This window comes from Emys orbicularis, chromosome 14, assembly GCF_028017835.1.
Source record: "Emys orbicularis isolate rEmyOrb1 chromosome 14, rEmyOrb1.hap1, whole genome shotgun sequence".
Classification (NCBI taxonomy): Eukaryota; Metazoa; Chordata; order Testudines; family Emydidae; genus Emys; species Emys orbicularis.
Genome location: NC_088696.1, coordinates 39,678,934 through 39,821,431, shown reverse-complemented (window position 1 = coordinate 39,821,431; position 142,498 = coordinate 39,678,934). Strand labels below are relative to the sequence as shown.

The window sequence follows — 142,498 nt, the reverse complement described above, 5'->3', positions numbered from 1 at the left end:
GCAGCCGGCCTGAAGGAGGCTCCTTGGAGTGTGGGAGGAGAGCCTGCCTGTGCTGCCCCCACAATGAAGGGGAGAGATGGGACTTCTAGGAAGCCCACAGAAAAGCCCTTGCCGTCCAAGTGCAGATAGTCCCTAGTGCAAGCCCCAGCTATTGGGCCTGCTCTGTCCCTGGGGCGCAGTGTGGGGGTTCCCCAAGGCGGGAATTGCTGGGTGGACTCTGGCCTGTGGGATCTGGCCTTAACACCAGTGGGTCGATGCGCAAGAGCCAGGGGTCATCCCCAGGAATGCAGAACGCCTGCCACTTCCACAGTTTGCCTGCAGCCCAGGGCACGGCTAATTCCTGCTCCGCCCTGCGTGGCCCCTGCGTCCCAGGCTCATTAGGGATGTTTTCGGCCCGTGCTGCGGATGTTCTGCGGGGAGGAGTGTGTTCGGGGAAGACATTAATGCAGTAACGAGGGAGGCGGCCCCAGACCTGCACTGAAAGCTTTTTAATCTGCGGGAGAAACGTCCACTCGATGCACTTCCCCAGCATCGGTAACGAGCTAAATGAGCCTCCACCTGCTCTCCAGTCGCTTCCAGGAAAAGCAGCCCCAGAGAGCGGGGACAGCGCCGGCTTTGTCAACACAGCCTGTTTTTCTGAAAGCCAGTGGGAAGGGGAGGGGAGGCCCGTGGTGACCTCACGCAGCAACGCTTCCCCATGGTCTCTGCTCCCAGCTGTGTCCCCAGGGCTCCTCACAGGGCCCTGCTGTGCCAGCACTGCCCTCTGCCCTGCTGCCCCCTGCCTGCAGCTCCAGGGAGCAGAGCGCTGGGCGGGAGCTACGCCCGCTCCAGGCACAGCTGGGAGGTCCCCTGACTCATGCCAGCACTGCACCATGGAGCTGAGTGCCAGGGCTGGGTGGCACCATCACATACGCCCCCTGTCCCCGGTAGCTTCACAGCCCCGTCACCACCGGCCTCCCCTTGGGAGTTCTTCTCTTGGACGCCGGCTCCAGGCTGCGCTGACTCTCTCGTGCCCTCGCTCCCGGGGCTTAGAGTTGCCACCTGTCTGGATTTTACCTGGGCAGTCTGGTTTTGGCTTCTGTATCTGGTGCCATTAGGGGTTGCCAGGTGCCCGGGTTTTGACCGGACTTTCTGGTCGAAACCCAGGCACCGGGCAGCCCTAAATAGCTCCTAAACCAAAAATCTGGTTACCGCAGGGCGGGGGAAGGCACTGGGTCATTAGCCCATATCAGCCCCTGCTCAGTTGGAGCTGCCTCCTACCTGCAGGCAGGCTCCTTGAGACGATCCAGTAAGTGATGATCCAGTGCATGATGGGGAGAGGAGCTAATGATGGGGCGGGGCCTTGGGGGCAAGAGGTGAGGCAGGAGGTGGGGCCTCAGGGGTCCAGTTACCAGCAATGAGAAAGGTGGCAACCCTACTGTTGCTGTGGACCTTAACCTTCCTCACCATCACCTTCTTAGCCTGCTCTCCCCTTGTTCATTGCCTCTCCCTTCTCGGCATCCCCTGGCCCATCTCCTGCAATGCCCCTCCCCCAACTCAGCTCCCTCTCCTGGCAGCATCCTTGCTTCTCTGCCCTGTCCTGTCCTCCACCCTTCTCTCCCCACTGGAGAGCGAGACCTTTAGCGCATGAATCCGACACAACACTGCACAAATGTGATCATGTGTCTGCCCAGCTTTGACCCTGTGTGATGGGGCATCCGTCCCACATTGGCATGCAAGGGGTTAATAGGCCCTAGAGAGGCTGTGCAGGAAGCAGCCAATAGGAGAAGGGCTGCAAGAACAGCCAATCAGGGCTCAGCTGGCCCATACAAGAAGAGCCGCAGGGCAGAGCAGAGGCAGTTACTCCCTGGAGCTCAAGGAGGGAGACCTGGGTGCCTGGCAGGCAGAAAGAAGCTAGCACCCTGGACAGAGCAGTACTGCTAGCAGGGACCGGGGGAGCTAGAGAAGAGCTCCTGGCTGGCTGCTGGGATTTGCAGGCTGAGGCCCTGAGGCAAGGGCGAAGAAGGTGCTGGGGCTACGGGGAAGTGGTGGGACAGTTGGACTGCAACACTCACCTCTGGAAGGGGGGAGCACAGATCCCAACACAGCCACAGGGTTGTGTCGTGAAGAGAACACCACAGTCCTTGGAGTGATGTGGGTCCAGAAGCAGAAGTGACAGTGGAAGAGGCACCACTGGGAGTGGGTGTACTGACCTGCAGAGCTAATCCCCAAGACCAGCAGGAGGCGCCAGCGTGATGAGTGGAGCTAGACGTGGTGGAGAGCACAGGTACATGGTCACCCCTGGTATAAGGGGAGGACTGTGTGGACGATTGCCCGTTACAGGAATTTGAGAGACTGAGGGACACTGAAGGTTGAGACAATGGAGCCTGGGTATGCAGAGGCCTTCTTTGCTGAGGGTTCTTGTGCATTCCCAGGCTGGACTCCAGAGCTGGTGCCCCTGCAGAAAGGGGCTGACAAGCAGCAAAGGCGGCTTCAGGCCTTGCTGCTTCAGGTACTCAAAACCCAACAGAGACAATGGGAGGCACAGGAGTACTTGCGGGCCTATATGGCACAGCTATCTGAGCAGCAGCTGTATCTACTCAAACTCTTGCAGGAAGGGGTCCCTAGAAGCCGCAGAGAGCGAGAGGAGAAGCAAAGCCCCAGGCTAGGGTCATGTTATGCCTAGGGGCAACATAGACCAGGATGGGGGATAGAAGCCCCACCCAGAGAGCGGGAAGGAGCAAGAGCCCAAGAGTCCCACCTGTGAGGAGAACAGGGAGGGAACGGGCATGTGGGCAACCGGGGCACTTGCAGAGACAGTGCCCTTACATGAGTTGTAGGGCCAAGGCTAGCCCAGGGGAAGGGGCTGAGCAAGGGAAGGACAATGGGAGTCCCATGGCCAAAGAGAGGCAAAGAGTTTGCTTTCGGTGCCTCGGTTTCCCCGGTGTGTTGCATGGTGGTGGGAAAAGGCCGTTTACTCTTTTCAGAGACCTAGAGATACAGGTGTGACTGACACCTAGCGTCTGAGGCCTGGGCCCCATGTCCATGGACAGTCTGAGAAGACAATGCAACTCACCCCCATGGATGGCCCACCCTTCTGCAGGAAGCCAGCCATGTTTGCCCAGGAACAAGAACAAAGGACTGAGGAGGAGCTAGGTAGGAGGGTGTTAAGTGTGGGCTGATGGAAGCTGGAGACTCTCCTGAATTGGGACAAAAGAGGGCTCTTGGCTGAACAAGATGGCCCATGCTGTAACTTTGTTCTCTTTGCTAACCAAGGACTTTCTACCCTGTGTTCCAGACATCTAATAAACCCTACTGCTTTTACAATGCCAGCTGAGCGTCACTGCAGATGCAGAAGGTGGGGGTGCATGGCTCTCTTGGGGTGTACAAGTCTCTTTCAGGTCTCCAACTCAGGTGGACTTGCTGAAGGGAGCTCATGGTGTGAAGTAGGGATGCTGCAGGCGCCAAGGTTTGGTGCAAGGAGATGGTGAAGCCAAGTGGCTAGCCCTAGCCAAAGAGTGAGAGCCTAAGGGTGGTCTGGCACACCTCCAAGGGCTGTTCCAGAGCATTGGGCCTGTGGATCCCTGACAGAAGTAAACAACCTTTCCCCACCACCTCGTTACCACACAGTTTTAATACAAAATATTACAGAAAATTCCCATTTTGTTCGAAAAAAATCTCTTCTCTTTCCTACCAGATCGCCAAGTTTGGCTTCTAAACGGTGTCTTCATTTTGTTGGCTTCAGGTGATCGTTTGCTAATGTTACTGCACAGGACACACGTTAAAGCCTAATTTCTCCGTTAACTGCAATGGAAGTGAAATCAAAATCATAGAATATCAGGGTTGGAAGGGACCTCAGGAGGTCATCTAGTCCAACCCCCTGCTCAAAGCAGGACCAATCCCCAACTAAATCAAAGCACATGCATAGCAGAGGATGGTTCCAAATCCAAATATGCTTCATCGTATTTTCTTGGTTTTGCAGAATTTTTTCTCTGTATTGACTTTAGTCGTTTCAGCCTCTGCCGTTCGTTTCGGAACACGACCAGCTTTTGGCAACGAGTACCGATCCATTTTATCACCACATGATTTGAAGACATAGCAAAGCGCCAGCGGAACAAGCACTGCACTGTTTGTGGAAGGACAGGACGGGAGATACTGAACCGGAAGGCGGGGAAGGAAGCTGTTGCTATAAAAAGGCTGGGAAGGAAGCTGTTGCTCTGGAAATGGTTGTGGGTTCCACCACAATTTTGTCAGCTGCAATTTTGTGAGCTCCCACTATCAGCCCCGGTGGCTGCGGGTGCCCCCCCCCCAGAATGTTCCTCCACGCAGGGCCGGCCTTAGGGGAAATGGCACCCTGGGTGAACTGGTATTTTGGCACCCCCCCGAATCACTCCTGGCCCTTCCAGTCTTTAATTTGTATTGAAAGAGATGCCAGAGGCTAGAGCTGAGCCCTGTCACAAATTAAACCCTGGCCGGGCGGCCTGATACTGGTGGGTGCTGGCCAGGCACCCAGCTATGAAGGCAGCGCCACCGCCAGCAGCAGTGCAGAAGTCAGGGTGGCCTGGCACATGGTGTATTGCCACCTTTCTGCGCTGCTGCTGTGGCTTGTGATGCCTGATGCTCGGCATGTGGCTCAGGGCTTCGCGCTGTCACGTGGGGGCTGCATCTTGCCAGAGCCCACGGCCTCCTGGCTCACCCAGGGCGCCACTTCAGATTTTGGGGTGGGGGAGTGCAGGGGAGAGAGGAAAGTTTAACCATGATTCCAGGGACGACTTAGGCACATGAAAACTCAGGTTTTTGCATATAACAACTTAGGAATTAGCTGACAGGAGCACTGTTTCTTTATATATATATATATATATATATATATATATATATATATATATATATATATACACAAACTCCAATTAAAGCCACATTTAAAGTTTATATGTAAATTTAGAAAACAATCACGAAATACAGCAAGATAGTACCCATCCCAAGCCTTGAGGGATCAGTTCTAGATCTCAGAACACAGATCTCAGAAACCCACGTTTGATACATTGTACACTATCTTTATTAGAGATACGGTAAAATATCAGATCTGCTTAAAATCTGTGTTACTGCCATTATCTACTTTAGTCAATTGTTTTTCACTAAAAACATAATTTTAACATATGTGACTAAGGTTTTTTTTTTCTCTTTTAGGAAAGGGAATTTATTTTTCTAATTATTTTGGCATTTATGTTTGCCAGTCACAATCATGTATGTGACTCACTAACAATTTGACTCCAATGTTGCTATCAGCATTTATTTTCATGCAAATCTTAAGATATTTTACAGCTATAACTAAAAATACAATTTGAAAATAAGCGACTTTCATCTGCCCAGTGTCTAAAGTTGTGTTTGGCTAATGGTTTTTAAACTGGCACTGCTAAGGTTAGTACACGCTAACATTACATTCTAGAAGGACACTATTATTTGATTGTACCACTTTAAATAATGAATGACAAAGTACAATAGGTAATAATGAATTACTCCCGCCAGGACAGGTTAGGCATTTCAGAACTCACTACTCAAAGAATTAAATGTAAACATGAGAGAGAAATAACATTCGGAAATGCACAGACACAGCCTTGTCGCTAAAAGCTGCGTGGTGTAGACAAGCCCTGAGAAGAGTCAAGAGAACGTTCTGCAAAGAGCAGGCAGACCAGCAGGACGGTGCGTTATCATCTTGGAACAAAGCTACAAGACACGTTCTAAGACCAGACGGGCTTCTGAAGTCAGTGGGCAAGGATCCCTTGGTGATGGTTCGTATGGGCACTAACGACCCCGCGTCACAGAACATCACCCAGATAATAGAGGACGTCGGGGAAGCGGGAAGGGTGTGGCAGGAGAAGAATGTCGAACCTATCAGCTCTGAGATGCAGCCTGTCCTGCGAGCAAAGACAGACGATTCTGGAAAGGAATCGCTGGCTAGGTACATGGTGTAGGGTTGAAGGTGCCGGTTTTGTGTAATGTTGGTCCAAGTTCTGTGGGGAGATGGGCTTGTATAGTTTGGATGGCCTCCATCTGAGGAGAAGAGGGGCCAAAGCTAGACTAGTCACGAGGGTGTTAAAGGAATATCTAAAGGGGAGGGTGTGATGGGGTGTACTCCCCACGCTAGCCCTGCAAGAGCTGAACTGGGCCAAGTGAGCTCAATCAGCCCCTTTGGCTGCATTATGGGAGAATTAAGCCTGGGAGGAAAGCCCTAATTAGGGGATGCTCACCTATGTGGGAACAGGTGGGCTTGGAGAAAGACAGGAAATTGGAAGCAGAGGGGACTGGGGCGGGGGGGTATAGAGATAAGTAGCCCATGGTTATTCCCTGGGAGGAGGGAGTTGAAAGGCTGGCAGACCCCGAGGAGGGGGGAGGGCCAGGAGGTAAGGAAGAGTCAGCAAGTGCAGAGGGTCCCTCAGCCAGAACCCAGAGGAGACGACAGGCCCAGGTTTCCCTGCCAGCCACTGCGCGAGTGGCACCACAGGGCACTGAAAGGGAGCCCGCTGGGGAGCAGGGACTTTGATACACGCCCCTGGAAGGGAAACCACACAGTGACCTGCCCGGAGAGTCCTGGACGAGAGAGGGGCCACAGGCTGAGGGAATGGCGGAGTGTAACCGCTGGAAGGGGCGACGGCCTGGGAGAGCTAATCCCCGGAACGGCCAGGAGGAGGCGTCATCCTATGGCGAGCAGCACCCCGCCACACAGGGTAAAAAGGGGAAAGATACAAACACTCATTTAACAAAATCAGGATGTTGTTGAGAATAAAATTAATTATGGAACCAAAGGCCACGGAGAGGAAATTCTTTAATCGCCTACACACCAATGCTAGGTAGGAGCCTGGGTAACAAACCAGAGGAAGTGGAATTGCTCATTTATTAGCATAACTTTGATCTAGTTGGTACTGCTGAAACCTGGGGTGGGGTGATTCACTTGATTGGAATGTGATAATCAGTGGAAAGATCAAGTGGGCAAAAGGGAAGGGCAGTGGCACTCTGTCAAAAATGGCATTACCTGTTTCTAAGTCACTGACAACTCAGAAGAAAATGATCTGAATCTGTATGGATCAAAGTCCTAACAGATAAAGCACAAGATGGGGTGTTAGTTGGTGTCTGCTTATAACATGGTGGGACTCACCTTTGCAGCGCCTCCTGCTGGCCGTCCTGGGAATTAGCTCTTGTTTCGCCAAAGCGCCCTCATTTAGTGGTGTCTCGCCATGGTCACTCTCACCTCCACCTCTAGGACCCACATCGCTCCCCAGACTGCGGCATCCTCTTCTGGACACCATCCTCTCCCTATGCCCCACTCAGTTCTCTCCCCCCTTCCGGGGGACCCGACAGTCCTCAGTCCAGCCACTCAGTCCATCCGGCAAACTGCAGTCTCTGGGTTAGCCACTTGCCTGGGTGGCAAACTGCAGTCCATGCACTGGCCACTCCCCTTGGTGGCAAGTGGGGAGGGGGTGAAGTAAAGGGGGGGGGAGGCCTGGGCCCACCTGCTACTCCAGACCCCGGCCCAGAGACCCTATAGCCGGTAGCCACGTACTGCCCCTCCTCCTACTCCACCGTCTGTTTCCCTGAGCCACTTCCCTGCAGCCCCAGCACCTTCTCCGCCCTTGTATCAGGGCGTCAGTCTGGCAGCCGTCAGTCTGGAGCTCCCTCTTGCTCCCCTGACCCTGACCTTGCCCAGTACGTCTGTCTGTCTCTTCTCCCCCTCCCCACAGGGCAGCCAGTCCTCCTCCCTTGCCCTCCAGGGAGAGACTGCCTCTGTTCTGCTCAGCAGCCCTTCTTATATGGGCCAGCCTAACTCTGATTGGCTACTCCACTAAGCCTTCTCCCCATTGGCTGGCTCAATAAGCCCTCTTCTAATTGGCTGGGTTCTGCGCAGCCTCCCCAAGGCTGCTTTAACCCTTCTTCTGCCTGTGTAGGGTATCTGCCCAACCAGACTGCTACCGACCCCCAAATCACACTAGAGAACAGGGTGACTGGCTCCTTGCACACCTTCCTCTAATGTGCAGGAACAAAACCTGTGTGATCACGGGAGACTTCAATTGGAGTAACACACACTGGAGGTCTCATGCTGCCAGTACTAAAACATCCGTGCAGTTTCTCAGTATTATAAATGACAATTTCCTAACTCAGAAAGAGTTGCATCCTGTCAGGGGGTTTGTGTCCGAGCCCATGGCCACATTGCCCAGCAGCGAGAGTCTTTGGGGCTGGCGGTAGGGGAACCTGGGCCCTCCCTGATCCACCGGTTCCCACCCGGAGCCGCGTGCCTGGCAGGTTGGGCAGCCTGCTCCCAGAGTCACTTCCTACTGTGGCCTCTGCCCCTCCAAAGGACTCACCAAGTGAGGCGTTCTCCCTGACCGTGATCCGGAGGCTCTTCTCCATCAGTCACAGGCTGCTGCTCCCTGTCTCCACAGGGCCCTTCGGTGGCTCGGCAGCAGGTTCTGGTCCCGGTGGTGTGGAGCTCCTGCAGCCTCTCTATAGGAGCTAACAGTGTAGGACTGCTCTCTTGCTCTGTCCACCCTGGGTGGCTCCCTTTTGAGCTCTGCCTCCATTGTGAGCACGCCCAGGAGGTGCAGCCGGGCAGGGTGTTCAGAGCCCAATGCTGCTTGCCCTTGGTTCCCCAGTGTGGGGCTTACACACCCCATCACACATCCAATATGGAGGAATTCTATGTTAGGCCTCATCTTGACAGAGAAACTGACCACGGAACTGAAGATTAGTAGTAGCAGAGGGCACGTCTACACTTGCAAAGTTACAGCGCCGGCAGTTACAGCGCCACTCAGAGAGTGCCGAAGGAAAACCGCTGTTGTGTGTTCACACTGACAGCTGCCTGCGCAATAGCGTGTTCACACTTGCGGCACTTGCAGCGGTATTCGGAGTGGTGCACTCTGGGCAGCTATCCCACAAAGCACCTCTTTCTCTTTTGACGCTAAGACTTGTGGGAAGGCGGAAGGGGTCGCGGGACATCCTGGGTCCTGGCCCAATGCCCCGTGATGCATTGCTTCACATCCCAGCAATCCCTGTGCTTCTGTCTGCATTTGGCATCATCTTTCAACGGTTTGTGTACTTCACGCCCTGCCCTGCCTCTTTCAGGCTGCAGGAATGGATCCCAAGCTGTTCACCAGTATGCTGCTCGCACTGATCAACACATCACGAGTGGCAGTGGAGTTATTCCTTAAACTACAAAAGCAAGAGGAGTGTGACATTGATCTCGCCATGCGTAGTAGCTATGACACAAGATTGCTTGTGGCATTCACAGAGGTGTTGACCACAGTGGAACGCTGCTTTTAGGCTCGGGAAACAAGCACTGAGTGGTGGGATCACATCGTCATGCATGTCTGGGATGACGAGCAGTGGCTGCAGAACGTTTGGATGAGGAAAGCCACATTCATGGGACTGTGTGATGAGCTCGCCCCAGCCCTGCGGCGCAAGGACACGAGAATGAGAGCTGCCCTGTTGCTGGAGAAGCATGTGACAATTGCACTGTGGAAGCTGGCTACTCCAGACTGCTACCAATTGGTTGCTAACCAGTTCAGAATGGGAAAGTCGACCGTTGGACTTGTGTTGACGGAAGTGTGCAGGGCCATTAATCGCATCCTGGTCCGAAAGACCGTGACTCTGGGCAACGTGCGTGATGTTGTGGATGACTTTGCACAAATGGACTTCCCTAACTGCGGAGGGGCGATCGATGGCACACACATTCCAATTCTGGCACCAGACCCCCTAGCCTCCGAGTACATTAATCGGAAGGGGTGTTTCTCTCTGGTTCTCCAGGCGCTTGTGGATCACCGTGGGCGTTTCACAGACATTAACGCAGGCTGGTCCGGAAAGGTGCATGACGCATGCATCTTTCGGAACACTGGCCTGTTCAGGAAGCTGCAAGCCGGGGCTTTCTTCCCTAACCAGAAGATCACCGTAGGGGAAGTCGAAATGCCCATTGTGATCCTTGGAGACCCTGCCTACCCCTTAATGCCGTGGCTTATGAAGCCATACACAGGGCAACTTGACAGCAGCAAGGAGCGGTTCAACAACAGGTTGAGCAAGTGCAGAATGACTGTAGAGTGTGCATTTAGCCGTTTAAAAGCCCGCTGGCGCTGCCTACATGGGAAGCTGGACCTGGCCGATGACAATATTCCTATGCTTATAGCCGCGTGCTGTACGCGCCATAATATTTGTGAAGGAAGGGTGAAAGCTTCACTCAGGGCTGGACCGCTGAGGCTTAGCACCTGGAGGCTGAGTTTGAACAGCCAGAGACCAGGGCTATTAGAGGGGCGCAGCGCGGGGCCATAAGGATCAGGGATGCCTGGAAGCAGCAATTTGAAGCTGAAAGTCACTAATATTTGTTGCTATGCTCGGGATTGCAGTGCTTGCAATGCTAGGAGGTGATTGGTGCACATGATGCAAGAAGGGGCCTTAACATAATTGTATGTTGCGTTGCAGAGCTCTTTTTGCTTTCACTTAATAGAATAAAGATTACTTTCACACAAACACAATTTTTTTATTGAAAGACAACAACCAGAGGAGAGAGTCAAATGAAGAAAATCATCAGCAGGGAGGGGGATGGCGGATGGGAAGGTCTCAAGAGGAGGAGGGGTCCTGGGACGGCTACAGATTTGTGTATGTCCAGGGATCATACCCAACCTTCTCCTTTGGAGTACGATGCAGCGGGTGCTTTAATTCAGCAGGGCCAAACTGCAGAGGGACGGGTGTTGAGTGCAGTGAGTAGTGGGAGTCCACAGTGCTGGACTGTGAGGGGGAAGGAGTGGAATGCTGATGGTAGAGACTGGAGCCAGGAGGTTGATAAGAGTGTGTTGGCAGTGTCTGGGAGGTGCATGGGAAAGAGTTTTGTAACAGCAGCTGCAGGGGACGGTGGGCATGGAGCTGCTCGGTTTGAAGAGCTAGTATCACCTGGAGCGTGTCCGCTTGGCGCTCCATAACTGTTAAGTGCCGCTCCGTGGCTTCTTTCTGGTGTGCCGGGTTCTCCTTTCGGTCCCTGTTCTCGCTGTCCCGCCACTCTTTCAATTCCTGTTTCTCGGTGGTGGAGTGCATCATAACCTCACGCAGAAAGTCCTCCTTAGTTCTTCTTGGACGCTTCCTAATTCTTCACAACCGTTCAGCTGCTGCTAACAAAGGGGGAGGCTGGGCTCCCAAGGTCATCTCTGTGACATTTCAATGCAACATTTTACAGAAGCAATATTGTTTGCAACACAGACAACACTGTTTCAGTGCTTTAAAACACAGCCAGCCCTCACACACCTGTCACTAACTGGCTGACCCCAGGCAAGCACACATGAGCCACAAGACCCCCAAAATGGTGAGTAGCCGCAGGGGCAGGGGAAATACTGTGTCCAGACCCTGCTGTACACTGAGCATGTGGCTCTTGGGCACTTGGGGAGAGCCAGCACTGTAGGGGGGCATGATAATCATTCCGGTCCCCACACTTTCCACAGGCTGTGTTCATTATGGAAGATCTCTCGCTGCTGAGGGTGAGCAGGGAATCAAGGGAGGGTCTTCTCCAAGCCAGCAGCTTCTGCCCTGGCCCCTATGCAGCTCGCCTGTGTGCAGCAATGGTGTCTCCCTTCCCCCCACCCTTCATGGCAAAGGGGCGTGGGGAAGTTACCATTAATGGGGTAAGAAACAAAGCAGCTCTGCCGAGGAACCTGTGGGAGCGGATTGCCCAGTTTCTCCATGAGAGTTTCCTGGCGATCTCTGAGGGAGACGACCGGGAAGTGAGGGAGTCAATCAACAGCCTGTTCCGCCGCTCAGACTAGGCATGAGGTGGGAGACAAGCCTGCTTTCTGCAACCCTCCTGCCCCCAACAACTCGCTTCAGCAATTCCGAGAATCAGACCCACTTACCAGGGGCCTCCTCTCCTGTTTGCGCTTCGCCATGATCCGACAGCTGTGACTGACTGGCTCCTCCGGGGTAGAGAAGAGCTCCTGGCTGCATGTATCTCTGACCTCCGAGTCGTCCTCTGCCTCTGGGTCCCCTCCCCCTCTTCGTCCAAGATTGCCTCCTCCTGGCTCGGTCCACTCTCAACTGGCACGCAAGCCAATGAAGTATCCACAGTGGCCGTCGCAGTGAAGATGGGGTCGCCACCGAGTATCGCGTCCAGCTCTTTGTAGAACCGGCAGCTCGTGGGCGCAGCACCGGAGGGGCGGTTTGCCTCCCGCGCCTTGTGGTAGGCGCTCCGCAGCTCCTTCACTTTGACCCTGCACTGCAGTGTGTCCTGGTCATGGCCCCTTTCCATCATGCATCGTGAAATCTGTCCATAGGTATCATAATTCCTACGGCTGGAGCGCAGCTGGGACTGCACAGCCTCCTCTCCCCAAATGCCGATGAGGTCCAACAGCTCAGCATTGCTCCAAGCGGGGGATCGCCTGGTGTGTGGAGCAGGCATGGCCACCTGGAAAGATGCGCTGAGACCACTGCACTTGTCACTGAGCAAACAGGAAGGGGACTTTCAAATTTGCAAAGGAATGTATGAGGTGGGGCTGACGGTTGGTCACCTGAGGGCAGGAAAGTAGAGTTCAAACCGATGGCCAGAGAGGCAAGAACAGGCATTGTGGGACACCTCCCGGAGGCCAATCGCAGCGCTATAATCACCACGGTGTCTACACTGGCACCACAGCGCTGTAGCCCCAGCACAGAAAGCTGTACACCTCACGTTGGGGTGGTTTTTTTAGAGCGCTGCATCTGTGCAGTTTCTGCGCACTAAGTGGCTTGGCAGCGTGTACACCTCGGGAGTTACAGCGCTCAGAGCTGCTTTACTGCGCAGAAACTTGCTAGTGTAGACAGGGCCTTAGATACAAGAGATTCATTGATTCTAAGGCCAGAAGGCACCACTGTGATCATCTAGTCTGATTTCCTGAATAACACAGGACATAGAACTTCCCCAGCAGAATTCCTAGAGCAGAGCTTTTCAAAGAACATCCGTCTTGATTTAAAAATTGTCGGTGATGGAGAATCCACCACGCCCCTTACTAAATTGTCCCAGTGGTTAATTACTCTCACCATTAACAATTTACACCTTATTTCCAGTCTGAATTTGTTTAACTTCAATTTCCAGCCATGAGATTGTGTTAGACCTTTCTCTGCTAGACTGAAGAGTCCATTGTGACGTTACACCCCATATTTTTCATAGAAATATGGTTATGATCTGAATATGGAGCAGGAGGGGCTCAGTGAAACCCCAGTACATTAGGTGGCATCCCAAAAGGGGGGGTCAAACCCGTCACAGTGGCGTAGTCAGCAGGATCCGAACCTACGCAGGGAACCCCAATGGATTTCCAATCTACTGTGATGGGTTGGACCCTCCTTTTGCGATGCCAACTGATGTGCTGGGGTTTCACTGAGCCCCTCCTGATCCACCAGCCTGGATTCCCTCTCCCGGTTTTGCTGAATTAGGCTCTCCGGCCTCTTGCAGCACATACACAGATAGGGCCACACCCAGCTGCAGACACAGACTGAAGTCAGCTCTGTGTGAGAGGCTCCCCCAGCACTCACATGCACACCCCCTTTGGGGAATAAACCCAAAATAATACTGTCTTGCGCTGTATAGAAAGATCTGCACAGCGCAAGCTCATAAAAATTCGCCCACTCCCTCAACGTGAAGAGAGATATGCACAACTTCTTGCCCCCTCCCAGTTAGAAATTGCACAAACTGGGTTTAATAATAAACAAAACAAGTTTATTAACTATAAAAGGCAGGTTTTAAGTGATTATAAGGGACAGCAAACAGAACAAAGCAGATTACTGAGCAAATAAAACAAAACACGCATACTAAGCTTAAGATCTTAAAGAGACTGGCTTCAAGAAATAATTTCTCCCCCTAAATGTTATTTTAGGCAAGTTGCAGAGTTTCTGTAGCTTAGAGTTCCAGTTATTTCTTCTTACAGAGTGGACCCCATCTCAGTCTGGACTCACCCCTGCCTTTCCCCTCAGGTTAGTTCCTTTGTCTCTTCAGGTACTTTCAGCCGTCCTTCTTCTTGGGTAGGCAAAGGAGGAGAGTCCAGATCAACCCCCTCCCCCAGCCTAAAAAAGGATTTACCTAAGGCGGGAAACCTTTGTTTGATCCCCATCCTCTTACAGAGGAAAAGTGTCCAAGGTGATTTTATCACCTGACCTTATAGTGTCACAGCTAGGTCCCAGGGCACCTCTCAGGAAGGAGAGAGATTAGTATCTTCACAGTCTTGTTGTTTCTTCCTAATGGCCCATCAAGGCTGAGGGCCGGTTGTCTGGTGGGTGTCTCCCAAATACACACTCAGTTGTAATTGTTACATAGTCAATATTCCTAAATTTAGATACAGAAATGATACAGGCATACAAATTGGATAATCACATTCAGTAAATTATAACCTTTCCAATGATACCTTACAAGACCCATCTTGCAAAAAATATATCTTAGCTAGGCCATATTCATATCATAACCATATTTCCATGAAGAATGTGGGGTGTAACATCACACCCATTATTAAGTGTTTGTTTCCCATGGAGGAACTTACAGACTGTGATCAAATCACCCCCTAACCTTCCCCTTGTTAAGATAAATAGACTGAGCTCTTTGAGTCTATCACTATGAGGCAGGTTTCTAATCCTTTAATCATTCTCGTGGCTCTTCTCTGAACCCTCTCCAATTTATCAACATCCTTCTTGAATTGTAGGCCCCAGAACTGGACACAGGACTCCAGCAGCGGTCGCACCAGGGCCAAATACAGAAGTAAAATAACCTCTCTGCTCCTACTCAGAATTCCCCTGTTGATGCATCCCTGTAATATCCTGAGTCTTGACCCCAGCCCTGGACATCTCCCGATAGCTGCCACATCCTGGCTTGCATCCAATCTCTGCTGAAACCTGGTGGGCTGAGAAGCTACAAGGACTATAGTCCCAGCCAAGGCATTTCCCACAGGAGCTCTGATTGGAGGATCGCCTGGCTCCACCGATTGGTCTAACCGCGCTATGCAAGCCAGGAGGCCGAGGAAGTTCATTTGAGCAACAAAGTGGTTTCCTGTTGTGGCTACATTGGCCCCTGCTTGTGCCTGCCCCCTGCCCCCAGCCCTGTTCCTGATTCCTACCCTGCTCCTGGCTCCTGCCTTCGCTCCTGTTCCCCGTGTGCTCCTGCTCCATGCTCAATCCTTGCCTCTCCTCCTGCCCTTACACCTCGCCTGCAATCTCAGTTACCAGTCCTGTCTCCTTCCCTGGCCTCCAGCTTCTGACTCTGGCTCTGGTAACTGGCAGCTGACTCTGGTGCTGACCCTTGGCTTTGTTCCTCAACCTGGCTGCCTGACTCCCGCTCTGACTCCTAGGCCAGACTGCCTACATCCCAGTCCATAACAATTCCAGGGTCGCATTAGCTCTTTTGGCTGCAGTGTCACACTGGGTGCTCATGTTCAGCTGATCATCCACCACGACCCCCAAATCCTTGTCAGAGTCACTGCTTCTCAAGGTAGAGTCTCCCATCCTGTAAGTATGGATGACATTCATTGTTCCCAGATGTACATGTTTACATTTAACTGTACTAAAAGGCATTTATACTGTCTGCTCGCACCCACTTTAACAAGTGATCTAGATCGTGCTGAATCAGTGACCCATCCTCTGCATTATTTACCATTTCCCCAATTTTTGTGTCATCTGCAAACTTTATCAGTGATTTTGTTTTCTGCCAGGTCATTGTAAAGATGTTAAATAGTGTAGGGCCATGAACAGATTGCTGCAGGAGCCCCCTAGAAAGAGACCTGCTCAATCACAATTCCCCAGTTTTTAATCTGGTTACTCTGTGCCATGTAAATTTTATATTATTCTAGTTTTTTAATCAAAATGGCATGCACTACCAAGTCAAATGCCTTACCGAAGTCTAATTATATTACATCAACACTGTTATCTTTGCAACCTAACTTCTAATCCCATCAAAAAGATATCAAGCTAGTCTGACAGGACCTATTTTCCATAAATCCATGTCAACTTGCTCTAACTACATTACCTTCCTTTAGTTCTTTATTAATCAAGTCCCATATCAGCCACTCCATTATCTTCCTTGGGATTGATATAGGCCAGTCAGCCTGACAATTACTGTGGTTATCCTGTTTACCCTTTTTAAAAATAGGCACAATATTAACTTTCTTCCAGTCTTCTGGAGCTTCCCCAGTGCTCCAAGACTTACTGACAATCAACATTAATGTTCACCAAGCTCATACGCCAGCTCTTTTAAAACCCTTGGTTACAAATTATCTGGATCTGCTGACTTAAAAATGTCTAACGTCAGTAGCTTCTGTTTAACATCTTCCAGAGATACTAGTGAAATGGACAAATGTTATCATCCTGTTTGGTGAACCACATCATCTGTTTTTTCCCCCAAATATAGAACAGAAATATTTATTTTATTTGGGGGAGGGAGAGCTCAGTGGTTTGAGCATTGGCCTGCTAAACCCAGGGTTGTGAGTTCAATCCTTGAGGGGGCCACTTAGGGATCTGGGGCAAAATCAGTACTTGGTTCTGCTAGTGAAGGCAGGGGGCTGGCCTCAATGACCTTTCAAGGATATCTCCATTAATTTATTTATATTGAACACTTCTGCCTTTTTCTGCATTATTATTGATAATTCTACCACTTCCATATAGTAATGGACCAATACCATTGTCAGGATTCTTTTTGTTCTTAATCTACTTTAAAAACCCCTCCTTATTGTCCTTAACTCTGCTGGCCATAGATTTCTCCTTGTGTCCATTTGCATCCCTTATCAATTTTCTACAATTCCTAACTTCTGATTTATATTCATTGCTGTCAACTTTCCCTTTCTTCCATTTCTTATGTTTTATTTTTTAGAGCTGCGTTCAGTTCCCCTCTCAACCAGATTGTTTTTTTAACCAGCCCAGCCTTCTTCCTCATTTGTGGGATTGTGGCTTTTTGGGGCATCTAGTCAAATGTTCTTAAACCACTCCCAGTTATCATTCACAGTTTTCTGGTTAAATTCTTCATCACATTGATGTGCAAACTGAATTAAAGTTCCAACCAGCAGTAAAAAGACACTTGGCGCTTTTACAAGGCCCAGTTTCCCAAAGCTGAAAACAATTATGAGCCAAATCAGCTGGGAGGAAGAATCTAACCAGAAAACTCTGAATGATAATGGCGAATGGTTTGACTAGATGTCCAGAAAGCCACAATCCCTCCATCAAGAAAGAAGGCCACACTGGTTTGCAAAGCGTGTGTTACCATTCGAGTGCCTCCTTGTAGCTGGGCATAGCATAGCGGCTCTCTCCACCTGGTGCACCCGAGGGTCACTCTGGTCTTCCAGCGGTTTGCCTCTTCCTGTGACTTGGCCCTCTGGCTAGGTCACAATTTAAGTCCACTGCTTCCATGGTAACAAAGTCCAATAATCACAAATAAATAGTCCAATGTCCTTATAATAAGCTTTCAGCTCCCCCGCTCCAGGACCTGCTGTCTTCACAACCTTCTCTCAGGGCTCTCTGTCGTCCTTGCCCCCTTCTCTGGACTCATGCCACCTTGCCAGTGGCGGGTAGGGGAACCCAGGCCCTCCCACTACACTGGGTTCCAGCCCAGTGACCATATAACCAGCCTCCAAGGCCTGCTCCTTGCTGCCGCTTCCCTGAGCGTCTTCCTGCTGTGGCCTTCTCACGCCTGTCCATAGCATCTCCAATCTTACCCTTTGTGTGGGGCTCTCCCATGGAAACTGCCCACTCTCCTGAACTCCTTTTTCCCTTAGATTTTCTTCCCATGGGACCTTACCTACCAGGTCTCCGAGTCTGTTAAAGAATGGGGGACTGTATCCTGGAAAGCAGTGACTCTGAAAAAGTTTTAGGGGTCCTAGTGGTCAAGAAACTCAGCACGAGCTCCTTGTAAGAGTCTGTGGCAAAAAGGTCTCATGTGGACATAAGAACGGCCATACTGGGTCAGACCAAAGGTCCATCTAGCCCAGTATCCTGTCTTCTGATAGTGGCCAATGGCAGGTGTCCCGGAGGGAATGAACAGAACAGGTAATCATCAAGTGATCCATCCCTTGTCGCCCATTCCCAGCTTCTGGCAAACAGAGGCTAGGGACACCATCCCTGCCCATCCTGGCTAATAGCCATTGATGGACCTATGATGGTTGGATCCACCTATTGATGGATCCTTGGATGTATAGACAGGGGAGCAGTCAGTAGGACTAGAGGGAGGTAATTTGACCTCTGTATACGGCATTGGTAAGACCCATGCTGGAATACTGTGTACCGTTTGGGGGTTTATGTTTTACAAAGGATGTTGAAAATGGGAGACAGTGCAGAAAACAAACACAAAAATCATTCGCGGGCTGGAGAAAATGCCTCAGAGTAAGAGGCTTAAAATGTACAGCAAAGAATTGATTTTTTTCAGGGGCTAAACTGAAAAATCGGGGAGGGGGGGAATGGTTTTGATTGAACCAAAACTGGAATTTTTCTGGATTCTCACCAAAACCAGACCCTCTCCCCCCAATTTAATTTTGGAAACATCACCACATGGTGTTTAGAAAATGAAATTTGCTCAACAGCACCAGCCTGTGCGTTGGATTCTCTGAAAGTTCAAACCAAGGTATTTCAGGCGAAATATTTCAGGCTTGATAAATCGGCATTTTCCAACTCAACTTTCCAACCATCTCTATTAAAGTGCTCAGTCTGTTTAGTTTATTACATAGACGATTGAGAGGTGACTGGTTAAAGTGTATAAACACCTTCCCAGGGAGAAAACAGTGGGTACTAAAGGGTTCTTTAATCTAGCAGAGAAAGGCATAAGAAGAACCTAAGGCTGGAAGAGAAGGCCAGACAAAGTCAAGTTAAAAATAAGACAAAGATTTTTAACAGTGAGGGGTGATTAACCCTTGAAAGAAACCAAACCACCAAGGGAAGTGGTGGATTCTCCATCTTTTGATGTCTTCAGATCAAGAAGGGATGCCTTCCGGAAGACACTTTAATTGAACACAAGTTATTAGGCTCAATACCTGGGTGAGCTGGGTGAAATTCTCCGGCCTCTGCTGACAGCAGGTCAGAGTAGATGATCTAACAGTCCGTGCTGGGCTTAAATTCTCTGAATCGAGGAAGGGTGTGATGTGCGGTGCTGGGGTGCCGGGTCGGCGTACAGCGACGACGCGCTGCTGATTCCTGTAGTACTTCTGCAGCGTTGGGTGAGGGGCACTGCAGGAGATGGGCCAGGGCAATGCGGAGAAGGGAGAGGCGATGAATGGGGGAGAGCGGCTAAGAGGGCGATGCTGAACAATGTTAAGGTCCCCAGCTCCAGGAGCGAGGGCATGAGAGAGTCAGCGCAGCCTGGAGCCGGCGTCCAAGAGAAGAACTCCCAAGGGGAGGCTGGTGGTGACGGGGCTGTGAAGCTACCGGGGGCAGGGGGCGTATGTGATGGTGCCAACCAGCCCTGGCACTCAGCTCCATGGTGCAGTGCTGGCATGAGTCAGGGGACCTCCCAGCTGTGCCTGGAGCGGGCGTAGCTCCCGCCCAGCGCTCTGCTCCCTGGAGCTGCAGGCAGGGGGCAGCAGGGCAGAGGGCAGTGCTGGCACAGCAGGGCCCTGTGAGGAGCCCTGGGGACACAGCTGGGAGCAGAGACCATGGGGAAGCGTTGCTGCGTGGGGTCACCACGGGCCTCCCCTCCCCTTCCCACTGGCTTTCAGAAAAACAGGCTGTGTTGACAAAGCCGGCGCTGTCCCCACTCTCTGGGGCTGCTTTTCCTGGAAGCGACTGGAGAGCAGGTGGAGGCTCATTTAGCTCGTTACCGATGCTGGGGAAGTGCATCGAGTGGACGTTTCTCCTGCAGATTAAAAAGCTTTCAGTGCAGGTCTGGGGCCGCCTCCCTCGTTACTGCATTAATGTCTTCCCCGAACCCACTCCTCCCCGCAGAACATCCGCAGCACGGGCCGAAAACATCCCTAATGAGCCTGGGACGCAGGGGCCACGCAGGGCGGAGCAGGAATTAGCCGTGCCCTGGGCTGCAGGCAAACTGTGGAAGTGGCAGGCGTTCTGCATTCCTGGGGATGACCCCTGGCTCTTGCGCATCGACCCACTGGTGTTAAGGCCAGATCCCACAGGCCAGAGTCCACCCAGCAATTCCCGCCTTGGGGAACCCCCACACTGCGCCCCAGGGACAGAGCAGGCCCAATAGCTGGGGCTTGCACTAGGGACTATCTGCACTTGGACGGCAAGGGCTTTTCTGTGGGCATGTGGGGTTCCTGGCAGCCCCTCGTCCCTCCTGGGGGCAGAGCCCTTAGTCCTCCTACCTACCTCCTCAATCCTATTTCCTCACAGAAACAACTGTCCTGGCACATCACCAGGTTGTTACGTCAGAGCAGAGTGGCCCCTGTCATGATTTGGTGAATCTCTGTCCTCAATCACAAGGCGTTTAGTAAGGAAACCAGCCATGGCCACAAACAGGCTTTTGCCCCGCTTGGGAATTAGGAGGGTTAGGGTTGCCACTTTTCTAATTGCTGGTAAGTGGATCCCCGAGGCCCCGCCCCCTGCCCCGCCTCTTCCCCCAAGGCCACACCCCTGTTGCTCGCTTCTCTCTCCCCCTCTCCCTGTCACTCGCTGGATCATCCCGAGGAACCTGCCTGGATGTAGGAGGCGGCCCTGGCTGAGCAGGAGCTGGTGCATGTTAATGACCCGGCACCTCCCCCTGCTCCGCGGTAACTGGGCTTTTGGGTCGGGTGCTATTTAGGGTTGCTTAGTCCCCAAAACCAGACACCGCCCACTTAGGAACTCAATACAGCAAACCAAGCCGTGCAAGCCGCGATTTCCCACCCTACGGAAGGAATTCAGCTGCCTAATTTTTATCAATAGATTCATAGGTTTTTAAGGCCCAAATAGCCCCTTCAGACCATCTAGAGTAGACTGACCTCCTGCATAACGCAGGCCAGACCATTTCATCCAGGGATTCCTGCTGTGAGCCCATAGCTTTTAATATATTAAGAGCAGATCGTTTAGAAAGGAATATTTCATCTCAATTTTAAAAGACTTCACATGATGCCGAATCCTCTGCATCCCAGGTCACTGGGTCTAAAGGTTAATTGCTCTTATTGTTAAACATTTGCACCTTCTTTCCAGTTTGAATTTGTTCAGCATAAGCTTCCAGCCACTGGCTCTCCTTCTGCCTTAGCTAGATTTGAGAGCCATCCGCTCTCAGAAATCTTCTCTCCATGTAGGTACTAACAGACTGTGGTCAAGTCATTTCTTAAACTTCTATTACGTAAGCTGAACGGATAAAACTTCTTGCATCCCTCCCCGTAAGGCAGGTTTCCCAGACCTCAGATCATTCTTGTAGAGCTTCTCTGAGCCCTTTCTGATTTTTAACATCTTTTTTGAAGTGTGGACACCTGAAGTGTATACACTTCAGTAACTGTCTCACCAACGCTGCGTACAGAGGTAACACTACTTCCCGCCTCCTCCTTGATATTCCCCTGTGAATACGTGCAAAGATTGCATTTGCCCTCTTAGCTACAGTGTGGCCTTGGGAGCTCATGTTTAGGTGCTTCTGCACCACGTCCTTGTCAGAGTCACTGCGTTGCAGGATATAGCGCCCCCTCCTGTATATGTGACTGAACTACATTCTTTGCTCTTAGTTGTATGACCTTGCATTTGGCTGTATTAAAATCCAGGGATTGTGAATAAGCCCAGCTTATCAAGTGCTCCACGTCGCTCTGTAGAACAGATCTATTCGTTATCATTATTTGCCGCTCCGTCGGTTTTGACGTCATCTGCAAACGTTACTAGCCGTGATTTTATATTTGCTTCCAAATCGTTGATAAAGGTGTTGAATAGCTTTGTAGGGACTCTACTCAAACCCTCCCCTCCCTGGATGGTCATTCCTATTAAACAGTTACTTTCTAGCTATCAGTTACCCTATCTCTAATCCTTTTCATATGGGCTACATTGATTTTGTATAGGGCTAATTTTAAAAACAGTATTTTAATGGCATTTCTGCATTTTAATCCCCTACGTAGCTTTGAAAAGATCCACCTTACTGGCTCAGTAAAATACCAAGATCAAAGACATCACATCTTCCTCCTTTGGGATTTGAACTCACTACAGATGCTAGGGAGATGGATGGACCTTAATGAGAGAGACAAGGTAGGTGAGGAATATCTTTTATTGGACTAACTTCTGCTGTGTAGCTTTCAAGCTACACGGACCAATTGTTAAGCAGAAGGGGTAACATGTGGAGGCAGTCACTTGAAATGAAGTGGACAGTTGGGGGTTAGATTGTTATACTTAAAGGGCTTGAAATGGGCAATTAAGGGTAGCAGGCTATGGGGCATGTTACAAATTGTTGTCATGAGCCATAAAACAAGCGTCTTTGTTAAGTCTATGGCTTTTGGTGTCTAGCAGAGTTATGAACTGATGTTCCCAGGCTCATCTTTTGAAGGTGTTGTGCAGGTTTCCCTTGAAGACAAGTACTGAAAGATCAGATATGGAGTGATCATTCTGTGAAAAGTGTCTGTGGATGGGTGGTAGGGTGTTTTTGTCTTTTATCATTTTCCTGTGTGAGTTCATTCAATAGCGTAGTGACTGTCTGGTTTCACCCACGTAGTTATTGTTGGGGCAATTGATGTACTGGATGAGGTACCCCACATGTTATGATAAGCATCTGTAGGACCCTGGATCTTGACAGGTGTGTTGTGGGGGATTATTGTAGCAGTGGAGGTATGTCTGCAGGTTTTGCATCTATTGGACTTAAGAGGGACACTGATTTTTATGGCTCATGACAACTTGTAACACGCCCCACAACCTGCTACCCTTAATTGCCCACTTCAAACCCTTTATGCATAACAATCTAACCCTCAATTGCCCACTTCATTTCAAGTGACCATCTGCCACGTGTTACCCCTTCTGCTAAACAATTGGTTCCAACTTGTATTTAGCTCAGACACTCTGCTTCCTTCCCCAGCAGTGGTGGATTAACCACTGGGCCAATGGGGCCCAGGCCCAGGGTCCCTGGCCAATTGGGGGCGCCCCTGGAAAAATGTGCAACCCCATACTCCGACCTGCTCTGCCCGCCCAGCACTCCTGCCAGGGAGCAGGGGAAGCCCCCATGCCACGACCCCACTCCCCAGCAGGAGCACTGCGCAAGCGGGACAGGGCAAGCCCCCGCGCCCTGACCCCGCTCCCCGGCAGGAGCATGGGGGGACTGCGGGCTAAAGGGGTGGGGAGGGGCCCCCACTTGCTCTGGCCCAGGGCCTCACAAACACCTAATCCGCCTCTGTTCCCCAGACCTAAAGAAGAGCTCTGTGTAACTCAAAAACTTGTATGTCTCATCAACTAAAGTTGGTCCAATATAAGATATTACCTCACCCACCTTGTCTCTCTCATATCCTGGGAGCAACATGGCTACCACAACAGTGCAAACCACGTGCCTTAGTAACAGCCTTGGGAGCACTCTACCCTTTTCAAGGTTTATTATCCTATGTGACCCAGTTGCTTCTGTGCCATTCAAGTTTTCCTTTCAATCCTTCCATGTGCAATTTCTACAGTAGGGTCAGAGGTTGCACAGCCACAAATGCTCTCTGGCTGCTGGGATCCGGCCCCGCTGGGTGCAGGCAACGGGCTATCAGACTGCCGCTGGGTGTAGCACTGGGAGAGCAGACTGCCGCTGGGTGTAGGCACTGGGCTAGCAGACTATCACCAGAGCTAGGCCAGTTTTTGTTCGTTGCTCAGTGGATATTTTCAGTATCCCCGTGCAAAAGAAGCCTTGCGTATCTCCAATCCCTCTTTATAGTGCTCTGGTCACTCTGTGTCCAGCAGGATCGCAATGAAATGCTCTTCTCTCTCGCTGCAGCTGAACTCGCCCGTCCTTTCTCTCCATCCAGTTCAGCTTTTACTGCCTCTTCCAGATGCCAACACCCCTCCAGTGCAGGGACTGGAGCCCTCGTCCGTCTGCCCATCACCACTGAGATGGGGCTGTGTTAACCAGCACATTCAGAATAGTTCTGCTGCTTAATAAAGCTAAGACACGGTCTTCCTGACGCAGGATTCCCTTTCTTGCCCGCCCGGCTCTTTCAGAGTCTCCCCATGCTTGAGGGCAGTGCGGGAGCTGTGGTGTGACTGTATCTTACCAGGAAAGCCTCACAATCCTGCATGAGATGCGGGGCAGCATCTGTGACCAGCTCCACCCAGACCCCCCAAAGAACGAACACAGACTTCACCTTCCCGGTGACGTGCTGGCAAACGCGCGGTCCCCAAGTAGGTCGAGTAACAGTCAATGGCCATGGGCGATAGATGACTAAGTCACACAGAGCAGCGCCTGCCCTCTTCCGGAGCCGGGCAGGTAAGGGCGTTTGTGATGGGGCGGACAAGCCCTGCACCAGCCAGGGGAGAGTTAAGGAAGAGCTGTAGGCTCAGACAGTCCTGCCCTGCCATACCCACAAGGTGGATCAGGCCTGGAGGGAAACACTACAAGAGGCAAAGCCCAGCTCAGTTAGCAGCAGCCCTGGGAGGAGAACAGAGGGGAAGGAGGAGAACCTCCATTCCTCAGTGCCCAGAGGAGAGCGTGGCTGAGAGCAGGGACAGCCCATCAGAGCCCCCCGAGGGGCAGGTGGGTCTGAGTCTGAGGACTGCTTTGGAACCCTTGCCAGCCCCACCGGCGGGTGCTGGGCGGGACCCTCAGTGACAGAGGGCCCTTGAAGGAAGGGAGGGAGTCCCCCAGTGGACTCGCATCAGTTTGTTTGTTTTCAGGTGACTCCTGCTGGACTCAGCTGAAGGGCTGAGCCCGGACCTGCTTTCTGTCTGCCCAGACACTGAGGACCGAAGGCAGGGTGAGTACAGGACACTGTCGTATCACAAGGGGGCGCTGTGGGAGACCAGGCCCCAACAGTGCCGCTATCCCAGGGTGCTCCAGTGGGCCGGCAGGACACGGACGGTCACTACTCTCCGAGTGGCTCTGCTTATTCCTGGCCAGCATCCAGTCAGCCTAGCTCATTCATTGCACTGGCTAATTCCCTGTATTCTACTCAAATGCTGTCCCTTGGTGCTGAAGGCTTTATTGTCCTGTCCCCCCGCAGTGACAAACCCCCGAACTTGGTTAACCAGTCTCTTGGTCGGGCTCCAAGTTGCAGTGAGGAGACGAGTAGCAGGGTGGGGCTGAGCCGGGGCAGGATGCCAGGGAGTCAGGGTCCGGCACCAGGTTACAGACAGCGAGCAAGTTGTAGAGTCAGGGACAAACCAGAGTCAGAAGCCGGGGTCTAGGGTCCATGGCAAGACATGGTCTGGAGCAGAAGCAAGCAGCCATGTGCATCATTGTTCAGACAGCTCCCCAGGCTGGCTTCCTGGTTTGTATAGCAGTATGAGCAAATTGATGGGTTGCAGGGGGCTACCACTCAAGCACTGCTGGGTGGTACTTCCTGCAGTGCCTAGCTTCACAGGACCCTCCAGCAGAAATCCAGCCTAAGCTTCCAGTGGTGATGTGGAAGTGTCTATGGTGCACAAGCCCCATGGTCCCAGGTTCCAGTCCTGCAGGTTCTTACATTGTTCTGCCCGTCAGGGTGGTGCTGGTCCGGGTGAGTCTGGTGGAATTTCCCCAGCACGGCAGGGGCATGGGAAGCAGGTTTCCAAGTGTGCTTCTTGGGGCTGTAGCCTTCCCAATCCACCAGACAGTACAGGCGTCCATTGGGAATTGAGGACAGCATGCACTTTGTACTCCTTGTTATCCTGGATTTGAGGGGAGGGTGTGGTTCAGTCAGGGAAGGGGTTCTCAGCTCAGGACTTCAGAAGAGAAGCCTGAAAAAACTGGCTGTGTTTGGAGACGGGGGAAGCTGTGGTTTAAAGGTAACTGGGTTGATCTGCTGGCGTATTGGACTGATAGTCCAATTTCGGGAGGGCTGACTGCTCTGGAGATGCTTGTCAGCAAACCACACCTTCTGGCCTACTGTGAACACAGAAGCTTCTTGTCCCTGATGGTTCTGCATGCTTCTTAGAAGCCTCCTTCGCCTCTTCTAGGATCCAGTTGTGGTGGCTGGGTTTGGGGAGGCTGCTGGTAACACCAGGTGAAAACAGGGCTGGAACCCATAATTGGCGAATGGGTCCGACCTGTAGAGGTCAGAAAACTCTGCATATGGCCGGAGCATGGACAAGTTATCTTGGTGCTAATTTACAAAACACTTCAAGCTCTACTTCCGTATTAGGTTCACCCTTTCGGTTTCTCCATCTGTTTGTGGGTGAGGCATGTGGTGGTGGTGGATATGTGGATGTCCAGTCATCTGAATGCTTCACGCCAAAACAAGAGGTGGACTGCAGGCGTGGGTCCGAAACTCTATGGTCTGCGAGTCTGTGGAGCTGGACCAGGTTTTGCACCAGGGGTTGGGCAGTAGTCTCAGCAGAGGGCAGGTGGTTGCAGGGATGAAATGGGCCATGTTAGTCAGATGATCCATGACTGTTATGACTGTGGTGTGGCCAAGTCTAGGCTGATGGCAGACCCAGGCCTAGCTGGGCTCTCCAGAGGCACTAAGGTGCTGAGCGGTCTGGTCTGGGGTGACTTGGTACATGCACAGCACTTGCAGGAGTCCACATAAGTTTGGACTTCAGCCTACATGCAGGACCACCAGAAAACACGGGCGACCATGTGGGAGGTCTTCTGGCAGCCAAAGTGACCCAGGCATCGTGACACAGCCATAGGTCCTCCAGTCTGGGGTGTCAAGGTAGGACATATATGTGCTGCAAGTATGTTATACCATCCCACACAGAAAGGTGCATCTCAGCCCCTAAGGGCACAGACTGTGTTCCTTGGGCAAGTGGGTCTTCTTTCAAGACAGACAGAGTGAGGGAGAGCAGATCTTGCTGGATTGCGGCATTGACACAATTACTAGCCTTGAGGAGGTAGGGGGGCTCGGAAGAAGGGTCCTCATTTTCCCTGTAATCATCCCCCTTTAGCAATAGCACGTTGGCTTTCCCATTTTGGTTTCCTGTGTGGTAGGTAATCGTAAAATTGAATTGAGAAAAAACAGGGCCCACCTTACTTGCCTCTGGCTCAGAGCTTGGGCCTTGTGGAGGTACTCAAGGTTTTATGTCAGTGAAAACCGGCACTGGAAGCCAAGCTCCCGCAAGGTGGTGATGCTATTCTTCAAATTCAGTTTTGATGATGAGCATCTCCTTGTCCAGTATTCCATAGGGCATCTCTGCAGTGGTGAGATTCCAAAAGTAGAATGCATGAGGGTGCAGAATGGACTGAGGTCACTGCGAGAGTACTGACCTGCAGCCCAGGCTGGATGCATCTGCTTCCATTACAAATGGGTGAGTCGGGTCAGGGTGTGACAGAATCAGGGCTGTGGTGAAGGTGGCCTTGAGCTGGTCAAAAGCGAGCTGGGCTTCAGGCAACCAAATGAATCAAATGGCTTTACGCAGAAGGGAAGTCAGCGGGCTGTTTGTTCAGAGAAGTGGTGATGAATTGCCTATAAAAATTTACAAAGTCCAGGAAACTCTGAAGTTCTCAGAAGGTCCAGGGTGCTGTTCAGTTGCAGATGGTGCCCATCTTCTGCAGGTCCATCTGAATGCCCTTCGGGGAGATGATGTAACCTAAAAATTCAATGGTGGCCTGGTGGATGGTGTACTTCTCTAGTTTGGTGAACAAACCGTGCTTCCGTAGTCTGCCTAGGCCTGATGACAGTGCTGGTCAGAGTTCTCAGAAAACACCAGTATATCAAGGTAGTACTTGTGTAGTGCTCCAGGATGTCCTTGAACACATCATTTACGAAATGTTGAATGTTGTGGGGGGATTGGTTACGCCAAATGGCATAACTATGTATTCAAAGTGCCAATATCAGGTACGAAAAGTGGTCTTTCATTCGCTCCTTGGCCTTACGTGCACTAGATTGTATGCCCCCCAAAGAGCTAGTCTAGTGAAGATCCTGGCAGTCCTCAGGCGTCGAACAATTCCAGGATGAGGGGTAGGGGGTACAGGTTATGAATAGTCACTTGGTTCAATGTGCGATAGTCTAGGCTGAGACATAATGGCCCGACTTTTTTTCACACAAAGAGGAATGGTGCCTCCGCTGGGGAGGTGGATCTTCAAATGAAGCCCTTTGACAGATTTTCCTGGGTATACACACATAGTGCCACCAGCTCTCGTTCAGATATGGTGTATATCTGACCACTGGGTGCCTTTGCCAAGACTGTAGGTCTATCTGACAGTCATAGTCCCTGTGTGGCGGTAGTGAATCTATGTATTTCTTTTCTAATTCAAGTAGTCTCAGTACCTGTTGGGAAGCCGAGGTTCTGGTCTGGAGCTGCTTCCTTCTGGCTAGTCCCCGCCGTCTGGGGTCTCATTTCCGAGCATCTTATCCAATCCTGGGGCCTGTGGTGCAGATCACCAGGTTGGTTTGTTAGTTTGTTTGAGACAAGCTTTCTGGCAATATTTGGAGGGGAAGCTAATGCTCCTCCACCACCAAGAGAAAATGGGTCATGCTGCTCCAACCAAGCAGTGCCAAGAACGATTGGGAAGAACGGAGTATGGATCACATCAAAGCATATTATTTCATAGTGCCTTCCACTACGGCCTCTAAGGGGATGGTTTCTTGGGTCACTAGTCCTGATGATAGGGGTGATCCATCAATCATTTCCACCAGGTCTGGGATGTTTTTTGGCCAGATTGGAATCAGGAGGGTTTGGACTGCCTCAGACTCTGGGGCTACTGCCAACTTTATAGATGCTATCATCACCGTTTACAGGGGGATCTGCTGCATCTGCCCCAAGACCCACAACCATAGCAGCAATTGGAAATTTGGAAAGACCCCCTGGTTCCTGGGTGGGATTCAACTTGGGGGGGGGGGGTTCCAAAGCACAGAGCTCTGGTGATGCCCAGGCTGTACTCCCCCACTGGGACAGGGCTGGTCCATTTCCCAAGCTCTTTTGAGGTGGGCAGGAGGCGAGGTCATGTCCTCACGCTTCCGGAGAGCAGGCTCTGCAGACCATAGGTGATATGGGTCATCAAAGATGGTTGAGAAGGCTTGTGGGAAGGCGTCCCAGTCAGGGGGAAGCCCAATCGAGTGATTTGTTGGTGAGAAGGCTGACAACTGGCCCCACCTTTGTTTAGACTGTGGGGTACTGTAGTGGGGCAGAGTGGGAAGAGCAATCCGCATTAGTTCAGAATTTCCCCAGAGGACTGGAGAAGTGCAAACATAGCACCTGTCTTTAAAAAGGGGAACAAAGAGGACTGGGGAATTATAGGCCAGTCAGCCTTACTTCAGTTACTGGACAGATACTGGCATAATATTAAACAATCAGGTGGGGAGCACCTAAAGGATGATGGGGTTATAAGGAATAGTCAGCATGGATTTGTCAGGAACAAATCATGCCAAACCAACCTAATTTCCTTCTTTGACATGGTTTCTAGCCTAGCGGACAGGGAGAAGCAGTAGACATGGATAGCCCTTTTGGAAGGGGTGCTCCTGAAATACCACCTGGATCATCTAGGGGAATCATCCCTGGATTACAGCAGCAATGGTAGCAGAGGTTCAGGACTCCATTTCCCAGATTGCCTAGGGTCCAGGGCGGAGACAGAACTGGACCAATCATGAGCCGGAACTCAGAGACAAATGGGTTTGATTTTCCTTTCGGTTCTGGCTGTGTTTGGAGCATAGCAAGGAAAGAAGCATCACAGCCAGAGAGGATCCTTCTCCCCTCCACATTCCTACCCCAGGGAAGACTCTGGGTCCTTTTGGGATTTCTGGGACATTGAACAGTGTCATCTTAGCAGAGACCAGAACCCCAGGAGGCTGAGGAGATTAATAGTTAGGCTACCATGAGCCAGGCTAACTACACATTGGACTCCAGATCAGAGAGCCCCAAGGATAACCTTACAATCCTTGGTGGGAATACTTTGTAAGAACACCCTTGTTTATTTTGATATCACTGCTCTACAGCCAAAATGCTTCTGAAATAAATGTAGTCAAACTTTACTAATTCTGGGTCACTGAGAACGAAAATGATGCTTAAAATTGTTGATTGGCTCTAGTTTTCAAGATATGCTATTGGGTCAGTATATACGACCCTTGACTTGGGAATGGTGGAGGATAAGTGAGTTATAAAGGGAAGGGATCTCAATTTAATCCAGAAATGACTAAAATACATCTTTGACTGGATCTATGAATAAATCTATGACTGGGTTTGGACAGTACTTGCTTTTTAGGCAAAACAATGAATGATGCAATCTGAAGCTGGTATTGCGTCTTACATGATATGAATTGCATCATGTTATTCCTAGAAGTCATGGATGATGCAATCATAACGAAGCTTACATCACTCTGCTGAACAAATTGCCCTATATCAGCTCTAGAAATCATACAGTGTCGTGCTCTCTTATTTGTCAGTGTTTGATTTTGCAAAGGGACACATTTCTGTTTAGCCAAAGTGAGCAGAGATGCCTCGTACTTGTGTGAACAGTGCAGATAACTTCTGCTATGTTTGTGGTGACGTGACTTTTGCATCACAAAAGCGCAGTATAACCACTATGGTTAAGAAAGCCTATCACCTTTATTTTGGCTCCAAATAGGAGATCAGGACAAGAAGTGGGCCCCACACATATGCTGCAACACTTGTGCAACAAATCTTCGCCAGTGATTGAACAGGAAAAGGAAATCTATGCCTTTTGCAGTGCCAATGATTTGGAGAGAGCCAACAGATCATACCAGCAATTGTTACTTCTGCATGGTGCCTCCAGTTGGGAAAGGTGTGTCAAAGAAGAAAAAGTGGACTGTGCATTATCCAAACATTCCATCAGCTATACACCCAGTACCCCACAGAGAAGGACTGCCGGTTCCTGATGCACCAGAATCATTCTCACTTGAGTCAGACGAGGAAGAGGAAGAGGATGAAACTTCTGGTCCTGAACCATCAATGTCACAGGACCCACATTTTCTCCCATCCTCCTCCTCTGAACCACACCTCATAACATAAGGTGAACTGAATGACCTTGTCAGGGATTTGGAACTACCCAAGAGTAAGGCAGAGCTGTTGAGCTCCAGACTACAGCAGTGGAATCTCCTGGCAGGTGATGTTAGGGTTTCCATGTTCCGTGACCGTCAAAAGGATCTTGTCCCATTCTTCTTCATGGAAGGTGATCTTGTAGCCTGCAACAACATCGATGGTGTGATGGCAGCCCTAAACATCGAAGACGAGTCTTAAAGCTGTTTTACTGCATAATGGCAATGTTTTGCCATCAATTCCAGTTGGTCATGCAGTCCATATGAAGGAAACCTATGACAACATGAAACAACTTTTGAGGTGCATAAACTATGACCAACATCAGTGGCAGCTTTGTGGCGATTTGAAGGTTGTTCTCTCTTGTTTGGTCTGCAGACTGGATACACAAAGTACTGCTGTTTTCTCTGCGAATGGGATAGTCGTGCAAGAGATTCCCACTACATCAAGAAAGATTGGCCACTCCGACAGTCATTGGAGCCTGGGAGGAAAAGTGTTCAGCATCCACCACTTGTTGAATCAAGGAAGATTTTGTTACCACCCTTACACATCAAGCTGGGTCTGATGAAGAACTTTGTCAAGGCCATTGACAAAACACAAGCAGCTTTCAAGTACCTCCGTGGAAAATTTCCAAGGTTAAGTGAAGCTAAGATAAAGGAAGGTGTCTTTGTTGGTCCTCAGATTCGTGAACTTCTTCGAAATGATGCATTTGACCATGCACTGCGTGGCAAGGAAAAGATGGCATGGAAAGCCTTCCAGTTAGTGGCAATAAATTGTTCTCGGAAACAACAAGGCAGACAACTACAGGTTGTTGGTGGAAAACCTCCTCAAGGCATACAAAAGCCTTGGTTGCAACATGTCACTAAAGATACATTTTTTGCACTCTCATCTAGATTTTTTTCCACCGAACTGCGGAGCAGTGAGCGACGAGCACGGTGAGCGATTTCACCAGCACATTGCAACAATGGAGAAACGCTATCAGGGCAAATGGAGCCCATCAATGCTTGCAGACTATTGCTGGACAGTGACAAGAGATGCTCCATTGAATGAATACAAGAGACAAGCCAAGAAGCGCCGAGTAGACACTGAATAGGACTAAACTATGTACAGAATCGTTTTTTGCCTTTTGTTTCATAATAAATTTTATTTATATAACCCTTTTGCTGATTTTTAAAGTGTTACATAAACAGGACAGGTGAAATATTATCATGTAAAGCAACCATAAACACATGAAAAGACCTAGGTTTACAATTTATGATTAAAACTCTACTATCTACACAATATACATAGACATAAAATGTAAAAACTTAAATATCTTAGAAACAGTAGCCAATCAGTTGTTTTAATTGTCATATTTGAATTCAGCACATCAAAATACATAATAAATAGCACATTTTATCTCTGAAGCAGACGACTTCTCAAAAATTGTAGACCAGTGTATTTTGTCCTAAGTCCGCCACCAACTCCAGTGCTGCACCACCCACCAAAACCCGAGCCTAAGTTCACTATTTGCCTGGGCAGGTACTAGGAGGGAGCCCAGCATGGTTGGTACTGGCTGTAATTGTTGGGAGGGGTAGAGTTTATGTATTGTTGTTTTTATCTTTTCTTATCCTGATTCTTTTTTCCCCATTGTCCTGTATCCTGAATTCCCCATACCTAATAAAGCTCTGGATACGGTTTTATTACTCTGGAAATTGTGATAGCTGTTTTATTCATGTGTGCTCCGACTGACACTCCTCTGTATGAGATTGTATGTTAAATATTTTCTCCAGGGACAAGCCCTTTGTGTTCTATGCACAAGGAGGGGTTTCCTTGGGTGGAGGCACCAGGTGCCTTTATAGAGGAACTCAGGACCCGTACCCCTGAGGAGAAAAGGGGTAAGGCTGCAGCCATGATTCAGGGATGGGTTACATGTGATATATCTTGATTTTAGTGAGGCTTGTGACACAGTCCCACATGACATTCTCATAAACAAACTAGGGAAAAGTGGTCTAGATGCAATTACTATAAGGTGGGTGCACACTTGGTTGGAAGACTGAACACAAAGAGTAGTTATCAATGGTTCAGTGTCAGACTGGGGGGGTGTATCTAGTGGGGTCCCGCAGGGGTCTGTCCTGGGTCTGGTACTATTCAATATTTTCATTAATGACTTGGATGATGGAGTGGAGAGTTTGCTTAAAAAAATTGTGGATGACACCAAGCTGGGAGGAATTGGAAGTACTTTGGAAGACAGGATTAGAATTCAAAATGACCCTGACAAATGGAAGAAGTGGTCTGACACCAACAAGATAAAATTGAATAAAGACAAACTGGAACAAGTGCAGAGAAGGGCTACTAGGATGATCAGAGGAATGGAGAACCTACCTTATGAGAGGAGACTTAAGGATCTTGGTTTGTTTAACCCAACAAAATGCGGGGGGGGGGGGGGGGGGGGAAATATGATTGCGCTCTATAAATACATCACAGGGATAAACACCAGGCAGGGAGATAAGCTATTTAAGTGTTGACACAAGAGCAAATGGCTATAAACTGGCCATCAACAAGTTTAGGCTTGAAATTAGATGAAGGTTTCTAACCATCAGAGGACTGAAGTTCTGGAACAGCCTTCCAAGGGGAGTAGTGAGGGCAAAAACCCTATCTTGTTTCAAGATTGGGCTTGATAAATTTATGGAGGGGATGGTATGATGAAGTTGCCTACAAGGGCATATGGCCCATAGTGTGACTGCTTTAGCAAATATCTCCAATGGCCAGAAATGAGATATTAGATGGGGAAGGCTCTGAGTTACTGCAGAGAATTTTTTCCCAGGTGTCTGGATCTTGCCCACATGCTCAGGGTCTAACTGATCACCATATTTGGGATTGGGAAAGAATTTCCCTCCTGTTCAGATTGGCAGAGACCCTGGCCATTTTTTGCCTTCCTCTGCAGTGTGGGGCAAGGGTCAGTTGCTGTTTTGAAACTAAAGTAAATGGATTCCCTGTAACTTGAAGTCTTTAAATCAAGATTTGAGGACGTCAGTATCTCAGCCAGAGGTGAGGGGCTATTATAGGAATGAGCAGGTGAGGTTCTGTGGCTTGCAATGTGCAGGAGATCACACTAGATCAGTGGTTCTCAAACTTTTTTCCCGCGGACCACTTGAAAATTGCTGAGGATCTCGGCGGACCATTTAATGCTCTTTCCAAACGTTGTTTGTACTATTAGCTAACTATTGTCAAGTGCTTTGGGTAAAAGCTCTATATAAAAAAAACGTAATAATAATTAACATTTTTTTGGTCTACAAATAAAAGCACACAACTCATCTTATAATATCAATAGTCTTATATTTCTAATACGATGGATGTGCCCTCTCTCCTCTGCCGTGGCAGCCCCCGAGCTGGGGATAGGAAGGAGGGGGATCTCTCTCCCGCCACAGCAGCCATAGAGCTGAGGCTGGGAGGGAGGGCCGTCTCTCCCTGGCAGCCGCAGCCCTGGAGCTGGAGAAAGTCTCCTCTTTCTCTGACCACCACAGCCCTGCACATCCCAAATTCCCCCCACCCCGTCTTCTCACCCCACTGCCCCCTCCCACCTACCCCCTATTCCCCCTAAGGCCACCACCTCACCTTACATGTGCATCTTCTCCAGGGTCCAGGCACCTAATTAGCGCAGGCGCGGCTCCACTAATTAGGTGGGTGGCCCTTCATTCTTTTGTGTGCGGCCGCCCAGGCGCACACCTTAGAGGGAACTATCCGCAGACCACCTGAATGGAGCTCACGGACCACTGGTGGTCCATGGACCACAGTTTGAGAACCTCTGTACTAGATGATCATGATGGTCCCTTCTGACCTTAAAGTCTAGGAGTCTAGGAGTCTAAATGCCAGATCCCTAGTTGGTGTAAATGGAGGTCTCTCCTTTGGAGTCAATGGGACCAGTCACCATTGGAGTTAGTGGAGCACCACTGATTATACCAATTGGGGTCTGGCCCTTAGCTCTTTAGATGTTCCTTCACACTGTCAATTTCTGTTGCTCTTCTTAACTCCCTCTGGATGACCCTGTATTTCTGGTTAGGTGGTGCTCAGAAACAAATGCAGGATTCCCAGCAGGGTCATGGCAGGGATAATGCCTGCCTTTGGCATTGTGTGGACCATGCTTCTGAGATTGCAGTATATCCATACCTGTAGCAGCTGGTGCCGAGACAGGGCTTGTTTGCATCAATGAGAGTCTGTGATTGAATTTGGTGCGTATGGCAGTGAGGGAGCCAGTCACCCTCCTTGGAGCCAGAGCCTGGCAGGGTGTAGAGAAGTATACAATTCTCTGCCTCCCCATCCCCCCACCCCCACCTCCCACCCCCCGGCCCTTCCCCCAGCTGTAGAAGGATATGGACATAGATCTATTTGCAGAGAAGCCCACCTACCTGGTAGGTTAGCACAGTCATGTGGCTGGAGTACTTAATTACAGAAAGCCAATATAAACCCTACTCAACTAGCGGAGGGGAAATCTAGACACAAAGGCACAGCATCTTTCCCAGAGAGATCAGCAGAGCGGAGCACGGTAAGCCCCGTGACCATGTTAAAAAGCCTGTGTTGTGCTATGTCTCGGATTTGTGGCATGTGCGGATTATGTGTGAAGGTGTATGCAAATGCATGGTGACCGTGCTGTGGGCGCGGTGGTGTTACACGCCTGGGGAGATGGCGTGCGGGTGTGCATGTGTATTTCATAGGGGTTTGCGTGCCGGTTTCCGACGTCTCTCGTGTGGAGGTTTCCTGGAAGCAGGGCAGGGCGCTGGGAGTTCTACAGTGAATGGGATGGGGGAAATTTGGCTGGGAATGGAAACGTTACAAGAGAACAAGTGAATTTGCTCTCAGACAGCTGGACTGGAGAGAGCCAGGGGCTCTGTGTGATTCCCACTCCAGTGCTGATTACACAGCTTTTAAAACCACCCCGATCTGCCACAGCAACGGAGAACTAGTTCCATGATACTTGGATGCAGGGGTCAAAGAAGTGAAGGAGAGGTCTGGTCAGCCCTGTCTGGTGCCCTTTCATCCACCCAGGGGCCAGCCCAGCGTCCTGCCACCGGAGGGATTTTGTAGTGTTCTCTTTGCCATGCAGTACTACCCAAAGGGACTGGTCCAGGGGCTGGAGCCCATTGTGCTGGGAGCTGCACAGACACCCAGGGAAAAGCCAGTTCCTGCCCCAAAGAGCAGATCACGACAAGAGGCAAGAGGGGACTGAGATGCGCCCACAGGCGGGGGAGGGGAATGGGAGCCACCACTTCCCTGAGGAGACGATTCACCGGCTCAGTACGGTGCCCTGGCGGGAAGGTTCCCCCGGATTCCGTGTCTGTTTTGTTCACCTTAATTCCCTCCCATTTCTTCGCCTCACTTCCTGCCATTCTCCTGGGTTCTTCCCTCACTTCCAGTCTTAGAAATTCCTCCTGCACCTCTGGGCTGATTTACCTGCTCAGAAACACGCCCGTCCCTAGTGCTCTGCTACCGATGCTGCCGAGCTTTACTCAGTTTCCTCTTTAAATAAATCCCTTCCGGCCCCTCGTCACTGCTTGGCGCCCCTCGGAGCTTTCCCCACGCTGTTTCTGACACTCGGCCTTGCCTCAGAGCACGTGAGACGTGAGAGACGGGCTGCGGGGAACCAGGGACACCATGAGGGGCGGGTCATGGGGAATCGTGGACGACACGAAGGGCAGGCCACAGGGTATCAGGGACGATGTGGGGGGAAGGCCGTGGGGAATCAGGGACAATCTGAGTGGTGAGCTGTGTGGAATCAAGGATGACGTGATGGGTGGGACAGGCTGCGGGGAATCACCCCATAGTCTGCCCTATGCCCCCTCTCTGCCCTGCTCCACAGCCTGCCCCATATCCCTCCCTGCCCAGTCCCACAGCCTATCCTATACCCCTCCTTGTCTGGTCCCACAGCCTGCCCTATGCCCCCTCTCTGCCCTGCCCCACAGCCTGTCCCCTTCCCCTCCCTGCCCAGTCCCACAGCCTGCCCCCACCCTGTCCAGTCCCACAGCCTATCCTATACCCCTCCTTGTCTGGTCTCACAGCCTGCCCCATACCTGCTCTCTGCCATACCCCACAGCCTGCCCCCTCCCTCGCCCTGTCCTGCCCCACAGCCTGCCCCCTCCCCCTCCCTGCCCAGTCCCACAGCCTATCCTATACCCCACCTTGTCTGGTCCCACAGCCTTCCCCGTACACCCTTCTCTGCCCTGCCCCACAGCCTGCCCATGGAAGATGATGTGTTTAATTTATGGAAGTCTGAGGGGTCTCTGAGGGGTCAGCACTGAGCTCGGGGGCTGGGCAATTGCACCATGGGGTCTCCGCTCTCAGGAGGGGGTGCAAGACAGGTAGTGAGAGGGACAAAGGCCGTGAAGCAGCACGAGCACTCTCCACGGCTCTACTCCTCTTGGGGATGGGATGAATGCCCCAATACTGAACCAGCTGGGCCCTCTGGAGCAAAGCCGGGCATGTGTCTGGGAAGGGCGAGAACCCACTTGTGAAACAGCTGAAGTGGGCAAGAACTCTAGGGACTGCCCCAGATGAACAACCCCATTTATTGGCACTAGAACAGACCCGATGGGAGGACACCACTCGGCCAAGTCCCCTGGGGAGAGGCAACTTTTCCCTGCGACGTGGTGCAAACAGGCAGAGAGGAGGCCTGTCACTGGCTGGCCACCCACTCGCTGTGGCTTCTGGGGGAAGCGGTGCTTGTAGCCTGCCCCGCAGTTGTACCTTGGCAGGAAACAACCCCCTTGCGTTCCTCACTGAGCAACTGGAGGCTGGCAAGATCAGTGCCCTCACGGAAGGCTGGTGCTGGGGGTCTCCCACCAAATGCAGCTGTGAGGTCCTGGGTACTGGACTTGCAGTCCGTATCCCAGGTATGGAGCCAAGTGTTCCTCTTCACAGCATTGGGGAGAGCAGCTTGAGACACAGGGAACATCACACAAGATGTCCTAAAAAAGAGGCACCACGAACCAGAGCTGTCTCTATTGTGAGTGAGTCGAGGTGTCTGCATTTGTCCTATGAACTCGAGTCAATGCCTGGTGACCCCAGTTGGTCAGGAAAATAGGGAGGAAAGGGTGCCTACTCCAAGGTGACTCCAGGGACAGTGGCCGTAGAAGTGGCCACACCAATGGAGTGGCTCTGAGAGCTGGATTGGAGGCCTCATAATCCCTCTTCACCAGCAGGTCTGTTTGCTTGTCCCTTAGAGCTTTCTGGCCCACCAGGACAATAGCTTCCCTAATGAGGCAAGCGGTGGACACCAGCAAACATCTCAGATGTGTCCTGTGAGAACATGGTGTGACCGAATGCACCCCGTAGTCACACCTGACACACTGTTGTACTAACCTTTGCACAAAGTATGCATTGTAAGGTATCATTTGAAAACTCGTAATTTGCTGCTCAGTATCATCCCGGGAAAATATGTGTGGCAAGATTATATGTGAAGTTGTAAGATTCCACTGTACGGTGTTATTAACACAAGAGGTTGGCAAACAGGTCTGTTGCAAACAAAGGAACGTGTGCTCTGCTTAGTATGCATTTAAGCAGTAAACTGAGTCATCAGGCAGGAAGGGGAGACAAAGGAAGCTCAAAGAGGTGAGAACAAAGCTGCAGGGAACATCCTTCCACACAGACTTTTTGTCTCCTGGTTCTCAGATGAAAATGTTTTTCAAAAGGGGGACTGAAACTATACAAATGAGGGACAAACACCCCAAGAGACACCCCTCTCTCCCCCTGCCCATTGATTCACTGCCCCTGAAGGGATATAAAGGAAGCAGCCGTTGGACTCAGGGAGGGGTCCTGCCCTAAGAAGTTTGGTCAGTAACGCTGCTGAAAGCATTTGGTGAGAAAACTTTGCTTTGAATTTAACATACACCTCTACCCCGATATAACGCGGTCCTCCGGAGCCAAAAAATCTTACCGTGCTATAGCTGAGACCGTGTTATATCAAACTTGCTTTGGCCCCCCCTGCTTCTTGTCCCCTGACGGTCCCCTCCAGAGACCCCCGTCCCTAATCACCCCCAGGACCCCGTCCCCTACCCAACCCTTCTGCTCCCTGTCCCCTGACTGCCCCGACCCCTATCCACACCCCCCGCCCCCTGACAGGCACTCACCGGCAGCAGCGGGAAGCGGAGCAGCCCGGCCCCAGCCCGCTCCACTCCGCCAGCTCCCAGACGCGGCGCTTCGCTTCCCGCCACCGGTGAGTGCAGGGAGGTTGGGGAAAGGACGCTTCCCGTACTCACCTGTGGTGGGAAGCGGCCCCAGCCTGCTCCGCTTTCCTTGCTCCGGCCCCAGCCGCAGTGCTGCGCTTCCCGCCGGTGAGTGTGAGGAGGTTGGGGAAAGGACGTCCCCTGTGCTCACCTGCGGCAGGAAGCGGAGTGCCGTGGCCCCAGCCCACTCCGCTTTCCTTGCCCAGCCCCAGTCGTGTCGCTGGGGGTGGGGGTGGGGTTCGGGAAAGGTCCCGCACTCACCAGCAGCGGTGGAAGCGGAGCAGCCCGGTTGTAGCCCACTCCACTCTGCCAGCTCCCAGCCGCGGTGCTCCGCTTCCCGCCTCAGGTGAGTATGTGGGGCGTCCTTTCCCCAACCTCCCTGCACTCACCGGCGGTGGGAAGTGGAGCACCACGGCTGGGAGCTGATGTGCTGATCCACCGGAGCGCTGCTTTACCGCGTTGTATGCGAACCCGTGTTATATCGGGTCGAGTTATCAGGGTAGAGGTTTAGTTTGTTCAGTTAAGCACCAGTAGAGTTTTATCTTTATTTTCTTTATAACCATTTCTGACTTTTATGCCTCATTACTTGTACTCACGTAAAATCTCTCTCTCTAGTTAATACACTTGTTTTATTGTTGTATCTAATCCAGTGTGTTTAAATTGAAAGGTCTGGGAAACTCCATTTGGGGTGGCAAGTTGTGTGCATAGTATTCCTTTTAAAGAAATAACAGACCTAACATAGCTTGTGTTGTCCAGGAGAGGGCTGGGCAGTACAGGACATACATTTCTGGAGGAAGATCTAAGACTGGGGGTGTAATGGGGTAACCCGACAGTAGAACCAAGGCTGGTGCGAGCCGGAGTGTAGCCCAAGTGTGGCTGGCAGGCTGCAGTCACACACAGACACTCAGGGTGTGGCTTGCACGCTAGAAGGCTGTTTGTGAGCGGCCCGGGTGAGACCTATTACAGCAAGGCATTGTGAGGCACCCAAGGGTGCAGGGCAGGGGTGCCACAGCTGCTCATTAGTCTGGATTGGACCCTGGTATGTTACACATGCTGGGTGAGCTGCACATCTTCACAGACGCAGCTCAGGCTGCATTGTTCTCTGAGAGGGCTCCCCTAAATCTAAGAAATAGAGGCCGTCAGGAGTCCCCTAGACCAATGCTTGTTTTCTCTAGAGAGTCAGGGCTGGGGTGCCCAGGCCCTCTATTTCTATTTCTCTTCGTTCAAGTGAATAAACGTGTTGAGCGACTCTAGGACTTGCCTGTTTGCAGCCAGCCAGCCACCTTTCCCCTCGGTACGGTGTCCACCTGAGATGATCGGTTTAGTGATTAATTTACCAGAGAATGGAGCTTGTGTTTAATCCATGTCCTATCATTCAGCCTGCAGAGCAGACGTTTTGAACTTCGGCCTTTGTGCCCAGCCCCGATCCTCCTCCTGTTGTGCAGGTTCTGGGGGATCATGCTGAATATGCTGTTGCTGAGTTGGGGGGTGCTGCAGGGAATCCAGGCCATCCTCTCCTCTGACCTCAGCAGCAGTCACCTGTCAGAGATGCGCCCCAGTCTGGATGGGGCAGACAGGTCCAGCTACCCCAGCCTTCTGCGGAAACTCAAGGAGGCACCCGTGGGGCCTGCAGGTGAGTGTTTCCCTCCCGCAGGCTGCCCTGTCTCCCCGATGAGAGCAACGACCAGTGAGCAGCGGCCACAAGCAGCGCTGCCACTTTGTTCCAGTTTGCAAGCAGGAGGTCAGACTAGATGATCGTGATGGTCCCGTCTGGCTGTAAAGTCTATGAGCCTAGGAAAAGAGAAACCATTTAAAGAAATGCAGCCCCTCATCCTGGGAGAGCCCAGCTTCCCTCGGGGGGCGTGATGTTCAGAACCACACCCAGGGTCTGCTGTGTCAGGAGAAAAGGCTCACCCCTCCGCTCCAGCCCCAGCTAGGGGAATGTCTAACTCACACAGGGCAGGAACACAGTCCGTCCCTGGTTGGCACAGCATCCCTCACAAGCGTAGTCATTCCCATGGCAACATTGCATCCCCTAATTAGCATAGCCACGCCCAGACTTGTAATTGAATACCTGGCTGACTCTGACAACTTACTGCATGTTATCCTATGGGGTAAATACGGACCCTCCTGCCCTGCAGGGTCTCCCCATCCCCCGTGCCCGGGGATCTGCAGGGAGTACTGGGCGGTGATGGAGATCCCCACCTGCCCTGCAGGATCTCCTCATTGCGGCTGTGACTGACAATAACTAAGAGTGTAACAATATTGGACTCTTTCTCCCTTGTTCGGATCTGTCACTCCCAAGCCTGTTGGGCAGGAGAAGTGCCACCAGGTCCCAGCTAACACAGGAAGGGCATGATAGAGATCTGGGGGGCTTCTTTCCCATTGCACTCAGCCAGGGGCATTGAGATCTGCAGGCCGCATCCAGTGAAGGTGGTGGGCAGATGGGAGCCGTTCTGTGTGTGTTTAGGCACATCTCAGATTGGTGAGTCCTTTGCACCTCCGAGGCACATCATTGTTTAGTGACTTTTGTGACTTCACCCTGTCTGTATTCCACAGGGACTTTACCAAGGCCTGGGTTTGACAGGATGGCTATGGAGCTCCGCGTAGCTGATGAGGACCTCATGCAGGAAGCCAGTGTACTGGAGCCAGAGGTAACTTCCTATGACCCCTGTGATCATCTAGTCTGACTTCCTGCAGAGCACAGGCCAGTGTTCTACCGCTGAGCAATTCACTTCTTGCCACACTTTTGTGCTCCAGAAGCTGAGATTTCATTGCTACTTTTCATGGTTGTGAAGAAAATCTTATACATGATTCTAGTGTAACAGATGCAGTATTGTCTGCCTGAGTCTGTAGAGAGCCTGAGACAAGTGCTGTGTGAGGTGCGAATTACACCATTCATCTCTATGACGTATTCATTCCCAAACCTAAAGACGACAGTTTAAATGTCAGTATTGTTCACTGCTTCACTGCTGATCATTTTAGCAGAAACATCCAGCAAATGACTTCCCACATTCTCCTGGTGCCCCAAGCCCTAACTATCCCTATCATCCCCTGATGCTAAAACCTCCAGCTTCCCCATGCCTGGCAACTGCTGAGGTGTGATATGGGTTATCAATACAAAAATCCACGGCACACTGAAAACTAAAATGTGAGGCGAGTATAAAACAAATTGAAATCAATAGCAAGATAACCAGTCCGGAGGCTGCATGGATTGGGTCACTATCTGTTTACATGGTTAATTTGTTACAAACCTCACTATTATCTGAAGCTACCACCGAATATCACCAGAGTCCAGGGACCTTGCTGCAGAGAACACAGGGTCTGGACTTTCAGGCCAGACTCACCAGGTTTGTGTACCCTCCCCTGGAGACAGAGTGCACCCTGGTGCAGCTGTAGTTCAGACCCTCTGGAAATGGATATCATCTTCAGGGCACTCTCTTCCCTCGGTGGAGCCAGTTCTGGCATACGCCTGTGCACCTGCTCCATGTCCCTTTCTGGAGATCTGATGAAACCCACGTGCAGCACAGCACCCCTAAATCAATCCAACTTCAGTGCAAGCACAGCAAATGTTTAACCCTCTGCCCTCACAGAGCATGCCGATGGGGGTCCCAAGAACACACTGAGCGGTTCACCATTCATGTGCATGGTTGTCCTGTATGAAACCCCTTTTCTTTTGCTCCTCCTGCAGGTGTTGTCTGCTGCACTGGGGGCTCAGGGACGAGAGGAGCGCTCTCCACGCAGATGCGTCCGCCTGCTGGAATCCTGCCTTGGGCACCAGCTCCCCTGCTGTGATCCTTGTGCCACCTGCTACTGCCGCTTCTTCAATGCCTTTTGCTATTGCAGGAAAATCAATGCCACGTTCCCATGTGGCAAGAACTAGCTTTGGCTTGTTCCCCGCCAACCCCTTTTTTCGCTCTTCGGATTAGTAACTGTTTTTCCTTACGCCCATGTGCCCTATGCAGTTCCAATAAACGATCTACTAGTAAATAGTGTCACCAAGTTCAGTCGGTCCGCCCCTGGCTTTTTCTTTGCCTCTCTCAGGGATATTCTCCTTTAGCAGGAAACAGCAAATAGCTTCACGCCCATTAGCAAGAAACATGTTACAGAGACCTCCTGTGTCTGATTTAGGGAGTGCTATCTCAGAGAGGTGACTGCTGGGGAAGGCAGGGGCTATCAGTCTTGTGAGAGTGCCGACAGCCATGTCATCGGTGTCCTGTTCCACCAGATTGCCTGTGGCATGGGATTCTATGGACTTTCACAAAGGGCTCTCTCCACATTGGAGGTGGAGCGGCTGGAAAGCAGAAGTGGTTCCCATCTGGGGGAGCAGCAATCCTCCATGGCACACAGATGGTCTCATACAACGTTTGAAATCAGGTGACCTCAAGAAAATCCTCACAAGTCCACCACTGTGATGTAGAGCAGACCAGTTGGGCTCATAGACCACGGCGTTTAAGACCAGAAGGGACCATCATGATAATCTAGTCTGACCGCCTGCACATTGCAGGCCACAGAACCTCCCCCCCCCACTCCTGAAATAGACCCCTAACTGCTGGCTGAGTTACTGACGTCCTCGCATCATGGTTTAAAGACTTCAAGTTACAGAGAATCCACCATTTACACTAGTTTAAATCTGCAAATGACCTGTGCCCCACATTGCAGAGGAAGGAGAAAACCCCCCAGGATCCCTGCCAATCTGACTTGGGGGAAAATTCCTTCCCAACCCCAAATATGGCGACCAGTTAGACCCTGAGCATGTGGGCAAGACCCAACAGCCAGACACCTGGGAAAGCATTCTCTGTAGTAACTCAGAGTCCTCCCCATCTAGTGTCCTATCATCAGCCATCAGAGATATTTGCTGCTAGCAGTTGCAGATCGGCTACATGCCCTTGCAGGCAATCTCGTCATACCATCCCCTCCGTAAACGTATCAAGCTCAGTCTTGAAACAAGTTAGTTTTTTTGTCCCCACTGCTCCCCTTGGGAGGTTGTTTCAGAACTTCACTCCTCTGATGGTTAGAAACCTTAGTCTAATTTAAAGCCTAAACTTGTTGATGGTCAGTTTATCTCCATTTGTTCTTGTGTCAACATTAGTGCTTAACTCAAATAACTCCTCTCTCTCCCTGGTATTTATCCCTCTGATGTTTTTATATAGAGCAATCATATCTGCCCTCAGCCTTCGTTTGGTTAGGCTAAACAAGCCAAGCTCTTTGAATCTCGTCTCATAACTTACGTTTTCCATTCCTCGGATCATCCTAGTGGCCATTCTCTGCACCCAGGAGCGCTGCCAGCTTTTCCGCCGCCCTAGGCGGCAGAAGGTCCCACCCCCAAATGCCGCCCCCCCACAGAGGCAGCAGAAGGTCTCGCCACTGAAATACCGCCGCGGTTGCCGCCCCCCAAATCGCAGTGCCCTAGGCGACCGCCTAGGTCGCCTAATGGGTTGCACCAGCCCTGTCTGCACTTGTTCCAGTTTGAATTTACCTTTGTTAAACATGAGAGACCAGAATTACAAGCAGTATTCCAGATGAGGTTTCACCAGTCCTTGTATAATGGTACTAACACTTCCCTGTCTCTAATGGAAATACCTCCCCTGATGCATCCTAGGAATGCATTAGCCCTTTCCATGGCCACATGGTGGCTCATAGTTATCACATTGGCAGCTCATAGTCATCCTGTGATCAGCCAATACACCCAGATCTTTCTTCTCCTCTGTCACTTCCAACTGATAAGTCCCAAGCTTATAGCAACTTTTTTTGCTTCATCAAATGCCTTACTGAAATCCAGGTAGATAAGATCTACTGCATTTCCTTTGTCTAAAAAAATCAGCTATCTTCTCAGAGAAGGAGATCAGGTTGGTCTGGCACGATCTACCTTTGGTAAACCCATGTTAAATTTTATCCCAATTACCGTTCACCTGGATGTCCTTACCTACTTTCTCTTAATTTGTTCCAAGTCCTTACACACAATTGGAGTCAACCTAACAGACCTGTATTTTCCCAGATCTCTTTTCCCCTTTCTTAAAAACAGGAAAAATATTAGCTCCTTGAGACTTAACCCAGGAGCCATATTAGGAATCTACCAACAGGGCTCATTATACAAAGTGAGGATACTGATGTAAGCACCTTTAGATTGGTGTGACGGTGTCCACAGTAGGGGCAGGGCCGGCTTTAGGCCAATTCAGCCGATTCGGCTGAATCGGGCCCCGTGCCTAAGAGGGCCCTGCAGCTGTCCACCCTGCCCCTGCCCCCGCCCCCAGCTCACTTCCCCATCCTCCCCTCCCCTGAACGCTCCGCCCCCTGCTCCTCCCCCTCCTCTGCTTCCCGCAAATCAGATGTTCACGGGAAGTCTGAAAAGAAGCAGGGGCAGGCGGGAAGCAGCAGGTAAGCTGGGGTGGGGGGGGGGCGCGAGGAGGGCTCCAGGGAGGCGCGGCACGGCCCAGTCCGGCCCCGGCCGAGCACCCCCAGCCCCGGCCCCAGCGGCTCTGGGTCCAGCCCGGCTCGGGCCCCAGGGCACCGGCCCCGGCACCAGCCCCGGTTCCGGCCGAGCGCGCCGGCCTGGCCCGGCGGCTCCGGCCGAGCACCCCCAGCCCCGGCCCAAGTGGCTCTGGCTCCGGCCTGACTCGGGCCCCGGGGCGCCGGCCCCGGTTCCAGCTGAGCGCGCTGGCCTGGCCCCGCGGCGCCGGCCCGGTGCCGGCCGAGCACCCCTGGCCCCAGCCGAGCACCCCCGGCTCCGGCTCCGGCCGAGCACCCCCGGCTCCAGTCCCGGCCCAAGCGGCTGCGGCTGTGGCTGCAGCGGCCTCGGGGCGCCAGTCCTGGTTCCGCCCGAGCACCCCCAGCCTGGCCCCCGGCCCCGCGGCTCCGGCCCGGCCCCGGGGCACTGGCCCCGGTTCCGCCCGAGCACCCCCGGCCCGGCCCGACGGCTCTGGCCCCGGCTGAGCACCCCCAGCCTGAGCAGCTCCGGCTCCGGCCCCGGTGGCTCTGGCTCTGGCTCGGGCTCCGGGGCGCCGTCCCCGGCCCCGGCCGAGCAACTCCGGCCCGGTCCCGGCCGAGCAGTGCCGGCCGAGCACCCCTGGCCCCGGCCCCAGCGGCCCCGGCCCGGACCCAAACCCTGCGACCCTGGCCGGAGCGCGGCCCGATTCCTGGGGGCGGGGCTTGCCGGCAAGCCCCACCCCCAGGAATCGGCCCCGCTCTTGCTAAGACCGGCCCTGAGTAGGGGATGGTACCAATTTAACTACATCGGTTTCTAAACTGTTAAAGTGGTACAAATGCTGTGAGAGATCCCCTCTCCCTCAACTGCTGTTGCACCCAAGGCTAATTAGGCCAGGAAGGAAGAACTGGTTAGCATGTGTATAATATAAGCCAATGCTGCCAAGGACAAATACTAATGTGCCTAATGTATTCATGCAAGGACTAATCTAAAATGACAAGTGAAAATGAACTTAGTGTTTTTCTCACCCTACTTCCTATTTGTGTACGTCACAAAAAAGTCACAATTGACTTAAGAGAGGCCCAGACCGGGCACAGAAGGTGCAGAGCATACTCGTAGGGGCACAGACAGGGCTACAGCATGGGAGGGAAGTCTGTTTATTATTATAGCTGGTTGGAGACACTTGGGGAGAACCATTTTCCATTGGAGAATGCAGCTCTGTTGAAACTGAAACGCTTTGTGAAACTGTGTCAATCTCATCAAGATTTTGGAGAAAAAACGGGATTGGGGGGGGAATTCTAACAATGCTGAAACATCCTCTTTGGACATTTTTGGAACCAAATATTTTCATTTTTTGTTTGAAACAATGAAGCCATGTTTTGAAATCTTGAAATGGTTTGTTAAATGGAATTTCCATGTGCACAGCTCTTGTTAATTATCAGTGTCCCAGTAGGACTTTGAGGCTCCCTCCAGGGTGGGAGGGCTATTGTAGTAGCTGCTGTACATGCTAATACATGGTCCCTGCCTCAAAGCGCTTACAGGCGTGATGGACGACGGACCAACCGATGCAACACACGCAAAGTGATCAGGGCAATGGGGGAAATGTCATGTTAGTTCCACAGGGCAGGCTGGCTTTCCTTGTGCTTGTTTAATACCCACATAGGGATACACAGAGGGACATTCACATACTGTACAGGCGTGAACCTGCACAGCACAGCACAGCACAGCACAGACCTCTATTTATACCAGTGGGAGCGACACCCCCCCCAATCAACAACACCTCCCCACTGCCTCCTCCCCTGCCTCTACCCCCACCCCCTGCCAACAGCCCCGCCCCCTAGCCTGCCACTACCCCACCCCCTGCCAGCCCCGCCCCCATCCTGCCAACAACCCCCACCCTCACCCTGCGACTACCCCCATCCTGCCAACAGCCCCTCCCCCATCCTGCCAACAACCCCCACCCCCTGCCAACAGCCCCGCCCCCCACCCTGCGACTACCCCCATCCTGCCAACAGCCCCTCCCCCATCCTGCCACTACCCCCATCCTGCCAACAACCCCCACCCCCTGCCAACAGCCCCGCCCCCCACCCTGCGACTACCCCCATCCTGCCAACAACCCCCACCCTGCGACTACCCCCATCCTGCCAACAGCCCCGCCCCCAGCCTGCCAACTACCCCCGCCACTACCCCCGCCCCCTGCCAACGCTGGCTCCACCCCCCGGCCGAGCCCCCGCGGCCTCCTCGGCCAATGACTGTCCCCACTTCAGTGCCGGGCTCGCTGGGGGCGGCCCCGCGCGGCGCATGCCGGGATCTCCCCCCTCCCCCGCCCGTCTCTGTCACGTGAGCGCAGTGCGTGTCACGTGATTCACAGCCGCCGGGTCCCCCCCAGTCGCCGGGAGCGAGCCGGGTCCGCGGCCGCCGCCATGTCGTGCTTCCCCGAGCTCTACTTCAACGTGGACAGCGGCTACCTGGAGGGGCTGGTGCGGGGCTTCAAGGCCGGCGTGCTGAGCCAGGGCGACTACGTGAACCTGGTGCAGTGCGAGAGCCTGGAGGGTGAGTCCCGGGCCCGGCCCCGGCCCCGCTCGGCCCGAGCCGCCTCCCGGCCCGTTCCCGGCCTCGGCTCGGCCCCCCAGGGAAGGCCCCGGCGGGTGTGTGCGGGGGCGCCCGGGCAGCGGCCCGTGTGACAGAGCTGACAGCCCCGGGCTGTTACATAAGCCAGCCGCGCCCCCCCCCCCCCCCCGGCTCGGCGGGCTCGGCCCCCCCTCTCCTCCCCAGCTCCAGCGGAGACTCGGGCTCCGAGATGGGGGCGGGGCACGGCCTGGGGATCGGGAATCCAGAATCCGGCCTGAAAGGACCAGGGCTCCTGGCCTTCACCCGCCAGCAGTGACTGGGGCAGGGAAGGTGGCGAAGGCCTTGCTCGTCACCCTTCTCCTCACCCAAGAGCAAGGGGGCATTCCCAGAAACGGAAAGGAGCAAATTTATAACTCACCAAAGGAAATACTTGTGTGTGCAGTTAACTGGAACGGGAATTCACTGCTATTAGATATCGGAGACCAAAAGCTTAACTAGAGCTTAACAGCATAGGATGTCTAGATGGCTAATACAACTCTGAAGTTTGGGGATCGATGTGAATCTGCATAGTTCAGGGCATGAGCTAACCTCTAGGGGCTTGTCTCCATGGGGAGGTTATTCTGGAATCGGGTCCTGTGAATTCAAAGCACTATAGCTATTCCAGAACTAGTGCACGGTAGTTTATTGCAGTCAGTTTCTTAAGTAGACAAGCCCTAACTGATAGAAATGAAGAAGAACCTTCCTGTGAGTTATCCCACCGCTGCCTTTGGCTGGATGTTTGCACCTTCCTCTGAAGCAGTTAGTTTGGTCGCTCTTGGAGGCAGACTAATGGAGTAGATGGACCACTGGTTGGATCCAGTCTGGCAATTCCAGTGTTCATGTGAAGCCCTAAAAGCTGGAAAGGCATTCTCTGAGTTGCTAGTGTGTACGGTTCCTTCTCATATTGACTTCTTTCTTACTGTCTTGGGTGCTCTTTAGGCCTGGTCTCTCAAATATCTGTCTTCCACCATTTCACATGCCTCCATCCTGTTTCTCACTCCTAATCAGTGGGCGTTCTTCTCTATGTGCCTGATTTGAATAAGGTTAATATTAGAACTATTTAATGTAATCTTAGTTGTGATTTGCTTAGGTTTTAATGTGTTTTTAATTATGCATAATGATATATCTTCTGAATTGCATTTAGCAACCTGAACAACCAGTAATGAGGGCTCTTGTATGTGAATTTACTAGCTTTTAAAAAGGAGTCCTGAAAGTTAAAATCAGGCAAGTGTATGTTAAAAATGCTCTGAGTATGTGGAGTTTTATACAGTACTAAGCATCTCATTTAACACACAAGCTGTTTGCTGTATACAAGCTTTCTGTGGCGGAGGAGTCTGTCCTGAAGAGTTTCTGGTACCTTTTCCTGCAGAGAAGTGTGTGGAGGTTTTTCAGGTGACTTGGTGAAAGGGTTCTTGGAAGTGAAGGGTGTGAGGATTTACATACTGAAAGGTTCTGGAATCACCTGAGACACAGTGTGTGTGTTAATTTTTAATCCCCCTGCAGTGGGGCGGTTGCCCCACGCCAGGAAGAGGAAAGGTTAAAGGAGGCCAGAGGGAGCCTGTGCAGAACCCTCCCATTAGAGGCGGGCTCACTAAGCGAGCCCCTCGGGAGATGCTTTGTTGCAGTGGCCAATCGGCCAGCAGGGGCCATATATATAAAGGGCTGCTCAACAGAGCAGGGGGAGTCTCTCCCTGCTGTGCTGGGCAGCGTAGCCAAGCTGAAGGAGCGTCTGGCTGACCGCTGCCAGATTGAGGCCCTCGAGGAAGGGCAGATAAGGTGCTAGGGCTGCCCCTACTTGCCGTGAGGGAAGTGGCAACGCAGACTGCAGTTTGTCCCTGGAGCAAGGGACTAGACTGGTGACTGCAGCAGGCCACTGAGGCAAGTGGCTAACTATAGACTGCTGGGCCCTCTGAAAGGGGGGAGGCAGCGGGGCACAGTCAGAGGGCAGTACCCAGAAGAGGACGCTGTGGTCTGGGGAGTGACGCGGGTCCCAGAGTGGTGGAGACACCGAGTAGGCGAGCAAAACACCACCGGAGGAGGGCGCCTTGCAGAAGGACTTGAGCTAATTCCAGAACAGCCAGCAAGCAGTGTCGTGGTAGGGAGTCTGGCTCCGCTACACCCCTTTCTACACAGTCCCTTTCCTTTGTGAAGCTGGAAAGCATCTGGTCAGCTTAACTCTGCTTAGGGTGAAGCTGGGGAGGCTGACTCAGAAATGAAGAATGTGTGGGGAGAAGAGTGGGAGAGAGACACCTTTTGCAGCAGCCAGGAGTGTTTGGAGTGAGTGGGAAAAGGTGGAGAGAGAATGCATCTCCCTGTATCAACCAGGTTGTTTAGGCAGTGAGTGGGGGGAAGTGTGCTGCAAAATTCAGACTCCAAGCGGCTGGAAGCTGATACAATATACAGATTCTTTGAACAGGGTCTAGGAGCAGCACTCTGAAAGGAATCCCAGCAGCTTGGGAGGGTTGGCATCTTGCCTGATTGATACCCTCTCTGGGATCTGTGTGTGGAGGTGGGAGGTTGGTATCTCTTGTATTGCTCTTGGCTAGCAGACCTAGTTGAACTCTTACATCATGGGGGCTTTAAAATGAGATTAGGTATCTTTCTAAAAGACCTGCCTTATTCCAGCTTCTGGGGGAAATTCTACAGCCTGTGTATCCAGGAAGTCAGATTAGATGATCCTAGTGGTTTCTTCTGGCCTTGGCGTCTGAAGTTGGGAAGGAAAAGCAGAAGAGAAAAGCTAGGATGGTGCAATAAGTGGGACTTTTTGAGTAGTATTTCTCAAATACATTAGCTGGTAGACTTCCCCAGTGTCTGTTCGGTAATTCACATGATAAATGCTGCATTCAACAGCTAGCTCTGGGAGATCGTTTTCTGATGGATTTATTATGCAACAAATGTGGGAGAAACTTGTCAAATGTACGCAATGAAGGTTTGTCTGGCCAGCCCATTAGTGAGATACTAAACCGTATCCAGATACATTATTGCACATTGCAGAGGACATGTCCTTGGGCAGGATGTGGCAGCACAGGTATTTTTACTCTGGCTAGTAGACTAAGTCCTCGGGCTAATAAGGGTCAGGTCAGTTTTTTTTTCAAGACCTGTTCATAACAGCATGATGCATCTCTTTGGCATGTTTTCTTTCTTCCTCTAGGGGGTTCTCTGTGGCACCCATCACTGTACTGCCTCCAATGGGAGTATTTCTAGAGGGGTCCCATGGGGATCTGTATCTGGCCCAGTTCAATTCTATATCCAATGATCTGCAAACTTTACTACCAATGATCTTATTTTCTTCCCAGGTGACACAAAATTGGTGGAGTGGTAAATAATGAGAAGCCAGTTTAGTTTCATAGAGTTGAAGGCAGAAGAGACCATCGGATTATCCATTTTGACCTGCACACCCCACACCATCAACCTCACCCAGTGCCCCTGTGTTGAGCCCAATAACTTGGGTAGATGAAGGGATCTGAGTCGTCAGGAGGCTAAGTTCTTGTCATAGGCAGAGGGCAGGAGAGACCGAGATACCACCAAAGCCCGAGGCCTCTACAGTGGCAGGGAACTGATAAGGTGAGAGATGCCCACGCAGTTCATGCTCCATGCTGCAGAAGAAGATGGGTGTGGGGGATGCACAGGCCTCACCAATCTGACTTGGAAGAAAATTTCTTCCCACCTCCAACTCTGGTGTTCAGGTTGACCCTGAGCATCTGAGCAAGACTCACCAGACAGACATCTTTTCTTTCCACCTTAGAGCACCAACCCACCCTGTCCAGCATCCCATCTCCAGCTGTGGCCAGCCCTGATGCTTCAGAGGAAGGCAGGAAAAAACCCAGAACACATCTGACCAATTGTGCTTTAGGGGAGGGAAATTCCTTCTTAACCCCTGCAGGGAACTAGCTGAAGCCCTGAAACCTGATACTGGATTACAGTCAGTGTCATAAGACAGAGCAGCAAGTGTTCAGGGCATTGCAGAACTTCTGTTCTCTCTGTGGCCTATGAAGGGAGAGGACGAATAGGGGGATTAATACAGATTCAGACTCCAAGGTCATAAGAGACCACCGTGGTCATCCAGTTCAAGGCCCCGCACACGCAGATGGTAGGATTTCTTCCAGAAACTGGATTAAAGCTTGTCTTTTAGAAAGATATCTGATCTCAGACTCCAGCTGATGGAGAGTCCACCACCTCCCTGGTAAACTGTTCCATGTTTAATTACCCTCACCACTAGGAAATTGCATCTTATTTCAAAGCTGAAACATCCCCCACTCTCCGGGGATCCCCCACTCTTTTTCCATGTGTCTAAGTCTGTACACAGTGATCAGATCTCCTCTCAGCCTTCCCTTTGATAAACTGAATAGATAGGGCCCTTCGCTTTCAGTTTTGATTTTATTTAATTTTTCTTGGGATTTTATCAGTGATTTTACCACAACAACAAAAACAGGTGAAAATCAGTGAAGAAAACTATTAATTTTTCTGGGTAAATATCAGTTTTTGTGTGTGTGTGTGTGGACGGAAAGATGGGGTGAAAAGTATTCAGTAGATTAATGCTTTGAATTCCGTTCATCAGTGTGGTTTGCTGCAGAACACAGAATTCAGAACACAATGCTGCCACTTCTGAGTTTAAGAAAACAATATCTCTAATCCCTAAATAAAACTTTTCGTTTGAATAAACAGTTTACTGGTGTAGACTTAGAACTGTTATTCAATGTAAATATTTCTAGGCTAATTGGGCCACACCATTTGCAGCGCATACTCAACTTCATCCTTTTCTCCTGTTTTTGTTTTTTTTAGAACTTTCGAATACTTCCTTGTGTTCTGAAACGTATTCTGCTACAGATTTTGTTTCCTTCCCATTTTAGTGGGTCAAATCTTTAAACCATTATCTGCTAACAGCTTGAAATGTGTACGTGGTGGGCGTGAGATTCATCAGTACGTTCAGATGCGCACGCACTTCAGAGCTTGCCTGTTTGTTTATTGTGTGTCTCTTCTAGACTAATACAGAGCCTTACTTCACCAGGCAGCTTTGCATAGACCCACAGACTAATGTATTATCGTAATACACCTATCTTATGCCATGTACTGTATTTTCCTAATAAAATAAGTTATTTTTTATATATTTGAATGATATAAAAGTTGGGTGACAATGGGGGGTGGGGGGAGGTGGGAGGAGAAGAGGGAAGAATACTACTTTTCGTAAAACCAGGGCATTTTTTGGTAAAAATCGGTTTAAACTGAAAACAAAGGGGCTTATGAACAGACAGCTTAAGGCTTGTTTTCCAGCCCCTGGGACATTTGTGTGGCCCGTCTTTGAACTCTCTGCACACTCTTTTTGAAGTGCAGACACTAGAACTGGACACAGTACCCTATCGTCTTATCAGTGCGGTGTGTAGAGGCAAGTTCACTTCCCTAATTCTGCTTTTATACATCGAATAATTGCATTAGCCATTTTTGCTACAGCATTGCACTGACCGCTCATGTTGAGGTGATGATCAGTGATGGTCCCCAAGTCCTTGAATCACCGCCTTCCAAGTCAGTCCCTATTCTGTAGGTATAACCTGTGCTCTTGGTTCCCAGAGGTATTACCTTGCATTTGGTGGCATTAGAACACATTTTGATGCATTTAACTAGGCAATTCAGATCACAAACAGTAGCCTGTCCTCATTATTTACTACCCCACCGATCCTTGTCATGTGCAAACCTTATTAGTAAAGATTTTATATTGTATAAATGATTATTTAAAATTTAACATTTTTATCAGCATTGAACAAAGAATGCTGGCAGACCTTGCTAGAAACAGCCCTGCTCATTCACATCTTCCCATTAATAACTGCTTTTGGAGATCAGTCAGTGAGCCAGTCTTTAGTCCTCCTAATGTGCCCTGTTAATTCGATGAAACTTTCTTTTTAATCAAAATGTTATGTGGTACTAAGTCTAATTACTTAGATTTCTCCAGCTACTGTAGTTGCCTTTATCACCTGGACTTGTAATCCTGCCTCTCCCTCCCCCCAAAAGCAGCCTGTCTTCTGTGAAACTGGGCTGACTGACACCGGCAGCCATGCATGAGATCAGACTAGATTCCAAGGCCAGAAGGGACCACTGTGATCATTTAGTCTGACGACCTGTAGAACACAGGCCAGAGACCTGCCCCACAATACTTCCCAGAGCAGATCTTTTAGAAAAACCTCCAACTTGATTTTTAAAATGGTCAGGGACGGAGAATCCACCACATCCCTTGGTAAATTGTTCCGATGCTTAATTACTCCCTGTTAAAATATATTCCTTAATTCCTGAATTTGTCTACCTTCAACTTCTAGCTAATGGATTGTTAGGCCTTTCTCTGCTAGATTGAAGATCTCATTATTAAATACTTGTTCCACATGTAGATACTTATAAACTGCAATCAAGCCACCCTCAATGTTCTTTGTTAAGCTAAAAAGATTCAAGGAACTCGGTCACTACAAAGCAGGTTTTCCAATCCTGTAATCATTCTCATGGCTCTTCTTTGAACCCTCTATAATTTATCAACCTCTCTCTTGAATTGCGGGCACCAGAACTGGACACCGCATTCCAGCAGTGCCAGATGTAGAGGTAAAATTACCTCTCCACTCCTACTCGGCTTCCCCCCCCTTATGCATCCCAGGGTGGCATTCGCTCTTTTGGTGTCAGCGTCACACTGGGAGCTCACGTTCAGCTGTTTATCCACCACCACGCCCACATCTCTTTGAGTCTCTGCTTCCCAGGATAGCCGCCCTCCTGTAAGTTTAGCCCACGTTCTTTGTTCCTAGATGGAAATGTTCACATTTAGCCATATTTAAACGCATGATGAGGTGATCATAATGGTCCCTTCTGGCTTTTACACCTGTGCATTATTGTGTTCCCATCATGTCCATTCCCTCCCCCATAAACAGTCCCAGCCTTTTCATTTCCTCTTCATGGGGGAGGTTTTCCAGGCTTGTAAAGGGAAAATTTAAGGCACTCATTGCAGGAGTGCCCATTAATCTCCAGGTGGGGCATCTTTCACGTTGTTGCCCCCGCCGACAGTTGCTCCTTGCTGCACTGGTCTCTTTTGTAACCCGGCCCTCCAGACAGGTCACAATTTTAACGTCCACCCCTTTTGGGGTAATGAAATTCAGCAAATAATTCCAAGACCCATAGGTGCCGACTTCTGCTCACGCCAGTGGGTACTCTACCCCCATCTGCCCCGGCCCCATCCCGCTCCCATTCCAACCCCTTCCCCAAAGTCCCTGCCCCTCTTTCCCCACCTCCTCCCCTGAGTGTGCCACGTTCCCGCTCCTCCCTCCCCCCCCGACCTTGCTAGCACTGGGAAGTAGGAAGAGCAGTAGGGACGTGGTGCGCTCAGGGGAGGAGGTGGTGAGGTGGGATGGGGAGGGGAGGGGAGGGGACCTTGGCTGCCGGTGGGTGCAGAGCACCCACAAATTTTTCCCCATGGGTGCTCCAGCCCCGGAGCACCCACGGAGTCGGCGCCTATGCCAAGACCTTGCGTCAGATCTCCGGCCCCTGACTCTGGGCTCATGCCACTTTGCCAGTGGCTGGTAGGGGAACCCAGGCCCCCCTCCTATGCAGGGTTCCAGCTCAGAGACCCTATAACCAGCAGCCAAGGTTGCACAGCTGAAACAGGCTGTCAAGTGTGCTGAGCACAGCATGTGACTGAGCACACACTGACCCATCACTTTGAAGTTAACATTCGATTTCCTGTTTCAGAGTCGCAGCCGTGTTAGTCGGTGTCAGCAAAAATAACCGGAGTACTTGTGGCACCTTAGAGACTAACACATTGATTGGAGCATAAGCTTCGTGGGCTACAGCCCACTTCATCAGATGCATAGAATGGAACATACAGTATGGAGAGAGAGAGAATGAAAAGGTGGAAGTAGCCATACCAACTCTAAGAGGCTAATTAATTAAGATGAGCAATTATCAGCAGGAGGGGAAAAAAAACTTTTGTAGTGATAATCAAGATGGTCCATTTCAGACAGTTGACAAGAGGTGTGAGGATACTTAACATGGGGAAATAGATTCAATGTGTGTAATGGCTCAGCCATTCCCAGTCTCTATTCAAGCCTAAGTTAATGGTATCTAGTTTGCATATTAATTCAAGTTCAGCAGTTTCTCGTTGGAGTCTGGTTTTGAAGCTTTTCTGTTGCAAAATTGCCACCTTTAAGTCTGTTACTGAGTGACTAGAGGGGATGAAGTGTTCCCCTACTAGTTTTTGAATGTTATGATTCCTGATGTCAGATTTGTGTCCATTTATTCTTTTGCCAAGAGACTGTCCAGTTTGGCCAATGTACATGGCAGAGGGGCATTGCTGGCACATGATGACATATATCACATTGGTAGATGTGCAGGTGAATGAGCCCCTGATGGCATGGCTGATGTGATTAGGTCCTATGATGGTGTCACTTGAATAGATATGTGGACAGAGTTGGCATCGGGCTTTGTTGCAAGGATAGGTTCCTGGGTTAGTGTTTCTGTTGTGTGGTTGCTGGTGAGTATTTGCTTCAGGTTGGGGGGCTGCCTGTAAGCGAGGACTAGTCTGTCTCCCAAGATCTGTGAGAGTGAGGGATCATCTTTCAGGATAGGTTGTAGATCTTTGATGATGCGCTGGAGAGGTTTTAGTTGAGAGCTGAAGGTGACGGCTATTTCCTGTGCACACATTACATAAGACAACTGCCGGTCATTCATTATAACCGGGAGAGAGAAGCTGAAGACAATATAGGTAATGTTATTAGTTTCCTGCAGTGTCTCACATCTTTGATCTTAAGGTTGCCTGAACACAGTTGCATACATAATATAAAGGCAATTAAGGCATGAAAGGGACTTGTCACCTACAAGCTAATTTGGTTACTTCTAACAGGACATAGGTAAACACCCACAATGGTTAGAGAGGGCTAGCCTAATTACCATTTCTTTGATATCCACACACAAGTGAATTGTCCTGATTATAATTGCAATGCCTCTTGTTAAGTTGTTATGGGTCATACATAAGGCTATGATTTAGTCACGGGGGTCATGGCAGTCACGGATTCCGTGACTTTACCAGACCTCCATGACTTCTAGGGCTTCAGGAGGAGGAGGCAGGACTGTGTTCCCCTGCCCTGCAACTGGGGCTAGCTGGAACCAGGACCCTGTAGCCTCAGCCCTGCGGCTTCTGCCAGGGGCTGTAGCTGGGGCCTACACCTCAGCACCGCAGCTTCCACTGGGACCGTGTGCCCTAGCCCCGTGGTGTCCTGGGCTTGGCAGGGGCTGCAGTTGGGACTGTGCGCCTCCCCTTGCGGCTTCCCAGGGCTGTGTGCCCCCACCCCGCTGGGGCTTGGCAGGGGCTGCCGTTGGGGCCACATACCCCTGTCTCACAGCTGCAACCAGCTCTGGAGTGGGGGCTGTGTGGCCCCTGTGGCTGCGCCCCGCACTGCGGCCATGGAGGTGGGCTCGGCCTGTTAGTCCTCCCCATGGGACTCCATTCCTCCCCCCTACCTAGCCCTGCCCCCCTCCGCTCCCCAGTTACTTTTAGTAAAGTAACAGACAGGTCAAGGACTCTGAATTTTCGTTTATTGCCTGTGACCTGTTTGTGACTTTTACTAAAAAAATCGTGATATAATCAGCCTTAGTCATACACAGGTTAGCTGGTTTGCCACCCCCTACCCTCTTTGCTTGGCCTCTGTACCTCTCTGCCCCAGTGCAGACATGCTGTAGCTAACTGCCTGCTGCTCAGATCATGTTGCCACCTCCAACATGTTCTGGTTTCCCCACTGGTTCTGCATCTTCACTTCCTAGGCTCTGTGCAGTGCTGGCTTTGCTTATTGCTCATGGCTCTCACTCCTGCTTGCACTGTGGTTCTGCCACCTCCCAATCCCCTTCTCCACGTGCAGTTTGTCACACTGACCCTTATGTCTGAAACAGCTTCCTGGGCACACCCTGTGCTCACTTAGCCTGTCATGTGAGTTGAAATAAAAGAAGAACACCTCTGATGCTTTTCCTTCTGTTCTCCCTTAGGCCTTGGCTACACTTGGCAATTCACAGCGCTGCCGCGGCAGCGCTGTGAAGCGCGAGTGTAGTCGCGCCGCCAGCGCTGCGAGAGCTCTCTCGCAGCACTGTAAGTCCTCCACCTCTCCGAGGGGAGTAGCTTGCAGCTCTGCGAGCAAGTGTGCGGCGCTGCAGGCGCTGATTACACTGGTGCTTTACAGCGCTGCACTCGCTGCGCTCGGGGGGGGGGGGGGGCGTTTTCACACCCCTGAGCGCAGCAAGTTGCAGCGCTGTACAGCACCAGTGTAGCCAAGGCCTGAGTCTCTAAAACAGGTTCCTTACACTCATCTTAATTTAGCGACTCTCCTGGCTCTGCTCCCCTTTGTAATCCTGTAGCCTAGGCTGGGAACCTACAGCAATTGCTTCCAGAGGAAAGCAGCATCAGGAAAGTACTGGTGAATTTGTAGCTGTCTCTAGTGCAGTAAGTGTGGTGTCTCTTGAGGACAGTTTATCACACTCTGTTTCCTCTTCGCTCCAGCTCTCTGCTCATCTGAGACTGGAGGAGGGACAGCACTAGTTGCCATTCTGGGGAGGGGTCTGACTACAGGTTGGAACCGCTGCTCATAAACGAGGACATTTTAATTCCCCCTCCTCCTCTGCGCGATTGCAGGAAAAGATCTATTTGATTGTGCAGCTCCTCTCATGGCCAGTGCAGCACTGCATCCCTTTCATGAAAAAAGATAACAGGACACAAAGGGGAAGAGTGAGGGCACATAAGTAGGTCACTGTATGTACCTCTTCCATATGTGAATGGATATTATTGTACCCTTTCCTGAGGCATGAGTTAGTTTTTTCTCCAAGGGTGCTACAGTAGGTAGCTCTTTCTATGCTGAGTGGTTTAGTGTCTCTTTTCTCAATGTTGTTAGAGAGGCTGCAGCCCGTTTCTGGATGTTGATTGTGAGGCATCTCCTATCCCCAAAATGCATGCACACCTGGTGAGCTTCCTGTATGCTCTCCTAGTTCCTGTGCAGCCTTCTGCGGGTGTGCCGAATCAGAGAGCTGGAAATCCCTTGTATGCACCTCCAACGCTGGGGCTGTTACAAGACCTGCCTGTAATAGGCATGTGGGATCCATCATAGTCTGTTTATAACGTTGAGAATATTTTAGTAGAGCTAATAGTGCCTTTCGCATTTGGCCAGCTTTGGGGCTAGATTCTACGGTATCTGCTTCAATATTTTGGCAGTGGGTCAGGTTTTAAGTCCCAAATAAATAGTGCTTTTGGCCTTGTTTGGGGAATGACTCCAGAATTCACCTTGCTGTTAGGTAATACTTCCTGATACTTGGCCTGAATTGTTCCTTTCTTATCCTAATCCCTGTGACTCACACACAATTCTTCTCTTCTTGGTGTTTACATCCAGCCTGTATTTGTAGCCTTTTAGCCATCTGTCCCCACTTAGCTATTGCTCAGCCAAGCTCTTTAAATTGGAGTGGTGCCTCCCTCCATACTGACTAGTCATAGAATCATACAAGGGTAGGGCTGGCAGGACCTTGAAGTCCAGTTCAGACCCCTGCGCCAAGGCATGACCAAGTAAACCTGGACCATCCTTAACTGGTGTTTGTTCAAACTGTTCTTAAAAACCTCCAATAATGAGGATTCCACAGCCTCCCTTAGAGTTAGATATTAGGAAAAACTTTCTAATCTAAATCTCCCTTGCTGCAGATTAAGCCCATTTTTGCTTCCTTCAGTGGAAATGGAGAAAAACTGATCATCGTCGTCCTTTATAACCGCCCTTAACATAATTGAAAATTATCAGGTTCCCCCTCAGTCATCTTTTCTCAAGATGAAACATGCCCAGTTTTTTAATCTTTCCTCAGAGGTCAGGTATTCTAATCCTTTTCTCATTTTTATTGCTCACCTCTGGACTCTCTCTAGTTTGTCCTGATCTTTCCTAAAGTGTGGTGCCCAGAATTGGACACACCACTCCATCTGAGGCCTCATGAGTGTCAAGTAGAGTAGACACAAAAGGGAATTTTCCTAACACGCAATGCTCCTGTTAATCTACCCCAGAAGATTAGCCTTTTTTACAACTGCATCACATTGCTGACTCCTATTCAATTTGTGACCCACTGTAACCCCCAGATCCTTTTCAGCAGTACTACTGCCTAGCTAGTTATTCCCCATTTTATAGTTGTGCAAAATGTGTAGTTTGCTTTTTTCCCTTCCTAAGTGGTGTATTTTGTACTTCGTTCTTTATTGAATTTATCTTGTTGATTTCAGACCAATTCTCACATTTGTCAAGATCATTTTGAATTCTAATCCTGTCCTCCAAATTGCTTGCAGTCCTTCCTAGCTTGGTTTAGCCTGCAAATTTTATAAGCACACTCTCCACTCCCTTATCCAAGTTCTTAATGAAAATGCTGAATATACCAGACCCAGGTCTGACCCCTGCAGGATCCCACGGGGTACACCCTCCCAGAATAACAGCAAGGCATTGATAACTACTCCTTTAGTACAAGCTTTCAACCTGTTGTACACCTGCCCTGTAGTAATTTCTTCTAGACCACATTTCCTTAATTTGCTTATGAGAATGTGATGTGGGACTGTCAAAAGCATGAATAAAATCAAAATATGTCTCATCTGCTGCTTTCCCCCCCACATCCACTAGGCTAGTGACCCTGTCAAATTCCAGCTCTCTGGTTTTCCAAGCACTACCTGGATATGATCTTCTTTCTACTGATCCCTCCATCCCTGGCTGCCTCTCTCTCCTCCTCTATGACTTTAATCCATTATTAGTCTTTGACTTCTACAAGGAATCCTACAAAAAGTGGAAACAGGGATGAATTGCTAAGGAGGAGTACAAAAGAATAATGTAAGCATGTAGGGACAAAATCAGAGTAAGGCAAAAATGTTATACCTAGCAAGGAACATAAAAGGTAATAAGAAGAGGTTCTATAAATACATTAGGAACCGGGTGGATTTGATTTAAATCACTAGTCAGGAAGACTCAATTTAATCATGGATTTCTACATAAAAGTGCATTCTTGTTGGTTGTTATAACCTTAATACATATTCTTCACAACTCAGAGATGTCGGTTTCATTTTTAGAAGGTACACCCAATACATTTTAAAAGTGATTTATTTTGAAAGCTTTTCAGATTAGTTTTACAGCTATATCAGAAATGAATGATAGTTTGGTTATTTCATTTACCAAAGGTAATTGAAGCAGCTATTTATGAAGTCATTGGGAGGTGAACTATCTCCAATTCAACAGGTTAATCGTTAATATTTGGAGGATTTTCTTGCCACGCTGTATTAGGGGGAGAACATCACCAGACAGACATTTAAATTGTTTTAGTTAACTAAAACAACAATGTTCTGTATTCCAAATTTTTTTCTTCAACAGCAAACATAATATTTTAACAAAACAAGCATATGCATTTTGAATTTAAAAAAAACTTGAATGTTTAACTAATCAGGTTTGTTTCTGTTAAAATTGTTTAACTAAAATAGTTGTTTTTTTTTTTTTTGTTTTTTTTTTTGTTGTTGTTTTTTTAAATTTCATTTATGTCAGCCAGGTCAACATGAGAAATTTAAAATATTGGCTTCTGCATCTAACTCAGTCGTCTTCAACTTCATTTTCCTGTTTGTTCATAATCTGGAAAAGAAAAACAAGCTTTCCTGCTTTTTCAGGTTCCAAACGATTTCTCAATTTGGAATGAATTAGTCCAAAGGAAGAAAATATTCTTTCTACATTGGCAGAAGAAGCTACTGCTGTTAAAAGTGAGATTATCGCTTCAACAGTCTCTGAATCCAAGTGCTTAAGTGACTTCCACCTGTTCACTGGTGTGCCTTTCTTTTAAAACATCATCAGCAAACATATTTCTGGAATGGTTCTTATTCACGAACTGGATCTCTTTTATGGCCTGTTGCCATTATAGGTTTTCCCTTTTAGTGTTAGAGTAGTATGGTAGATCTCAAATCAATGAAGACTACACTCAGAAAGACCTCAAGACTTCTGGAATATGTTGCTCAAACAGTTTCACTTTTGTTTCTACTGCCTGTCCCTCCCTTCTCACATTTATCTCCAGACTTCTTTTCCTTGTCCAGATCTATTCCGCCCCCAACAATCTTCTATTCATTGAACTTTTTGAAACTTTGCACTTTTAGAGAGAGGTAAGGGATTGACTGTGTACACAAATTTGCAGAGGGACAATATGGTTGAGGTCTGTTATTTCTCACCTCTATATATTCTTTCTTTATTTAAAAACATTTTTGCTGTTAACAAGCATGTTATCTCTGGAGACACAAATCCACAGTTTGAGAACTGCAAAACTAAGCATCTCTGATGGTATCTTCTAGACTGAGCACTGAGTCCCATTGGGTAGAAAGAAAGATTAACCTAAATAATCTATACAGAAGCCCCCGGATTCCCATATAAATGGGTCCCTAATCCATGAACTATTGGAACTCATTTACAAAACTTTTCTTAAACATTACATGAATATATTGTCTCATACTATAGAATTTATAATCCCTCTTCCATGGTGATACATTATAGCTCAAAGATATCTTAATTAAAACTATCTTTAGATAGGTTTTTTCCCTCAAAAAGCATTTTATCAAAAAATCCAATTTAAATAAAAAAAAACAGATTTTTTTTTTTTTAAATCATTGATATTTTTATCCACTCGGATTAGAAACGAGAAAAGCAATGGACCTACACTTTCCTTTGTTTATCAGGGAAAGAGAGCTAATAACAGATTACATCAAGATGGTTAGTGCCTGTTTTGCTTCAGTCTTTAATAAAGCTTAATGGTGACCAGATACTTAACATAATTAATATTAACCACAAGGGGGAAGGAACACAAACTAAAACAGGGAAAGAATAGGTTAAAGAATATTTAGATAAGTTAGACATTAAAGTCATCAGGGCCTGATGAAATTCACCCTAGAGTAGAGTATTTAAGGAACTAGCTGAATCAATCTTGGAACCATTAGCGATGATCTTGAAGAACTCCTGGAGGATGGACAGGTAAGGTACTCGAGAAGGGTGAACATAGTACTAGCTTTAAAAAGGGGAACAGAGAGGACCTGAGGAATTATATAGACTATCAGCTAAACTTTAATACTCAGAAAGATACTAGAACAAATAATGAAACAATCTGTTTGTAAGCACAGAGAGGATAATGGGGTAATAAATAATAGCCAGCATTGATTTGTCAAAAACAAAGTATAGTTATCAATGGTTTGCTGCCAAACTGGGCAGACATATCTGATGGGATTCTGCAATGGTCTGTCTTGGGTCTGGTGCTAGTCAAAAGTTTTATTAATGACTTGGAGTGGAGAGTATACTTATAACACTTGCAGATAACACCAAGTTGGGAGATGTTCCAAACACTTTGGAGGATAAAAATAGAATTCAAAAGGACCTTGACAAACTGGAGAATTGGTCTGAAATCAGCAAGGTGAAATTCATAGAGACAAGTGCAAAGTTCTGCACTTTGGAAAGAAAAATGAATTGCACAGCTGGGATTGCATGCTGTCAGTTTCAAATGCTGTGCCCTCTAGCATGTTCAGACAGGATGTGTGGTCTCATGATCCCATAGTGTTTCCCCAGCCTTCTAAAGGAGGCAACTGATCATTGTCTTCTCCTCCTGAGTATTCCCTTCCCAGGAAGCCTTCCCCACCTTTGATGCGAAAGCAAATGAAGGTTATTTTTACATCTTTAGATTAATCTTATTTTTAGCATCAAACTCCTGGGGCACACACTAGGAAAGCTTGTTACCATCCCCTGTTTTATTGTGTGGACAGGGGCTTGGCCATCGCTCTGAGAAGGGTTTTGTTGGAACCCTCCAAGCTTAGAAAAGAATTCAAGTTTAAAGACAGACCAGCGAGAGCCTGCTAGTAACTGCTCTTCCTATGTAGACTTGTGTGCCACGTGCAGGTGCACAGGGTTAATATCACTGCTCTCTGCCCTTCTCACCAGAAAAGTGTAAGTTCTTGTGTCCAACACAAGGTGGCGCTCATGTACTTCTTATCTGACTCTGCCCAGTTCTCCTGTGTGCTTGAACCAAGCATATTGGAGAGATGTTGTGTCCCTTTGGGGATCTTGTCCTAGATAAGGGCTCCTGAATTTGCTGTCAGCCTCTGTTGTTTCGTCAGAGGATTCCCTTCAGGGCTGCTAAAAGCTGCTGCTTACAGATTTTGCCTGGAGCAACAATGTACGGTGCTCCTTCGGCATGCCCGGTTTCTGCTGCTCTAGAACTAAAAACATTTGGCATGATTGCATAGCACTGTCACTGAACTACTGGACTGCCTTCTACTATGCTGCACTGAGCTTGTAGAGAAGGAATTTCTTCAGGGAGAACCCCAGAAATTCTCCAGCCCTCCTAGAAATCAGTTGTCAACAGAAAAATTGTGTTGCTTAGAGCTGCTCATTTGGAGAGGTAAGGTACGCAGTATAATCTATGTTGCAACTTGAGTGATCTCAGATCCTAAAGCAGAGTGAAGAACATTTTATAAAACCAAGGCTATTGGGGAAATCTTATTTTAAGCCCCATTTCTCTGCTTATTCCATATGCAAAGACTTCCTCCCCCAATTGCTTCTCACTCATGCCTCTTCATTCCCTCATGTGTGAACAAGGGGTAAAGTTGCACGCAAAAATGTTGTTAGGGTTGCGGGGGCTCAGCACTGCCCCGTGCTCCTTGTGCTTATCCAGAGCTCAAATACTGGCAAGCCAGGGCCTTCCGAGCTAAGGTGACCCCCTCCCTCACAGCCTTAATGCTGCCCCTGTGCTCCCTGTCCTGGGGAGTCCCTCAGGGACATCCCAGTACCTTTACCTGCCAGCCAGCAGCAGGTGTTGCCCAGAGCACGGCATGTGTCCGTGGGCTGTGTGAATAGGAGGGCTGACTGGGCGTTATGATGGGCACAGACAGTGGCAGGCTGCGTTGGAGAGAGGTGAATTGTGATATCCCCAGGGCGGGCAGAGTTAAGGCTGGGTTATGTGGGAAATGTCACCCCAACACAGTGTTTCCTGGCTTTGGGAGGAGTGTTGAATCAAATGCTCGTGCTCTGCGAGGACACGGGGAGCATGGGCGGTGCTGAGTGCCAGCACCACAAACTCTAGTCAAAAGGGGGGAAATAGCCTGTCATTGTAATCCCCTCAGTGGTGCATTGGTCCTCACTAAGCAGTGCCCCAGGGCACTACTGGGTACAGGTGCTTCTGGTGCCTTCCAGTGGAATCTGTCACAGGGGCGGCCGCTTTTTAGGAGGAGCTGTTTCCATGAACAGGGCGGGAGCAACAGAAGTGTGGCCTGACCCACCTCCACTAACACAGGTGTGTTCCCTGCACAGGGCCCAGGAGCCTGGCGTGCAGTGCTCTGCCTTGACCCAAGTAGACTCCACCTTTTAAAGGCACAGTGTCACTGTGCTTTGCTCTGATGCACATTAGTGGCACTTCCTAGTGATTTTTCCAATGCAGCCATTGTGGGAGGATCTGTGGGACAGAAGGGCTAACGTGCGCTCTCCTGTTCCTGTAGGGTGAGGGGATGTGTTCGTCTGTAAGGGTCTCTCATGGTCCTCTCCTGTAGTGCTGTTGTCGTAATAGCATTCCCTGATGGCTTCCAACAAAGGGAGATCCTGGAGCTATTGGACTTGCTGTGGGATTAATGCAGTGGGTGCCGCCTTGCATCAGGCCCTGCTTTTCAACCAGTCATTTCCACTTCTGGCAAATATTCCTACCTCTACACTGGAATTGCTTAAAGCTTTGATTTTTGGACCTACAATCCTGGGTTGTAGTCCTTGAAGTTAAAATGTCGCTGTATCTTCCTCAGGGATGTTCCATGGGATTCTTGTTATGTGGTATCCACTTCCTGTCCTCAGATGTGGCGCAGTGTGCTATTAAATCCTTGTCACAGAGGTAGATGAATAAAGCACTTATGTTTATTAATTGCCCCAGACTTTGTCAGACATCCATAAGCGCCTTCTTACCTGTCCGGAACACAGTTCAGCAACACTCAAACCTCTGAACCAGGAAGTAGTTAAGATACACCCCATCCCTCAGTGCAACATTAACTCTGCTCCCTGGAGCTGGCAGTAGTCACTGGGAAAGGTTTAGTGAGGGCGGGTGCAGTAAGCAGCTGTGAAGAATGACTAAGAATGTGCCATTGTTTGGTTTGGTTTTTGCTCCACATGTTTGAATTGCAGCAGGTGTAGCTGTATTGAGTAGTGGAGGGGTTAGCTGGAGCAGGTTGGCCCAACTTCTTGCTGTGAGATGATGAGGAACCAAGTAGGCATTGTTTCCATGCTGAGTTCTCTAGGCTGTCAGAGGTTTTTCTTGCCTTGGGGATTGTAAGCAGTCTGGCAGCAGGCTCAGGGCGTAGTGAAGGCAGTGTCTCAGAAGGAATACAGAAATCCTCAGGAAAAGGGGTGGTAACACTGCAAGTCTGGGAAGGTTTGTGTGACGTAGGCTCAGTGTTTGAATGGAGGCCAGGTGCAGTAGCTCCTGCATGCCACACTTGACCTAAGCCTGAGTTTGTTAAGGCAAAAGAGGTGTCGCTCTGTATGTTCTGTGGCAGCGGTGAGGGCCGAGCGCTGGCATGTGAGGTGTTGGTATGTTGGGCCATCGCTCAGAGGGCAGAGTTACTGTGTTGTGGGGATGGCGTTGCCTTAACTCTTCATTTGCTGGTTTTCAGAGATTTGCGCGTAGCGGAAGTCAGCGTTCTGGAAGGATGCAAGGCATCACCAGGCAACCTCACCCCTGCATTAATGAAGCTTTTTGAGCAGTTAATTTCCTTGGTTTTTAAAAATAAATCTCAGCACCTCCATATTCAATAGTCCATCTCCCCCTTTCCACTGCCTGTAGCTCCTTGGCAATGAGAGAACCAGCCACAGCACAAACTGGCTGCATGTCAGCCCATCAGTGCCCCTGCATCGCCCATGTCTCTCTGCCAATCCAGGACACCCCAGTCCTTCCTCCTGCCCACACGGGAGGGCACAGGCATTGGTGAGAGACTTGCAGGCCAAGGCGCTTGGCAGAGGGTGCATGGAGTCAGCAGGGGCATGTTTTAAGGGGAGACAGAAATGGGGGTATGGATATGGGGAAGTGGAGGGGGTAGAACTAAGGCCCTCCCTACATTTCCCCGCCGCCGCCACTGCACAGCTGACCCCACGCTCCCCTGCACTGCTCTGACCTCCTTCTTCCCCTGGAAGCAGCAGCACTGGGGGTAGGGTGAGCATGGTGTCCCTTCCCCACTACTGGAGGCAGATGGGGAAGGAGAGGTCTAGGTTCCTTCCCTTGCCTTGGACAGTGGCAGTATTCATAGGGGAGATGGTACCATCTGTATCCTTAGCCACTACTATCCACTTCCCTTTCCCACAGGATGTCATTTTGAAGGGAAAATGATCAGCTGGTTTTTGCTGTGTCAGCACTTCTGAGCTCCCAGAGAACAAAGGTCCCTTTGATTCCTTATTGGTTGAGGGATCATAAAAAAATACAATTGGAAACCCAGTTCTTCATCAGCAACCAGCCATCAGACTGGGTTTTCAAAAACAGTGGCTGGATGGTATGTAGGCAGTGCTCTGGCACAACCACTCAGGGGCCAGTACAGCCCTGGGGGCTTTTGTGAAGACGCCACTCTGCCAGTGGAAGAGGCGGTAGCTCTGTCGATGGGAGACTCTCTCCTGCCGGCGGAGCGCTGTCTGCTACTGGGCTATAATTTACTGCATTTTTTCCAAAATGGTCCCAAGATGTACAAGAACCTTATCTGTAGAATGAATCAGTCAATGCATTTACAACCTGAGCCCAGTTAATGTGTGTGATAAATGAAGGGGGGGGGGGGGTAGCTCCCTTTTCTGGACACCCAGCCAGCCAGTAGCTATAAAATCCCTCTTAGTAGCTGTTCTCTAATTACTCTACCTGTAAAGGATTAAAAAATCTCACTGCTGCATAGGCAAAAGGAAGTGAGTGGGCACCTGGCCAAAAGAGCTAATGGGAAGGATAGAACTCTTTAAAATTGAAACAAGACTCCCCTTTTGTCTGTCTGTGGTGGTTCTCCCAGAGAGCAGGGACAGAGCTGGACTACGCTGTAAGAGCTTGCGCCAGGTATGAAAAATCATTAAATCATACTTAGAAACTCCTCATCTAAAACCCCAGCTATGTAAATAGATCAGGAAATGTCTAGGAAGATGCGATTAGGTTTATCTCTTTTATTTCTTAATGGCTTGTGGACTCTCTGTGCTAACCCCAGGTGCTTTTGTTTTGCTTGTAACCTTTAAGCTGGACCTCAAGAGAGCTATTCTTGATGCTTAATCCTTGGATTTGTTTTGTTTAAAATCTAGCAGAAGCCTAAATTCCCAGATGAATTTTCTTTCTTTTTTTAATTAATAAAATTTACCTTTTTTAAGAACAGGATTGGATTTTTGTGTCTTAAGAAGTTTGTGCACGTTGTTTAATTAGCTGGTGGCAACCGCTGATTTCCTTTTTTTTTTTTTTTTTTTTTTTTCCCCCCTCTTCCCCTCAGCTCTTCCCTGGAGTGGGGGTGAAAGGGCTTGAGGGTACCCACAAGAAGGAATTCCCAAGTGCGCCTTCCTGGGTTCTCAAAGGGGTTCTGCACTTAGGTGGTGGCAGCATCTACCCATCCAAAGTCAGAGAGAAGCTGTAACCTTGGGAGTTTAATACAAGCCTGGAGTGGCCAGTATTAATTTTTAGAGTCCTTGCGGGCCCCCACCTTCTGCACTCGAAGTGCCAGAGCGGGGAATCGACCCTGATAACGTGTGTGCGCAGCAAACAGTATATGATAAGAGTTGGGCAATTTAAAAAACAAACTAAACGATCAAGCTGTATTTTAAGTTGCATTTTGTGGAGGGTTGGCTCATTCTAAATTCCCTTGGAGTGTAGTTCCAGTGTTGCTCTCGCGCAGGGGTGGGCAAATTTTTTGGCCTGAGGGCCACATCTAGGTGGGGAAATTGTATGCAGGGCCATGAATGTAGGGCTGGGTAAGGGGGTTAGGGTGCGGGAGGGAGTGCGGAGTGTGGGAGGGGGTGCAGTGTGCAGCAGGGGGCTCAGGGCAGGGGGTTGGGGTGCAGAGTGGTGGAGGGTGCTCAGGGCAGGGGGTTGGGGCGCAGGAGGGGTGCGGCAGGGGGCTCAAGGTAGGAAGTTAGGGGGCTCAGGGCAGGGGGCTGGGGTGCGGGGTGCAGGCTCCAGCCCGGCACCGCTTACCTTGAGCAGCTCTGGGGTGGCAGCGGTGCGCAGCAGGGCTAAGGCAGGCTCCCTATCTGCCCTGGCCCTGTGCCGCTCCTGGAAGTGGCCAGCATGGGGCTAAGGCAGGCTCCCTGCCTGACCTGGCTTTGCGCCACTCCCGGCAGTGGCCAGCATGTCTGGCAGTGGCTCCTCGGGGTGGGGTGGGGCAGGCGACTCAGCTGTGCGCTGCCCCCGCCTGCGGGTACCACCCCCGAAGCTCCCATTGACCGCAGTTCCCCATTCCCGACTAATGGGAGCCATGGGGGGCGGTGCCTACAGGCGGGGGCGGTGCCTGCAGGCGAGGGCAGTGCACGGAGCCCTCTGCCTCCCCTCCCCCAGGGGCCGCAGCGACGTGGTGCCGACCGCTTCCGGGAGAGGCACGGGGCCAGGGCAGGCAGGGAGCCTGCCGTAGCCCTGCTGTGCTACATGGCTGGCAGTCCCACGTGCTGGATTGAAAGCCCTGACAGGCTGGATCCGGCCCGTGGGCAGTAGTTTGCCCTCCCCTGCTCTAGCGGCTTTCCAAAGTTTGGTAGCCATGGCTGTTAATGGAACAGGCCACTTTAACGTTTTTTAATTGACTAGATTTAAACTAGCTTTTGGGTATTACATAGGGTGACCATATTTCCCAAAGGAAAAATGGGACACCACCTGGGGCTAGCCCCCGCCTTCCCCGTGTGGGACTGTCCTGAGCCGCTCATCTGAGCCCTCCCCACTGCACATGAGGCTGGGTTGCTGCTCGCTCAAGCCCTGCCTGCCCCCCCCGGGCCTTGCCTGCCCCCTCTACACGGGGCTGGCTTCGCCGCTCACCCTCTGCACCTGACTTTTTTGACTAAAGTGGGCATTTGGCTGTTTGCTCTTGCCACTGATCAGTTGGCAAGAGCAAATAGGACAAATGCCCGCCTTTGCCAAAAAAGTCGGGACAGTCAGAACAGGGCTTAAAAAAAAGGCCCTGTTCCGGCTATAATGGGACGCCTGGTCACCCTAGTATTACAGCTTCCTCTCTTGCTGTGTGAAAGACCCATGGAAACAGGGCAGATGTTGAAATGGACTCTATGTTACACACAGCATTGTCAAATGTAAACTGAAAAAAATAGGTGACTACACTGCTCTGGCGTCTCTCAGTCCCAGTGACCTTAGGGGTTACTTGGAACAGTAGGTGGTGAACGTTAGCCAGAAATGTGCCTTTTTATAAAAGCGGAGCGTGTCCAGATGTTTAGGGTATTTGTAAACTGCGATAAAATCCTGCGGTCCTGAGCCTCGGACCCTGGTCAGTTGACTTGGGCTTGTGGGTCTTGGGCTCTGGGGCTAAAAATTGCAGTGTTGCCATTTTGGAGTTGGGCTGGAGCCTGGGCTCTGAGACCCTGCCAGGGGTTTCTTATTGCAATGTAGACCTACTCAGTCCATCACCCTGTAAGGGTATCTTCACCCTCACACCCTGGTAGTTGGCCTACCCCGTCACTTACCCACAAAGGCAGAGAACCCATAACTGGCTAGTGAACAACGTGCTGCTGGCTGTGGGTTGGTTCTGAAAGGCAATCAGTCGTTACGTGCCCCCATCTGACAGTGGGGCTAATGAACTAGCAAATGACCTGAAGAAGAGCTCTGCATAAGCTCGAAAGCGTGTCTCTTTCACCAACAGAAGTTGTTCCAATAATAGATATTACCTCACCCACCTTGTCTCTCTAGCAAGTGATGATACAAATACAAAGGCCTGACTGTGCAGTGAATGAACATGATGCAGTCACGTTCTAACAAAAGAATGAAGTCAGTCACTTCCCAGAAGTAGGTGCCCTGGAGGGCATCTGTCTGGAGAATGTCCTACTGCTTTGTGGTCCTCTCAGTGCTGCCTTTTTACTGGCGTGCTGAATCCTGTTATTGTCTAGCCCGGGGTGACTAATTTTCCTGTCACTGGGGTCTAGAGCATCCTGTGGCATTGCACACTGAGGGCTCTCTACGTCTGAGGGGGAGTGGAAGAGTTAAGCTTCCCCTTTATTCATCTACTTATGTGCTGCTTCTCTGTTCCTGCGGTTATGGAGTTCATGAACCTCGACTGAGGGTTGTTCTGTTCTTGTAACCCGCTCAGTGTGGTGCTCCCCAAAGCCCTTCACCTTCTATCCGTAGCTAGCATGTTGGGTTGATCAGAGGTGTAACATGGTTCTGCTCTATGCGGGGGCAAGCTAATATCTGAGTTGTTCCAGCTGCCCCGTTCATAACTCATATAGTCTTCTGCATCTTCCGGATTGGTATCCGGCCAGAGGGCACCAAAAATAGGGGAACTCTGGCTGCTTTCCCACGCCACATGTCACTGCCAATAAAACAGTCTTGAAGGAGAGTGGCTGGTGGGAGCTTAGGTTGTTGGGGGTCAGAGAAGCCACTTCCCTGGTCCACACTCGAGTGTGACAGTGCTTTACCGCAGGAGGGAAAGATTTCCAGAGGGGCTAGAGCAGTGATACTTAAACCTCGGGTTCAGGAGCCCAATTAGCATTCCCCAAACGAGCTACAGGCGCATGAATTCATTGTGTCATTTATTTATATATGATCACAGCAAAATGACTGACCAAGTATTATTATTTTATTAGCTACAGTTGGCTAATGACATAGTAAAAGCATCCTGATTGGTTAATAATTAAACCACAGTGTTTTAATAGCATGTGCTGCAAAGAGCCGCAGGAGACACATTAAAGAGCTGCTTGCAGCTTCGGAGCCTGAGAAACTCCCTCCTCCAGGAACTAATCCGAGCAGGCTGGCCTAGATCCCCTCTTCTGCTGGGAACAGGCTGAAACCGTACTGCTGAGTCTGGGTCCGAACCGGCTAGGACCAATGTGTGCTGGACATAGTGCAATGTGGTGCCTCACCGCTTGTATCCCCTTCACTAATCTCTTATGCCATGTCCTCACTGCCAGTCAGCCGACCCAGGTGGGCAGCGCTTTGGGACGGCATTCAGCACCTTTGGGAAAATTCTGTTGGCAGTTGCACCTCTCACCTCAGGGGAAGGGCTCGGGCATAAGTTCCTGGCTCTAAAAAGAGTGGGGGATTAAGCCTGGTTCTGGGCCTGTCTCCTGTAAACCTGGCAGTAAGAGGCGTCTGCTCACAGATGGAGGCAATGCATATCCTCTGTAGACCTCAAAGAACAGCCCGTGCACTCTAGAGACCTGCAGTCCGTAGCTGAGGCGAGCACCACTTTCGCTGTGCGGCTCTCTCCTCTGCCATTCGTTGCCCCCACCGAGCTTCTCCGGGATCGTAGCAGTGGCTGCCATTACCTGCACTGGGTCATGGTGCAAAGAGGACGACGGTTGGCACTTCCAATCTGTTCCAGATCTTGAATTGCTCTTTGGATTTGTGATCAACTTGGAGCAAGCCCATCATAAAACCTGAACTTCCACACATCTTGGCAGGGCCCACTTTACCTATGGCCCAGTAATGAGTCAAGAGATTCTTGTTCACTTGTATTACGGCAGTACCTAGAAGCCCTGCTCCTGGGCCAGAACCATGCTATTCCCGCTGCTGTACAAACACAGACAGATGGTTCCTGCCCCAAAGGGCTGACAATCTCTGTCACAGATGGCTACACGCAGATGCGGGGGGGAGGGGAACATGATGGGAACATGAAAGTGTTAGTCAGCGGGGCAGGCAGTGGTCTCAGTGCGCCAGCAGCTTGTTAATATTTGTGTAGGCCTCCCTGCAAAGGGGTGTTGAGGGCTGTGAAGGAAGATAGAGATGGAACTTTGTAGATATTTGCGTGAAGCTCCTCCCCAGCGTGAGGGGAAGCATGGGAGAAGGCACAAAGGTGCTTGTTTGAAAACAGAAGTGGGCAGCGGAGGCTGGCGTCCTCGTGGGCGGATGGGAGGCGGGCGGCGACGTCTCAGCAGAGAATGAGAGATGCTAGATAGGGTGGAGACAGACTGTGAATGGCCTTGAAAGTGAAGACTAGTAGCTTGTGTTAGAGAAGAGGGAATGTGTAGAGATGGGGTGACATGGTCAAAATGGTGGGCTAAGAAAATGATGGCATAGACTTTACTTTGATACCTGGTACAGAGACCTGGCAGACCCAGCATCTCCTAAGCTGGATGGTTTGCTGCCTGGATGTAGTTCAAAGCACTGCCTTGCATGCACTCTTCTGACTATACCACGACTACCAGACTGTGACCCACCCAGTCAGATCACCCTCACCACTCCAGTTTGTCCCCCTGAGATGGCAGAACTAATCTAGGAACCTGGCCCAGGGCAAGCTCTGTGCAAGATCCTGACAGGCTCATGCCAGATACCTGCTTGGCCAGCTGGGAAGCTTCCCAGGGGAAATGGAGGCAGTGGAGAGCTAAGCCAAACTCCAGCATGCCCAAATGTGGGGCAGGGAGTTCACCTCCTGGAATCACTGCTTCAGAGTATCCAAAGACGTGGGAAGGCAACACATCAGTGCGGAGTCGGGTCCCGTTTGGAAGTGGAGCTGCACAACCAGAAGGGCTAAACACTTAAATGAAGGTGTAGAAAATGAATGTCATGTGGCCACAACTCCTTCACTGGGCTGGGGATTTAACAACTTTGCTTTAAAACAGCTGTCTCCTCGTGGGTCCAGGAAGCAATGGTTCAATCTTATGGGAAGGCTGGTAAATCTCTTCCCCGTCTCTTTAAGCATATTTTTCAAGGTCTCTTTCCACTCTAAAAGAAGTTATACATCCAGTGAGGAAATCAGCAAGACAGCAGCCTGGGCTTCTGCTTGGCTCTTCCATGAAACTGCAGCCTACAATCCTCCCTTAAATTTTATGAAATGTCTAGAAAAAACGAATTCTCTTCCCTCTGAGTTGCGAGGGCCTTGCTAATTCCCAGTAGACTGTTTCAGATGGATAGATTACCTGTGCATGAGAAGACAATTTTGTCCTTACCTGAAAGTTTCTTAAACAGGGACAGTTGGAAGCCCTCAAACCCTGACAACTGTTGAGTGAAAATCCAAACAGTGACCGTTATATATGGGGTGGATAGTGCAAGCTGAGAGCATATGTCTGGATAGCAGCTGGGTGCCAAGCTTTGACCCCGTGAGATAACTCCATGAGTACCTGTGAATGTGGTGGCCCAGTAGTCTCCTTCAGACTGGTGGGTGACTGACTATGACAAAACAATCCTACAGGTAAGGACAAAATACTTGCTGTAGATTGCAAGCTCCACATGGCAAGGACGGGGTCCTCCGTTTCCTTACAGCACTGAGCATGCTGTTGTCACAATTCGTTATAAATTACATATAAATAACTACAGGGTTGAACAGACAAACGTGTAAAGGTTAAGAAATGCTTGGTTGAACGCAACCATCGTTCAGCTCTCTTGTGTGCGTGTTACGGCAGTCTTTTTATATTCTCTGCGTGGGATCAGCAAACAAAAGGGCAGGTCTCAGACAAGTTGTTGAACTCTTACAAATGACAATTTTCTGGCACTTACGGTGCTGCCATAGCTGGCCATGCTCTTCCCCTGAGCATGGCCAGCTATGGCAGCGCCGTAAGTGCCAGAAAATTGTCATCTGTAAGAGTTCAAAGGCACTTCTCTGACCCAAGTGGCTGCCCCGGCCGAAATTCCAGTTCCTCCTCCCCAAACCCTTTAAGGGTTAGAGCCATTCACAGAATGTCAGAGCAGTCTGACCTGGTGAAAGTACCTCCTTCCCTTAATGTTGTTTTCAGAAATGGCTGAACTGTGTGTTCCCCCCCCAAAACTTAATTTTTTGAGGCAGAGGCCAAGCGTGGGAAACTCCCACCTGAATTGTTGCTGTTTGGCAAAGTCACAAGCAGCTGAAAAGGAGGGATTATAATGGCAGTGTGAGGAACCCAAAGGAAAAGGGGCATTGCCAGTCGTCTCCCTAGGTATCCCCCATTTCTCTGCTGCCTTACTGTCGCAGCTAACGTCAGCGAAGATGCTCTTGCTGTTGCTCCTCTGCACGTATTCCGCCGAAAATTCATTCCCGCGGAGTGTCCCAGAGCCAGCGTTTGGCACACTTGAGACTTGTTCAGCAGTTGGCTCTTGGGGCAGGTTCCTTCATGGTTGGGTGGTGCAAGCCATTAGACTGAAGTGATTGGCGATCAGTATTATAAAATGACTGGTCTCCTTGGCTGAGAGCAGGTGACTGGCCCCTGTGGGTGAAAGAACGCAAGTCGATGTGGGGACCACGTATGCCTGTCTGAGGCATCTGGGCCGCAGAGTTGGGAGTTAGAAAGCAGAGCTTATTCCAGCCTTCGGGAGAGTGCTCAATGTGCTTGGATACTAATTCATAGGCAGCGGAGGAGCCCAGTTGAAACGGATTCCTAGTCTCCAGAGTTGTTGGACTGGCTCCCCCTCACAGAAATCCATTCCAGTGTTAAATAATGTGCTCACAGTTCCAGCTGGCTTTCGCGCCACTGAAACGAGTTCCTCTCTGAGTACCTCCGCACGCAGTGCAGAAGGGTCCAAACAAATGGCTAATGGAAGCTTCCTCGGAGCCTTCCGGTTGAGAGGTTGCTATGCAGAGCTTGCTGCTTGGACTGCTCCTTCGTCTGTTTTCTCGAACAGGATTCGAGCGATGCTGATACAAATAAAACGCACCTGTTGGGAGTTAATAGTGCAGCGATCCCTGCGTGTCTGTAGGGGGCCCGGAAATCACAGCTAATGCCTTGCCAAGAAATGCACGGACAAACAGACTTGCCTGTTTTGGGTGATCCCCTAGAGATTTCAGGGGGCGCAGGGCATGCTGAGCACCTCTGAGGGCTGGTCCACACTACCCGCCTGATTCGGCGGGTAGAGATCGATCTTCTGGGATCGATTTATCGCGTCTCATCTGGATGCGATAGATCGATTCCCAGAAGCGCTCCCCCGTCGACTGCGGAACTCCTGCTCGCCGAGAGAAGGAAGCGCTGTCGACGGGGGAGCCTGCCTGCGCCGCGTGGACCCGCAGTAAGTAAATTTAGTTCGATCTAGGAAACGTCGACTTCAGCTACGCTATTCTCGTAGCTGAAGTTGCGTTTCCTAGATCGATCCCCCGCCCCAGCGTGGACCTGCCCTGAGAATGGGCCACGTATTTATGTACTTTTAACATGGTATTCAGGGGCCTGATTCTAGCTCCCAGGGGCAGAGAGGGAGAGCACGTTGGAGCAGATGTGCAGGCACAGGCGCTGTTCTGGGTGTGGCCTTTACACCGGCCACCATAGGCGTAGTTTGGTGTCTGTATTTGGGGGGGGCAGCTCCAGTCAGGTCAATGGGGTCGTGCATGGGGGGTGGCTGCAAATTCCACACCTGACTGGGGCTTGCAGTCTGGCAATGTCCCCTACCCCCTCCCATGAGCAGGGCCTAGTTGTGTGATCTGTCACACCACTGAGGGATGTGGGGATAGGGGACAGGTTTCTGACAGGTCCCCGAGGAAAGAACTAAGTATCTGTTTAGGGAGCCTTTGAGCTGAAAGAGGCATCAGTGTATCAGTCAGCAGCATAGCTATGCAGTGATAAGGGTCTGGTCCCAATAGCATCAAGGATGGAGCTGGAGGATGGTACGGTGCTCTGGGCAGGCCCTGATATTCCCAGTAGTGGGTAGGGCATGACTTTCTTGTCTGTTTGTTTCTACCACTGAGACTGCTGTATGAAGCAGCTGGGAGGCTGAGCAGAGGCAACAAGTCCTTCCTGTGGGAAGTGGAAAAGCAGGGGTGTTGTCCAAGACTCATTAGCTTGTGACTGAGACGAGGGTTCGCTGACTTGTGAGAAGGAGCTCACTGTGTGAGTTTGGAGCATCTTCATGTGGGAAGGTTACCAAGTACTTGAAACCAATTCAGCTTAAAAAACGTGACCTCCTGGAATCCCCCTCTTCCTTCCCTCTCTTGTGGTATGTTTGCTCTGTGCTCTGCCAAGTGAAACATAGACGAGACCAAGTTAGGCTTCCAGGTTTGCCCTAGGATGTCAGGGCCCAAGACCACGCTCACTTGGGCTTCAAACCAAGCAAGTGTTGTTCCTGGTGGACCAGCGCCAGCCTGGCACTGGGACTGGGAGCCAGTGCGGGAAATGAGGGTGGGGACTGGAGGCAGTTTACTGGGATGGAGGGAATATTGAGATTGGATGAGAAGCTGGGGGAAGGGAAGGAGACTGGAACTAGGAACCAGGGTGGGGTAGGAGGGAAGGAGACAGATCTACCCCCTGCATCCCAACTCCTTGTCAGAACTGGGTCTGCCTGGGCAAAGAAACTGGGACAAAAAGTGAGGGAGGCTGGGTGAAGAGCTTGGACAAGGGACCTGGGATACTGCTCCTGAGTGGAGACGGGGACTAGGTAGGCAAAGAGAATGAGTGTGGTAAGGGTCGGGGTGGGGAAAGAGAGGACAGGAAGGTGGAGAGGCTGCTGCAGAAGAGGTCAAGCTTGGAAGAGGGCAGAAGTCTGAGCCCACTGGAGCACACTCCCTTCTAGCGCTTGGGATGGAACTCCGCATCCCTGAGTCTCACCATTCCTCTGCCACAGGGGTTTCCCAGGTACCTGCTGATGGCAAAGGATCTGTCACATCCCATTCTAGGGCTGGCCCAGCTAGAGGGTAACGATCTGCTGTTGCTATCCGTCCATTAGCTCAGGTGACAGAGGTCTGTTTGGTGGGTCTAAAGATTAACCCCACTGTTGAACCATGGGGGGTCGATGGGATGGAATTTGTAGTGTTGTTGTTTTTTCAGTTTGCTTTCTTAAAAACCTAGGAAACTGCACAACCCCTCCCTGCATTACAAGAACATTAAAGTTGCAAACACAGGCATTCCAAAGTTAGGAAATGCCAGATTGCAAGTTGCCTGTGCTACTGTAACTCAATCCCTTGTGCGTGTTCCTTATGACACAATCTAGCTACATTATCACATACTTCAGGTTTCAGAGTAGCAGCCGTGTTAGTCTGTATCCGCAAAAAGAACAGGAGTACTTGTGGCACCTTAGAGACTAACAAAGTTATTAGAGCATAAGCTTTCGTGGGTTACAGCCCACTTCTTCGGATGCATATAGAGTGGAACATATATTGAGGAGATATATATATATATATACACACACATACAGAGAGCATGAACAGGTGGGAGTTGTTTTACCAACTCTGAGAGGCCAATTAAGTAAGAGAGCTTGTGACTGAGACGAGGGTTCGCTGACTTGTGAGAAGGAGCTCACTGTGTAATGTCACATACTGTTACACAGGACTCGGCCTCATTCAGTGCACAGGATGGAGCTGTTGTGGGGATGAATCAGGGCTGTGTAGTAAAAGGTGGGGTCATCGGTAAGACCCCTGCCTCATTTGGGGCAGAAACTGGGAGGTGTGCAGTCAATGAGGCAGGGGATCCAGGAAGAAAGGAGAGTCTCATTGCTAACTCAATTGACTGATGCCCTGGAGAATTAGATTCTATCCCTGGCTCTGACGCAGATTTCCTTGGGGTGCTAAGCAAGTCACTACACCCTGGCTTCTTGTGAAGTGCTTAGCGCTCACAGCTGCAGCTGAAGTCAACTAGAGTGGTGCTTTGACCAGAAGAAGTGGTATAAGACACTCAGTACACCAAAAAATCATTTATTTTAAGCATCTCAAATTGGGCACCAAAATCCGTGGAAACTTTTTACCTTAATCTGCCTCCGTTCCCCATATGTAAAGTGGGGATAATTCTGCCCCCTCATCTCATAGGGGTGTGGTGAAGATAGATTAATGTTTGCGAAACACCCAGACACTATAGTGACAAGTGCCATAGAAAACCCAGGAGGAAATTAATGATTCTCTTCCAAACAGGGTCTGACGAGTGTGCAGTAAATAAGACCTGGGGCTGCACAGGAACAGTGAGGCTACTATACCACATGCTACACTTAGAGCATGTTCCTTACAGAGCAGCTCTCAGCCCCAGAGCCTGCAGGAATGGTACCTGCGGGCACTGGTTTCTGAGCTGATCTCCACGTGAAACCTAGAATCCACAGGTATCGAAGATAAGAAAGACCAAGTAGGCCTGCTTCTCTTCTCTCCCCACCCCTGAAGGCCACAGAAGGGTCCCTACTGAATATTCTAAACTGTGCATGTGCAATTACTATAATTACAGTACAAACTGGGTAAATGCACATAGAATCACAGAAGATTAGGGTTGGAAGAGACCTCAGGAGGTCATCTAGTCCCACCCCCTGCTCAAAGCAGGACCAACCCCAACTAAATCATCCCAGCCAGGGCTTTGTCAAGCCAGGCCTTAAAAACCTCTAAGGATGGAGATTCCACCACCTCCCTAGGTAAAGCATTCCAGTGCTTCACCACCCTCCTAGTGAAATAGTGTTTCCTAATATCCAACCTAGACCTCCCCCACTGCAACTTGAGACCATTGCTCCTTGTTCTGTCATCTGCCACCACTGAGAACAGCCGAGCTCCATCCTCTTTGGAACCCCCCCTTCGGGTAGTTGAAGGCTGCTATCAAATCCCCCCTCACTCTTCTCTTCTGCAGACTAAATAAGCCCACTCCCTCAGCCTCTCCTCATAAGCCATGTGCCCCAGCCCCCTGATCATTTTCGTTGCCCTCTGCCGGACTCTCCAATTTGTCCACATCCTTTCTGTAGTGGGGGGCCCAAAACTGGACGCAATACTCCAGATGTGGCCTCAGCAGTGCCGAATAGAGGGGAATAATCACTTCCCTTGATCTACTGGCAACACTCCTACTAATGCAGCCAAATATGCCATTAGCCTTCTTGGCAGCAAGGACACACTGTTGACTCATATCCAGCTTCTCGTTCACTGTAATCCCCAGGTCCTTTTCTGCAGAACTGCTGCCTAGCCACTCGGTCCCTAATCTGTAGCAGTGCATGGGATTCATCCATCCAAAGTGCAGGACTCTGCACTTGTCCTTGTTGAACCTCATCAGATTTATTTTGGCCCAATCCTCCAATTTGTCTAGGTCACTCTAGACCCTATCCCTATCCTCCAGCATATCTACCTCTCCCAGCATCTTAGTGTCATCTGCGAACTTGCTGAGGGTGCAATCCATCCCATCATCCAGATCATTAATGAAGATGTTGAATAAAACCGGCCCCAGGACAGACTCCTGGGCCACTCTGCTTGATACTAGTTGCCAACTAGACATCGAGCCGTTGATCGCTACCTGTTGAGCATGACGATCTAGCCAGTTTCTATCCATCTTATAGTCCATTCATACAATCCATACTTTTTTAACTTGCTGACAAGAATATTGTGGGAGACCGTATCAAAAGCTTTGCTAAAGTCAAGATATATCGCGTCCACTGCTTTCCCCATATCCACAGAGCCAGTTATCTCGTCATAGAAGGCAATCAGGTTGGTCAGGCATGACTTGCCCTTGGGGAATCCATGTTGACTGTTCCTGATCACCTTCCTTTCCTCCAACTGCTTCAAAATGGATTCCTTGAGGACCTGCTCCATGATTTTTCTGGGGACTGAGATGAGGCTGTAGTTCCCTGGGTTCTCCTTCTTCCCTTTTTTAAAGATGGGCACTAGATTTGCCTTTTTCCAATTGTCCAGGACCTCCCCTGATTGCCACGAGTTTTCAAAGGCACATGCTAATGGACAGTTAAATTAATATAAGGGATGATTATCTAGTCTGACCTGTACAGTGCAGAAGCTGGGACTGGACAACGAGATGGATCATGTTGTTCAATGCCCTGTTCTGTTCACTCCCTCTGAAGCATCTGGTGTTGGCCACTGCTAGAAGGCAAGATACTGACTAGCTAGATCATTGGTGTGACTCAGTTTGGCTATTTTTATGGGTTTGATGCAGAAATCATGTCTTTAATTTAACACTAGATATCTTTCTAAAAGATTCCATCATGGAGAATCCACCACATCCCTAGTTAAATTGTACCTTATTTTAGCTGAATTTTTGTCCATCTTCAGCTTCCAATCATCAGCTCTTGTTCTGTCTGCTAGCTGAGAACCCTTCACTGTCAAATCTTCTCCCTATGTAAGTACTTGCAGACCATGGTCAAGCACCTCTTATCCTTTTCTTGGATAAACTAAATAGACTCAAGGAGCTCAATCACTGTAAGGTAGGTTTTCCAGACCTCAAATTATTCTTGTGGCTTTTCTCTGAACCCTTTTCTAATTTAATATTCTTTGTTTGGACACCAGAACTGGACACAGTATCCAGTAATGGCATTATCAATGCTGTATGTAAAGGTAATATCACCTCCTCCTTACCTTACTCGAGATTCCCCTGCTAATATGTCCAAAGACTGTTAATCTTTTTAGCACTCCATGATGCTATGGCTCAAGTTTGGTTGGTTTCCACCATAACACTCAAGTCCCTTTGAGTCTTTGCTTTCCGGGATATAGTCCCCCTTCCTGTATGCAAGATGTACATTCTCTATTTTTAAATTTTGCATTCTGCTTTGTTAAAATATTCAAATGAACCCACTTTACCAAGCCATCCAGATTGGTCTGTAGAAATGACCTGTCCATATTTAGTGCTCCACTAATGTGCAATCTGTAAAATTTACTAGCAGTGACTTCATGTTTTTTTCAGTATCTTTATCAATGATGTGGAATAGCATTGGGACAAGCACAGATCCCTGCCAGACCCCCACTGGAAATGCCCTCAGTGGATTAGTATTCTCCTTTTAAAATTACTTTGAGCTCTATCGGCTGTTTTTAAATCCACTTGATGTATGCTCCATTGAATGCTGGCTAGTGAAAACTTTACTCTGAATGTTGTGTAGTTGAGTAACTGCATGTGTAGCTGGCTGTAACTATGCATACAGGTTAAGGGCACAGTTTAGAAAAATCAGGCCCTTAGATGTACCTAGCTCATTTCTGAGTCTGTCCAGTGGTGATGGATATGCACCCAACCTTGGTAGCTACTCTTATTCTTGGAGTAAAGCTGAGTTGTTACGTAATTCAGCGCTAGGGCAAGAGTGTCTCAAACACTTTGGATTCCAAGAAACCAGGAAGAGGTTTTTGGATAGCATGTTCACATCTGGTTCAACTAAACTTCCCTGCCTATCCCTTTCCACTTCTAGCCCCTTGAATCCCTAGGAGAATGGGCTTGCCTCACTAATGCTCTGACAAGATGAAGCTAAAGGCAGAAGAACACTCTGTACTAGAGCAGCTAGTAACCCGTTGAGAAACGAATGATTCTAAATGACTTAAAATTTTTGAGTTCAGTTACAGCCCATGCATCAAAAATCTTACTTGAGCCAAAAGTGTTTATCTTGACAAAGGAGAGATTGTCACATTAGGGTTATCCGATGGCTGGCAATGCAGCTTGCAGTGGGTCAGCTGGCATTGCAGGGGGAGCTGAGGAACGGAACTGGTGTCTGGAGTTGGGGAGTGGACTTGTGCACTTGCTTTATCATTCAGATTTTCTTGACTCTCTTGTACTAGGCATTCCCTCCCCAAGGAAACGCATTCTATTCCTCTTCACCAGCTCCATCTCGGACCCTTGACATAAGACTTGACTTTAACATAATGCAGTGTTACTCAGATCCAGTTGATGACCAGTACCTGCTTGCAAAACTAAACTGAATTTGCTGCCACTTCAGCAGATTCTGAAATTCCCAAGGTGGTGGTCTGGGTTCCCTTGGTTTCCGAAATTGGTGTCTTGATCTGTACAAGGCACCATGCACAGAGCAAACGCGCCTCTTCACAGATGTATCCTTTTCATCATAACTGTATCTGAGCCACATGAGATCCTGACTTCTTCTCCCTATTAAAAATTCACTGACAAGGGTGCCTGCAATGAAGCCTGAGGCCAAAGCACTGCTGGGCACAATAAAGCGCTTGGTTTTCAAATGTGCTTGTAGATGCATCTCTAAGAATGATAGTAGCCCTCAAATGTAGGCAGATTATCAGCACACAGGACTATAAACATGGGGGGTGCAAATTTAAATGGTTAAGGAGAGAGAGGACAGATGTGTTTGAGACATCTCAATTTTTTTCTAGGGTAGAAGGGGAGGGCATTGCTTGAGGAAAACAAAGTTGGGATTAAGATAAATGGCTGGCCTCTTCCTGGGCTTGGATTTGCACTTGGTAGGAATGACAATGAGCTGAATTATGCCATAGAAAAGCAGAGGTACCTCTCTGAGCAGCAGGTGTCGCTGTGTGCCAGCGTAAGGGAGGAATGCTCAGATCAAAGCACAGTGTTCGCTGGAGCTTTTTCTTCCCATGATAGTTCAAAACAAAAATATCCTGAATAGTGGTTTCTGCTTTTCAGATTTGAAGCTGCACCTCCAGAGCACGGATTATGGGAACTTCCTGGCCAACGAAGCCTCCCCCCTTTCTGTGTCCGTCATAGATGACAAGCTGAAGGAGAAGATGGTGGTGGAGTTTCGTCACATGAGGAACCACGCGTATGAGCCATTGGCAAGTTTCCTGGACTTCATCACGTGAGTACGAGCTGCTCCACAGCAGCACTTGGAAGCAGACTTTGCTGAGCTTCCTAACTTGAAAGGGCCTTTCTCACCTGATGGGCAGAACAGCTGTAGGCTCGCAAGTTTGTGAGTGAAATTGCCTTGGGATCCTGCTGACAGCGTCCTCTTTGGCTGCACAATGCCTTGGGCAGATGTGTATTCAAAAGGCTTCCACTCCAAAAATTCTCCAGGTGTCTCCCCTGCTAACACAACTGCCAAGATCTGCTTCAGTACAGACTGACTTAATCTTCCTTTTCGAAGCTTTCCATGGGCATTGAGATCTTCCAGTTTGAAATAAACCCCAGGAGCTGCCATGCTAATGTGGTCACACCAAAAAGCAGCCTTGTGTGCGTGGGTGGCTCTGACCCTTAACAGACGATAAGGCAGCATACAAGTCTGACTGTTCACTTGCACTAAGGTTAATCAGAGGCCAGCTGCAAAGCCTTAAATAGCTCAAGACTCCTTGCAGACCTCTGGGAGTGGTGACCCATCCCCCCCTTTGTATTCTCTATCCACTCCCAGTTGTACTGGTCCCCTTCTCACGTGTAGATGAAGTGAAAGGTACAGCAATTCCACAGTAAATCTGTAGGAAATCTTTGCCGGAAAGTGAGTGGGCTGAAGTGGTGGTTTTTTGCAAGTGATTCGTAGGTTTTAAGACCAGAAGAGGCCATTATGATCTATTCTAAAATCTTTGTGATATCTCCTCGTGGATGTCTAGCTGTTACCTCAAGCTCCACCTGGCAAAGCGAGAGCTCCTAATCTTCCCCCTCCCCTCTCTACTGCCTTTCTCCATCTCTGGGGACAACACCTGTGCACCCAGGTCTGTAACCTGAGTGCCATCTTTGCCTGGATGCTAAGGGAGAGCTCCGAGTCAGTGTTTCTAAATCTTGCCAATTCTTTCTGCATAATGTCTCTAAGATCTGGCCTTTCCTATCCGTCCACACAGCTAAAACTCTTGTCCAGGTTCTCACCTTGCCTCTTGATTACTGCCAGCATCCTTCTTCTCTGGCTTTGAGCGAGCAAGAGTGCATTTGTCATATGCATTCAAAATGGTGCTGCAAATGTCATTTTCCTAACCCGTCGCTTTGACCACAACGCCCCTGTATTTGAATCTGCCACTGGCTCTTCTCTGAACCCTTTCCAACTTTGGACACCAGCACTGGACACAGTGTCCAGTAACCGTCTCAGCAATGCTATATGCACAGGTAATACGTTCTCCCTGCTCCTTCTCAGAGATCCCCTGTCTATGCATCATGGGTCACAGCAGCTGCTTAGCACAGCATCATGCTAGAAGCTGATGTTCAGTTGGCTTCTACCGTGATCCAAGTCCTTTTCAGAGTCACTGCTTTCCAGCATGCAGCCCCCTCAACCAGTAAGTGTGTCCTAGATTCTTTGTTCCTAGATTTACAAGTCTGCATTTAGCTGTAATAAAATACACGTTTCTGTGCTCCTCTTACCATGCAGTCCAGCTTGTGCTGTGTATGTGATCAGTCCTTATTATTTATCACCCAACCAGTCTGTCTACAAGCTATATCAATAATTTCCCCCCCCCCGAATATTTGATAGAGCTTTTGAATTGAGATTGGCCAAGGCAGATCCCTGCAAGATTCCCCTTGAAACACCCCCCATTGACAATTACTTTTTGAGACATGTCAGCCAGTTTATAATCCCTTGAATATGTGCTACACCAGGGGTTCTCAAACTGGAGGTTGGGACCCCTCAGGGGGTCACGAGGTCATTACATGGGGGGTCGCGAGCTGTCAACCTCCACCCCAAACTCCGCTTGCCACCAGCATTTATAGTGGTGTTAAATATATAAAGTGTGTTTAATTTATTGGGGGGGGTCGCACTCAGAGGCTTGCGATGTGAAAGGGGTCACCAGTAAAAAAGTTTGAGACGCACTGTGCTACACTGATTTTATGTAGTGCTAGTTTTTAATCAGTCTTTCTGTGCTAAATCAAAGTATATTTCATTACCTTAATAAACCAAACTTGTAATCTCTTCAGATACAAAGTTCATTTGACCAGCTCTATTTTCTGTACAATCCTATTGATTGGTACAGATTATATTTCCATTCTTTGATAGTCCTGTATCACCCCCTTCATTGTTTTTACTTGGGTTGGATGTCTGATCAATAACTGCTTGGCTTATCCCATTTGTCCCTTTAAAATATTGGGACAATAGTTGATTTTTCCCTGTCCCCAAGAGCTAACCCTAGTTCTTGAAGGTTTATTAAAAACGATCAAGATCCATAGAGCTCCTCGGTAAACAGTTAAAACTCGTGTGTGCAAGTTTTCTGTGCTTGCTGATTTTCAATAATCTAAATTGAATAGATGCTGTTTATAATCCTCTTTACTATTGAAATAGAAAGTACCTTCTCATTATGATACATCATCCAGCTTTTCCAAATACCGGTAATAGATATTCTGCCTTCTCTGCTTTATTACTGACAACTTACTATCTGTAACCAGGAATGGACCCATACCAGTGTTAAGATTCTTTTTATTCTTTTGTTTTTTGTTTTTTACCCTACAGGCCAAATATTTTCCACAGAAACATTTGTAGCTTCCTTTATTAACTGTCTGCGCTTCTTAACTTATAATTTATATTCGTTGCCATCAACTGATCCTAGTTTCCGTTTTCTGTGGTGCTTTGTAAGAGTGTGTGTGTGTGTGTGTGTGTCAATTTTATACATTTGCCAAGATGCCAGTTAAATTTTAAAGCTGAACTCTAACAAACTAGGTTTGCCAATTTTGATAGTGCTATAGCCAATATTCAAATGAATCTGATAGGATAACCCCTTCTTATTGAGTCCAGGAAGCATTAGCTTACTAACTTTAACACTAGGTTCTTTTCAGGTCAACTTTTAACTTGAACAGTATTTCTGAAATCAAAACACTTGGTTATTCTTAACCAATCAATTTATTAATGCACCCAGAACCACATCAACATACCATCAACACTTCAGCAATAAAGTGTAGACACAACCAATGTTCTAGGTGTGTGCTGATCACACCAATACTGTCTTGCAATCAATTGTCCCAGACTGTGACTGCGGCTCAGCAGTTATACCAAGGAACACTGCAAATCACCAAGATTTCTTATTGTAGTTATAATAATGAATCCTCAGTTCTTTAGTACCTAACACACTTATCACACTTCCAGTATTTCTCCAAGGAGTAAGGATGTACTTGTCTTGAAGGCACTTGTGGGAATATGTGGGCCCTGCTATTTGAATGCATTGGTCCAAAAGGGACAAATTTAGAATATCAAAAGCAATTGCTTAAAGTTATGGCTCAAATCTTTCTAGGCCAATTTGCTTGGACTAATAAAGGAGGGAATGCATATAGCACTAGTTAAAATCTAAAATATGGTTATGTGAGGTCTCACTAAAGAATGCGGACTCAGCAAGGTAGCCCGCAGTTATATATGTTAAAGAACAAAAGAGGAAATAGTCTTTGAAATCATAGAATCGTAGGACTAGAAGGGACTTCGAGAGGTCATCTAATCCAGTGCCCTGCACTCAAGGCAGGAGTAACTACTATCTAGATCAGGGGTCGGCAACCTACGGCACGCGTGCCAAAGGTGGCACGCGAGCCGATTTTTGATGGCATGCAGGGCGGGCTGAGCCGCTCAGCCCGCCGCCGCTCTGGGGTTCCCGCTGCTGGCCACTTGCCAGCCGGAGTCCCACCGCCGGTCCCACTCAGCACCCGCTGCTGGCCTGGGGGAAGGAACCCCAGGCTGGCAGCGGGCTGAGACCCCAGTTGGCAGGAGCCGGCGGCCGAAACCCCAGAGCAGCAGCAGGCTGAGCTGCTCAGCCCGCCGCCGCTCTGGGGTTCACGCTGCTGGCCCCTTGCATAACCCCAGGCTGGCAGCAGGCTGAGACCCCGGCTGGCAGGAGCCGGTGGCTGAAACCCCAGAGGGGGGCTGGCGGAGACACTCAGCCCACCCCTGAAATCCCAGAGCTGGGCGGGCTGACCCGCTCAGCCCGCTGCCGCTCTGGGGTTCCAGCTGCTGGCCCCTTGCCAGCCGGGGTCCCCACTGCAGCCCCACTCACCTTGCTTCTGGTTGGAGTTCCAGCGCAGGCCCCCTGCCAGACAGGGTCCAGGCCTCCGGCCCTGCTCGGCCCTACCAGCCGCCCGCTCCACTCCCCTCAGCTGCCGATCTGGGGTTCCAGCCGCTGACCTCCTGCCAGCCGGTTATCAACTGATCACTCAGAAGCCTGTGTGCAGCTTAAAGTATCTAAATATGTGCCAGACATTGGAAAACTCAGCAAGGAAAAGCAAGGGCAAGGATCACACTAAACTAATAAAATCAGCATTTTAATTTAATTTTAAATAAAGCTTCTGAAACATTTTGAAAACCTTGTTTACTTTACATATAACAGTAGTTCAGTTATATATTATAGACTTAGAGAGACCTTCTAAAAAACGTTAAAATGTATTACCGGCACGCGAAGCCTTAAATTAGAGTGAATAAATGAAGACTCGGCACACCACTGCTGAAAGGTTGCTGACCCCTGATCTAGATCGTCCCTGGCAGGTATTTGTCTAACATGCTCTTAAAAAATCTCCCAATGATGGAGATTTCACAACCTCCCTAGGCAACTTATTCCAGGGCTTAACCACTCTAACAGTTAAGAAGTTTTTCTTTATGTCCAGCCTAAACTGTCATTGCTGCAATTTAAGCCCATTGCTGCTTATCCTAGCCTCAGAGGTTGAGGAGAACAATTTTTCTCCTGCCTCCTTGTAACAACCTTTTACGTACTTGAAAACTGTTATCATGTCCCCTCTGTCTTCTCCAGACTAAACAAACCCAATTTTTCAATCTTTCCTCATAGGTCATGTTTTCTAGAGCCTTAATTGTTTTTGTTGCTCTTCTCTGGACTTTCTCCAATTTGTCTTTCCTGAAATGTGGTGCCTACATCTGGACACACTACTCCAGTTGAGGCCTAATCAGTGCAGATTAGAGCAGAAGAATTATTTCTCGTGTCTTGCTTACAACACTCCTGCTAATACATCCCAGAATATTTGCTGCTTTTTTTTTTTTTTTTTTTTTTCCGCAACAGTGTTACATTTTGACTCATATTTAGCTTGTGATCCACTATAACCCCTAGATCCCTTTCCGCAGTACTCCCTCCTAGGCAGTCATTTCCCATTCTGTATGTGTGCAACTGATTGTTCCTTCCTAAGTGGAGTACTTTGCATTTGTCCTTATTGAATTTCATCCTATTTACTTCAGACCATTCCTCCAGTTTGTCCAGATCATTTTGAATTTTAATCCTATCCTCCAAAGCACTTGCAACCCCTCCCAGCTCCTTCTGATCCTGTTAACCCTGGGATGAGGGTAGAGCCCTTTTTTCGTATGGCTGGTCCAGGCACCTGTCACACTGGGATTCTGCAGCTTAGTAGGTTCAGTCCATGCTTGGTCATGGGACGCTGGGCAAGGAGCAAGGCTGTCCATGGAGGTCCAGTGAGCTCTGGGGTCCCACACTCCACAGTTCTTGGGAGGGGACCACCAGCTGATGTCTGTTGGCTATTTTCCAACTGAGTGCTCAGATTTCATCTCGCTGCTTCTGTTGGCATCCAGAAGACGGCATTAGTGTATAACAAATTTCTTCAATCCTTGTCTTATCGGAGGCTTTTTATATTTGATTCATTTTAAGGATTGTATTTTGGTATTGGCTCATGTTATTAATTGGAATCAAGCAATTTCTTTTAATAAATCAAACTTATACCCTGGTTTGGTGATTCTTTAACTTTCCTTTTTGTGCTATACAAAGCCTGTGTCTCCTGGACTGCAACAATCATTTAAGAACATAAGAACGGCCGTACCGGGTCAGACCAAAGGTCCATCTAGCCCAGTATCCTGTCTACTGACAGTGGCCAATGCCAGGTGCCCCAGAGGGAGTGGACCTAGCCCAGTATCCTGTCTACCGACAGTGGCCAATGCCAGGTGCCCCAGAGGGAGTGGACCTAACAGGCAATGATCAAGTGATCTCTCTCCTGGCATCCATCTCCATCCTCTGACAAACAGAGCCTAGGGACACCATTCCTTACCCATCCTGGCTAATAGCCATTAATGGACTTAACCACCATGAATTTATCTAGTTCTCTTTTAAATGCTGTTATAGTCCTAGCCTTCACAACCTCCTCAGGCAAGGAGTTCCACAAGTTGACTGTGCACTGCGTGAAGAAGAACTTCCTTGTATTTGTTTTAAACCTGCTGCCTAGTAATTTCATTTGGTGACCGCTAGTTCTTGTATTATGGGAATAAGTAAATAACTTTTCCTTATCCACTTTCTCCACATCACTCATGATTTTATATACCTCTATCATATCCCCCCTTAGTCTCCTCTTTTCCAAGCTGAAGAGTCGTAGCCTCTTTAATCTCTCCTCATATGGGACCCGTTCCAAACCCCTAATCGTTTTAGTTGCCCTTCTCTGAACCTTTTCTAGTGCCAGTATATCTTTTTTGAGATGAGGAGACCACATCTGTACGCAGTATTCGAGATGTGGGCGTACCATCGATTTATATAAGGGCAATAATATATTCTCAGTCTTATTCTCTATCCTCTTTTTAATGATTCCTAACATTCTGTTTGCTTTTTTGACCGCCTCTGCACACTGTGTGGACATCTTCAGAGAACTATCCACGATGACTCCAAGATCTTTTTCCTGACTTGTTGTAGCTAAATTACCCCCCATCATATTGTATGTATAGTTGGGGTTATTTTTTCCGATGTGCATTACTTTACATTTGTCCACATTAAATTTCATTTGCCATTTTGTTGCCCAATCACTTAGTTTTGTGAGATCTTTTTGAAGTTCGTCACAGTCTGCTTTGGTCTTAACTATCTTGAGCAGTTTAGTATCATCTGCAAACTTTGCCACCTCACTGTTTACCTCTTTCTGCAGATCATTTATGAATAAGTTGAATAGGATTGGTCCGAGGACTGACCCTTGGGGAACACCACTAGTTACCCCTCTCCATTCTGAGAATTTACCATTAATTCCTACCCTTTGTTCCCTGTCTTTTAACCAGTTCTCAATCCATGAAAGGACCTTCCCTTTTATCCCATGACAGCTTAATGTACGTAAGAGCCTTTGGTGAGGGACCTTGTCAAAGGCTTTCTGGAAATCTAAGTACACTATGTCCACTGGATCCCCCTTGTCCACATGTTTGTTGACCCCTTCAAAGAACTCTAATAGATTAGTAAGACACAATTTCCCTTTACAGAAACCATGTTGACTATTGCTCAACAGTTTGTTTTTCTATGTGTCTGACAATTTTATTCTTAACTATTGTTTTGACTAATTTGCCCGGTACCGACGTTAGACTTACTGGTCTGTAATTGCCGGGATCACCTCTAGAGCCCTTTTTAAATATTGGTGTTACATTAGCTAACTTCCAGTCATTGGGTACAGAAGCCAATTTAAAGGACAGATTACAAACCTTAGTTAATAGTTCCGCAACTTCACATTTGAGTTCTTTCAGAACTCTTGGGTGAATGCCATCTGGTCCCGGTGACTTGTTAATGTTAAGTTTATCAATTAATTCCAAAACCTCCTCTAGTGACACTTCAGTTTGTGACAGTTCCTCAGATTTGTCACCTACAAAGGCTGGCTCAGGTTTGGGAATCTCCCTAACATCCTCAGCCGTGAAGACTGAAGCAAAGAATCCATTTAGTTTCTCCGCAATGACTTTATCGTCTTTAAGTGCTCCTTTTGTATCTCGATCATCAAGGTGCCCCACTGGTTGTTTAGCAGGCTTCCTGCTTCTGATGTACTTAAAAAACATTTTATTACCACCTTTGGAGTTTTTGGCTAGCCGTTCTTCAAACTCCTCTTTGGCTTTTCTTATTACATTCTTGCACTTAATTTGGCAGCGTTTATGCTCCTTTCTATTTGCCTCACTAGGATTTGACTTCCACTTTTTAAAGGAAGTCTTTTTATCTCTCACTGCTTCTTTTACATGGTTGTTAAGCCACGGTGGCTCTTTTTTAGTTCTTTTACTGTGTTTCTTAATTTGGGGAATACATTGAAGTTGGGCCTCTATTCTGGTGTCTTTAAAAAGCGCCCACGCAGCTTGCTGGGATTTCACTTTAGTCACTGTACTTTTTAAACTTCTGTTTAACTAACCCCCTCATTTTTGCATAGTTTCCCCCTTTTGAAATTAAATGCCACAGTGTTGGGCTGTTGAGATGTTCTTCCCACCACAGGGATGTTGAATGCTATTGTATTATGGTCACTATTTCCAAGCGGCCCTGTTATAGTTACCTCTTGGACCAGCTCCTGCACTTCATTCAGGACTAAATCTAGAGTTGCCTCTCCCCTTGTGGGTTCCCGTACCAGCTGCTCCATGAAGCAGTCATTTAAAGTATCGAGAAATTTTATCTCTGCATTTCGTCCTGAAGTGAAATGTTCCCAGTCAATATGGGAATAATTGAAATCCCCCACTATTATTGAGTTCTTAATTTTGATAGCCTCTCTAATTTCCCTTAGCATTTCATCATCACTATCACTGTCCTGGTCAGGTGGTCGATAATAGATCCCTAATGTTATATTCTTATTAGAGCATGGAATTACTATCCATGGAGATTCTATGGAACATGTGGATTCACTTAAGATTTTTACTTCATTTGATTCTACATTTTCTTTCACATATAGTGCCACTCCTCCCCCTGCACAACCTGTTCTGTCCTTCCGATATATTTTGTACCCCGGAATGATTGTGTCCCATTGATTGTCCTCATTCCACCAGGTTTCTGTGATGCCTATTATATCAATATCCTCCTTTATCACAAGGCACTCTAGTTCACCCATCTTGTTATTTAGACTTCTAGCATTTGTGTACAAGCACTTTAAAAACTTGTCACTGTTTATTTGTCTGCCCTTTTCTGATGTGTCAGATTCTTTTTTATGTGAATGTTTCTCATCTGATCTGGCCCCTAGATTATCCTCCTCCATCCTCTGCTCCTGACTATAACCTGGAGATTCTCTATCATTAGACTCTCCCCTAAGAGAAGTCTCTGTCCGATCCACATGCTCCTCTGCAGCAGTCGGCTTTCCCCCATCTCCTAGTTTAAAAACTGCTCTACAACCTTTTAATGTTTAGTGCCAGCAGTCTGGATCCACTTTGGTTTAGGTGGAGCCCATCTCTCCTGTATAGGCTCCCCCCATTCCAGAAGTTTCCCCAGTTCCTAATGAATGTAAACCCCTCCTCTCTACACCATCGTCTCATCCACGCATTGAGACTCTGAAGCTCTGCCTGCCTACCTGGCCCTGTGCGTGGAACTGGGAGCACTTCTGAGAATGCCACCATAGAGGTCCTGGATTTCAGTCTCTTCCCTCGCAGCCTAAATTTGGCCTCCAGGACATCTCTCCTACCCTTCCCTAAGTCATTGGTACCTACATGTACCACGACCACCGGCTCCTCCCCAGCACTACACATAAGTCTGTCTAGATGCCTCGAGAGATCCGCAACCTTCGCACCAGGCAGGCAAGTCACCATACAGTTCTCCCGGTCATCGCAAACCCAGCTCTGTTTCTAATGATCGAATCTCCCATTACTAACACCGGCCTTTTCCTAGCAACTGGAGTTCCCTCCCCCGGAGAGGTAACCTCAGTGCGAGAGGCAACCCCAGCACCATCTGGAAGGAGGGTCCCAACTATGGGAAGGTTTCCCTCTGCTCCCGTTGACTGCTCTGCTTCCCTGGGCCTTTCATCCTCCTCAACAGCGCAGGGGCTGTCTGACCGGAGGTGGGACAATTCTACAGTGTCCCGGAAAGCCTCATCAACATACCTCTCTGCCTCCCTTAGCTCCTCCAGTTCCGCCACCCTGGCCTCCAAAGTCCGTACGTGGTCTCTGAGGGCCAGGAGCTCCTTGCACCGAATGCACACATACGCCACCCGCCCACAGGGCAGGTAATCATAAATGCTGCACTCAGCGCAATAAACTGGATAGCCCCCACTCTGCAGCTGGGCTTCTGCCTGCATGGTCAGCTAGTTAATGAAAGGGTTGTTTAAGCAAGAAGTTTAGAATGTAGTTTGGTTTATAGGTTTTAAGGGGAATAAAGGGGAACAGATAGAACCTGCAAGGGACCCCCGCTCCCTTCCCACTCCCCTTCCAAACTCCCTTGCGAAACTCCCTGTTAGTAGCCCCTGTTTGCAAAAGCTTCCTGGTATTTGTATTTCATACATTCTTTGATTGTATAGGAGCTTCTCACATTATTTAGGGCTTACAATAGAAAAATAAACATTATTTTGTCTGAGTCACAGGCAGACAAATGTGCCGCTTCTGATTTGAGGTGAAGGACATGACTGGAGAAAACACGATGTATGATTTATAAGGCAAACAAATGTATAGTTTTGTCACTTGGGGTGAAAACATATGATTTGCATTTCTTGGGTTAACAAGCAGTGCCTTTATGACCTCCAATCTCACAAGTTATTTCTAGTTGGCTTAACTCGCAGCTTCCCCACCCATCTCTTGATCCACTGATAGTGGGCCGCTTTGCATTGCAAAGCATAGTGTTTGGTAACTTGTTTGGAGTTCTTTTTATTAGGTTGAGAGGGTGAAAGAGATTTTATCCATATACAAATTATGAGAGACTCTTGCCAAAGCAGTTAATACTCAGCCATTTTTCTGTTTTTGGGAAGTGGAAATCCTAATCTTAGCTGATCTGTGGGTCCTTAGACAAAGTGTCTCATGATGTGAATTACTTTCCTATTGTCTTTGCTTACTAGGTAGATCCTATTTTGGGATAAACAGAGGTGGAGAGCTTTTCTAATTTTTAAGGGCCAGAGGGAATTAATAGTTATTAATCATTCAAGTTCTCTGTACTCCTTACAGCTTTTTTTTTTTTTTAAACATTTTTTGTGAATGAGGAATTGTGGATTTTTAGGCATCTCATAAAGTGTTCTTATACAACTCCTGATTATTATTTTTTTTTTATTCACACTTCTGATTAAACTTTTCTTTCCATTTTTGGTTTGGGAAATTGGCTGTTTTAAAAAATCAGAAAGTACGGCGGCACTTAGTAGCAACTGCATAGGTAGGGTTCCAAGCCAAGCTTAAAATGGTGCGTTGATTCTAGCTTTTCTTTTAGCATGTGGCCTTTCGGTCTGAAAAACCCCACTGTTGGTTCACGCTCTTTCACATTCTTCTAAAAGGAAGCCATTTAAAGTGGGCTCTGGCTGAAATTTGTTCTTGACAGTCCAATCTTTCATTGTTGACTGTCTTTTTAAAAAAAACATGGTCTACGCCCAACACGGCAGAGGTGGCTCTTGAGAAGATCTGGTGCAATGGGTAGCTGTCTCAAAAACGGGATTTGGGATAATATTTTAGCTGTTGTTGGTCATGACCAGAAGCTTGTGAGCTGTGCCCCTAAATTGGACTGAGGGCCAGCCCTGTGAAACCACCTCCATCAGCCACTATATCGGTCAGATTTTTTCCTACAGCAGAGGAGGGTCTGTGCGCAGTTGCTGAAGGACTGTCCTCCACCAGGATGGGGATAAGAGATTCAGCTGACTTATGCAATAAAAAAATCCCCAGGAAACTAAAGCACAGACTTGGTTGTGATGTAGTTAGGGCTGTACAATGTACCTGTTACAAATCCACAGAAGCAGGGACATGTAGATAAGCCACCTAACAAACAGTACGTCCTTCAGTATCCATTCAGACCCTCCTTACCACTAACACAACTACTGTACACCATAGACCAAATGCCATAACCTTATCCTCGCCCCACTAGAGGTGCCAATTTCCCAGCACTGCTGTAACTGCTACCGAACTACCCTCTCCCAACACAACCAACTACAGCACCAAACATCCACCACTACTGGTGCTGGGGGAAAGTCACGCAATGAAGGGTTGTTGATGTGGGCGGAGTTAATAGATTCATAGTTTAAGGCCAGAGGGGATCATCTGACCTCCTGTCTATCACAGGCTAGAGAATTTCGCCCACTTATCCCTGTATTGAGCCCAGTAACTTTGCATTTGACTAAAGTATCTTCCAGAAAGGCATCCCAACTGGATTTGAAGATCTCCTGAGATGCAGAATTCACCACTTCCCTTGGTAGTTTGTTCCAGTGATTGACACCCTGTCATAACTATAAAGGGAAGGGTGACAGCCATACTGTGTACAGTACTAAAGTCCCTCCTGGTCAGAGACTCTAAAATCCTTTTACCTGTAAAGGGTTAAGAAGCTCGGGTAACCTGGCTGACACCTGACCCAGAGGACCAATAAGGGGACAAGATACTTTCAAATCTTGGGGGGGGAAAGGCTTTTGTGTGTGTCCTTTGTTTAAGGGGTTGTTCGCTCTTGGGACTGAGAGGGACCAGACATCAATCCAGGTTCTCCCCATCTTTCTAAACAAGTCTCTCTTATTTCAAAATTGTAAGTAAAAGCCAGGCAAGGCGTCTTAGATTTACTTTGTTTTCTCAACTTGTAAATGTACCTTTTACCAGAGTGCTTATCTTGTTTGCTATACTTTGAACCTAAGACAGAGGGGATTCCTCTGAGCTCTTTAAGTTTGATTACCCTGTAAAGTTATTTTCCATACTGATTTTGCAGAGATGATTTTTACCTTTTGCTTTAATTAAAAGCCTTCTTTTTAAGAACCTGATTGATTTCTCCTTGTTTTAAGATCCAAAGGGGGTTTGGATCTGTATTCACCAGGAGTTGGTGAAAGGAAGGAGGGGGGAAGGGTCAATCTCTCCTTGTTTAAGATCCAAGCAGTTTGGATCTGTATTCACCAGGGAATTGGTGAAAGGTTTCTCAAGGCTTCCCAGGGAGGGAATTCTTAAGATGGTGGCAGCGGACCAGAGCTAAGCTGGTAGATAAGCTTAGCAGTTTTCATGCAGGCCCCTACATTTGTACCCTAAAGTTCAAAGTGGGGATACAGCCTTGACACACCCCCACTGTTAAAAATGTCTGCCTTATTCTAATTTGAATGTATCTGGCTTGAGGTTGCAGTGCACAGCTAGGGCTGTGACCATGGAAAGAGGTGGAGGAGTAGGGGGACGTCCTGTGAGATGGATTAAATGTACACTTACCTGCTTCTGTGAGTGTCTCAGGTTGGGTAGCAACCGGAACTGCTTCACAGTGGAGGGGTGTGTGTGTGTGTATATATATGTTACTGGCTGGGATTCTGTTGACAGACAACAAATATAACCGTGTCTTAGTCACTCATACCTAAGGCTACGATTTAGTCAGAGGTCACGGCAGTCATGGATTCCGTGACTTTACCAGACCTCAGAGACTTCTAGGGCTTCAGGAGGAGGAGGCAGGACTGTGGATCCCTGCCCTGCAACTAGGGCTGGCTGGAACCAGGACCCTGCAGCCCCAGCCCCACGGCTTCCTCCAGGGGCTGCAGTCGGGGCTGTGTGCCCTAGCCCTGCAGTGTCCTGGTTTTGGCGGGGGCCACGTTCCAGCCCCATGGCATCCCGGGCTTAGTGGGGGCTCCAGCTGGGGCCGTGCGCCCCAGCCCCATGGCTTTCTCCAGGGGCTGCAGCTGGGGCCACGTGCTGGGCGCCCCCCTTGCAGCTTCCCAGGACCATGTGTCTCCTCTCTTCTCCCCCCCTACCCTCCTACTGTGGCCAGGGCTTGGTGGGGCTGCAGTCAGGGCCGCACACCCCTGTCCCACAGCTGCGGCCAGCTCTGGAGCCAGGGCTGTGTGCCCCCCCGTGGCTGTGCCCCCTGCTGCGGCCACTGGAGCTGGCCCTGCCATGGTGCCCCCCTCCCCCTGGGACTCCATTCCTCCCACCTACTTAGCCCTGCCCCCCCCCCCCCCCCCCAGTTATTTTTAGTAAAGTAACGGACAGGTCACAGGCTCCGTGAATTTTTTGTTTGTTGCCTGTGACCTGTTCATGACTTTTACTAAAGATAACCGTGATAAAATTTTAGCCTTAATCATACCTAGGTGACCATTGATTGCTCTACTAAAAATCAATGGTCATCTGTATATGAGAATGAGGTCTAATGCTGAATCACCCCATGTTGGGAATAGTATTACTTCAGTTAGAAAACTCACCTGGAATTTGCAGACACTGGAAGGAGATTGTACTACTGGCAGCATGAGGTCTCCAGTGTGTGACCCTGGCTGAAGGCCCCTGTGATTCGCCTTTCACCTTTAAACACAAGAGATGGTGAGCTCCTATTTCTCCCGCCCCTCCCGAAGGTGGCAGTGAAGTAACTTGCACTGGTATTTTTCCGTCCCTAAGTCCCACTTAGGTCAACAGAGAAATCTCAACATCAGACATACTTGTCAAATCTGGCAGTGAGAGTGACCTGGAAAACATTCTTCCCTTGGGCCTGTTGTGACCTGCAGCTGTGCATGCATCCCAGTGCCAGAGGGGGAGGAGGACTGCCGTGTCCCCTCTCGGGGGTGGGGGGGCTCAGGCAGCACTGGGACAGGCCTGTGTCATGTAGCTCCCAGGTGGTACGCTGACCCCATGTGTGTGCACCTCTGGCAGCAACAGCCGGCTTCTGTACTGTGACTAGAGGTGAGCATGGGGATGGCTTTCTCCATGGCCTGGGGCAACCAGAGAACCACAGAGATGTGGGGCTGGAAGGTCCCTTTAGGAGGTCATCTAGTCCAGCCCCCTCCACTGAGCCAGGACTGCTTACACCTAGACCATCCCTGGACTCTCTCCAGTTTGTTCACATCTTTCCTAAAGTGTGGTGCCCAGAGTTTGACCCAGTACTCCAGCTAACGCCTCACCCGTGCCAGGTGGAGTGGGATAATTATTACCTCCTGTGTCCTACTTAGGACACTCCTGTTAATACACCCCAAAATATTTCATCTTGTTGATTTCAGACCAATTCTCCAGTTTTCTCAAGGCTGTTTGAATTCTAATCCTGTCCTCCAAAGTGCTTGCAGCACCTCTCCCCTTGATGTCACCCGCAAATTTTATAGGCGTACTCTCTCCACTCAGTTATCCAAGTCCTTAATGGAAATATTGAATAGGATCGGAACCAGGACTTCCTTCTGTGGGATGCCACTAGATACACCCTCCCAGTTTGACAGTGAACCATTAACTACTCTTTGAGTACGGTCTTTCAACCAGTTGTGCACCCATCTTATAGTGATTTCACCTAGACCACGTTTCCCTAGCTTGCTTATGAGAATGTCATGTTGAGACTGTGTCAAAAGCCGTACTAAAATCAAGCTATATCATATCTACTGCTTCTCCCATCCACTAAGCCAGTAACCCTGTCACAGAAGGAAATTAGGTTGTTTGGCATGATTTGTTCTTGACAGATCCATGTTGGCTATTCTTTATAACCCAATTATCTTCTAGATGCTTACAAATTGATTGTTTAATAATTTGGTACAGTATCTTTCTAGGTAATGAAGTTAGGCTGATCGATCTGTAATTCTGTGGGTCTTTTTTGTTCCTTTTTTTAAAGACAGGTTTGCCCTTGTCCAGTCCTCTGGGACCTCACCTATCTTACACGAGTTCTCAAAGATCACAGATAACTGTTCAGAGACCTGTTCTTTCCCTCTTTTGGATTTCATTCCTCCCTCCCTGCCCCCGTTAATATTGTTTTAAGTATGTGGTCACCATTAATGTTTATAGTGAAGACAAGCAAAATAGGCATTAAACACCTGCGCCTTTGTGATATCATGAGTTATTAGCTCTCCTTCCCTGCTAAGTAGTTTACCTATACTTCCGTCATCGTTCTCTTGTTCCTGAAGTGTTTATATAACCTTTTCTTATTGCCTTTTATGTCCCTTGCGAAGTGTAACTCATTTTGTGCCTTGCCCTTTCTGAACTTAGCCTGGTGCAGTCCTGATCTTGCCTGATCATTCCAGATTTTATTTGCCAAAGACAATACAGCGTGTTCCTTTGCCCTGTCATTGGTTTTTTTAATAGTTGCTTTGCCAGGGAATGGCTACACTAAAACAAACATCTCTACAGTGAAAACATTTTACAGTTGATTGCAAATTGAACTGAAGAGCGTACAACCATCTTTCTTGGCCTTTCTTTCGTGTTCGTTTACTTTTGGTGCCCTCACGCTGGCCTTTGGTGTTGGTAGAAAGTGCTGCCTTAGTAATATTCCCCGCCCCTGCCAGCTGGGGAGGTTGGGAATGAGTTGGGACGTGAATGCTGCTCCCCTGAGCTGGCCTCCTGTTTTTATACAGGGTTTTATCCTGCCCTTGTCAGGGTATTGGGTGGTCTTCCAGTTGTGCACTAAGTGAGGTGACTCTCACCTGTCACACATGTGGCTCATTTTCTCCCTTCCCTAGAGGGAGAATTGTGTGTGCACTGGAAGGTTTTGCTTTGCTTGGGGGATTTTTTTTAAATGTCCATACTGCTCTGTGCCTGTCAGAGAAAAGCAGTTGGAGATGTGAGCCTGGCACTTACAGTAGAAGGTGGGGAGGTTTGGGGTGGTCCTTTAGTTCCTGGGGTGATTTGTTCCCCAGACTGGCCCCCCCAAGAAAGCGGTCTCTTGCCTAGATATGTTTTGCCCTGATGGTCAGTAGGTCCCATGGTGCCTTAGGAGCAGAGATGTCAACCAAGTTCCTCATTTCAGAGCTTTGATTTCTAAAGGAGACAGCCAGCGAAGTTGGGTTGCGTATTAACATATCAGCCTAGCCAGCGGAGCTGTGTGTAGTCTGTGCTGCAAAGCCAGCCAGCGAAGTTGCCACAGGTCTCCTGTGTGGACTCCGCGCTGTGCGGAAGCACTGGGAGGGGGGAGAAACTTCTTATCAGCAGAACGCTGCAACGGGATCTTGCAGAGGATTTTTCTTATCAGATTATATTAACCTACTTCCTCAGCGCTAGTGACCTGTTAGCCCAGCGTAAGGGAGAGGGTGCTGCATGCTTCACACCAGCCACTTTTCAGCAAACGTGGCCCCATCACTCAGCATGTGGCACTTGAGAGTTGATACTGGGTGGGCCCGGCCGAAAGAGCCGGCCATCTGAATAGACCAACATGGCAAGCAAAGGTAACAGGCACTGGGGTGGGTGGGAAGGAATGGACGTAAGTCATGTTGTGCCGGAAGTGAGTCCTGGGAGCGCTGAGCTGAAGTAGAGGGGGATGTGGCTGGGGAGAGGTGCAGACAGCATGGGATTGTGGTGAGTGGTGGAAGTGAAGTGGGGTTTGAAGAGAGCGCTTGAAGCATTGGAAGAGGGGCAGGAGCAGCATGAGGCATAAAGATGACGGGAAGAGACGGCAAAGAGGGAGACGTTGTGCCTTTCAAAGTGCAGCTTGTCAGTAGGTGGTGCCCAACTCTCATGTGTCTTTGAAAATCTACCCCAAAAGGGGAGAGAAGGCATGAAGAACGGACAGAGTACAGGGCTGAGGTGGGGAGTCTGCAGAGCCCCTACTGAGGACAGAGGGTTCAGGTCCGTAATGCCCAAAGAGGTGGGGAGAATGGTTGACCCCTTCTGTTGTTAAAAGCACAGAATCAAGGTTAAACCGGAAATGTCCTTGTTCAACAGTGATTCTAGGCAAAAGGTCTAAACGTTGGGAGTCCCTTGGTGTCACTTCCAGATCCTTGCTTTTGCCCATCCAGCAGTAGTTCTCTTCTCCTCCCACTTAGGGGAGTAGCAGTGATTTGTTTGTGTCTCAGGAAATGCCCCTCTCAGTTAGAGACTTCCACGTGGTGGGAGGGCCATTGTTCGTTGTGATAGCCTTTCAACACAGGGCATGTTGGAAATTTGACTGTTTTTTCCCCCCCCTTTTTTCTGATGTGTCCACTGTAAACTCATTTTGTTTTATTTCCTTAGTGAGTGTAGTTTTCCATCCTTGTCTGTTACTAGGGAGACGATGATTTCTGACTCCAGAGATTAACTTTTATACTTGTTTTAGAAGGCGCTAACTGCAATCTCTGATCAAACTCCTGATAGCGTCTCGTCAGGGCAAATCACCTTGTTCTAGAACTCTTTTGTGGTCGATAATCAATCTCTTATTGCAGGGAGTGTCTCTTCCTGAGTCTTTTATGCCTTTTGTAACAACTTTCAGGCTAGGTCTACACTGCAGCGGGGGTCCGACCTAAGATACGCAACTTCAGCTACGTGAATACCGTAGCTGAAGTTGCGTATTTTAGGTCGGCTTACCTAGCGGTGAGGACGCGGGAAAGTCGACCGCTGCCGCGCTGCCGCCGACTCCGCTGCCGCCTCCTGCCGAGGTGGATTTCCGGAGTCGACGGCAGAGCGATCAGGGATCGATTTTACCGCGTCTTCACTAGACGCGGTAAGTCGATCCCCGATAGACCGATTGCTACCCGCCGGATCGGCGGGTAGTGAAGACAAAGCCTTAGACTCAGAGGCACAAGCTGGCTGTCAGAATCCTAGCTCCCACACAAATAGCTGACTGTTCGGCTCAGAGTATTTATAGAGTCATGCTGTAGGGCAGCTACCGCAGGTATTAAGTGTACTTGAAGTAGCAAAACCACTTCCTGAATTCAACATTATATAATAGATATAGATATAGATATAGACTTGCGGGATACTCCGTGTTCTGCCACACTGACTTTATGTAAAGACTTTGTTCTGTCAGGCTAATACAAAGAACAAACTGTCCTGTTTTTTTTTTTTTTAAATGTTCCTTTATACATAAGAACAGCCATACTGGGTCAGACCAAAGGTCCATCAAGCCCAGTATCCTCTCCTCTGACAGTGGCCAATGCCAGGTGCCCCAAAGGGAATGAACAGACAGTTTATCATCAAGTGATCCATCCCCTGTCACCCAATCCCAGCTTCTGGCAAACTGAGGCTAGGGACACCATCCCTGCTCATCCTGGCTAATAGGTCCATCAATGGCTATCTTCCATGAATCTATCTAGTATACATTTTGGATAGATTCTTTATTTGTTGTTTGTTTGGGATAGCTCCAGAATAGTCCGTTTTAACCTGACCAGGTTGTCTGTTGGGCTAAAAGCTTTTCTGAAGTGGATTAGTGTGTCACTGTAACATAGGGCTGTCATTGGTGGATTCCCTCAGATACCACTGATGCTACAGACCCTAAGGTTAACTCTCCCAAACTGCCTGCTGCATTTGCATAGCTTAATGTCTTCATCAAAGCAGAGTCACCTGGTGGGGTCAAACTCCCTGTAATAGACAGGTTCCTTACTTTGGGTCCTCAGTCAATGGAACTGCCGTCTTTGCTCGGAACTCCCATTGTGTCTCTTCTGTCAGTGCCTTCCTGATGTCCAGAGATACGTATATCCCTGCCTCCTTGGTAGATCCCGGAGTTGGAGGTGGTGTGGAATCCCCTTGCTCTGGCTGGTCCTACAGCCCCCTTTCTGTGGCACGGGGCATTATCTTTCACTTAGGAGCCACGCTTAATATATGAAAGATCTGAAAAGGGGTGGGCAGTAAGGTGGTTAACTTGTCAAATCGTGCAGTCACTTAGGCTAGTTGATTCTGGAGAAGACCGAGGCTCGGTTAAAAGGCCTCTCCTCCCTGGGTTCTAAGAAACACCCAGGGAAGCGACCTGGCGTTGCCGCCCAGTGTGCTGCGGCGTTCACGACGAGCCAGCAGTCTCGCTGTGTGTGAGGAATGGGGTGGAGAATGCAGAGAGCATTGCTGTGCCATTCTATAACCTCACCTGGAAGGCTGTTCGGCTCCAGTCACCGTACCTCAGAAAGGGAGAGAGTAGCAGTAGGGAAATGAGATGCCTGGAAGGCTTCTGTGTGAAGGGACAGGATGGTGTCCAAGCTAGCGAGGGAGGCTGGGAACTCCTGATTGTTCCTGATATACGAACAAAGATATTAACTGAAAAGCAGAACATGTTAGAAGAGGGATTTGAATCTTTGTTTGGGGATGAAAATAAACATTCCAAGAGCTCTGCAGATCTTGGAATAAAAGCTTTACAAGCCAGTTTGGCAGAAATGAAGAGGCTGGTTTAGCTGGTTGAAGAGGGGTTGTTCAGGAGAACTGTGGAAGATGATCCAAGGACTTTGAAGGAAGAAGTAACAACACTGTCTCAGAACCATTTGCATACAGCCAATGGTTTTGGAAAGGCTTGTAGCAGCAGTTCTCTGACAATGCCATCCTGAATGGCAGAGACCCCACTCCTTCCACATCTGTCCAAAGGAAACTACGTTTTCATGGACGTTAGGAATGAGCTTCCACGTTATGTGCTGGAAATGGTTGTATAACCCAGCTGCCTCTAGAACTGAACGATGACTAAAGGAGCTATTTTTCCCGATGGGTAAGAGAGCAGGCATTCCAGTTTGCTATTACAGTGGCTGTTAGTTCTTTAGAAAAGGGCCATGGAATTTGTTGAGGGTTCACGTCCCTTCCAAGGGGGAGAACTGTATGACAGGTGCAGGATGAGAGGAGAGTTTACACTTTTTCACTACCAAACTTTCAGCGCACAAATGGAGAATTGGCCTGATCCTTCAGTCAATACACCTGCATTGCTTATTTCTTAGAAACTCACAAGGTTGGTGATGTTTGTTTTTCACCAAGGTACAATGGGCAATAAAATTACATAATTCAGTTCAAAGTAAGCTTAGAGAGCATTACCTGTGGTAGTTGGTAAATACAGAGCAAAGTATAGTTCAAGTTATTTCTTTAGCAAACAACACTGTGCCTTGGTAACGAGCTATTACAGTACCGAGAGCAGGGCTTGGCGTGTTAACTGCAAGCCCTCTGAGAGCCCAAAGGTGCGCTGCTCTCCCCGGACTGCCTGCTCACCTCAGTGTCTGGCTCTTGATATGGGGCAATGCTGTGTCCAACTTTTCTCTGCAAGATCGATTTCTTATGCCAGGAGATCAGGCTCTTTGACACCTTCCTTTCGTCTTTTCTGCTCCTTTAAAGCCACATCACGCTAGCTGCTTTTTGGATTTACAGCACCAATTCAAGCATCTTTTACACTTGTAAAACGCTGTCCATGCATGCTTGTAAAATGTCAAACATCCAAAGGGCCTGCCTGAGGGTGCCAGCTTGGAGCAGGTCAAATACCTTGCTCTGCCTGGACCGCTTTAGAATATCCCAGTTCAGTGCTAGTATAGACTAGAAAGTCTTACCGGCAGAAGTTCTGCCAACAGCGTTTTGGGCAGAGTGTTCCCATTTGGCTGCCTTTGCCAGTGCAGCATGTCCTCAGTGCCAGGTAGCACCAGCAAAAGACATGTGGCACTGTGGGTTTGCTTCCCAGTGTTTCAGTCACCACCATCGGGTGCATTATGTTGTGGAGAATTGTAGCATATTGTGGGATAACACCCTGCTCAGAATTGTGGGTGTTTGGGTTAAAATTCCCCCACTTCCCTCTGGTCCATCCCCAAATCCACTCTTTCATGGCAAAATTCTATTAGCCATCTTGCTGTCAAACACAGATGTGAAACAGATCAATTGAGCGGTTGTCTGTTTTAGAGACAGGGCGACTGACTTTGGTTTTTTGTGTTTGTGGAGCCGCAGCCCCCAGCAGTGTTGCAGGGATACTGACAACACCGAGTGGATGATGTGGACAGTGAATGAAACTAGCCAGATGCCACAGGCATTCACTGACCAGCTGCCCGGACAGCCGCAGCTCAGAGTCAGTGAAACAAGCACACAGTAGTGGGATCAAATCATGATGCAACCCTGGGATGACTGAGTGGCTGCAGGACTTTCAGGTGCAGAAGGCCACGTTTTTGGAGTTGTGCAGAGCCGCCCCAGCGTGGAGACTGAAGTGAGAGCTGCTTTGACAGTGGAGAAATGGGTGGGAATCACACTCTGGAGGCTTGCTAACATGGGGGCAGTTGTCATGCAGGTGTGCAAGGCCATTAAGTGTGTCCTGCTGCACAGGACTGTAATTCTAGGCAACACAGAGGAAATAATAGATGGATTCAATGAAATGGACTTCCCTAGCTTGGGGGATTGGGGAGGGAATAGAGGGGACACACAACCCGATTCTGCTGCCCTCTTAGTAGTAAACGCAAAGGGGTGCTTTCCCCAGGGTTATGCAAGCGTTGGCCATTCACCAGTTGGGGAAGGTGCATGACACTTGCATCTTTAGGAAGATAGGATTGTCTGGCAAGCTGCAAGCAGGGACTTGCCAGACTGGCATATTCATATGAGTGGGATTGCAAAGCTAGCCATGATTCTCAGGGACCCAGTCTGCCCTCTGCTTCCCTGGCTCCGGAAGCCCTGAACAGCGGTAAATCAACCTTGCCTCCAGGATTGCAGAGTATTCCTTGGGCAGATTAAAGGGAAGCGCAGATGTCTTATGATGACTAGGCTGTATCTCAGTGAGCCAGAAATTTCTATTGTTGCTGCGTGTTGTGTTTTGCTGTGAGGCCAAGGGTAAAATGTGACCCACAAGGGAGAGGTGGACAGGCTGTCACTTCACTGTGAGCAGCCAGACACAAGGCCACTTACTAGCGCTAGCTGAGGGGCTGTGAGAATTTAAAAGTGCACATTTAGTTTGCTATAGCAAGACTGTGTGCTGCTGTGTGTCTTTTGTGAGTATACACTGCTTTGCCAGGCTAGGAATTATGATGAACTGTTATGAATCTGGTATGGGGGGAGGCTATTGAGTTTGTATCCTGCAGAGCCTTTTGAAATCCCAGTGCTGTGTCTTATCAGATGCACAGTTCTCTTTCAGAATGCTACTCCCTGGGAATAGCGTCTCCTAGCTGGCATGGCAGGTATTTGTAGCAGTGGTGGGAACTTTGGGGTAGGTACCTTAGAGAGAGAAGGTGGGTGAGGTAATATCTTCTCTTGGTGAGAGAGACAAGCTTTCAAGCCACACAGATATAGGTCGCATGTAATAGAGGCTGGGAGAGGCTAAGCCTCCCCAAACCTCTGCTAACGCTCCCCGCCACGGCCCCAGGGCTCCTCGTAGGGCCGTCCCTAGACATTGTGGGGCGGAGGGCAGGTCGGCCCCAGGCCTCCATGGGTGGGGGGGCAGGCCACGCCCAAGGTCTGTGGGGGGCAGGAGCAGGCTTGGGGGGCAGGGAGGAAACCACTCCCTAGCACAAGCCTGCGGAGTGGGTTGTGGCCGGGTTGCTCCACTTCCTGCTGCCCGGTGATTGCAGGGCGGGCCCGACCCCACACTCACGGGATGGCAGGAAGTGGAGTGACCCAGCCCCAACTCGCTCCACTCTGCTCTCCTGGCTCCCAGCCTTGGGACTTAGGGGGTAGGGGGAACCGCCCCCCCCCAGCACTCACCAGCAGCATGGAGCAGGCTGGGGCTGGGTCGCTCCACTTCCCGCTGCCCGGTGAGTGCAGGGCATGCCTGATCCCTGCTGCAGTCCCCCGGGACGTAGCTCAGGGGAAGGGGTGGGAGGGGGCTGGAGCAGGGGCTTTGGGGAAGAGGCGGGGGCGGAGCAGGGGCGGGGGAAGCTTTCCTGGCCGGCTCAGCCTGCCGGGGGATCGGGCTGGCTGCTGGAGCAGCACGCAGCTGTGCGGGGCACCAGGAAATTTGGGGCAGTTTGGTGTCCCAAATTTCCTGGTGCCCTACGCAGCTGCGTAGTTTGTGTATGGGTAAGGACGGCCCTGGCTCCTCGGGACTCCTCTGGCCCCGGCAGGCGGAAGTGGGGGCGTGGCCCCAGGCAGAAGGGGTGGTGCAGGGGCAGGGTGGGCGGGGCTAGGCTCCCCAAACAGGGATAGGGATGGGGTGGGGGAGTCACATGCCGCCCATGCGCACAGAGCTCTTCTTCAGATCTGGGAAAGTTACTCCCGGCTCACAGCAAAATGTAAGGTGGATCAGATTGTTTAGGACCATTCAAGGTAGAGCGGCCCGTTCACACCTCTGAAGTCATAGACAAAAAGAGAGGGTTAGTGAGTTACAGATTGTTGTAATAAGCCATAAATCCAGTCTCTGTAGGTACCGTCACAGACGCAAAATATACAGATGCGCTAGAAAATGGATTTCCGAACACACCCTATGGCGGCATGGCTAGATATCAAATAAAGGTGACAGTCTGAGACATTGCCAGAGCAAGTTCCGGTGTTTGGCCTTTTAAAAGCCTAGCCCAGGCGGCTGCTGTTTTACAGAGCCAAGGGGTGTATGGAGGAGCCCTTACAGAATCCCTTGCACGCCAGCCTGGCTTACTAGTGTACAAGGATTCAATGTGTCCAGGTATTGACAGAGCCTTTGGATGGTGGCACTACCCTGCAATTGGAGGCCTGGACCACTTCTGGAGCAGATGCAGAATGTGTGTATGAAAGGTCGGCTTTTTTAAAAGTGCATACATTTGGGCAGGGGTAGAATGAGGGGCACAGGTCGTGGTACTCACCAATACCACCACAAAGTAAGCAGTACCCTCCTGAGAGGTCTCTTGAAGTAGGCTGCGGATGTTCATATGCATATTCTCTGGGTTTTTGGCCTCGGCTCCCATTGGGATCCTCCTTAACTAGGGGGAAAATAAATGAATAGATTTTTACGGCCAGAAGAGACCATTCTGGCCATCTCATCTGACCTGCCTGACGCTGGCTGGAGAACCTCATCCAGCAATGCCTGCGTTGAGCCCCATCACCTGTGGTTGAACTTAAGTGTGTCAGTGGTGATGTCTCCCACTGCCATTCAGCCATCACCCAAATGAGCAGCGGACTGTGCACATCTTCACCTGTGTATTAGTGTCATGCCTGGCAGGCCCTGTCATGGACCTGGACCCCGTTGTGCTAGGTGCTGTACAAGCACAACAAAAACTGTCCCTGCCCCAAGGAGCTGATGAGTGTAAGATGAGACCACAGATGGAGTACACGGAGTCGGATGCGCTAAGGTCTCTCTCACCAGGAGCCTAACCATTGTCATGTTTTTGTAGATGCTACAGCAAAGGAAATTTGAGGAGGGATGGGAAGGAAGGATGTTTACGGGAGCGCCTCCCAGGTGTAGGGGCAGCATGGGAGAAAGCACGATGGTACTTGTTTACGGACGAAACAAGTGGGTGCTGGAGATGCGTGATATGGGCCATCAGAGATGAGCATTGATAGTTTGACAGTGGATGAGAGATGATCGGGTGGGGACAGATTGTGAAGGGCCTTGAGAACAAAGACCAGCAGCTTATGTTTGATGCAGTAGAGAAGAGGGAGCCAGTGGAGGGGGATGCAAAGAGAGGGGTGACATGGTCAAAGTGATGAGCTAAGAAAGCGATCTCTGCAGCAGCATTTTGAATGGATCTGAGCAGGGCACGATGGCATTTGTCAAGGCTAGAGATGCTGCAGTAATATTGAGACGAGATGTTGAGAGCTTGGATGAGAGGGTGGATGGATAAGAGAGGCTGGATCTTACAGATGTTCTTATACAGGAAGAATCGGCAAGATTTAGATGCAGCTTGGATGTGGGGACCTAGAAGGAGGTCCAAGTCGAAGATGTCCAGGTTGAGAGCCGGAGTCGCAGCAGGATGGGAGCGGTGTCCGCAGGGATCGAGAGAGAAAAGTAGTGGGAGGAGGGCTCTTCCTCTCTTTTCTGTCATGCTATGATCAGCAATTCAATGGTTAATGTTGTTTAAATTCTCACTCAGCATCTGAATGTGCACCCACTGCGGTGAAGACCTCTCTGAGCTAGCATCTCTGGCTCTTTGCCGTTTAACCACTGTGGGAACCAAGTGTCTCTCTTGTAATGAAAGCCTAGATTTTGGAGTGCTAGGCAAGAGCTTGAAAGAAGTGGCAGTGTGGCCCCACCCTTCTACTGCTACATACACCTGTGCCCCAATTCACACCCTGAGTTTAGGATGATCACGTTACTCGTGAGTGCGCGGATCATCCCAAACGGGAGCTGAGTGAACTCTCCCCAAACCGTGACATCTTGTACAAGAGACAGGAAAGCTATTGTACAATTGTAATTGTACTGACTCTTCCTTGTATCCCTCTATCTGTTGAGCCAAGGACCTTAGTTCCCATGAGTCGGCTGTGCTGGTTATACAGGGGCTGCATAAAAGCACTAAAATAGCCTTTCTAGACACTAAAACATCATGCCTTGAGCCTTCTTTAGGCATTTCCAAGGCTACAGCATCTGGGGTGTGGTGTCCGCCCTGGAAAGCGGGGAATCTCTGATCATTTGCAGACCTGCAGGCGTGAGCTTGGGCTCCGAGGTCATGGTTTTATGCCCAGAAGCGTGTATGTGTGTAGTCGTACAAGAAGGTTCAGGTTGCAGGGTAAAACACTGGCATTTCCTGGTCTGAAAGTCGAGTTGCTTGGTCAGTCTCACTCTGACCCTTGCGCATATGCTTTATGATCCGGTGTGAACATGTAATTATCATAGATAAGTGTTCCCATCCTTCAGCATGCAGACTGTAGAGTGTGCAGTAGGGGGATCGGCTCCCTTACAAGGCTGCGGGTGTACGGTCGCCTGTGTTTGGAGGTTTGGGGTTTCCGTTGCTTGCTAGGGTGCTCATGGACTCACATTTGGGAGTCTCCCGGACAGCAAATTCACTCCCGTGAGGCAGGTTTGTCTCCTTCCAAGTGCTGAGGTGGTTAGTGACTTGTTCATGGTGTCCTTCAACAAGGAGAAGTTGGTAGTTAAGAGACTCTAGATTCCGCTCCTGACTGCATCTTGTGCCTTAACAGCAGCCCTAACCTTCCTATGCCCCAGTTGAGCACCGCCTCCAGCTTTTGTTGGATCTGCGTTAGTTGTTTGTCCTCGTCACGCCTTCCTGGAAGACGGTGCTCGGGACCGTGGCATGTGGCAGCTGTTCCAGTACAGTGTGGCCGAGGTCACAGAAGATTCATGAGACACGCAGGTCATCCAATGTTCCGTCCTTAATCATGCTCTGTAGCCACTTGCAATGTTTATAGGTTCCCTGGTATCCTGGGACAGAGAGCGGTTTAAAAAAAATCAACCTGTCGTCCTGACTGGGGATGAAACTATATTACCTGATGAGTTTGAGATTGAGCCCTAAGTGGGCTTGGAAGGGTTAGATTTTGGGTTGATTTCACCGTACACGTGAAAAAGAGATTTCCATCGACAATAGAATTTTAAAGATGGGCCAAATAAGAAAAATGTTGCTTGCAAACTTTGTTAAAATCCGGTGATTTAGACTTCGACAAATGGGCTAGTGAATGAATAGTAAAAATAGGTGATTTGCTGACTTAAGGCTATTTCCTTTGCATACTTTGACGTGATGTTAACAGTGTTTTAATGTTTCAAAGAGTCAAAAAGTTAAAGTTTTGTAATCTTTTTGAATGTCTGCTGTCATTAAATTGTCTGACCCACCCATCATTTCCTGCTACTGTGAAAATTGGAATAGATAAAAATCTAAAACCATAATAATAAACATCAATATTTGTCAAAGTAAAATAAATCAAAGTCTGCCGAGCCTAGCAATAAGTGCTGGGATCTCTTTGCTCACACGTCGTCTCCTCCTTGGGGCCAATGCAATATTGCGTTCTCCAGTGCCTTTTCCAGTCTGTTTGTCAATGTCCCAAGCCATGGGGCTCTGTCTGGTTCCCTTGGGAGACTGCACAGTCAAACACGCTCCTTTTCCTGATTGTCGCCATATTTTCCTCCTGCTTGGTTTTATCTCTTTTCACCACTCTGCTCATCTCAAATAATCCTTCTCTTTTGGACACTTGCATCTTTCAATATTTGTACACAGTTATTGCTTCCTCTAATTTGTCTAGGTCCCTCTGTATCCGATCCCTACCCTCTAGTGTATCTACCACGCCTCCTAGTTTAGTGTCATCGGCAAACTTGCTGAGAGTGCAGTCCACACCATCCTCCAGATCATTAATAAAGATATTAAACAAAACCGGCCCCAGGACCGACCCTTGGGGCACTCCGCTTGAAACTGGCTGCCAACTAGACATGGAGCCATTGATCACTACCCGTTGAGCCCGACGATCTAGCCAGCTTTCTATCCACCTTACAGTCCATTCATCCAGCCCATACTTCTTTAACTTGGCAGCAAGAATACTGTGGGAGACCGTATCAAAAGCTTTGCTAAAGTCAAGGAATAACACATCCACTGCTTTCCCCTCATCCACAGAGCCAGTTATCTCATCATAGAAGGCAATTAGGTTAGTCAGGCATGACTTGCCCTTGGTGAATCCATGCTGACTGTTCCTGATCACTTTCCTTGAGGACCTGCTCCATGATTTTTCCAGGGACTGAGGTGAGGCTGACTGGCCTGTAGTTCCCCGGATCCTCCTTCTTCCCTTTTTTAAAGATGGGCACTACATTAGCCTTTTTCCAGTCATCCGGGACCTCCCCCGATCGCCATGAGTTTTCAAAAATAACAAAAATCTTTGTTAGGTTTCAGAGTAGCAGCCGTGTTAGTCTGTATCCGCAAAAAGAACAGGAGTACTTGTGGCACCTTAGAGACTAACACATTTATTTGAGCATAAGCTTTCGTGGGCTTCATCCGAAGAAAGCTTATGCTCAAATAAATCTGTTAGTCTCTAAGGTGCCACAAGTACTCCTGTTCTTTTTGTTTATTAGGTGCAGTCTCAACAGAGTCCAAGAAATGTGTTGCTTCTGCTGTGAACCACACTCGGTCTTTTCCTTCGGCTGCTGTCTGTCATTACAAGCCTGTCTAATCTGCTGCCCTTCCCTACAGCATCGCTGCTTTCCAGGTTTCTAAATAGCTTGGTGCCCCAATGGTCTCTCCAGGTCCTGTTACCTTGCATTCTCCCACCATTGGTTTTCCTGTCCACACTTACACAGCTTGGCCCCTTTGGATCTCTGTCTTCTCTGGCCACAACATAATTTACCTTGCTGATTTTATTGTGCTCTTTGTATCTTCCAAAGTTACAAGGTTACTGAAGCTGGGACAGTACCAATCCAAAAGGCACTATCTCAGATGTCTCCTGGGGATAAGTCTGGGTATTTGCATTGGTGCCTGTGGATTGACTGAAACATGACAGAGTTGTACTCCTGGCGGATTAGCTAGCATGAGACACAGTTTAGTGAAAATAGCAGCACTCTGTCACAAACCAGTGCCTACCACTGGAGCAGAGGCCAGCGTTTGTCAGCGAGCGGGTGAGGTATGGATTGATGTGATATGAGAAAAGGAGCCATGACTGGCTCTCAGCTGGGAGTTGCCTATTGTGGAACGCCCTGGTTCTGATGGCTGGTGAAAAAGTACGAGCTTACTTGCTGGCTTCTCTGTGCTGTATTCCATCCATGTGTTGTGATTGGGGGGAGGGGGAGAACCTCAGAGCCTGGACAGTGGAGAGTTGGAGCATTACCAAGGGGAGGTGCTGGGTCAGTAACAGGGAGGTCACCGCTTGTGTGACTTCTAGGCAGTGAACAGAGCTCTGTAGCAGGCCTGGTTCCTGCTGTCAGCTGAAGGCTGCGGCTGTTGCGACATGAGCCATGATACAGGGAGGGAAAAGAACATTCCTTCTGGGCCAGAGGGGGGCAAGACTGTACCCTGCTGGTGCAGGGAGGGATGGAGAATGGGGGTGAAAAGGGGCATTGAAGTTCATCGTGGTAGCAGTTTCCTCTTCTTCCTCTCTGTATGTTGAGATGATAGTAGTGTACAGAGAACAGGTTGAGCCTGCAAAACCGAACTCCTGGGTTCATTAAGGGGATTGCTCTGAAACCAGAAGTGAAGCTGCTTTCCAAGGCCGTTTGGTCTTCATGCTCCCTCCGCAATGATATTGTATACTTGAAAGGATAGAGTGTGGGGGGCACACACTGCGGTGCTGAATGGGGCACAGAAGTCTGAGTCACTGCTGTGATAGTACACACAGAATTTCAGTGTTTGGCTGGGCCAGTTCCAGCGGGCAGAACGGCAGTTTGGCTAGCAAGCGGTCTGTCTGCCATATCGAGAGAGGGTGTGTGTGCTGGACTGGGGAGAGATGGAGTTGCAGTCAGTATTGCACGTGGTTGGACCACCTTCCTTCTGTGCATTACTTGCTTTTAGCTAGGTCTTTTCTCCGGTGCACCTAGCCTTGGTGGAGGAGCTGAGGTTTCTGAAACTCCACATACCAGGTCTCTTGGCTGTGGCTCTCCAAGGTGATAAGTTGCTCGCTTGGCTGGAACGCTGATACATTTTTGTTTTGTTTCTGTAGATTCTTGGCTGCCTGCCCAGAAAGTCAAAGTGAGGTGGAGATGAGGCTTACCAGTTAGTGTTCTGCTGTTAACAGTCATTGCAATAGGAGAGCTTTGCCAGCCAAGAACATTTAAAAATATGTCCCCTTATGATCAAAGCTGTTTGTAAGGTCTGCGAGGGTGAAAACCTAGCTGTAGCCTTGTGATCTGTGGCTTTTGTGAGCCCACTGCAAAACCTACTACTTTTCGCATAGACTAGGAGACCCTGTGACTGGTCTTCACTGCATCCAGCTGGCTTCCCCAAACCATCTGTCCCTTACGCTGTGGTCTCCTCTACCAGACAACTAAATATTGACACATTTTATAAGTGCTTGTCTATAAATGCTACAAGCCTAAATACTAAGATGGGTGAACTTGAGTGCCTGGTATTAAATGAGGATATTTATATAATAGCATCACAGAAACATGGAAATGATGACAAACATTGGGACATGGTAATCCAGGGTACAAATATATAGGAATGACAGAGTAGGTGACACTCGTAGGGGAGTGGCAGTACATGTGAAAGAAAGCAGAGTCAAATATAGGGAAAAAAACGTAAATGACTCAAACTGTACCATAGAATCTCTATGGATAGAAATTCCATGTTCGAGTAATAAGAGGATAGCAGTAGGAATACACTACGGATCACCTGACCAGGATGGTGATAGTGACTGTGAAATGCTCAGGGAGATTAGAGCGGCTATAAAAATAGAAAACTCAATAATTAGGGATGTCCGCTATCTCCATATTGACTGGTAAGAGTCCGAAGCAGACTGGGAAGAGTTACAAAGGGATCTCCCAAAACTAGGTGACTGGGCAAGGAAATTGCATTTATCAACACAGAATTTCATCTGCCAAGTAATGCACATTGGAAAACATCATCCCAACTACACATACAAAACGATGGGATCTAAATGAGCTGTTACCACTCAAGAAAGATCTTGGAGTCATTGTGGATAGTTCTCTGAAAACATCCACTCAATGTGCAGTGGCAGCCAAAAAAAGCTATCCATGTTAGGAACCATTAGGAAAGGGATAGATAATAAAGACTGAAAATGTCATAATGCCTCTATAAATCCATGGTACGCCCACACCTTGAATTCTGCGTGTAGTTCTGGCCATCCTGTGTCAAAAAAGGTATACTAGAATTGGAAAAAGTACAGAGAAGGATGACCCAAATGATGAGGGGTATGGAACAGCTTCCATATGAGGCGAGATTAAAAAAGACTGGAATTTGTCAGCTTGGAAAAGAGACGACCAAGGGGGGATATGATAGAAGTCAATAAATCATGAATGCTGTGAAGAAAGGGAATAAGGAAGTGTTGTTTACACCTTCTTGTAATAAAAGAACCAGGGTTCACCCAATGAAATTAATAGGCAGCAGGTTTAAAACATAGATAAGGAAGAAGTACTTCACACGATGCACAGTCAACCTGGGGAACTCATTGCCAGGGGATGTTGGGAAGGCCAAAAGTATAATGGTGTTCAAAAAAGAATTAGATAAGTTCAGGCTATTAGCCAGGATGGTCAAGGATGCAACCCCATGCTCTGGGTGTACTGAAGCCTTTGACTGCCAGATGCTGGGACTAGACGCCGGGATGGATCACTCGATAAATTGCCCTGTTCTGTTCATTCTCCTTGAAGCATCTGGCATTGGCCACTGTCAGAAGGCAGGATACTGGGCTAGCTGGACCATTGGTCTGACCCAGTATGGCTGTTCTTATTCATTGATTCTTGCCCTCAGGCATAGGTCTGCTCCTTGCAGACTTCTTAGTTTGCTAAATCTGCTATAGACCTAGGATGGGGGTAAGTTAGGTCCCAGTCCTACATAGTCGTCCCCATCAAATTCATCATCCCTGCTAAGTCTGCAACAGGTCCTCTGGACTTTATTCTTGTTCTCCTTCCCAACTTTGCCTCTTTTCTAAAGTTATGGAGCAAAGAAGGCTGGAGAATGAGTAGCTGGCTTTCAAAGTCTGGCTGGGGGCATCAAAGACCATGTGAAGCTCCTAAATTCCTTAGGGTTTCCTGCTCAGTTTCCTCCCAGTGCATGCCAAACCATTTAGAAAAGGTTAAAAAGCCTCATCTAGTTCAAATGTTTCCCAGGATGGGAAGGGTGAAAATCCATCTGAATGCATTACTGACATGTACCCACTATGTGATTGTGCGGCACTCCAGTGACCGAGGCAACAAAGGATAAAAGGCCCTACTACTACAGCAGTGGGAAATCTGGAGTGCAAGAGGCAGAGGTCTGTGGTTTTTGTGGCTGTAGGAGCAAGGTTCTACTCTTCTTACAGCGTTTGGGCAAAGGCTGCTGTATAAGTGTTTACCATTCTGAGAGAACTCTGACATGCAGCCACATGCATGCTTCAGTTCATGCCAAGACTCCGGGTTTATTGTATGTAACCATCAGCATGCATAGGGTGCTGCACCTTTTAAACCGCGTGTCGTTGCACCAGCATTGAAACCTGTAAGTACAAGTGTCAATTAAAACCGATGGCTTCCACCTAGCACCTGTGTTAACACCAGCCCTGGTGATAAAGGTCCTGCTGACTTGCAAGAGAAACAGTGCCATGGCCCCATGAGCCTGAATTGTTTGAATTATTCAGTGTGTAACATCTCATCATTGACCTTTCACTTGTGGGCTGAATTTAATTGGTATTTTTGTATAGTTCAAGCTCGGGTACTTGTCCTACATTACTGTACAAAAATGTTAGCAGGCTCTGGGGTGGTTTGCTATCGGATATGCTGTCCTCTTGCATCATACCTTCCTCTCCTCTATATACACACACACACACACACACACACAACTCTGGAGGGGGGGGGGAGTTTGCTGGGCTGAACAAGAGACTGTCTCTTTCAAGAACAAAGGTCTCCCTCATGCCAAGTGCAGGGTCTGGAAAGAGCCCTTCCAGTTGTTGCTGTGAGTCTCCATGGTTTCTGCAGTTTTGGCCCTTTCCTTGTTCTGCTAACATTGGTGTCTGAGAATTTCCATCTCAGACATCTGACCGGTTCTCAAGGAACTCCAAGAAAATATTTCTGAGTTAAGAGACTAATTATAGGTCTGTGGATGCAGGTGATCTACGGCTGTCATCTTATGTGCTACAAGGTACAGGGGTGTATTCCTCTGGCTGTGCCAGTGACTCTATATCCAGCACTTTACACCTCTCACCAAGCCCCTAGTCTATTGTCAACTGCTTTCACAGCCGCAGGCAGGCAGATTCCTGTTCTGTGCCATTGGAAACCTCGTTATGCCCTCGGCGAAGGTTTAATCCTGACTTCAGAAAGGGAAGCGATTTAAGTGAAGAGTGTCTGTCAGGTCCTGATTCCTGTTCTTCAGTCCCCACCACAACCCTATCCCATTGCCAGATACGCTACAGGATGACATCAGAGTTTAGCTATTGTCTAATGTAATCTCTCCCATTTCTTGCTGCTTGCCTGCTCCCCGTTCTTATTTAGGTCTCCCTAAACCTCTTTTGCTAGCCCTCGATTCAGCTTTCTTGGTGCTTACACTAGCCTTTACGCTCCCTAATTAACTTCTGGTGCCTGTTACCATTTCACTGGGGATGAGTTTCTGTCTTAACAGCTGTCACTACCTCCCCCTCTTCCGCAGTGGCTTTCCTGATTCACCTCACAGTTCTCGGGGAATCCCTCAACCCAGTGGCCCACTTCCCAGCACAAGTGGGAAGATGGGCGTCTTCCCTCCAAGCCCCTGTATTCTCCTTGCTGGCTGAGAATCTTGATGTTCCTGAACTGTTCCTCTTACGAGGTGCAGCATAACCTGACTTGTTAAAGGGAATGCTGGAGGGAGCAGTCCCATATGACTCTAACATGCTGCTCCCCTTGTTCTTCACATAATAAAACAGGGGAAGTGATTATCCTCTGGTGGCACCTTTTTTGAGGCGTGGAGGTGTGAGCGCTGATTAGCTCTGTGAAGCTGCTGCAGAATTCTGTAACATCTGACAGTCTGGTTGTACATGTGTCTGGCTCTCACCAGACTAGTGGCATTGCCAGCTGGAAATCCTCTTGTTCCCAAGAGATAGAGCATGACCTAAAAATGACATGTACGCAGGTGCTGAAGCACTCCAGGCCCCGAGGAAGTTGTGGGGAGGGAGCTCAGGCAGATAAACGTGTCCACCCTGTTAGATGGGCATTTGGGGATCACAGGGAAACCTTCACTGCTACCCTGTTCCTTTGTAATAAATCAAGCCAACCAAACCCCATAGGGCTGGTAGAAGAGACCGTAGCAGAGGCAAAGGAGGTACTGCTGCTTCACTCCCTGTGCTGTAACTGGTATACAAGAAGGCAGCTGCATTCGTACCAGACCCCTGCACAGGAAAGCAGGTGCATCCAGGCATGACTGGGGAGAGGCTTTTCTGACTGCATCCCAAACACTGGGTCAGTGTGTTCTGGCTTAAGTCTCTTGTTTAGTCAGAGCTTTGATTGTCACCTGGAAAGGGAAACACTAAGAGTTGAGCCTCCTGTTTGTTTTATCTGGAATGAGCGAGAGAGAGCTGGAATAAACACAACCTGGGCTTGCTGGAAAGTGGCACTGCAGCGCATATTTAGCCAACACTATTGCTAAGGCATGTACTCAGAGCTGGCCGGTTGGCCTCTTCCGGACCGTTACATTAGGTCCCATACAGACATATCTTGTCTTATCTGGGTTTATGTGCTCCTCCGGGAGAGCTGCAGACAAACAAAAGACGAGTTCCTTTTCCTGTTGCACCGCTTTCACCCCAATGGGTCGATACCTGTGCTACTATTATAGCGGTGAACGGGAGCTGTCAGATACTGAGAGCATTGCCTTGTTTGTGGGGAGTGGACCACATCCACCCTGACTAAATTGGCCTTGTCAACGTTGGTTCTTCACTTGTTAGGTAACTCCCTTTTTCCATGTGCCAATATATATTTATGCCTGTATCTGTAATTTTCACTTCATGCATCTGAAGAAGTGGGTTTTTAGCCACGAAAGCTTATGCCCAAATAAATCCCCGTTAGTCTTTAAGGTGCCACCTTGTTGTTTTTATGCACACCTATGCTTCTGTGCACATATCCAGGGACCTGTGGATACACACTGTGCACCTATGAAGCTGGTCCCAAGGCTGATTTCACCTGGGACCAGTAGTAATAGGCAGACTTGTGAGTCTGAGAGGCTCGATTTGGTGTCCAACGTCGTGTGATGAATTTCTGTCCTCATCAGAGACTGGTGCAGGAAACTCGAGTGGGTGAGGGACACTTTCAAAATGGAGAGTGGGAAAGTAGTGTAGGTGTGTGCTCGCACACTTGTGCTCCTCCCCGAGCAGTGTGTGAAGGATGGCCCATCAGCCCAGCTCTGCGTTGCACAACCTCAGTTGGTTCTAGCAAAGCTGGATGAACGAGCGCGGTTCTGGAACTGTTTCTGTGGTCACAAGTAGCTGTAGAAGTGTTACGGTTCCCATGTCTGTGGATGGTTTGGGTCTAACTCCTTGCAGGCTGCCCTTGCCATGCTGACAGCAGGACCTGAGGTGAGCTAGGGCAAGTAAAGAGCCATTCTGCATGTAATTGGTATTGGTGCTTGCGCTGGCAATATCCGAGCACTCTATCCTCCTCTCCCCTGCCTGTTCCTAGTTGCAGGTTAAGCTCAGGAGGCTTCTGACTGAATGGATCTTACGCCTTGCGTGCCATCTGCCAGGTCCAGCGTGCTTTGCCTTGCTGTGTGTAGGTGATGCCCTAGTGCAGCCCAGGCAGCCTTTGCAGAGTAGGGGCGTTGCAGATGGGCATATGACGACCTGTCAGGGATTTTCCTGAGAATCGTGGCGTGAAATCTTGTATTAAGTTCCTTTTGTTTGTAAGCAGACAGTATAGCCTGGGCTGGTCCCAGCAGTGCATGCTTCAGCCAGGGCTTGGTCTGAGTGTTTCACTGAGATGCATCTTGATGGCTTGTGGCCTCTCATCCAGTGCTAACCACACTCCTGTGTTACAGCTGTCTCTGCGTCTCTTCTGTTACAAACGAGGTGGGGGCAGGGGGTTTCCCTTCTGGTGGCCTTGACCATGTTCTAATCTCTCCAGCGGGGAGGGGGCTCTGGTCTAGGGTGCTGTGGAGGCAGGAGAGGGCTTGCTTTTAAGCTGGGAGGCTGTTAACAAAGTCATGCAGTTGTGCCGATGTGTAGTCTTGGTAAAGTGAGCCAAATCTTAACTGTCACTGAGAGGCCCAGCAAAGCCCTTTGTTATAAGGGGAAGGCAAAGGCAGAGGCAGAAGCGTGTGGGGAAGCGGAGGGCAATTGGAGGGGCAGTTACCCACCCCATGTGGTATGGTGCTTGCTCTCGCTTTCTGCTTATTCCCTGAGACATGGCAGCCCCCAGCTTCAGCAGGGCTTGAAAAGCTTGCCCAGCCCCTACTAGCTAGGCTGAACGAAGGGCTTGAGCAGAGCCAGGCCATGTCCTCCCTGCTTGGTTCCTCAAACCCCATTTCTGCCTTCCCCTCAATAATTTACCCTCCGGCCATCCAGAGAACGGCCTGGAGCACTGCTCCCTGCCAGGCTGGGCCTCCATTGCCCTTCACTTCACTCAGCGTGCCGCTCTCAGCAGTTCCATTCGAGCCCCACTCCCTTCTGTCCTCTCTGCTCCCCCAAAACAGCTCTCGCCAAAGGCTCTGATGGCCTCTTTCCGGTCAAATCCTTGTACGCCGCCTCCTGGACCTACCAGCTTCCTTGGAGACTGTCCACCATGCCCATCCCAGTCTTGTGATCCTATGGCTCCATCCTCTCCCTGTTCTCCTCCTACCTTGCAGATTGCTCCTTCAGGACCTAGTCATCCTCCCTGCTCGCTGAGGCCCATCAGGGCACCGTGCTGGGCACCCTCCTCGTCTCCCTTACGCTCCCTGGGCGTCTCCGGGCAATGTTTGCTGATAGACTCCTGCCATCTCTGTCGGCCTCTGCTTTGCACTTGTCTCCCTCAAACTGAAATTTCAGCCTGCCTTCCTGACCTCCTTGTGTATTTCCAGCTCTCAGCTGAAATGCAACATGGCCACAGCTGAGCTGCCGATCTTCCCCAAAGCCCTTCCCCCTGTCTGCCTCTGTCACGCTGGGCAGCACCAACCCACATTCGTGCCTTTGCCTGCCCTCTAGCCCAGCATCCAGGCAGTGTCTAAATCTCACACGTCTCCTTCTGTCTAGGCCAGGGGTTCTCAAACTGGGGGTCAGGACCCCTCAGGGGGTCGCCAGGTTATTACGTGGGGGATCGCGAGCTGTCAGCCTCCACCCTAAACCCCACTTTGCCTCCAGCATTTATAATGGTGTTAAATATATTAAAAAGTGTTTTTAATTTATAAGGGGGGTGGCACTCAGAGGCTTGCTATGTGAAAGGGGTTTGCCAGTACAAAAGTTTGAGAACCACTGCTCTAGGATGTCAAAGCTTCTGTCGAAGCCCTGACCTTGCTTCTTGATTGCTGCAACTTCCGCCCCTCCGGCCTGTCTTGTCTTTCAAGCTCGAATCTTTGTGGGAGGGGCTTGTGTGTCCAGTGCCTAGCACAAGGCAGCCCCTGTCGGGGTGCGGACGATAGCCTCTGCTGCAGTAGAAATGATTCATGGGTTAAGGATAGAAGAGCCCCTTTGGATCCTGCACTCTGAGCTCCTGTAATAACGCAGCCATAGACCCACACCCACTGATTTCTCCATCAAACCCATCAATTCAGGTCTTCTGGAAACCTCCAGTCTGGAGTTAAAGGCTGCAAGGTGATGGTGATTAATAACATGCAGTTTTCCTCTTACTGGGTTTTTAATAAGGCTGCCCAGCGTATGTGCTCCCAAGTGAGTAGCCACAAGATACAGGGGCCAGACTTGGCACAGGGCTGCAGGAGCGCTGCCTTCTCCCCGCTGTATCTGTACAACGGCACCCGTGGTGCTGCTGCACCGTGCTTCCCCAGAGGCAGCAGCTGAACACAGCCAGAGGGATGAAGACCGGTCAGCCTCATCCCCATCACTTTCCCTGGCTCCTGCTGGCCTTGCTGAGGCAATGCTTTGTACAGCCACAAAAGGAGGAGTCTTCACTGGGGCATGTGACATGAGGGGGTCCCAGTGGCTTGGGAGAGGGAGGGGAGTGGCAGGCAGAGGTGTGTGGATGGCTGGGGTCTAGCTGGAATGATCTCAAGTTGGGAGTAAACTTGGTTCCTCTCCCTCCAGGCTGGTAGACCTGTGAGTGTTGGAAACGAGGCTCCTCTGGTTCCTGGGTGCACCTGGCAACTTCCTACAGAGCCTTCAGGTTGACCGAAGAGGCAACATTGACTGGTTCCAGAGGGCGTGGTATCTTCTGTGAGCCAACACGTGCGCCCATCTGTCTGCCCTGATGTCCGTATCAGTAACACGCTTCCCCTCTCCTGTTCCTCCTAGCTACAGCTACATGATCGATAACGTCATCCTGCTGATCACCGGGACGTTGCACCAGCGCTCCATCGCGGAGCTGGTGCCCAAGTGCCATCCGCTAGGAAGCTTTGAGCAAATGGAAGCTGTGAATATTGCTCAGACCCCCGCGGAGCTCTACAACGCAATCCTGGTGGACACGCCCCTGGGTGAGCAGTGTTTATTCAAAGTGCCTTTCAGCTGGGCTTGGAACCGGTCTGCCCATTCATGCACTAGGATGGGCACAAACCCGTGTTTCTGAATCCGGGACTACAAAACAGTCTAACCACCGAGACGGGCATGGTGGGTTTTACTGCCTTGTATGTCTGTCTTGAACTAACTTGTGCATCTACAACTCAATGAGCCGTATAGCGACCCTCTTAGTTCCCTATCAGCTGCTCTACAAAGGGTCTTACGCAGAAACCTGAAGGTAGAAAGTTGAAGCGTGTTAAGAAATGTAATCTTCTTTTAACACTAGTTGTCTTGACTGACACACAGGTAATGCAGGGCAGTTTAGCAAATAATCTGAAGTCCCTCTGAGGGTGTGAGGTAATTTTACTTAATTTAGCAAGTTTGTAGCACAGATTTACTATTCCCATTGGAACACTGAGCAGTTTGGTTGGTATGCTGGGCAGTTTTCTATGGGTATCTTTCCCCATAGCTACCACTTCCATTCCTCTCTGCCTGGACTTGTACTGACGCAGGCAGTAAATACAAGCCGGCGCTCCATAAACCAGGAGTTCAGGTTGGAAAACTGGCTTACCTTATACCGAGCTGTAGAATGTGGAAACCAGCAGAAGCGTTACTGTTATGCATCACAGGTTGGCTGGAAGAATGGTCAGTAGAGCCTTCTCTCGCCAGCTGTGAGACATAACGGTAGAGGGGAAAAGTAACTCTCCCAGTGGGAGATGCCACTAATTTTGTTAAATGTTGGTAATTGCTGTGGTCTGCAGAGCCAGACTTGTCGATGTCCCACTGTGAAACAAGTACTTTTAAACTCATTATCCCAGTGGTACCTTATCCCAGCAAGAGACAGACCAGACCTAAAGCCAGCAATGGAGCAGTCTGGAAGGAGATGAGCGAATGCTCCCATTGTGCACAGTGGATGTCTGGACACACAGGCCTCCGGGGCTAGTGTTGGCAAACAGAGTTAATGGAGCATAATCGATGGGATGATCCATGAGCAGTTCTTCTAGCTGCTCCAGAAAGGATGCAGTTCCCCAACAGACTGAGTCCTGGTGGTACAGTTGGTAGCAGCCTAGATTTTCATAGCTGGGAAAGAAAGTGCTTCCCACAAACACAACCTGGGACGATGAGGCAGAGAAATAGTTGATGGGAAAATGACTCATTAGACAAGGAGCCAAGAAATTGGACAAAAACTGAACCAATAGCGAGAGCTCTTGCTCCCATGTCTTGAGTGTTCAGCTAAGGAAGGATCACCTGCAGCAAAACCAAAGCGTTGACATACGTTCCCTGAACATGAGCGTGGGAAAACAGAAAGTGAACCCTAGCATAAAAGGGGCAGCAAGATGGGAGCAGAATGAAAACCAGGACCCTTAACGCAAATAGCAACCACCAGTGTAACAGAAGGTACTGCAAACTGTAGTACGTGGGAAGTGTGTTCTCCAGTTACGGGTGTCTCACAGGATGTCAAATTCCCAAAGCTGAAATGCATTGTTTAAAAAAGTCTGACCAGCTGTGCAGTGTGTCCGTCTCTAGGCTCTAAGTGTCCAGGGTTTATATTGAATGAAAATGACGATCTCTTGCTGAGAAACAAGGCGGTGTAGAACATTCCTGTAGGTCAGAGTCTTCAATCCAGCTCTTTACCTTCCTAGAAGCTTAACATCCTCTGCCCCCATGAATGTCCCATCACCATTACAGGCATATGGACTTTCCTCTTCCCCCATTTGATTGCATATGCCTTCTTTTTGTCTACTTCAGCGTTTGTTCCCCACCATGGCTGATGCTGGCCCGGTCCTGGGGAATAGCGAAGTGCTGCCTAACAAACAAGCACGCTAACTGCTACTGCAGTCTGACGTGCGCTCGAGTCTAGGACCTAATAGCCTTGCAGCTCAAGGCACCCTAAGAAATTCGATTTCTAAATGGCACTAGTGTCACCACCATAAAACTACTGGTAAGACTCTGCCCCTTCCTGCAGAGCTCTGTGGTTCCCTGGTTTTGCGGCACCATAACTCCCGGGGACTAGAAAAGGCACAGCCAGTCTTTTTCAGAAGAGTTCGGCTCCCATCTAGGCACCAGAATACAGGCCTGATTATTCCGAGCTCAGCTCCCAGTCCGAGCACTTCTGACCATCCAGCCGTAAGGGTCATGCTGGGTGTTGTGCCTTTGGAAACCTGGCCTCCTGCATGCAAAGGTCTTGCACTCCACTCCCTCTCCGGGGAGCACGGTGTGCAACTCGGAGCAGTAGGAGCACGCTGTAATTTTGCTCATGGCTTTCTGTGTCTGTTTCAGCCGCCTTCTTCCAGGACTGCATATCCGAGCAGGACCTCGACGAAATGAACATCGAAATCATCCGAAACACGCTGTATAAGGTAAATGTGGCCCTCGCGGGGAGGGAAGGAGCTAATGAAACAGCTTCCTGGAGTAACAAACATCAGTGACTCGTGCTGTGAGAGGGTGGGGCATTGCTGTCTGCCTGGTCGTTCTGTGTGGAGGGAGCTGAGCAGGGGGAGCGCTCATGGAGCGCTGTCCTAGCTGGCTAGTTCCAAAGACAGCTTTTCCAGGCTGGGTAAGGAGAGAGTTGTTAGTGTGTTCGCTGTATATCGTAAAGCCGGCTAGAAGCATCTCCCCCGGGGAGCAATAATGCAGTTAAAACGTGACCGAGAACAGGGTCTGTGTCCAGGATGGAATGAAGCAGTGTGCCAGTCTGGGGGGTCTGGAGGTTGGTTCACGCAGTGCTATTATATCCAGCTTGCTAGTGCCAGCTGCTTCCAATCTCTGCTGCGGTGTCAGCCGGCTGGCAGCGAGGGAGTCCTTAAAGTACCCTTTGACCTCGCCTCTCTGAATAACCTTGCATGAGTTGTGCAGGCTCTGGCGGAGGGCTGCTCCTTGGCTGACAGAAGTGGCCACAGAATCCATGTGAAGTGGAGGCTTGACCTAGCCAATGTGAAGAGACTGCTCCCTCGGGCCTGGCTCCGAGATCATGGGCCAGTAACGTGCTTTCTTAAAAAGGGAAGGTTTGCTTGGGAAAGGCTTCAGTGCCTCAGCCGAGCTGTTGGAACAATGGATACCCCAGCAATGCAGCAGCATAGAGGAGTAAGGAGATGGCATGCGACTTGGAACCCAGAATCGCCCTCCTTGGAGGGCAAAGAGGTCTTTACTCTGAATAAGTTTCCCTCATGGAGGGCTGGAATAGGCATGGGGGCTGTGGGTCTGCATTGAGGGGCACTGGCAGAGCTGTGTGGGGGGAGCCCAGAGGGAATAGCAGTGTGTGCGGCAGATCAGGATTGAGGGGCACCAGCAGAGCTGTGTGTGGGGAGCACAGAGGGAATGGCTGTGGGTCTGCATTGAGGGGCACTGGCAGAGGTGTGGGTGGGGAGCACAGAGGGAATAGCAGTGTGCGTGGCGGATCAGGATAGAGGGGCACTGGCAGAGGTGTGTGTGGGGAGCACAGAGGGAATAGCAGTGCGCATGGCGGATCAGGATTGAGGGGCACTGGCAGAGGTGTGTGTGGGGAGCACAGAGGGAATAGCAGTGTGCGTGGCGGATCAGGGTTGAGGGGCACTGGCAGAGGTGTGTGTGTGTGGGGAGCACAGAGGGAATAGCAGTGCGCGTGGCAGATCAGGATTGAGGGGCACTGGCAGAGGTGTGTGTGGGGAGCACAGAGGGAATAGCAGTGCGCGTGGCGGATCAGGATTGAGGGGCACTGGCAGAGCTGTGTGTGGGGAGCACAGAGGGAATAGCAGTGCGCGTGGCGGATCAGGATTGAGGGGCACTGGCAGAGGTGTGTGTGTGGGGAGCACAGAGGAAATAGCAGTGTGCGTGGCGGATCAGGATTGAGGGGCACTGGCAGAGGTGTGTGTGGGGAGCACAGAGAGGGAATAGCAGTGCGCGTGGCGGATCAGGATTGAGGGGCACCGGCAGAGCTGTGTGTGGGGAGCACAGAGGGAATAGCAGTGTGCGTGGCAGATCAGGATTGAGGGGCACTGGCAGAGCTGTGTGTGGGGAGCACAGAGGGAATAGCAGTGCGCGTGGCAGATCAGGATTGAGGGGCACTGGCAGAGCTGTGTGTGGGGAGCACAGAGGGAATAGCAGTGCGCGTGGCGGATCAGGATTGAGGGGCACTGGCAGAGGTGTGTGTGTGTGGGGAGCACAGAGGGAATAGCAGTGCGCGTGGCGGATCAGGATTGAGGGGCACTGGCAGAGGTGTGTGTGTGGGGAGCACAGAGGGAATAGCAGTGTGCGTGGCAGATCAGGATTGAGGGGCACTGGCAGAGGTGTGTGTGTGGGGAGCACAGAGGGAATAGCAGTGCGCGTGGCGGATCAGGATTGAGGGGCACTGGCAGAGCTGTGTGTGGGGAGCACAGAGGGAATAGCAGTGCGCGTGGCAGATCAGGATTGAGGGGCACTGGCAGAGGTGTGTGTGTGGGGAGCACAGAGGGAATAGCAGTGCGCGTGGCGGATCAGGATTGAGGGGCACTGGCAGAGCTGTGTGTGGGGAGCACAGAGGGAATAGCAGTGCGCGTGGCGGATCAGGATTGAGGGGCACTGGCAGAGGTGTGTGTGGGGAGCACAGAGGGAATAGCAGTGCGCGTGGCGGATCAGGATTGAGGGGCACTGGCAGAGGTGTGTGTGGGGAGCACAGAGGGAATAGCAGTGCGCGTGGCAGATCAGGATTGAGGGGCACCGGCAGAGGTGTGTGTGTGGGGAGCACAGGGAATAGCAGTGCGCGTGGCAGATCAGGATTGAGGGGCACTGGCAGAGGTGTGTGTGGGGGGAGCACAGAGGGAATAGCAGTGTGCGTGGCAGATCAGGATTGAGGGGCACTGGCAGAGGTGTGTGGGGAGCACAGAGGGAATAGCAGTGTGCGTGGCAGATCAGGATTGAGGCGCACTGGCAGAGGTGTGTGTGGGGAGCACAGAGGGAATAGCAGTGTGCGTGGCGGATCAGGATAGAGGGGCACTGGCAGAGGTGTGTCTGGGGAGCACAGAGGGAATAGCAGTGTGCGTGGCGGATCAGGATTGAGGCGCACTGGCAGAGGTGTGTGTGTGGGGAGCACAGAGGGAATAGCAGTGTGCGTGGCAGATCAGGATAGAGGGGCACTGGCAGAGGTGTGTCTGGGGAGCACAGGGAATAGCAGTGTGCATGGCGGATCAGGATTGAGGGGCCACTGGCAGAGGTGTGTGTGGGGAGCACAGAGGGAATAGCAGTGCGTGTGGCGGATCAGGATTGAGGGGCACTGGCAGAGCTGTGTGTGGGGAGCCCAGAGGGAATAGCAGTGTGTGCGGCAGATCAGGATTGAGGGGCACCAGCAGAGCTGTGTGTGGGGAGCACAGAGGGAATGGCTGTGGGTCTGCATTGAGGGGCACTGGCAGAGGTGTGGGTGGGGAGCACAGAGGGAATAGCAGTGTGCGTGGCGGATCAGGATAGAGGGGCACTGGCAGAGGTGTGTGTGGGGAGCACAGAGGGAATAGCAGTGCGCGTGGCGGATCAGGATAGAGGGGCACTGGCAGAGGTGTGTGTGGGGAGCACAGAGGGAATAGCAGTGCGCGTGGCAGATCAGGATTGAGGGGCACTGGCAGAGGTGTGTGTGGGGAGCACAGAGGGAATAGCAGTGCGCGTGGCGGATCAGGATTGAGGGGCACTGGCAGAGCTGTGTGTGGGGAGCACAGAGGGAATAGCAGTGCGCGTGGCGGATCAGGATTGAGGGGCACTGGCAGAGGTGTGTGTGTGTGGGGAGCACAGAGGAAATAGCAGTGTGCGTGGCGGATCAGGATTGAGGGGCACTGGCAGAGGTGTGTGTGGGGAGCACAGAGAGGGAATAGCAGTGCGCGTGGCGGATCAGGATTGAGGGGCACCGGCAGAGCTGTGTGTGGGGAGCACAGAGGGAATAGCAGTGTGCGTGGCAGATCAGGATTGAGGGGCACTGGCAGAGCTGTGTGTGGGGAGCACAGAGGGAATAGCAGTGCGCGTGGCAGATCAGGATTGAGGGGCACTGGCAGAGCTGTGTGTGGGGAGCACAGAGGGAATAGCAGTGCGCGTGGCGGATCAGGATTGAGGGGCACTGGCAGAGGTGTGTGTGTGGGGAGCACAGAGGGAATAGCAGTGCGCGTGGCGGATCAGGATTGAGGGGCACTGGCAGAGGTGTGTGTGTGGGGAGCACAGAGGGAATAGCAGTGCGCGTGGCAGATCAGGATTGAGGGGCACTGGCAGAGGTGTGTGTGTGGGGAGCACAGAGGGAATAGCAGTGTGCGTGGCAGATCAGGATTGAGGGGCACTGGCAGAGGTGTGTGTGTGGGGAGCACAGAGGGAATAGCAGTGCGCGTGGCGGATCAGGATTGAGGGGCACTGGCAGAGCTGTGTGTGGGGAGCACAGAGGGAATAGCAGTGCGCGTGGCAGATCAGGATTGAGGGGCACTGGCAGAGGTGTGTGTGTGGGGAGCACAGAGGGAATAGCAGTGCGCGTGGCGGATCAGGATTGAGGGGCACTGGCAGAGCTGTGTGTGGGGAGCACAGAGGGAATAGCAGTGCGCGTGGCGGATCAGGATTGAGGGGCACTGGCAGAGGTGTGTGTGGGGAGCACAGAGGGAATAGCAGTGCGCGTGGCGGATCAGGATTGAGGGGCACTGGCAGAGGTGTGTGTGGGGAGCACAGAGGGAATAGCAGTGCGCGTGGCAGATCAGGATTGAGGGGCACCGGCAGAGGTGTGTGTGTGGGGAGCACAGGGAATAGCAGTGCGCGTGGCAGATCAGGATTGAGGGGCACTGGCAGAGGTGTGTGTGGGGGGAGCACAGAGGGAATAGCAGTGTGCGTGGCAGATCAGGATTGAGGGGCACTGGCAGAGGTGTGTGTGGGGGGAGCACAGAGGGAATAGCAGTGTGCGTGGCAGATCAGGATTGAGGCGCACTGGCAGAGGTGTGTGTGGGGAGCACAGAGGGAATAGCAGTGTGCGTGGCGGATCAGGATAGAGGGGCACTGGCAGAGGTGTGTCTGGGGAGCACAGAGGGAATAGCAGTGTGCGTGGCGGATCAGGATTGAGGCGCACTGGCAGAGGTGTGTGTGTGGGGAGCACAGAGGGAATAGCAGTGTGCGTGGCAGATCAGGATAGAGGGGCACTGGCAGAGGTGTGTCTGGGGAGCACAGGGAATAGCAGTGTGCATGGCGGATCAGGATTGAGGGGCCACTGGCAGAGGTGTGTGTGGGGAGCACAGAGGGAATAGCAGTGCGTGTGGCGGATCAGGATTGAGGGGCACTGGCAGAGCTGTGTGTGGGGAGCACAGAGGGAATAGCAGTGTGCGTGGCAGATCAGGATTGAGGGGCACTGGCAGAGGTGTGTGGAGAGCTAACTGCAGCTCCTACCAGTACGGTCTGGTTCTAGCCAGCACTATCAGGAACTTCTCATTAATATGAAAACCAGCTCCTGTGTTTGTCACAGCCAGTGCTGCCATGCGGCTATCACTCCATCTTGAGTGTCTGGGTGAGGGGCGGGATACAGATTATATCGGTCTTCCTTGTTTTCATGATCGGAACTAGCCAACAGCTGGGGTGTGACCTCTGCTTCTGATGGGTGGTAGTGAAGCTCAGTTTCAGCATGCAGGCTAGTTAGGGGAAAACCTGCTAAGCTGAGCATGGTCTCTTGCATGCAGCACATGTGCAAACAGCTTGGGGCAGTGTATTTGTGTAAAAAACCATACATCCCTGCATGTACTCTGGTCCTTCTCAATGCTCTTTTCTAAACCCCTCTGGTTCTGCAGAAAAGGACCTGGGGATTACAGTGGACGAGAAGCTGGATATGAGTCAACAGTGTGCCCTTGTTGCCAAGAAGGCCAACAGCATATTGGGCTGTATTAGTAGGAGCATTGCCAGCAGATCGAGGGAAGTGATTATTCCCCTCTATTCGGCATTGGTGAGGCCACACCTGAAGTACTGTGTCCAGTTTTGGTCCCCGCACTACAGAAGGGATGTGGACAAATTGGAGAGAGTCCAGCAGAGGGCAACAAAAATAATTAGGGGGCTGAGGCATGTGACTTACGAGGAGAGGCTGAGGGAACTGGGGTTATTTAGTCTGCAGAAGAGAAGAGTGAGGGGGGATTTGATAGCAGCCTTCAATTACCTGAAGGAGGGTTCCAAAGAGGATGGAGCTTGGCTGTTCTCAGTGGTTGCAGATGACAGAACAAGGAGTAATGGTCTCAAGTTGCAGTAGGGGAGGTTTAGGTTGGATATTAGGAAACACAATTTCACTACGAGGGTGGTGAAGCACTGGAATGGGTCACCTAGGGAGGTGGTGGAATCTCCATCCTTAGAGGTTTTTAAGGTCAGACTTGACAAAGCCCTGGCTGGGATGATTTAGTTGGGGGTTGGTCCTGCTTTGAGCAGGGGGTTGGGACTAGATGACCTCCTGAGGTCCCTTCCAACCCTGATATTCTATGATTGTGTGTGTGGTGCAGTGACCAGTACAGTGCACAGTATCCAGACGAGGCTGCTCCAGTGATTGATATAAAGTTGTTAGAATGTTCTGTGTTGTTCTCCATCCCAGGCCTTATGCATCCGAACATCTTTTGCTTTTCTGACCACAGCTGCACATGGAGCAGAGGTCTCTGTTGAGCTGCCCATAGCAACATTGCTATGTGTTGCCCATTCTCCTGGGTTGGTCAGTTGTCTCTGAAGTTCCTTGCTGCACGCTCCCTTTCCAGATGTTTAATAAATACATTAAACAGCACGGGACTTGGACAGTGTCTTGAGGCCCTGCTGTTCGCCGTTCAACCCTACTCATTGCTTTCTGTCTCCTAGGCAGTTTTTGATGCGTGACAATACTTTGCCTCTCGCCCTGTGACGATATCAATTCAGTTTGTCGGGTACAAAAGGCACGCAGGTGTATAATTCCGCAGGTCACACCATGAACTGCTTAAATATGGGCACATTTGCCTCCCTTCAGTTCCCTGAAACAGTGGCTGATGCCTCTGATGTCAAGGACCTCAGTCAACTGCCAAACATTCTACAGCTCCTAGTTTTGTTTTTAAACTCCTTGCATTTGTATAGAAACTCTTCTAGATTTGTTTTTGACTAATAATAATTCCCAGCTCCTGTATGGTGCTTGCTTTTTATTTATTTTTTTAAGATGAGGTGTGATTTGTATTTAATTCCTTTATAGGACACTCTGCTGATTTGGCAGACATTGCCTGTGTTCTTACCTCTTGTCGCTGCTCTAGTATTGGAGGCAATACTCCTCAGCACAGGGACGGTCTCTAGCTGTATGTGCAGTGCATGACAGGACGGAGCCCCTTTAGACCCGATGGTGTTTAATTCAATAACCCTCCCAAGGGGCTGGCTGCTTGCTCTGGGCCCCTTAACGTGCAGGCAGTGGGGTTCCCCAGTAGCTCTGCTGCGCTGGCTAGCAGAAAACTCTAAAATGCTGCAAGTTTGTCTGGCTCGTGTAACTCAATAGCAGGAAGGATTTTCCTCAACTTTTCTCCCCAGATTTACTTCCAGGCTGAGGCCAACCGTGGAGCAGGGAGCGAGCGCTCTCAGGGAGCTGGTCAGAAAGCTCTGTGAGATCTGGGGCTGCAATGGAAGTCCTGGCCCGAGAGTGGTGAAAGGCAGAGCTGAAGGCAATGAGTGTTGGGCAGATGCCGTCACCCTGGGGCCCAAGCGAGAGCGCTCCATCCTGGGGCACGTCACATTCTCGATTTCTCGGTTGAAAGCCCTTGTGGAAATGAGGAACACCTTTGCCCAGAGCGGCAGTTGTACAGGGCAGCACTCCCGCTGGTGTACCTTTCTCGCTCCTTCCCCACTGAGGTTTCCTGGCATGTTCCAGTTGTGAATGTGCAGCGAGGTGACTCGCTGTGAGACAGCATCTTCCTAGGAAGAGTTTCACTTTAACGGCACTTCTCTGGTCTCTCACTGGAGTCGGAAGCGACAGCCTGGTATCTCAGCATGTGTCTAACCCCAGCTGGCACTTTAATCTCTCCAGCTGGCATTCCACAATGACCCCCCGCTCCCAACAAGCTCCCTGCACCCCTCTCCCCCAGGGAGCAGCCTTGATAGAAAGGGTGGGTTGAGGGTGTCGTGCATTTTCTGTTAGCTACCCAAACATAGATGGCACTTCAGAGAACAAATGAGTCTACAGTCTGCGCATAGACCAGGCCAGAGTGATTCTCCGCTACAACAATGAGACTGTGGCTCCTTTGGTTTTCCTGTGGCCATCAGGCCCTCAATGGGGACTTCTTAGTAGTGACCGTGTGTAGCACAGTGGCGCTGAATGAGACAGTCCAGCAGTTTACATCACTAGTCCTGCAGGTGGCTGGTGTTGCAGTCCTAGGGTAGGTGTAGCTGTGACAGGTTGGATCACAGAAACCCCCTTGGGAGCTGCCACCTGATGTGCCAAGAGTACTTTTACCCCTGCTTTCCCTGCCAGCTCAGGTCCCAGCACCCCGTCTTGCTGAGCCAGACACGCCCGTCTGCTCCAACACAGACCCAGGGTCTGAATCACGTCCCCTAACAGCTGTAGGCTTGACTGAAAGCAGCTTACAGAGTGTTCTTGTTTTTAACACTTAGATGCCCAACTCCCAATGGGGTCTAAACACAAATAAATCCGTTTTACCCTGTATAAAGCTTATACAGGGTAAACTCATGAATTGTTCGCCCTCTATAACATTGATAGAGAGAGATGCACAGCTGTTTGCCCCCCCAGGTATTAATACATACTCTGGGTTAATTAATAAGTAAAAAGTGATTTTATTAAATACAGAAAGTAGGATTTAAGTGGTTTTAAGTAGTAACAGAACAAAGTGAATTACCAAGTGAAATGAAATAGGCTTAAATTTGCGCTTTTTATTTTAATACAGTAATACAATTGAGTACAGATAAAATCTCACCCTGAGAGATGTTTTAATAAGTTTCTTTTACGGACTGGACGCCTTCCTAGTCTGGGCACAATCCTTTCCCCTGGTACAGCCCTTGTTCCAGCTCAAGTGGTAGCTAGGGGATTCCTCATGATGGCTCTCCCTCTTTGTTCTGTTCCACCCCTTTATATATCTTTTGCATAAGGCGGGAATCCTTTGTCCCTCTGGGTGTCTCTCTCTCTCTCTCTCTCTTTCCCCCCCCCCCCCCCCCCCCCCAATGGAAAAGCACCAGCTTAAAGATGGATTCCAGTTCAGGTGACATGATCACATGTCACTGTAAGACTTCATTACCCACTTGCCAGCACACACGTATACAGGAAGACTCACAGGTAAAACACAGCCATCTGCTGTCAATTGTCCTGGTTAATGGGAGTTATCAAGATTCCAAACCACCATTAATGGCCCACACTTTGCATAATTACAATAGGCCCTCAGAGTTCTATTTCATATTTCTAGTTTCAGATACAAGAATGGTACGTTTATACAAATAGGATGATCACACTCAGTAGATTTGATACCTTACAAGAGACCTTTTTGCATGAAGCATATTCCAGTTACATTAGCATATTTTCGTAAAATCACATAGAGTGCAACATCACAGTAGCTTTGCATCTCTTGTATCTTATCAGACAGCCTGCCCCATGGGAGGCAAGGTAGTAGGCACAGGGCCTTCAGCAGGAAGTGCCTTCTGACCTGGAAGTGCTACGCTATGAACTATGAAGCATGTTAGCACAAATTCAGGCAGCCTATTACTGGCTAGACCAGAGTGAGTCACCCCACACGAGGAACTCCAGCATACCCTGCCTCATTGCCTATTTGTTTGGTTCATAGTCTGGAAGACAAGAAGGGACCAATTAGAGGAGCCGTAGATGTATTCACAGCTGTCAGGGCACCCCTTGGGTTTGAACTCAGGACCTCTGGCAATGCAATGAGGCCCGTGCTGCCAGGCTGCCTAGCTACTTCTGAAATCAAACTGCAGCCTTTCTCCTCTTTAGCCTCCCTCCACTTCCACGGAAGCATGGTGATTGGAGTGGGTGGAGCTTAATGGGGATGTACCAGATGAGCAGTGGTGACATGAGACGTGTGCCGTGATGCAGAGGTCCTACTGGGCTCATGTCTTGAGGCCTTTTGACACGTTCGGAAATGCTTGGGGATCATGTGGGCTGTAGGTAAGTGTCACTCATCCTCTCATCTGCTTGGCTTTCTCCTCAGGCATACCTGGAATCCTTCTACAAGTTCTGCAGCATCCTGGGAGGCACGACTGCAGACGCCATGTGTCCAATCCTGGAGGTAGGCTGCAGATGGGACATTCTGCATGGTATAATGTAACAGTAATCGCACCGTGCGCTGCTCAGCGCGCTCCAGCCAGAGCAGAGCTGCCGATTGACCGCAGAGACATTGGTTTCTAAAATTCCTTTGCACCTCCGTGCATGTGGCTAGCTGGCTTGGTTGGGTAGCCAGGAGAAGCTGTTGCTAGCACTGGGAAGTAAGTGATGTCGCAGCAGGCCCCACAAACACCTTCCCACTTTGCCCTCCGCCAGAAATGCGAAAGGCCTGGGAGGTGGTGCATTTTGGCTCGGAGAGGAGCCCGGGGACAGAGCAAGTTATGAAGCAGCTGGAAGGGCAAAGGGTGGGATGTGGCTCTCCCCATTCCTGGCAGCCAAGCCCATGAGTATTCCTCCCACGGGTCTCTGCTCAAGTGGCCCGGCACATACTTGTCCTTGGGCGCACTCTGCCCCTCAGCCAAAGGGACTGGTGGACACCTCTTGTCAGGGCTGATTCCCCACTCTGGCACTTCGAGTGCAGAAGGTGGGGGCCTGCAAGGATTCAAAAAATGAATACTGGCCACTCCAGGCTTGTATTAAACTCCCAAGGTTACAGCTTTTCTCTGTCCTTGGCTGCGTAGATGCTGCCACTACCCAAGTGCAAACCCCTTGGAACCCAGGAAGGCGCACTTGGGAATTTCTCCCTGTGGGTACCCTGAAGCCCTTTCTCACATGCACGCGCACCCCTCCCCCCCCGGGGGAAGAGCTGAGGAAGAAAACAAAGGAAATTAGCTGTTGCCCCCAGCTAATTAAACAATATGCACAAACCTCTTAGGACACCAAAAATTCAATCCTGTTCTTAAAAATAAATAAAAAGGTAAATTTTATTAAAAACAAAAAGAAAGAAAATGCATCCGGAACTTAGGCTTTTGCTAGATTTTAAAAGAGCAATGCCAAACAGTAAGCACCCAAAATAGCTTCCTTCGGGGTTCAGCTTAAAGGTTACAAGCAAACAGAAGCACTTGGGGTTAGTACAGAGGAGTCCACCAGCCAATAGAAATAAACAGAAATAAACCTAATTGCGTCTTTCTAAACATTTCTGATCTACTTACACATCTGGGGGTTCCAAATAAGTCATTCTAGGTATGAGCTGATGCTCTATGACCATACCTGGCTTAATGCTTCTCATAGCATAACTGCTCCCTGTTCCCCTCTTTCCCGGAGAACAGCAACAGACACAAAGGGGACGTTTTCCCCCCCATTTTAAAAAGTTCTAGCCTTCCCATTGGTTCTTTTGGTCAGGTGCCCACTCACTTTCCTTTACCTGGGGGACTTTTTAACCCTTTACAGGTAAAGCAAGCGGAGAGCAGCCACCAAGAGGGACTTTATAGCTAACTGGGTGTCCATAAAAGGGATCTACTCTCCTCCCCCCCCCCTTCATTTCTCCCCCCTCCTGTGGCCAGAGCTTTCCCACAGCTTGTCTCTGTTGCGAACTCCTAGCAATGGAGTGCAACGCTGGGCCTCTTGCAAGGCGGTCTCCACCAGTTCAGCCTCGCTCCCTGTGACTATGGCACACTAGTGCCGAGGAGCCGGAATCCGAACAGTGATTCTGCAGACAGGCTGCACAAATCTGTGCCTGGCTTTAGAAAATCGACCCTGGGGCAGTGACTGCGTGCAGCACCCGAGTGCAGTAGGTGGGACAAGCAGTTCATTTGCTAGCACAGAGACCAAACCGATTAGTCGAGACGTGGTCCCCAGGTTTTCAGACCATCGCTCCCAGTTCCCGAGCGCTCCTCAGCCCGGCTCTGAAGCCAGGCTGCTCAGTAGGAACGGTGACTCTCCTCTGGCACCCGGCATTCTGCCCCACAAACAGCAGCTGGCTGGGGGGCTCTGGCCACGTGTGCCAGGCGTGTGCCACAGGCGGCGTAGCCTGGCCCTGCCGAGGGTGGCAGAACTGTGACTGGGTTGTGCTCTCACGTGCCCTAACGAAGCAGGATTTGCTCTTTATCACTGGCCTGGCCTTGCTCCATTCATCAGCCTGCAGCTTGAGCGCTGTATTTGCCAACTCCCAGCTGAAGGTTTGCGCTTTACCCAAGGGGGACGGGCACAGCACTGCCTAATGCCACTTGTCGGTCTCTTAGTTTGAAGCTGACAGGAGAGCCTTCATCATCACCATTAACTCGTTTGGCACGGAGCTCTCCAAAGAGGACCGAGCCAAGCTGTTCCCTCACTGCGGGAAGCTCTATCCTGAGGGGCTGGCCCAGCTAGCCAGAGCAGATGACTACGAGCAAGTCAAAACAGTAGCAGACTACTACCCTGTAAGTACCAGCGGGGGGTCCCAGGAGTGGACTGCTCTCCGCTGATCGATCAGCGAGTTTGTGGCACAATATGCAGGGAGAAGGGGGATGGGGGCGGGATACCCTGGTGCATTTCAGGATTCGTCTGGCAGGGGCTCCTGTCACAGCAACGCTTCCTTTGGCTGAGAGAGGGCTGGACCGGGCTCCCTCGGTGCCGTGCTGGTTGCAGGGTGGGATACAAGGTGCTATTTATATTTTTTTCCCTCTGTTGAAGAGCCTGAGTCTTCTGCTGCACAGGGGCATTGAGACCCAGTTCTGAGCCCCCATGTCTCCATCCAGGCTGTTCTCCCAGATCTGGCTGGGGTCACGGAGCAATAGGGGGGCACTCATGGAGGTGGTGGCTGAAGGGACCCCCCCGCCTTATGACTGGACCCTAGCGTTAGAATGCTGTATGGCGAGTGCCTGGAAACCTGCTGGGAGCCTGAGGATGGAGACCCGTCTCCTCTAGAACGATGCACCCCACGGCAGGCATCTGTAGCCAAGGGCTTGTCTCAACACACACTGCACTGGTTTAACGAAAGGTGCAACTGGTGGTGTGCCCTGATCTGCATGGGTTAGCTTGCACCTGTAAACGCTCCAAGAGCCGGGTTTAAACCAGCGAGTGCCCACACAGAGCAGCCCTGGTTTATTCATAGACTCCAAGGCCAGAAGGGACCACTGGCTTCATCTAATGTGACCTCCTGCACATTACGTAGACCAGAGAACTGTCCTGAATTAATTCCTGTTGGAACCAGAGCAATGAAATCCGTTTCATATTTGCACTTGTCTACACGCAAACCAGGCCCCAAATCTGCTGTCATTGACACCTGTAGTTTCAGTGCAAGCCTGTGTGGACGCTTTCACTCCAGATTAAGTGCCCTATTTCGAATAATGTAAGTGGGTGGTAAATCATCAGTGCTTGCTGCAGAGAATCCTGGCCTTCCTCTGGGAGCCAGCCCAATGCCTGCTGCTGCCAGCCTGGTGGAGGGACAGGAGTCTGTTTCACTTCTGACCGTCGTTTCTTGCCATCTGTGGTGCAGGCTGCTGTGAGAAATTGCCCGGGATGAAAGGGTTTCTGTCTGGAGCGGGCACTTAGCTCCTCTCTGCAGGGTGGGAAAGAGGACACCCACCCATGGGGGCTGGCTGATGTATGAGCATTCTGCAAGGAGGGACGATGCTGAGCCGGGTTCTTGTTTTGTGTTCCTTGACCCCTTCCTCTTGCCATAGGAATACAAACTGCTGTTTGAAGGAGCCGGCAGCAACCCTGGAGACAAAACCCTGGAGGACCGTTTTTTCGAGCATGAGGTGAGGGAAGGACCCTCTGTGCTGAGCCGTAGGAGCCGCTGCAGCTGCAGCGCTTAGTGGAAGTCTCCAGAGCATCTGCAAGCAGAGTCGCAGTCACACGGTGGGGGCGGGGCTACTGGCTCAGATGTTCTGGGCCGTGCCACCTGCCCCTGCTTTCCTTCCCAGTCCCTAGCTCCCTGCCAGGTGATTCACCATAGAACCTAGGGAGCAACAATGAAACTTGCAAAGGGCTCTTGGGGCTTCCCCGGAAAGACAGCGGCAATCCAAACCTGGTGGGTATGTCCCTGTTCTCCTCCCCCACGCCACCCTCCTGCCCCGCTTGAGCTGGCAGCTGGTGCTCGAGGACAGGCTTCTCCTACGGACTCTGCACAGGCACTGAGCCTGCACTGCTGGTTGCAACAGGAGCTCCACTTTGGCTGGGGCCATTCACCCCAGGAGCCCCGTTCTCCGGAGCTGTGGGGCTGGGAATGGGGGTCTCGGAGGGGGGTGGCCTGCTGCTGGGAGGGGCAGTGCTGCAGGCCGTGACCCGTGCTCTTTGCTCTCGAAGGTGAAGCTGAACAAACTGGCTTTCCTCAACCAGTTCCACTTCGGGGTTTTCTACGCCTTCGTCAAGCTGAAGGAGCAGGAGTGTCGCAACATCGTGTGGATTGCCGAGTGCATCGCGCAGCGGCACCGCGCCAAGATCGACAACTACATCCCCATCTTCTAACCGCCCTCGGCCCTCCTGCTGCCGGGTGGAGCCCAGTGGAACTGCCCTTCCCCCCAGTACATTCGAATGATCACTAGTCCTCGCTCCGGGGACGGCTCCTCTCTGGAACTGGCTCGGATGGAAACTGGACAGTCTGTTGTTCCAGAGCTGCCGTTGTTTGTGAGTTCTGTGTGCTGTGAGGGGCCAGCGAGGCCTGGGACAGGCGCTGGGCCTGTGGAGCCATGTAGCAGGAGGGCTCCAGTCCATGTATTATAATTGTACCTGTGTCACTGTACTGATCAGCTGTGTGTGCTTCACTGAGCGAGCCAGTGCTGATCTCTGAGGGAACTGGCATCTCTCAGCCATTAACTCCTTGCTCTCGAGTGACTCATTAGACGTGTTGCCTGAGTTTAAATGTCCCCTTTACCAAGGCTGAGACTCGAGCAGTCTAGCTCCAGTAAGTATTGTCCCCCAGAAGCTTCATGTGAGTGTTTCTCTTGCCTCCCTTAGTGTAGCAGATGCTGCTGTGTAATTCCTGCATCATCTTGTCTGACTCCTCTGAGGGCAGAAAGCCAAGCCGCCCTTGTCCAAAGAGCTGAGGCAGGAGCAGAGGTTCCTGCTGGCTATTGCAGGGCTATGAGCAGTACCCAGTGACTGTCCTGCCCCCTGTCGCCAGGCCGCACTTGCTTCCTGGGGACCTGCTGGTGCTGAGGCAGGCCAGCCACTGACGGGGGGACCTGGCCAGCAAATGTCTTTGCCCCAGAAAGATTCTTGCTAACCTGCCCGCAACCTGGGAACAGGTATCGAGCGAGGCTGGCCCTGCAGTGGCTGTGGGGGTGGTACGTGCCTACTGCTGTGTTTGGGTGCTAGCCAGCCTGCCCCCCCAACCCCCGTGGCTCCCCCAGGGTCCCCACCAGCTGCCACTCTTCTTCTGGGAGCCCCTGGCCTCTGCCCATTCCTGGGGGCTCTGAGCCAGCTGTCCTGCCAGGCCGGCTGCCTATATCCCGGGAGCAGCCCCCTGCTTCCTAAACAAACTGCAGTGACATGTCCGTGTGTGCAGTGAGCAGGCACCACACCCCCCTGCTCCATGGTTTGGAGTACGGGTCCCCATAACAACTGCAGGCTCGTTCCCAGGCTCTGGGGGCAGGGGCTTGGCTGGCAGCTCTCTGCCCAGGTGGTAAGATGGTCATTCAAAGGGATCCAGAAGGCTATTGAAGTGACCTGTTCCTCTTTCTGGGCCAGGGCTTTCTGGGAAGCTGCCAAACCCCATCCCACCCCTGCTGGGCGTCTGTCACGAACACTGGGGTGTTGGCGGTCAGTGCAGGTAACTGCCTCGGCCTGTAATCGCCCTGCGCGGGCGGGCTGGCTCGGAGAGCGCACCTGCCTTCAGAGACATGGTTTTTGCAGCCCGTTAATGGAGTTGAGATTGGGGGAGTGGGAGACCTGAGACGCATGGGCTTTGAGCTTCTCCTGCCTTCCCTGCTGCTGGCTTTGGGTCACTGCTGCTCGGCGTAGGGGGGATGACTTCTGGTGCCCTTAGCTACCACCCACACACACTTGCTCTCTGCTCAGAGCCCCCTTGGCCCGTGCTGAGCTCCACCCTCCTGTCCCCAGAGCACCCTGGGCCTGCAGCCCAGGCCCTGCTCTGCTGCTCTCTGGAGTCCGGCTCCTTGGGTTACAGCCCCCCGCAGAGGAAGGTTGCTGGAATTGCACTGTCCCCAAAGCAGGGTGCTCAGCGGGGTGGGGGTGGTTCCTGGCCCAGCTGCTTTGCTGGCTTGCTCCAAGCCGGCACTAGGAGGCTGTATCTTCTCAGCTACATGCATGTGTAGGAGACTGGTAAGAGCAGCCTGGACGCCCTGGCCTTGCTGCTGTCCTGGATCCCCTCCCCCTGTGACAATAAATATCTGCCTAAAGCACCATGCTGCCTCGACTGGTTTCTCGCCTGCAGCTCCAGGAGCCCTTCCCATCTGCGGCGGTGAGACGGGCGGCCCTGTGCTGGGATGGCCGGGGCAAGGCTAGCGCTCAGCGTGTCACTGAGCCCCTGCTTCCCCCCGGGGGCTTGAAGTCGCCTTGGAGCCACGTGTCAGCTCACTGTGGGACCATCACAGCCCCTGGCAATCCTTGGGCATGGTCAGTGCTGCTACCAGCGTACCCATTGCCTGGGCCAGCTCTCACCCGCAGGCCTGCACCGCAGGGGATGGGACAGCAGCCTGCTCACGTGCTCATGCTGGCTGGCTGGGCAAGTGCCTCCCCAGGACCCAGTCCAGGCAGCTGTTTTCTGACGAAAGGGCTGTGGCTGCAGGTGGGGGGTAGTTCAAACAGTCCTGGCTGTGAGCCCAGGGATTGTGGGGGATGGGACCAGGCTGGGGTGAGCTTGGTCGAAGCCTTCAGCTTCCCCGGGGTCTGAATTTGTGTTTGGAGCCATCCAAGGGGAGGTAGCCACGCTGCAGAACAGCTGCTGCTGTTACCCCATGGCCCTGCGGGGGCTGGTGCTGCCTGGACAGATCTGACACCTGGGGCAGGATTATCCCCATTTCAGAGCTGAGTGACTTGCCCCGAGGCCTAACTCTCAAACCCCTTCCTCCTAGGCCCCAGCCTGCCCATCCCCCGTCACCAACCTGTCCCACCACAGGACTCCGGCAGCAGCCGGAGGTCCCGGTGCTGTTTCCCACGTCAGTAATGGCCTAGTCCCTTGTCACGGGCTGGGCTGCCTCACTGGGGCCACGCAGGAGACTGACACTTGGGGGTGGAGCTCCTGCAGCCTGGGCCAGCACATCAGCCACAAGCCCAGCACCCCCTCACTGGCTCTACTCTGGTATAGCACCATGTCCTGCTGAGTCGGGGGTGCCCTCCTTGCGCCTTCCTCCACCCTGCATGGGCTGGCTGCTGCTATTGCTGTCCCCTGGCGAGGAGAGTCGAGGCAGATCCTGTGGGACAGTGCCCTCTCCCTTCCTGGGGAGACTGAAGCCAAGTGGGCCCCCAGCCTTCCTCCCCTACTGATAGTGCCTGCTCACTGCCCTTCCCGGTCCTCAGCCCTGCACTCTGAAACGTTTCTCTGGGGGTCCTCAAAGGGTTGAGCGTAGCCAGTGATTCCCAGCTGGGCTCCTGGCCTCACTGGGGCTCTCGCGCTCTATACGACATGAACACTACGAAGGAACCACACAGAACTAGACCCGAACAGGCCAGGCCGAGCTACGGCCGCACGCTGCTGCTCTGGCTGGGTTCTGGTGCCATCGACAACACGGCTGGAGCTGGCCTGGAGACTGAGGTAAGTGGTACTGTAGACCTGGCCTAAGAGAAAATCTTAGCGGTGGGTGATGAGTCTTAGCTGCACATCCACTGTTCCCCATTGGAGGGGTGCGTGGGATGGAGTGTGAGCAGTGCTGTCTTGTTTAATGGGTGTTGGACGCAGAACCGGGTGGTAATCCTTGTTCTTTACGTTGTAAGGCTGTGACAGGGTTTGCTCACCAGTGGTGCCTCCTGCTGGCTCTCAGGAATTAGCTCTCTTAGCGGCGTCCCCTCTCCTGGTGGTGCCTCTCCCGTTGTCATCTCCCCCTGCACACCCGCATGAGTCCAGGGCCCCCAGCGTCCTCTTCATGACTCAGCCCTCAGGCTCTGTCACTCTCTGTTTTTCCCCCTGCCGGGGGAGGATTTCACCTCAGTGGCGGGACTGGTGAGACCGAGTGGGCTACTGCAGCCAGGTCTGGGCTATGTTTTAAAAAGGGTTCTGGTGAGGGTGCAAAAAAGAGCCACCCAAATGAGTTGCAGGCGGAATAAAATGCCTCAAACGTAGGGCCTTGAGGCCCT

At 50.1% G+C, this 142,498-nt stretch overlaps 2 protein-coding genes across 2 annotated transcripts; both read left to right on the top strand.

Annotated features, from left to right (window-relative positions):
* Positions 1–40,586: 40,586 nt before the first annotated feature.
* AGRP (agouti related neuropeptide) lies at positions 40,587–43,011 on the top strand. Its single transcript, XM_065416839.1, has 3 exons — positions 40,587–40,761; positions 41,688–41,782; positions 42,820–43,011. The coding sequence occupies exons 1-3, from the start codon at positions 40,587–40,589 to the stop codon at positions 43,009–43,011; spliced, it is 462 nt and encodes a 153-aa protein (XP_065272911.1).
* Positions 43,012–47,906: 4,895 nt separating this feature from the next.
* ATP6V0D1 (ATPase H+ transporting V0 subunit d1) lies at positions 47,907–140,605 on the top strand. The gene is made up of 8 exons (XM_065416478.1): positions 47,907–48,105; positions 83,523–83,694; positions 122,008–122,186; positions 124,489–124,568; positions 134,310–134,387; positions 136,504–136,680; positions 137,926–138,003; positions 138,551–140,605. Exons 1-8 carry the CDS (start codon positions 47,976–47,978, stop codon positions 138,710–138,712), a joined length of 1,056 nt encoding a protein of 351 aa, XP_065272550.1. The 5' UTR covers positions 47,907–47,975; the 3' UTR covers positions 138,713–140,605.
* The last annotated feature ends 1,893 nt before the right edge of the window (positions 140,606–142,498 follow it).

Bases quoted from the DNA above. Each gene is read 5' to 3' on its own strand.
- AGRP (XM_065416839.1), top strand. From the start codon at position 40,587: ATGCTGAATATGCTGTTGCTGAGTTGGGGGGTGCTGCAGGGAATCCAG. The intron at 40,762-41,687 runs GTGAGTGTTTCC...TGTATTCCACAG, and splicing joins GGCACCCGTGGGGCCTGCAG to GGACTTTACCAAGGCCTGGG. The intron at 41,783-42,819 runs GTAACTTCCTAT...CTCCTCCTGCAG, and splicing joins CCAGTGTACTGGAGCCAGAG to GTGTTGTCTGCTGCACTGGG.
- ATP6V0D1 (XM_065416478.1), top strand. From the start codon at position 47,976: ATGTCGTGCTTCCCCGAGCTCTACTTCAACGTGGACAGCGGCTACCTG. The intron at 48,106-83,522 runs GTGAGTCCCGGG...TCTGCTTTTCAG, and splicing joins GCAGTGCGAGAGCCTGGAGG to ATTTGAAGCTGCACCTCCAG. The intron at 122,187-124,488 runs GTGAGCAGTGTT...TGTCTGTTTCAG, and splicing joins CCTGGTGGACACGCCCCTGG to CCGCCTTCTTCCAGGACTGC.